The 138,891-nt window shown below is 57.8% G+C and overlaps 1 protein-coding gene across 6 annotated transcripts; it reads left to right on the forward strand.

The window, feature by feature from the left end:
- The first annotated feature begins 677 nt into the window (after positions 1 to 677).
- On the forward strand, positions 678 to 116,069 carry LINGO1 (leucine rich repeat and Ig domain containing 1). 6 transcript variants are annotated; one of them, XM_068695324.1, is made up of 6 exons: positions 678 to 917; positions 15,283 to 15,404; positions 41,318 to 41,360; positions 70,858 to 71,016; positions 74,512 to 74,597; positions 113,790 to 116,069. In XM_068695324.1, exon 6 carries the CDS (start codon positions 113,802 to 113,804, stop codon positions 115,641 to 115,643), a length of 1,842 nt encoding a protein of 613 aa, XP_068551425.1. In that variant the 5' UTR covers positions 678 to 917; positions 15,283 to 15,404; positions 41,318 to 41,360; positions 70,858 to 71,016; positions 74,512 to 74,597; positions 113,790 to 113,801; the 3' UTR covers positions 115,644 to 116,069. The 6 variants fall into 6 exon arrangements, with proteins under 6 accessions (XP_068551425.1, XP_068551427.1, XP_068551422.1 ...); XM_068695326.1 differs by lacking the exon at positions 41,318 to 41,360; XM_068695327.1 differs by lacking the exons at positions 678 to 917; positions 15,283 to 15,404 and adding an exon at positions 26,419 to 26,437.
- Positions 116,070 to 138,891: the final 22,822 nt, after the last annotated feature.

The raw sequence follows: 138,891 nt of genomic DNA on the forward strand, positions 1-138,891 counted from the left end.
CCCTCCACGCCTTTCCGCAAGGATTAGTGTCTACTGTGCCGTGCCGGGCGTGCAGCCGCGAGCACACGCGTGCAGGACGTGGGGGGAGCTGCTCTCACAGAGCGGGGCCTGGGGATGCTCTGGGGGGGCAGGGGGGGCTGGGAGCAGGCTGTGCTGCTCGGGGAGGTGTGGGGCAGGAGCAGCAGGTACCCCAGCCCCAGCCACATTCAGCTCCTCTCTGCGGGGATCCGGAACCATTTTCTGTGCATCTCGCCCCCCTGGGCCTTTCCTTGTGGGAGGAAGGGGCCCTTTGTGTCCTGCTTGCGCCAGGGCTGCCCGTACCCAGCACCCTGCACCTTTTGTCCATCCCACCGGGCTTGGGGGCATCTCCAGCCGGCTGGACCACTGGGGGGGACACAGCTGAGCCCCCAGGCTTTGCCACAGCGCTGGCTGCAAAGGCTAAACGTGCTGAATGTGCCGCTGCTCCTGGAGCATCAGCGCGCACCGTGCCGCTGCTCCTCCAGCATCAGTGCCGGGGGGGCTCAGCCGCATCCTCACCCAGCATCCCGGCACGGGGGGGGCTCTCTCCCTCCGTAACCCTCCGGAGCGGGAGCCCAGCGCCGCGATTTGTCACCGGGGCCGGCCACGGGAGGGAGGCAGGAGGCGGGGGCGGCCGGGGGGGGGCGCGGCGGCGGCGGCGGCGGCGGCGGCTGCGGGAGGACGGAGCCGGGGGGGAGCTGCCGGGAACGGCGGAGCCGGAGCCGCGGTGCTCGGGGCCGGCAGCAGCCGCAGCCCCGGGGCATGAGCTCGCCCCCCCGGGGGAGCGGGGGGCCCGGCGAAGCGGGCCGGGAGGCAGGAGGCAGGAGCGGCGGAGGATGCGCCCAGCCCCGCGGAGCCCAGCCCAGCTGCAGCGCGCCCAGCCCGGCCGCCCCTCCGAGGTAACGGGGAGGGTTTGGAGAGGGGGGGGAAAAAAGGGTGGGGGGCACCGCCTGGCACGGCAGGGGGGCGTCTCCCAGCAGCTGCAGTCGGGGTCCCCCCAGGGGGTGGGGGGCGCCGTGGCATCGCCCCCCAGCATCGCCCCCCCCCCCCAGCATCGCTGCCCGCAGCGCCCGCCGCGATCGAAGCCGGGCTTTGAGGTCGGATGCAGCCGGGAACCTCCGGCACGGCTCCGGCTGCCCGCGGCCCTCCCGCTGCAGCCCCTGAAAGCCACCGGCTCTGCGGGGTCCCTGGCACGGGCAGCCGGGGAGGGGGCCCGGGCTGTCACACCCGGACCTCTCGGCACCCCCATCTCGGTGGGGATGCCCCTGGGGAGCAGTGATTACGATCCGATCCCGTTTGGGTTTGCAGCCCCAGGTGGGGCACGCTGCCTTGCACCTCGCCCAGCTGCTGTCACCGATGGGGTGAGAGGCAGAGCTGCCCTCCTGCCTCTCCTCCCGCGGTGCTCGACTTGTACGGGAGCATCCCACCCCAGGAGCATCCCACCCCAGGAGCATCCCTCCCCAGCAGGGCATCCCTCCCCAGCAGGCACCGCAGGTCCCCGGGGTGCTCCTTTTATCCGCTGCGCTGCCAAGGGAGGAGGGAGAGGGGTTTAATTACCCTCAAGTGTCAGTTCGAGATAAATCTGCTGGGACGCAGCTCTTGGCAGGTGCCAAATAACGGGAGGCTTTTGCGCACGGGAGGCTGAGCTGAGAACAGGTCGGCGGTTTAATTGGCGGCTCCTCGGAAAGGTTCGCGTCAGGGTGGAGAAAATGGGACGGTGCTGGCTCCGGCAGTGATCCCCCTGCTACGGCTCTGGGAAGGGAAGATGGATGCTGAAGGCTGACGGCTCGCTCCGGTGCGTTCCTGCGGTGCTTTCAGGGCTGGGGTGCAGAGCAGGTGCTCGGGGCTGTTGGCACAACCTCCCGTTGGTGCCGTCCTCTGAGGAGCTGATGCTGTGCTGGTTCTGCTGCTCCTTCCTTGCTGAAGCAGGCAGCTCCCGAGGGAGCCCTTGCCCTGGTTGTCAGGAGACGACGCATCCTACGGGGCACCCAGGGAGCCAGCGAATTGCCTCCAGAAGCAGGGCTCTGTGCAGCGGTCTCCTGGGGATGCGAGGTGGGGCGACCTCGGGGGTTAGCACACAGCTTCTCTTACCTCCTCCTGCCAAAATCTCTGAAAGGCTTCACGGGAGCTCACAAGATAAGCGTTTGAAGGACTGCGGTCTTGCGGCTCCATGGGGAAAAGCCTCTTCCCTCTCCCCACAGCTGCGGGGCTGGGATGCACGGAGCGCCTGCTTTCCCCCTGCCTGTGCCCCACTCGGCGGCCCCGGATCCCGGCTCAGCTCGGGGAGCAGAGGCTCCTCCAGGCCCCCGCTGCAGGACCCGTATCAGCGCCACGAAAGGATGCTGCTGCGCGGCTGGCCCCTGCGAAGTGCTGCTCGGGGACGCGCCAGCAGGAGGAGGAAGGACATAATGGTTTATCTTATTGCTCAGCCAGAGGTGCTGGGCTCTTCCCCATCCTCGTCCCAGCCTTCCAGGGGCTGCCACGGGGTGGGGGTTTTGAAGCAGCGGTGCCCCCCTGCTGGCTCCTCGGGGTTGGTGTGGATATAGGGAGCTGTCACTGCTGTTTTCTGGATGAAAGTGGTTTTTGGCCATTACTGTGGTTGTGCTCATTATTTCAGGGTCTGCTTGCTTTGAGCAGGCACCTTGCGCTTGCTGCTCGGCTGGTGACCCTGGGGACAGAGCGGGTGGTGGCACCAGCAAGGGGAAACCTGTGGGGTGCCGTTTGGGTGCACGGCTGCTGGTGGTGCTGGGGCTGGTGTGGGGTGCTTGGGCAGCTGGCCCAGGGTGGCCTGGCCACGCACAGCTCTGGGAGGAGGTTTGTGTCCCTCCCCGAGCTGCCTGTGCCTGAGTCTCCACCGAAGGCAGCCCGGAGGTGTGATTGAGGGGCAGAGACTCTTCCTCGTTCCTCTTGCGAGCCAAGCTACCATGGGACAGGCTGGGCTGAGCGAGAGCAGAATCCGTGCTCATTTTGGCGGCAACAAGCTTTTGATGCCACCTGTGACAGGAGCATATTGAGCCCTGATGTATATCCGCTGCGCTGGCTTTGGGCTCCGGATCAAGGCGTAAGAGCTTTTGATGCATGCACGCACAATGAGGGGAAAAAAAATTAAACCCGCAATCCTCAAAATGTCTGCAAATCCAGCAGCTTATCCTCACCCCGGGCAGGCAAAATTAACCAAGTGTAGGATCAGTAAATCAGGGAATCAGCCGCTCTCATCACCGAACGTGAGAAGGCTGCGAGCTCAGCTGGCACGGAGCAAGGCACCCGTGCCGAGGACGCTCAGGCTCCAGCCGTGGGGCACCGGGGGGCTCGGGCTGGCATCTGTCCTCCTAATCTGTCCTTCTGCCACGCCGAGAGCCCGGGCAGGTGGCAGTGCCGTCACCTGTGCTCATGCCGATCCACGCCGCCACATGCTCCGGTCCCCAAAATTTCCATGGGGCTCACAAACCCAGCAGGCTTCCGAGCACCCTGAGGTGTTTGCAGCTGGGACCCGGGGCCAAGCAGTGGCAGTGGCAGCTCCTGGAGGACCCCAGCGCTGCAGGAGGCTGGGGCCAGGCCAGTCCATCTGGAGGCTGATGGCATTATCCCTTAAACGCCTTTCGCTGAAATAGGATGGCCGGGCTGATTGGATTGCACTCTGTAATTAATTAGCTGGGTGCAGCGGGCAGGAGGCAGCTCCGGTGGGAGGAGAGCGGGGAAGGTGCCAGGAGAGGTGCCCAGCTCCATGCCACCCCTTCCCACTGACACGGTGCCGTACAATGTGAGCCACCAGGAGCTGGGTGCCTCTTCCAGCAGCTTGGCCCTTTTCCAGGTGAATAATTACATTTTTCCACCTGGTGAGACCCCCAAACCACAGCCCCAAGACCATGGGGAGGTGAGGGTGGGCTGGGTGTGGGTACAGGGGGCTGGGTGCCCCTTGCCAGGGGGACAGCAGGTGGGCTGCAGCCCCCTGTCCCTTTGGGTTGATGCTTTCAGCACCATCCGTACCCATGAGCAGCAAGCACCCCTCTTAGGTTATTGTTATTTTTATTTTCCTTTGTGTTTACTGTGGGGATTAACAAGGAACTGCAGCGTAAGGAAAATCCGAAGCGGCTCCTTGGTTATTGTTTAATTCAGGGAAAAAGCAGCCTGCTGAGGGAGAGGCTGAGCTCAGGGTGCCCCACGTGCAGCATCCCCGCTCGGGGGACGCAGGGCTCGTGGTGAGACCCCCAGTTTGGCAGGAGGGGCACTCAGCTGGGGCTGGCCAGGGCATGGGGACACCTGTGTCAGCACCCACAGGTGCTGTAAGGGCCTGGGGAGGAGCTGGGAGCTGCTTGGGTGGGGTGTGGAGGTGGCACACCCTGGATGGTGGCACCTCTGGGTGCTGCAGCCTGCCCTGCCGGGTGCTGGCTCAGCTCGGGGAGAGCTGCGTGCTGCTGGGTTCCCCTGCTGGTAGCTGGAGGTGCTGCCTGGGAGGGGAAAGCTGCCTTCTGGCCTGGGCACCCCGGCTCTGTGTGTAGGGTTTGTGCTGCACACCGGGGCTCTGCTGTGGCGCTGGAGGAGTGTGGCTGAGCCCTGTGCGCTGATAAATCTTGGAAAACAAAGCAGTGTGTGTTCAGCTCAGCTGAGCCCACAAAGGAAAACCACATCGCTTGAAAAAGCAAAGCTTTTAAAAATAGATTTTGTTTTATTATTATTATATTTTTTTTTTCTTTAGCAGAGAATGCGGCTCTGTTTTGAGCCGGGCAATGAAGTGCCTGGGGAGGGATGCGATGAAACCTCTCGTTTTAAAGCTCCCGGTGCCAGGTGGGGCTCCTGGAGCTTTGTGTGCCTCCAGCCCGGCTTTGTGGCGGTGCTGGCTGCTCCGAGCTGCTGCTGCCTGTGGAAACGGGGGAAATCGGGCATTTTTGGTGCCAGGGAGAAGCCCCTGGTTGTGTACCACGCGGGTCAGGCTGGTTCCTGCTGGAAACAAAGCCCTGGGCACCCCTGCAGTAGCGAGAGCTGGCAGCAGCCTGCTGCATTGCTTCTGCACAGCCACCACAGCTGCCGAGGGGCAGCATTTCCAGTCACTCAGGTCTCGTTTTTGGGGGAGAAAGAGGAGCATTGCCAGCCAGTGGGTGCCGTGCATCGTTCCTCGCTTCCCCCCGGCGTGAAGGGGAGGTGGCGGTGAGCCCAGCAGAGCCTCCCTGCTTCCCCCCCGCCCCCTAATTTGCTAAGGAGCCCTCTTGTTTGCCTCGGCTCTGATTAACGAGGCGCGTCTCGCTCTGACAACGTGTCACAAGCAATAAATTTCCGCCGAGCTGTGGGGCGGCCGGGACGCCCTCGCGCTCCCACCTCCCTGCTGCTGGCTCTGCCCCGACCCTGTGCTTTGGCCCCAGCCTGGGAGGAGGAGAGGAGGCTCGGGATGGAGAGGTTGTGGCGTGAAAGCGGCTTTCCCAGGGGCTGCCTTAGCCCCTAGGGACTCGGTGGTTTCTTGGGTTATTTGGAAATGTAAAAGAAGCCACCAGGGATGGACCAAGAGCTGCGTAGTGGCTGCAATCTGTGTTTTCCCAGGGTTTTCTGCTATGGTTTGGCCTTTGGAGAAGGGCTGGCTGTGTCCCGGTGTGAGCAAGTCCCGGATGTGCTCTGGTCTCTGGGAAGCTGCCCCGCAGCTGGCAGGAGGATGTGGGACAGCACGGCCTGGATCCGTGCTGGTGGGGGCACACCAGGCGTCACCGGAGCCTTGGGCTGGCTGGCAGCGAACCAGCCTGGATGGAGAGGCCCTGGGGAAGCCTCTTCCCAATGAAAACTGGATTTATACTAAAAAAGTGGGCAGGAATGGGTCTCCAGAGGACCCTGTGCACCCCACCGAGCTGGGGACAAGGACACGGCCAGCCCCGCGTGCCCTGTCCTCGCGCAGCCCCGGTGAGCGGCAGGGGGCTGGTGCTGTCACCGCCACTCTGTGTCTGTCACCTCCTGCCCCGTGACACCAGCTGCTCCTCTCCCCGAGCTGCTGAGGGACTGCTCGAGGTTTCTAATCAGCGAAGGGAAGCACCGACTATTAACACTGCTCCTCTTTGTATTCTTGATGGATTTTCTTAAAGCGTTGCTCTTAGAGGCTCTCCACTGTTAGCTTTTGTTTTCTCCTCAATAGCTTGTCTAATAAATGCCATTATCTTGGGCACAAATCTACTTCATGTCTCAATTCCGCTCGGCGAGGCTCGGTAACAATGGCAGGGCAGCCGTGCTTTGAAGAGGGGCTCTGTCACCGCCTGATGCCACTTCCCTGCCTCCCAGACCTGTCCCCGAGGCACGCAGGGCGCCCACTGGGTGTCGGATGCAGCAGCACCACCTGGTTGAGCCCCTCGGTGATTAGAGGGGATGTGTTAATGGCCCGGGATCCTCTCTAATCCCATCAGATTAGGTGGTGGGGAAGGGTGAAAGGCTGCAGGGTGAAGCTGAGAAGCGTTTCCTAGAGCTTGAAGGAGCTCAGCTGCAGCCAAGCAAAGGTGTTGGTGCATCTCCAGGTGGTTCCTGCTTGCTCCAGCTGGGGGAAAGCTCTCCCGGGCCACTTCCCTGTGCCTGCAGCTCAGCACCCCCATGCCTAATTTTCTTTAAAGGATTTTTTTTTCCTACTTGGTTCTTGCATTTTAAAATGCACACGCCGTGTGTACAGCATTCAGACGTGCTCTCGGCTTTCCCCCAACCGTAATTGCTTTAAAACTGCAGATAGTTGGCAAAAGCAATTTTCTCTACATTAGGGAAGCCTCCAGCTCATCTCATCCCTCACACAAGCCTTTGCAGTCGCTCTCCCCCAGCCCTGCCTTCTCCCCTCTGCAGCTGAGCGATGCTCGGAGCCTTGCGGTGCCTCTCGTCCTCCGCGCTCCCGGGTGATGCCCTCTCTTCCCCAGCCTCCAGGGGGGAGGACCCGCCTCTATCACCGCTTCTGCTGAGCAAGGGTGATGCTTTCTGGCTCCTCGGCCGTGCTGATGGCATCGTGACATCTGTGACCGTGGTCCCATCTCCTGGGCTGGCTGGGCATGTGTGCCGGGCACGTGCCGCTCTCGTTCCAGTGACTCTGCTGCCGGAGTGTTTAACATGCTCTCTCTGCTCGCAGGACGTGTCGGGCTTTCAAAAAGCATTAATGATGGAGAGTAAATTGGAATCTGAGAGAAATAATCTGTAGGCGTTCTCTGTAGGCCTTGTCTTGCCTTGCCTTCCTCAGCCATGGCGAAGGAACAGCGGCTGAACAGGAATATCAATGAGGAGGAGCCCCAGCTCCCTCTCGTCTGTTGTGATGTCTCTTGCTGTGCTGGGGTGGCTGCGGTGGCTTTTGTCACCTCCTGCTGGAGGACAGCCTTTGGTTGTGCGATGCTCTGCCTGCCCCAGCCAGCCCTGGGGAAGCAGGACCTCGTGCAAGGACCAGACCTTGCAAATGGAGTCAAGCTGGAGGTAAATGCACCTAAACTTGCTCTGTGCGTGCTGCAGCCTCCCTGCCCTGTGCCGAGGCCCCTTGGCTCCTTATCTGCTTGGAGGGGAAGATGGGGTCCCCCCGGGGCTGATCATCCTTGTGAGCATCGGCACCAAAACCAAGGTGGGGTGGTGGCGATGGGTGCAGGAGTTCTCCAGCCTGAGCCTGCAAAGGCTGACGGCTGCTGCGGGGCTGCGAGCTGAGGGCTTTGGCACAAGGCACACGTGGAAGGGGCTCTGCCTCTCCAGCACAAATGGTGACTTCCCTGAGCAGGTCCTGAATGGCGCTGTGGGTTGTTCAGGTGGGAACTTGGTGAAGAAATCCATACCAAGCGTTAATCGAAACTTTGGGAGTTCCCTTTCCTATTCCCTGTGTGCCTGCACTGGAGGTGGAGCCCTGCTGGCCACCCTGGGGTGTTCAGGCCGAGGGCAGCAGAATCTCAGGAGGCACCTAAAGGGCTCTGGGCCCCAGAGGAGAGCCAGGGTGCTGTCTGCAAAACCTACTTGTTGCTCCTGCCCCCATCCTGCAACACGAAGGCACAGCTGGCACGGATCTTGTGTCCGTGGAGAGCTGTACCTTCCATGTGTCTTCGGCGAGGGGCTGTTCAGGTACAGCTTCCTACCTTAGTCTGGTCCCTGGGCTGCTCTTGGATGTTTACCAGCCTTGTAATTAAAGCTTTTCCCATCTCTGTTTATTTCCTGAGCATTGTTTCAATGTCTGGAAAATCCTGTTGCAGCAGAGCCTGGAGTACTTCAAAGATGCCCAGGGAGAGGACAGGTGCTCTGCAGGGACCCTGCATATGTCAGGCACAGAGAGAAATCAGCCATGTGCTGGCTTCCACTAACCAGCTGCTTGAGCTGGGTAGAAACTCCAGATCTCCCCTTTCCTTCCTTTTCCCTATTTCCAGTACCCCAGAGCATCACTTGGCACCCTGGGGCTTGCTGTGCTGGGAGCACAGGCGCCCAGTCCAGCCCCAGCAGCTGCATTCCCTACTGCCCCACTCCATTTTTTTTTTTTTTTTTGTTTGTTTCCACTGTAAAAATGTGTAGGGAAAACCCTGCCTCGAGCACCAGGGCTCGGCTGTGTGCTGAGATGTGCACGTTTCAGCCTGTTGGCAGCCACTGTGCCTTGTGGCACGGAGGACTGAGGTCTGGGGGGCTCTGAGCTCCTGAGGCTGGGCTGTTGAAGGGCTTTTGCTTGAAGCTTGGGCAGCAATGGTAGCTTTTGGGTAATGCTGGCTTTCCGTTGGTGTGTTCACAGCTTCTGTGTAAACCAAGGGCGGGTTGTCTCCTTACCTCTCCTTGCAAGTATGGAAAAGAGAAAGCCAAACATCTCCCAGCTCAAAACCTACAGAACCTAGGCTTTCTGCCTGTTTTTTAAGCAATGGGGCTTGGTGTGGAGGTGGAGACACCGGGGTTTTCTCCTGCAGTGTGGGTACCTATTGCTAGGAGAGCCCAGCACAGTGCACACCACTGAGTGTCCTCTCAGCCTTGAGTGTTTGGAGATCTCCAGATGGGCTTTGGGGCTTCACGTGTCTGAAGCCTGCTGCAATCCTCACCATGGCATGTTGAGCGGTGTTCGAACACCCTTCGGCTGCTCCCTTTGGGGGCTCAGTCCTGGAGGGACTGGGTGACGCTGATGGCTCTAGCTGCCCCCGAATTCGGGGTGCTCTGCACCTCTCAGAAGTGGGACTTCTTGCAGCCCCATCCTTCCAGTCGTGCAGCTGTGTGCCGTCTTAATAGTGTCAAGCTCGCAATGAGCTCGGGCAATTTGCTTTATAAAGCAACGCGCTAAATGTGTCAACACTCAGTGCATGTTTTTAATATAATATTTCAGATTGTTTTGAAAGAAGCCAAGATCCTTCCTTCCCTCTTCATTAGGAACGCTTTATGTGAAAGAGATGAACAATAGAGAGAGTATGCCAGGGAGAAAGCGTTCCCAAGTATTTGTTGCTGCTGAGAAATTAGCTCTGCTTATAATATAAAGCTTCAGTGCCTGACTGTGGGGGCAATTAGGCAGTGTGCAAGCTGCTGAGGAAGGCTGCAGGGTCACCGTTGCTGGAGATGTTAAGGCCAGGCTTGACAACGTCCATCAGACATGGTGAAATTCCTGCTCCTCAAGGGAAGGGGATTAAATGATTGTCCTGCCTACCCAGGGAGAGTCAGAAGTACAATGTGAGCTGCTCTGCCATGAGCACTTTCAGGCTGGGTTTGTGAATCTTGCTCTGTTTCAGCCCAGAAATGATGGCTGTGATTTTTTAACTCGCTTCCCAGCAGGATTGCGGGTGGGTGGTTCTGCTGCTCTTCTGGCCTCCAGCTGGGAGACTTGGTCTCATGCCATGAGAAGGGTAAGACCTTTTGTGTGGCTCTGTTCTGACTGGTGCTAGTCAAAAATAATACAGCTGAAATGCTTTCATCAGAGAAATATGGTTCCCGCTTCTTCCTCTAGACTGTCTCTTTCATCTCAAGGCAGAGGAAAAACTTTCAGGGAAAGTCAAAACTTTTCCTTTCTGCTTCAGACCATGTACTGGGGTGGGAAAGGGCTCGTGCCCTGGCCAAGGTGGCACCGCTCTGAGCAGCACAAGCTCCTTAGCTGGGGTTTTTGGTGGGTGCCACAGCAGCAACAAGCCCTGAAAAGGGTTTGGAGCAAGGAAGGTCAGTCCAGGAAGAATGCTCCAGACCTGATCCTGCAGAAGCTGGCATGGCAAGGAGCTGTGCTGGGACCGTTGGGGACACAGTGGGATGGGGGCAAGCTGGAGCAGAAGGTCAGTGTCCTTTTGTGTGCTCAGGACAGGCAGGATTTGGTTTTTCTTCACCTCCTGCTAATCCTGCTGCTGAAATATTTCTCCTACAGATCTCTCTCTCTCTCTCTTTTTTTTTTTTTTTTTTTTTTTTTTTTTTTACAGCTCCTAAATGGAGTGTTTAAGCTTATTCTTTTCTTTTCTGTGAAAGAGGCAGTAAATCCTTTATCCTGGCTGGCTATTTCTGTACGTGCATTTCCTCTTTGTACTGCAGCTTGTCAGCTGTGTCAAAGCCCAGAACCTTGGCCTCTGTTGGACTCCAGGCTTGGATTTCTTGGTATTTAACAACACAAGCTCACTCGGACTAACATTTCTTTTCTCTCCTCTTGGTGTCTTTTTGCAAAAATACCTGTTTAAAGCAATTCCTGACAAAAGGGAGCAAGCAGAGAGGTAATGGCTTGTCAGCTCTGTCCCCAGCACAGCCGGGCGATGCTGGCTCGGCGGTGGGTTTTGGCATGCGGGGGGATTAGCGGGGGGAGGTGGCTGCCTGTGTGTTGGGGTGATGGCAGAGCTCTTGGCATCTACCAGCTTCGCAGTGGAGCTGTGCTGGTCCTTGAAGGTGATGCCAGCTTACCACTGTGGGCATGTGCCTAGCCATGGCGGCTGCTTGTACAAGAACAAAAGAATAAACAATGGGAACTGTGATTAATTAGCGCAGCAAATTAGCAGGGTGCTTGGCCAAGCTCGAGCTGGAGGTAAGGAGCTGAGATGAGATGAGAAGGCTATAACCAGCTCTGGTAGCTAGGAGTGAGACTGCCAGTGCTCAGGGTGTTAATTACTGTACCCTAATCCAAGTCAGCGGAGTTATCTTTGACACAGTGCTCTGTCTTTGCTCTTCATTTGCAAATTTGTGCAAGGACCATGATCAGCAAATAAATTTGCAGAAAGCTCGTGGCGGGCCTAGAGATTTGGAAGTATCCTCGGCAAATATTTGCCCGCCTCTACGGTGAACCTTGCAAATGCTTCTCGTGACCTCCATGCTGAATGTAACGGGCAGCTTTGGGTAGGATGTCAGGCCTCGGGACAGGACCAGGAACGGCTGCTGCAAAATGCTAAGTGTTCCCTTACATCCTCTCTCCTTCCTGCCCTCTTGCTGTGCAGCATGTGGATATCTTCAGATGTGATACACTTGACTGCTTTCCTTGTAGGAGCACATCATTCCCATTAAAAGGTGGCTGCAGCTAAATACCATTTGCTCAGCGAGGTCTAAAGCAGTGCCCTTTTGAGTGATTGGGAGGCACAGCCGCTTTCTTGGGGACAAGAGACTATTTTTCAGGCTCTTTATTATTAATTTGTTAAATGCTGGCTGATCGAAACTGAGATGCAAAAAAGGATGTGAGCTCTGCTACAGGGACCTCACAGTGAAATAGATGTATTAAATCAAACCCAGGCTGGAGGTGATAGTGCTGTGTGTGAAGGTGAAGCTGGACAGGAGAGGGGTGAAGATGCCTCTTTCTCCACCAGGAAAGGGTCTTGCTTCTTGTTCAGTGCTGAAATCAAGCTCCTCGATCAGCAGGGAACGGACAAGTCATTTCTCAAGGTGTTTGTGGGACACTTTGGCTTAGGAGGGGGGCTCCCTGGCCCCCTCCCTGGGCTCCCTAGACCCCCTGTGGGGCTGCAGAGCTGGGGACCCATCCCTCAAGCACTCTGTGTGCACCACAAAGGGTATGGGGTATGCCATGGCATTTACTGGGTCCTTGCTTTTTCCCCCTGCTATTTGTGACCTCCTCCCCAGTGGGATGGATGCTGCTGGCATGCTTTATGTAGCTTTCTGTTCCTCCTTGTGGTGGTAAGTAAAAATATTGCTATTTCAGATCTGAGAGGTCTAGCTAAGAAGTTTATCCTAACAAAAGGAACATTCCCTCCCATGAATGGTTACTTGGCTTTGATAACATGTAAGCAGTTGTCTGGAGCCCATTCTTCCCTCGTGTGAATACCTGGCTCTAACATTGGGTTTATTTTCCTTACCCCTTGCATACTGTTCAAAGAGAGGAGATTTGGGTCTCTGCAGTCTCTGGATGGGTGGGGAATACTGCCTCTCACTATGATCATGGTTAATAAGCTTCTGCCTGACCTGTCCTAAATTGTGCTTGCATTATTACACGCTCAGTCACGATAATCTCCAGCAGTTTTGATGCCATGACTCAGATGGTTTGCTTTGTGCCATAGCTTGGAGGAACTGCAGGCTATCTCCTCTGAACCCCCAGGTGCCAAACTGAAAAGGTAAGGCACCTTCTTTAAAAATAAATTAAAACATTTCCCACTGGGGCTCCAGTGAGGATTGTCTGTAAGCTCTTCACTGTGCTTGAACACTACTATTTGGACTTGAAATACAGGTCAGCCCAGAACCTTAACCTTGGCTAAAGTAAATTTAATTGTAATTGATAAATTCAGTTGGAAAATCTCATTTGTTTGGGCAAGTGTAAGGTCTTGATTTGTTTGGGGAGTTTATTTTGTTTTCTCTGCAACTGTTGGTGACCGTCTGGTCAGCGGTGTGTGTGAACATGTGTGAGCTCTCAGACACAAAGCAGTAACGCAGCCTGAGGCCAGGGCTGGATCCAGGTGCACCCAGGCTCCACAGGGAGCCTGCAAAGCCATGGGGTCTGCTCCTGGCCTCATGACTGAACGGGAGGGTCCTCTTCATCCTTCAGGCCTCCAGTTTCTGTAGGAGCTGCTCGAGCGCCATTGCTGAAGAAGCTTAACCTCTGCTGGAATGGCCGGATCAGGCAGAGATATCTGACTTCAGCTGTGTGTTGTAGCACTGTGTAAGCAATCCTGGCATGACTAAAATGTGGGCCTGCTGCCCCTGGGGGGTCCCCACCTCAGTGTGACTGAAATGTGGGCCCCTGGGCGGGCTGCCATCTCAGCGGGCCTGAAGGGCAGGCCTCCATTTTGACACCAGCTGGCTGCCTGGGTGTGCGAGTGAGTCTCACAAGCAATTAAAAGGTACTTCTAAAATCACGGGCTGACAAAAATATTCTCTGGGAGATTTATAAGCAGGCTGGCATTCCCTGAAAATGAATCCTGGGTTGTGTGTGTAAATGAAACTGGCTCCAGATGGGCATTGTGCAGTCCAAAGAAAGCGTGGTTCTCGGAGGGGAACTTGCCCCAGTTTATGTACAAAAATGACTCCCCTTGAAGTTTGTAAGAAAAATGCTATTGCTGTACCCAAGGTGATCCTCCTAAACAGTTTTCCTTAAAGTGCTTTTGGTTTTTGATTGCAAAAAGAAAACAAACCCAAAGTACCCCAGACTCAGCAGGATGCCTTCTTTAGTTGTAGTGCATCTGTACTGAGTCACAACCTCAGAGCCTAAAAGAATCCCAGGAAAAATTAAACACAAATTAAAAATTTTAAGAGAAGTTAACTGATTGAGAACCTAAAACACCCCAGCATTTGTATCTCTTGTATACTCTTGTGCTACTTCTATCTGATAGAGCTGGAGGTTGCAGATGACCTAGGTTATTTTTCTCATTTACCACTATGTCTTGCAGATAACCGCTATGAACAGAGGGAGGAAGTTGACTCCACCACTAGCCCTGAGTCTGGACCTTTCAATTCCACTAGAAAGGAATTTGAGCTCCCTAGCACTCAGCAACAAAAGAAAATGTGAAGAAAAATGAGAAGAAAACAGTAAAAACTACACTAAATTGTCCACTGAGAGAAGCTGGATCTGATGGCAACCTTGTCTCAGTCCATTTTCCCTGGAGTGCAACCTATTTTTTTACCTCCCAAACTACTGGGGGAAATGAAGAATTTATGGAGCTTTGGATAATAAGAAAGTTATAACCTAACCTCAGCTAATATGGACCAGCTTCTTAGAGCTGTAGCACCAGAAGAAACTTGAATAAGGCTCTATGACACGGCCAAGTGGTCAGTAGAGCCAATTCCAAATACTGACGTTAGATCACACAGGGTTTCTATTTTCAATGCTATTTTCCAAGTATGTTCTAGAAAAACAGATTGGACTGAAGTTTATGCATGCAAACAGTTCAAGGGTGAAAAACCAGCCAGCTACATGGATAGACTGAGAACTCTGTGTAAGACGTGCAGAAATAGATAACCCTGTGAAGCAAGCAAGACCTGCACTTGTTTCAGTTCTTGTTCAGGGCTTAGGTTCTAAAATTTATGAAAATATTCAAAGTACGATACAGTGATTGGCTGGGAAGGAGAAAGCATAAAGGAATTACCAGCTGCTCAACAATTTTATAGCGCAGCTAAGAAAGCAAAGGGGTGAAGCTAAATCAATGGCGCTACAAATTCAGCAATTAGAAAATGCCTGCACCCCCTGTAGGCAGAGTAAAAGTAGAATGTCTGGCCCCTGAGGGCAATTAGGTTCAAACCCTGTTCAACCTGTGCATGCTGACAATCAATGCAATTTTTGTAAACAGCCAGGTCACTGGAAATTAGAATGCCCTCAACGATTTCGCAGCACTAGCCCATGTTTTTCTTCTGGCGCTCACAGAACTGGTGATTTTGGGCCACAGTCACATCACCCATAGCACAGGACAGCCTGAGGGACTGTGACAGTGCCCCAGTTCCCTTTAGACCCCTCTGTACTGCATTTAAATTGCCATGTTGCAGGAAAACAAAACAAAACAAAAAGACCCCTGTAACCTGTCTCACTGGTACTTGAATGCCTGATACTCTGATATCCTGATAATGAATGTCAGCTCCACCTCTACTGTGCCTCCTCTCTGTTTGCAGATGGTAAAAGTACAGTGAGTCCTGAGAGCTGCTGTGTTTAGGCTCCCAAATATCACCCTACAGCTGTCAGGAGCCCCTCGGGGACTTGTGGACATGTGTAGGTGTCTGTAACTTGGTGCATAGAGGTGCATGGGACCAACAAGGGTCCCACCTGATCTCCTGGTTTCCCTGATGGCAATGGGAATAAGAGTAACAAGGAAAGAAGTTGGTATTTAAGTTAGTTCTTTTTTGTCCTAGCTTTAATGTTAAACTCGCAGTGGTCACAAGCTGGATGGGGGCTTGAGGTCTTGCTTTCCCATGCTGACATCTCCTGTGCCTTCTCATCCGCAGCCCCCTGTGCCCAGGAGCCATGAGCTGCCCCCAGCACCTGCAGAGCCCCTGGAGCAGCGCCCTGTGTGCAGCCCCTCGGTGCTGTTAGGCTCCCTGCTGCAGCCTCCTGCATCCCTCCTCAGGTAAGGACTGGCTGTTCTGGCCGGGAAGAGCAAACGGGTGTGTTAATGTGGGTGAGAGCCTGGCTGGGTTTTGGCTGGTTATGTCTTCTTCCTTGTCCAGGAAGGAACTGGGTTTGGGTGGGACTGGTACCTTCCGATTGTCTCAGCTGCCCCAAAATGGTGTTTGGGAAAGGGTTTGTGTGTCCTCTTGCTACCTCAGACTGCCTGTTGTCTTCTCTCATATCTGCCCTTTGTGATAAGATTGTTTTAAAGGTTTCTCAAATAAATTGCGCTAGGTTCATGGGGGATACGTGGGGCTGGCCGTGAAATTGTTCTCAGCTGAGGCATAGATATTGGGTTTAGAAACCAAAAGCTTGGTTTCTGGTGTTGTGGGTTTTGAGGCTTCTAGACCTCTTTGTTTTAAAGCCTCTCCTTGCAAACAGAGGTGTCAGATGTGTGCGATAATGTGCGAGCATTGCTACTTCTCAGTCTGTTTAATCTCCTGTGCAGACAAGCTGGGCCTAGCAGAAAGATGTGGGTGTCCCGAGCATTTTGTGGGGTGGCAGAAGGCACAAAGCAGGAGGTCTCCAGCAATGGTCACAGCAGCTCCAGTGAGCCTGAGCTGGGAGATCCGCCTTTTCCCAGCTCAGCACACCCAAACCCTGATCTCCCGCTGGGTTTTCATAGCTAGGCTTTTCAGGCAAGTCTAATACAACTTTTCTCCTCAAACCTGCTCTGAAATCTGCCAGCCTGATGTGCTTCAGCCTGGCACATCTACACGCAGCCACGGGGAAGCAGGGGCTGGTTAGTGCTGACATCCCCGGCCATAAATATCTCGCCCTCTCTAATCCTCCCTGTAGCTTCAGTGCTTCTGCTTTACTAAGAGTTATTTGACTCTCTGTGCTGCACTTCGTAGACAAATGGCTTTTAAATAAAACCCTCTGCTAACTCGTTAGGCCTCCTGTCCAGGTCACTTCCTGGGCAGGTGATTTATGGGGCTGCGTTTAACGTTTTATTAACTCGGAGTCGCTGGGGCCGGTCAGTCGGAGGCCATCCCGTTGGCTGCGGTGAGCTGCAGCCCGCTGAATTGGGCTCCCACCGCCTCCTCTGCTCCCAGAGCATCCGCGGGGGGCGAGGAGAGGAAAAGCTGGAGGATCCAGAGAGGGAGGGAGAGGTCTGGGAGGGCTGAATGAATCGTGTGAGGGTTAAAGAGATAATGGAGCTTTAGATCTTATCTGGGGAGCTGCCTTATCTCCCGCTGTTCCTACGTGAGTGCTTGGCTGCAGCGGGGATGGGAGAGGAGCCCGGGGGCTTGGTGAGGAGGTGGCGAGGCTGTGGGCTGCTCCCTGCAGGGCACGGCTGTGGGAACAGCCCTGCTGGGATGTGCCTGTGCTAAACCCTTCCCGCAGCACCGCCTGCCTCCTTGCCATGCGCGTGCACGAGCCCATTTAGCTCCTGGCTTCCCTCCAGCCTTTCCCCTGGCTGTGCTCCTGGCAATCTGTCTGTGCCAGTCTGCTTCCCTCTGACCCCAAGCCCTGCCCTGCAGCTGGCTCCGAAAGAGCCCCGGCATGGGGAAAGCTGCCGGGGCCTGAGTGAGCTTCACCTGGGGAATCCGGACCTCCCGTCGGCGATGTGAGGCTGCAGCAGCAGCTTTGATTATCTCTGGGTCTGTTGCCGCTCTCCCCCTGTGCCCTGTCTTTGTTCCAGCTGTGCTTGGAGATGTTATTCAGTGGAGTTTTCCAGCTCTTGGTAACAGGGGGAAAAAAAAAAAAAACGAACTCCTGCACAAGCAGAGCTAATGAGCTCTCCCTGGAAATAAAAGCATCCCGAGGACAGCCCGGCCATACAGAGCAGCCCGTGCTCAGCAGCTCCTTCGGCCACTGAGCCACGTCCTGGTGCTGGGCACCACGAGGAGGCTGTGGCCACCCGTCCTCCCTCACCCATCACCCCTCTGAGGGCTCAGGAAGGCTGGGATGTTGTTTGTTCCTCTGGCCCTCGCTGCGTGGGGCTGGGATGCAGGTTTGGGAGCATCCCCGAGCACCGTGGGACCTGTGTGCTGCCCCAAACCCTGATGTGTGCGTGCTCACGGGACAGGGTGAGGAGGGGAGACGCATCCCATGGATGGGGCTGGCTGTAATTGTTTAGAAGTGGGTCTGGGTGATGCCCTGGCTCTCCTTGCCTGCAGAGCACTCCCCCAGCATGGGTGGGTGCGAGGTGAGGCTCCCCGTGTGCGCAGGGAGAGCGGAGCTGCTGTCCCCGAGGTTGCCAGGCGCGTGGCCGGGAGGGAATTTATCTCGCAGCTAAGCAGGCAGCTGAAAGCTATTGCTTCTGATGTGCCTATGATTTGCTGAAACCTGTGTCTCCTTTGTCATATTTCTGTCTGCCTCAGCCTCAAATCCCAGAGCAAAGTCTGAGAACTTGCTCTCAGGGAGGAACGGTGTTTTTTTTTTTTCCCCGTCCACCTTTAAGTATTTACTCTGAGCTTTCAGGATGCGTACCCTGTGGGGATCCTGCCAGCCGTGCCTGCAGCCAAGGGGCACTGCCTGCCTGCCCTCTGGGGTCCTCCTTTGGCTGCTTTCAGGTTTTTTGGGGTCCCTTCACAGCAGCTGTGGGTGCAGCCCCTCCAAACATCCACCCCCTGGAGGCTTGGGGAGGGGAATCGGAAGCTTTGGAGCTGTTCTTGGGCAAGGGGCTGAAGCCTGACCCATTTGGCGAGCTCCAGTGTGGGCTTGGCACATGCTGAGGCACCAGCTTCTCTGCGTGCCGCCTGGGTTCCCGGTCCTCAGCAGCTCTCGGAGCAGCTGCTGGAGTTTTCCTCCTGGCCTTACAGCTTGTGCCAGCCTCCGAAGGTCATGCCGGTGACCCAAGCAATGCCGACTGCCTTTGCTGTGCATCCTGTACTGCTGCCTTGTGCCCTGCCGTGCGTTTTGGAGTGTCCCCCCCCTTCCTCTTCTCCCGCTCTACTTCTCCTCCAAGCCTTCCCGCAGCCAGCACTCGGGCAAGCTGCTTGAATTCAGGGGGAGCAGCTCCTTGCTGGAGGCGAGCGCTGCTTAACTCCGGGGCGGGAGCAGGTTTCACAGCGGCTCAGCGAGGGGCAGGAGGCTCTCTGCCTTTCTTTCCGGGTGAGCACACAAATTGCAGCAGCTGAAGGCAGAGGTAGCAGCCCCAGCCACCAGCACGGCGGCTGTCAGTGAGGCTTGTCCCTGTCCCTGTCCCTGTCCCCGCTGGCGGTGCTCGCCACGCACTCCCGGGCTCTGTGAGCACGCGGGCAGCAATGCAGAAACCCTCTGCGGGGCCTGGGGTGGGAGGGCAGGTGCGGCTCTGCCGGGAGATGCCCTCAAACCATCAGCAAATGGAAGCAGAGGAAGCAGAGCTCACCCGGGGAGGTTTTTCTGAGGAGGAATAAACTCCAGGCGGGTGCAGGGCTGGCGGTGGAAGCCGAGCTCCTGTAAGCCGTGAAGCGGTGAGGCTGGGGCTGGTCAGCGGGCTGGCTCCAAGACCGGCCCTCTCAACTTGTGCCCGCTTTGACTCCAACAGCCTCATTAGCAGGGAAGTGTCCCTGAGATGAGGTCCGGGTGCAATTATCTCCTGCTGCCGCTATTGTGACCGTGGCATTGAAGGTTGGTGCCGTTACACCGCGTCGTTGCAGGGCTCTTGTGCGCGGGGGAGCGCTGCCCGGAGAAAAAGTCAAATTAGAGCAAGCCAGTTTTTATTTTTTTTATTTTTTATTTTTGAAAGAAGCTCTCATTAGCAGCCTGTTCTCACTTGCTTGCCTCATTGTGTTGGGGTGGCTGTGCAGACCCTGTCCCTTCCCTCCCTCCTGCCTGACCTCCGTGGTGGCCGTGGCACCCTGGGCTCTGGGATTATTCCGAGTGACACATCTCCGGGGCTGGGTGGAAGGCTGAGCTGTGAGACGTACAGAAAACATTTCCTCTGCCTTTACGTTTATTCAGCGCTCTCATCTGACCTCCCCAAACCCCGCGGTTCTCCGTGAGAGGCAGGGAAAGCTCCTGGAGTGCGGGCGGGGGAATCGCAGCCGGGTGTTGCAATAACTTGGGAGTGAGTGGCTGGGATAAGTCATGTCCCAGCGTCAGCCCGGAAAGATCGCTGAGCTTCAATAAACAACGGCGTGCGCTGCGGCTCCGTCGAAGCCAAGCCTGCCTGGTGCAGTGATTCATGGATTCTTCCGCCAGGAAAATCACCTTGGTGGTGGCTAGTGCGCGGGTGCCTGCCCGCCGCCGTGAGTAATTCCCCCCGCAGAAGGCACCGGGGAGGGGGGTGTGAAAACGCTGAACTTCTCCCGATGACTGCATCCCACCGCGGGAGGTGGGCAGCGGGAATGTCAGCAGGGGTGCCAAAGGAGGTGAAGCTCAGCAAAAAAATAAAATAAAGCGTGGCGTTGAGGGCTGGGTGAGGCCAGCCTGGAGAAGCTGAGGCTCCCCTGTGCAACGTGCTGAGCTCTCCCCTGGGAGAGGAGCCCGAGCGCAGCGTTAGTTTGATTTGTTTTGCTCCCTTTCGGCTGCGGGCTGGAAACCGGGAGGCGGCAGCGTGTGGCTGGGGGTGCGGCGTGTGTCTGGGTGCTGCCTGGAAAAATCTCCGGTGCTGCTTTGAGAAATGCTGGGTGGGCTGGGGAAATGCCGGCCGCGAGTCATCGCGGTGACTGCTGCCGCCTGCGCCTCGGGGGCGGCGTCCCTCTCCCTCGCTGCGGCTCTGGGGGGTGTTGTTTGAATTTGGGGATGGGTCCAAATGAGTTGGTTGGACTTGCTTTGATTTCGTGCTGAGGTGGGTTGGGTTTTTTCAAGTCTCTGGACGTGAAGGAAAGGCATGTGTTTGAGCAAAATGCCACGTTCCAGGTGGCGTGGTGGAGGGTGGAGCAGCAAAGTCCCCCCCCCTTCTTGGCTTGTGTGTCTGGGGTGGGTTTGGGGGGCAGGCAGACCTCATCGGTACGTTTTCAGGAAGGGTTTCAGCATGAGGAGCCAAGGATCTCTCCCTGCAGGCTGCACAGATAGGAAGTCAGCCCGGAGGTGAGGCCAGCCCCAGGGAGCAGCCCCGCAGGGTGCTGCTTCTGCTGCAGAGGCCGAGTCCCAAGGAAAGGTCTCCGAAAGCAACCTATGCCTTTTGGGATCCCCTCGTGGATGCTTCCTTTAGTGCAGGAGGTCTCTTACACCCACACAAAGCAGCGCTCTGGATTTAGAGGCCGGGCAGCTCTGGCTGTTCTCCTCCCAGGCTGCTGTGGGCACCCTCACAAAACCCTGCTGGGAAACGTGGTGGGCTCAGCAACGCCTCCCTGCAAAGCAAAGGGAGCGTGGCCGGGTATGGGGGAGATCTGACAGCACTTCCTAAAGGCTCCAGGGCTTCCCTGGCCCAGCGCTGATGGTGCAGGGTGGCCGGCAGCCTTGAGGAGCTGTGTCCCTGTGCTCCAGGGGAGAGGTGGCATGGAAACATCGGAGCAGCTCCTGTGGGCAACCAGCCTGGAGGTCCGTCCAGCCCTAAGACCCAGCAGGAGGCTGGCACGTCCCCGCAGTGACACCCTGAGGCACCGTGGCTGTGCCCGGATCCTGTGTGATATTTCAAGGGTTGTCCTTGGAGGGTGCGTTCCCAAATCAGCATGCCTCGCTCCTCCCCAGCCCTCTCTGCGCCGCGGTGCCCATCACGTATGCATCGCGCTGCCCCTGTACTTCTCTAAGCCCAATATACTTTGAATTACTGCTCATCTATTCCTCTTGACATCCTCATGCTCATAACTAGGGAGCCTGCATTACCCGGGCGCGCATCTGTCAAGCTGCGTGTTCCTCGGCCATTTCCAGAGATACATAAAATTGCCCGTGTTTATGACATTATTGACAACCCGCCCCATCTCCTTCCCCCTCCCCGAGCCCGAATGGCTGCCTCGCTTTATGAGGATTGATATTTGGGCAGTAAATATTTTAGAGCCTCATCTGATGAGTGTGTCTGTGCGGGTGAATACATTTCTGGCTGAGGACAGATGTTGGAGCTGTCTTCATTGGGGATGCGGGGCCTTGGCTTCCCCTCCCCACCCTTTGCAGCAGCTCTGCAGCTCCTGGGGGAGCGCAGGGAAGGGAAAAGCACCTTCGTGGCTGGCAGAGCTCTGGATTTTTGCTAATCAGTTGCTGCAGGGGCCTGAATCCTGTCAGCAGCAGGGTGGAATTGCTACGGGCAAGGCGTTACCCTTCTCCAACCCATGAAAAGCTGCAGTTCCTGCGGTGCTGGGGATTAGGTGCAGCCCTTTGGGAGAAAAAAAAAAAACAAAAGGGAAAAGAAGACTAAGTCTGTCTGGGGTTTCCAAGTGATGCGTTTTGATTTTGCTGTTCTGAAAAGCCCCTTTATCTCCAAAAGTTTATGAACACACTTTGGCAAACCTCTCAAAAGAGGAAACAATTTGTGAGTGGCATGGTCCGGGTGACCTAAACAATTTTATCTTGCTGAGAAAAGCAAAGGAGCCCGTTCTCTGCTCCTCCGAACCGCTGGCTCCCTTTTCCTTCAATCAGCAAAACAAAACGTGCTGCCTGATGGCTGGGGAAGACAAAAAGCAGATGCAGCTTGCACGGAGTGAGCGGTGCTGCAGCCGGCTGGCGATTTCGGGGTGCCCTGGCTGCGCCGTGCCTCGGGGCAGCACAGGGCTGGGGGCACACCAGGGTGTCAGCGAGCTTGTGAAGCACAGACTGTAAGTCAGCTGCCTTGTGCTGCCTTTGGCTGCTTTTTTATTTTCATCCAAGCCTGGCGTGAGTGCATTGAGATGTGTCCAAATTGGTTGCCCAAAGGGACTGGCCCAGCAAAGGGCACAGGGAAAGCGATAACAGCCACACATGGGGCTGTTTTCCCCCCAGGGCTTCCAGCTCCTTTTCTGTGCCTCTATGCAGCTATGGGACAGATTTGCAGAGGTTTGGGTTATTTTTCAGTGGAGCTGGGTGTGGTTTCCCCTAATCCTTATTTACCAAGTTCCCTGGGCACATTCCTCCCTTCTTGGCGTCGCTGCTTTTTTAGGAGCACTTCTGGGCCTGGGTGCCTGCGCCTGGGCGCTCTCACTTGAGATTTGAAGCTGCTGTGTCGGCAAGGGCTGTGCGCATCTCCAAGGACACCTGTACAGGACACGGACTTGTAAAAGCACTGGAGAGAGGAGAAGGCATCGAGCTCAGCTCGCAGTGACTTGGTGCCTCTGGCCCTCGCAGCGAGCCTCGCTGCAGCAGCCGTGCGCCGAGGTGAGGAGTTCAGCGGCCTCGTTTGTGTGCCGATGAAGGATGCCACCCTGGCCCTGGACAGTCTCCTCTTTTGTGGCGCTCTAGTATCTATTTATTTATGATTTCCGTGGGTGGTGTTTTGGATGATCTATTGAGCCAGAGTGAGATATTTTGAGGCACAGTGAGATATTTTAAAAACATCTCATCACTCTGGAAATATCCATGGTGCGATAGCTGCGTATTAGTCATTCCGAAAGGGAGTGATTTCAATGAAAGAAAAAACATCTCATCTTGTCAGAGCATTTTCACTCACTGTCTGCCAGGCAGCTGCTGTCAGTCTTCAGCCTCTGTTGCTGGTTTTTACTCTTCTCTAGCTCTGCCCTTTTATTTTTTAACAAGAAATAAAATAAACCCTATAATGGATATTGGGGGATATGAACTCATCAGCTGTCAGTAAGAAAGAGCCTTTAAAGAGACGCTGTAAAACCTCTTTGCTCGGGATTATTTCCAGTGGGATTAGTCCTCCCGGGGACTAGCTCCGTGGGGAAGGGGAGACTCCTCCTCCAGGTGCTGGACCTTGAACAGCAGCCCCTGTCTGCACCGTGATTTATCCCCCTGGAAGGTGGCAATAACTCCGGCGCTGTCACACACCACTGGGGAGGCGGCATTAGGCTTATGGAGAACACGAGCAGAGGAGGTTTTCTCCTAGGGAGGGAAAAAAAAAAGCTGTAAGGGAACACAAATGACAAGGCACCATCCTGCAAGAGGGCAGAGAGCAGCACGAAGCTGTTCAACAAATGAAGAGCCAAACGAGCTGTAAAAACAAACCAACCAACCAAAAAAACGCACCGATGTGGCAGGAGAGATTTTCGGGGGGAGGGAATCTGCCATAAATCACCCAATATTCGGCTTCGTGCCACCATTGGGGAAAACCTTCCCATTCTGCTGGTCTTTGCTCTTGTTTCCATAGATCCGTGGCTGCGTTTCCCATATGGCAGCTGACACTCGCTGGGGAGGAGGGGGTTTGTCCGGGATGCTCGGATCTCGTTAGGTCGGTGTTGGTAATCAGGGGAAGGGTAATTACAATGTAGTTATACTGTGAGTATGGCGCTGTCCCGTGTAGTTGCCATTGCCTTGTGTAACCAGGAGGTAGCTGCTGAAATAACTCCAAATTAGCCCTTTGTGGCTAAATGCTCTGTTGGAATTGGGGTGGGAAATCATCGTGTGTAGACCTGAAGTCTCATTTCAGTGGCACGGTGGTTTTGTGAAGTGACCGTGCCGTAAAAGGGTATTTTGCTTTTCAGCTATTACCATGGTAAAAGGGGAGAAAAATGCCTTTTTCTCCCTTAAAGAGGGTGTTTTTTGAAGGGGGGATGTGCTCCGTCCTGAAACGCCCAGGATGGCGTGGTGGGTGCTGATGGCAGCGCCCCCAGGCCCCTTTTCTCTGGGCACGGTTGCTTTAGATGTGGCTGCTTTCCCTGAAACCTGCTGCTTTTCTGCCTGGCAAGCCAGGTTGCCTTGGCTACTGGGCGAGAGAAGGAGTAGCCACCTCCTCGGGGCCTTTTGGGGAAAGCAGGAAAAAATGACCTCGAGCTTCCCCGTGGTGGCATCTCGCCGGAGCTGGGGGCTGCTGGCCGCGTGTCCTTGGTCCCGGCTCGCTGCGTCCCCGTGCCATCCCCTCCTGCCGCTGCAGCGAGAGCCGCTCCAGCCCGAGGTTTAAAATAGAAGCTATTAAATAAAGAGCAGGGGAGGGAGGCAGCGGCCGAGGGGATGCTCGGGCAGGGAGCAGGTCCGTGCGCTCGCCTGGGCGCCGTGCCGGGAACGCGATTCCTACGGGGCAAAATCCCCGCCTGGTGTAAGGGGAGGGAGGCACCACAGCGAGGTGGTGTGGGTGGGGACCAGTGCCACGAGCTGGCCAAACCCCTGCGGGATGGGCTGCGTGCTCTAATGCTCTTTTCTCCTGGTGCTGGGCTGGGCGAGGAGCCTTTTGCATCACGCTGCTGATGGCGAGCGCGGCCCCCTCTGCGCCCCCCACGAGCCTGAGTCAGCAGTGTGCCGCTGCTGTCGTCGTGCTCTTTAAAAAAAAATAAAATTAAAAAAAAAATCAGTATTTAAAGTATTTAAACAGATGGGAAGCCACAAAATACAGTCGGTGTACGGATCGTGTTTCATGACTAACAAAATATGCCAGGTAGGCCGTTCCACTTGAGATATTTTCAGGAATATAATCACTTTCACACATCTTCATAAATTTGCCAAAGTGTTAGTTTTCCCCCATATGGATCTGGGAGGATGCAGCATGTCATGACTGTTGCACAAGCATCTTGAATGCCGGGCCTTCGTGTTCCTCCCTCCCAAGGGCTGTGGCTGCAGGGAAGGTTTGGCTCCCGTTCCCCACGCTGCCGTTGGCACGGGCAGGGCAGGGGGGCACCGTCGGTGCTCCTTGGAGCCCATCCCAGGCGAGGAAGGGAGGCAGAGTGGCAGGACGGGAAAACAGGGCTTGAATTTTTGGCAGCCTGAGCAAGGCTGACTCCAGTGGGGAGGAGAAGATGCTCTGGGGGAAGCCTCAAAGGCCTCGTCCTTCCCCTTGGGGTGGCGTGGATGCTCCAGCACAGCCGTGGGGTAAACAAATGCAAAATATTTTGAGTTCGTTCAGCACTGGATTGTTTTTTCTTTTGGTCTCATGGAAAATTAAATATAAGGACCTGTTTTCTGCACGTTATTGATCTCTCACTCAAAATCTGGGCCCTTTTCCAGGAAAAACGAGCCCTTTTGTGAGCAAGGAGACAGGCACCTTCCCAACAAAAGTCAGCCTTCAAATCCAGCGTTCTGCATGAAACCTCGTGTTTCTGATAGGAAAATAGGAATTTCACTCAAATTTACGGAGAAGTGGTGCTGGAGGGAGGGAGGGAGCCTGCCCTGAAGGAACTGATGAGCTGGGGTTGGTGAAGGGCTGGAAAAGCCCACAGAAAAGCAGCCTCCTCTCTGGTTTCGAGCAGCCTGTGCCGTGGGGCTGGAGCGTGGCTGTCCCCCTCGCTCCATGCTCTCAGATGAGCTGGGTTTTGCCAGCGGTGCCCGGCAGGTGAAATCATGAAGTCCCTGCAGCTCATGTATTTGTTGATATAAAGCACTTGGGAATTGCCTGGGAGGAGACAAGTTATGCTCCTTTGGATGGTGCTGCTGCAGGGATGCTGGGCTGGAGGGCAGGGCTCCCAGGCTGGGTGTCCTAAACGGCACAGCCCCAAATCCCTAACGGGGTAGGAGGAAGGGTGAGGGAAGGTGGATGTCCCCACGGCTGCTGGCTCTGGGACATCGCCTCGAGTGCTGCAATCTGGTGTGACACTCGCTGACCTTCTCTAAAAGGTTGCCCACAAAGTTCACCCTGTGCCCCCCGGCCCCCAAATCCCCCTCGGCGGGTGCAGGCGGCCTCGTGTTGGAGCACGGCGCGCTGCCGGGCGGGCTGGGGCTGGGGGCTGGAGGTGGCTCGTTTTTAGCAGCGCGCACGCACGGAGCAGACAGCTTGGGCCAGCTCCAAAACACTTCCCACGCCCCCGGGCTGAATTTTAAGAAGCTGGGGCATCTGCACATTCAAAACGCTCCGAAAAAAAAAAAAAAAAAAAAGAAAGGGAAGAGGAGGGGGGGTAAAAAATCCCAAAGGCGTGCAGAGCACCCACCAACGGATGCCTGGCTGCGGAGGGGAGCTTGTTTCAAAGGCTGAGCAGCTCCGAGGCTCTCTCCGGAGGCGCAGGTGAGCGGTGGAGCCGCGGCCGTCGGCTCGCCCTGACGCTGCTCCTGCTCGTGGTTGAGAGGGGGACATGGGAAGAGGAGCTTGAGCCATCCGGGACCTGTGTCTGGGTGAGTGTCTCTTCCTACTGTTCGTTTGGGGTGCTGCAGCCTCCCGGCAGCTCCTTGAGTTTGGGGCTGCTGCGTTGGGAGGAGATGGGGACCCCCATGGGGGCTGCCGGGGACCCTGCTCCGGAGGGTTTGTCCCGGTGGGGGGGGGATGTACAGAGGGGAAGGGGGGTCTTGGGAGCTGGCCGGCCAGCACAGCTCCCGGCGGCGTGCTTTGGGGCCGGCTTCCCCCCCAAGTCCTGGCTGAGCACCGCCAGGCTGCGCTCCCTGTTTGGGGGCAGAGGTGTACGCCCGGAGAGCAGGAGCAGCACATGGAGCTCCTCGGCTTACCCAGGGGGGGTTGATGCAGGGCAGGGAGCCCAGCTCTGCGTGCTGTCGAGCTGCTGGCCCCCTGCCTGCGGCATCGAGTCCTGGCAACCCCAGGGATGCTTCAGCGCCGCTTTTGGCATCCTCCTGTCCCCCGTCCCCCAGCCCTGGGGTGGGAAGGGGCGTTTTGCCCCTGGGAGGCCGTGGCTGGGCTGTGCCGGGGGCTCTGCAGGGCCCTGCCCGCTGGGCTGTGCGGAGGAGGAAGAGGAGGAGCGGGCAGCGAGGAAGGCAGAGCGGGATGGGGAGGCCCCGCGTGCCCTGGGGGACTGGCTCGTTCCCGCTAATTAGCGGTGTAAGCAGGCATCCAGCAGCCGGGCTCCTGGCAGATAATTACCTTGCTCCGTGCAGGGAAGGGAAAAGAGAGCCTGGCGGTCCGCAGGGACTTGCAAACCCTCCCCATTCTTGAACTCATTTGGGAAAGGCAACCCAAAAAAAAAATAACAGAGAGAGGTATTTTAACAGGGCTATTTCTGCCAGGCAGGCAGGCCAATTTGTTACCCAAGTGACACACTTGATTTTAACTCGAAAAATCAAGGGGTTTCCAACTGAATCTTTTTTTCCCTGTTCCCTGTACTGGGGGCTGTGCTGGAGCCCCTCATCCCCTCCACGTCTCCCCTGCGCCCTGCCAGCAGCCCCCTGAGCCCCCCCTTCTCCCTCTGGCAAACGGGCAGGAGCTGCTGGGCACTGCTGGCTTATGGGGTCACCGTGCTGGAAACCCCACAGTGGTGCTGTGCAACCCGGCAGCACCCTTGTGGGGCCGGGCTGCTCTCCACGCTGCTGGCCCCAGCCTCTTCCTCGTGGCATCTCCCCCAGCCCGAGCTGAGCGGGGAGGGATTTCTCCATGCGCCACCCCCAGGTCTCTGCTCCGTGGGGGTCCCTCGGGGTTAGCAGGGGCTTTTTCTCCTAGGAGAGGGAACGGGGACAAATTGGCAGCCGTGGTGTTCCTCCTCTCCCCCCTGGCAGCCCCACCTCCCTCCCCGTTGGAGATTCAGGTCATGGCTGAATTAGGGCTCCCCGCACTGCAGAGGAGCCCTGGGTAAACTGCTTACCGCCAGTGGCACAGAGCTGGGGGTTGGCTGGGTGCCCCCCCCCCCGCCCCCCTGCCCGCAGCTTCGGGTGGGTGCTGGCTGCACCCCCTTTAACCCGCCCTAAAGGAGTGATTTGGGGTGCTCCCTCCTGCTCTGGAGGGCTCTGGGGGTGGGGGGCTGCTCCCCCTGCCTTGCACCCCCAGGTTGCCAACACGGAGACCCTGGGGGAGGCCCCGCGTTTAGTGCTGCGGCTGGGATTAGGCACAGATAAGGAGATCGATAAATCCCCCCCTCAGATCCGTGTGCTGGGAATGTTCCGGGGAAGGGGGCGGGAGGCAGCGAGCCCCCAGCCTGGGCACTTCTTGGGGGGGCAGGGAGGGGCCCCCAGCCATATCGTGCTCCACAGCGCGGTGTCTGCGTGTCGGAGAGGAGAAGGAGCCTCTGAAAGTAGGTCAGGCTGCTTTGCAGAGCCCCGCCTGTGGACAGCGAGCCCCAGCACCCGTAAAACCCCTAAAAAAGGATTTTTAGGAAGGAAGGAGGCGTGGAGCTGTGCAAGCACCTGGCTCCAGCTGTGGGGCAGCAATGGGTTTTGGAGCTGCAAGGTGCAAGCAAAGCCCCCTCGGAGGGATGAGATGTTTCCACCCCGTTTCCAGCCCTTTCCAAAGGAAAACTGAAGATGCCCCCACCCGTTTTTAACCTATAAAAGCAAGAAGGGAGGTCTGCGGGCTGTCTGTGGGGTGTGCAGGGAGCTGGGGTGGCGGGAGGTGGCCACGGCCCCTCCAGGAAGGCTCCAGAGCTGCGTGGAGAGGGGAAAATGGAGATGTGCTTCTGCGGCAGAGGTGTTTTAAGTGCAAATCAGGAGCTTTTTGGTGGCAGAGCTGGGGAGCAGCGCTGTGCTCTGGCTGTAGGCACCTGTTGGGAGGTGGAAGCAAACTCAGAAATTGCGTTTGTAGCACCAGGGCAGGGCTGGGCTGTGCTGGGGGAGGGATGCTGCCTTGCAGCAGTGGGGGAACAGGGCCAGGCGGGGCCCCAGCCCCTCTCCAAAACGCTTGCCTTGCTTTGGGGCAGCCGTCAGGGCGAGGAGAGCCTTTCCCGGGTGTATTTTGGTCACTGCGGGTGTTGAACGGAGCTGTTCCAGCACGCCTGGGGAGGTGGCTGCTCAGTCAGAGGGCTCTCCAGCTCCGTGAGCTGCTCCAGAAGCACCGGCTGCGTGTTTCCCCACCTCCTGCTGCCGAGCTCGACCAAAATGAAATCTGCCCTGCTCTGCTTGGCTCCTGCAGCAGCGCACACAGGGCCGTGCTGCTTCCCAGCACAAAGGGGGTGCTGGGGCCCCGCACAGCACCTGGGGCCTCTCGGTGGCACAGAGCTGCCCCCTTTTTGTGGGGCACCAGCACATCTGGGACGATCCCCGTGCCCTCCCCGTTGCCATCGAGGGGCGGCTCTGCCAGGCTGGTGGAGCCGGGCGGGGAATAAATTGAGTGCGGATATCCCGGGCAGGGCTGGGCTCTATTGATTGTCGATGAAAGGCTGTGTCATGATTTTTTCTCTCCCACTGTGTTTGCTGCAAAGTTGCATCTTGACTCCTGGCATCACCCGCTGACGAGAGAGCTCATTTTTCCCCCTTTAGGAGGAGGGGAGTGGGAAAGGAAATAACAAAGAAGAAAAGGGCAGGGCTGCACGCGTTCCTTCTAAGCTCGTGAGGGATGCAGTGGCTTTGCTAAGCCACCACCCGGACAGCAAGCTGGTGTTAGCAGTGCAGCACGTTACAGCCAGCACCCCGCGTGGCATTGCTGCGTGGGGGCCCACGGGGTGCATCCTGTGCGGTGGCTCCTTGCTCTGGGACCTGCCTGGGCTTAGCGGGGATCCCAGCTCCCCGCTGTCCTCGGGAGGGAAGGCTCATCAAGGGGCTGGGGGCTTCTCAGTGCTCTGGGAGTGCCTCTCTGGTTTGCCTTCCATGACCACGAGGTCCCTTTGCAAGCCTTTAAGCTCTTGTTTAAAGCTAGGCGGCGCGGGACACCCTGCAGCTCTTGGAGCTGTTCCTTGTCCGTTTCTGCTCCCGTCCGAGCTGCGCTGGAGGAAGAAGCAGGAAGATCCTAACGGAGAGGTGACGCCTGTGTCAGAGCACTTTGGGAAGCTGCTGAGACATCCTTTAAGTTGCTGTTTGGCATTTGGAGCGGCTCTTTGCTCTTCAAGGCACCGTTTTTAATGATTAAACAAAGAAGGTTTGGAAGTGAGCGGGCACAGTGTGAAGCACTTGGGGAGCCCGACTCTGCAGGGCCGCAGAAATTCTGCCGAGGCTTTTTTGTCTGCCATGAAGGCGCAGAGAGAATCCAGGGCAAAGCACTGAAAGCAGCCAAAGGCTTTGAAAACAGATGGCTGTCGGAGAGCAGGAGAAGGGCTCGGGGAGGCCGTGCCTGCAGCAGAGGCAGTGTTGGGGCCCGGAGAGGACGCACCGTGCCGGGGAAGGGTTAACGGTGGTGCCTGAGCAGAGCCAGCGCAGCCCAGCTGAAGTGGAGCAGTATGCAAATCTACCCACTTCCATAAACTGCTTAATTAGGCGAATGTTAATGAGACGTTAATTACTGTTGTGCCGGCGAATCCCACGGAACGGAGATTATGTTTCTCTTCAAACATCCAGTCTTAATTATAACTTGCACTTAATCCTGCCGCCGCACCAGGGACGGAGCCGGGTGCGGAGGACGAGCGCCGGCTCCCTCGGGCCCGCTGCACGCCGGGCGCTTGGTGCCGCCTCCTTTTCCCTGCCCCAGCCCAGCGCCAGCCCCTCGGGGTGCACATCGCTGGTGGAAATCCCGTGCTGAACGTGGAAGCTCTGGTCCTTTTCCTCTTTGTGCTCACCAAGCCTTCGGGAGCTGCCCCTTTCCCTGAGCCGGGGAGCTGGGGCGCACGGTGCCACGTCCCCCTGAGCGATGGAGAGGCTGCGCGTGGCCCGGAGACCCCCAGCACCTTTCTGGATGCTTTTCCATGCCCCACACCGAGGACGGAGCGTAGAAGGCTGCATCCAGGCTGGCAAGGCTTCCTGCTGCTCGTGATTTCCAGCTCCTGCGTGGGTTTTTAATCGATGGCCTCGTGCATCGCCAGCGCTCTGTGCTTCCCAGGGCCCGGTGTGCGCATGTGGTTTTTTTTTTTTTCTCCAGTGTGGATCTGACTCGGAGATCAGCGAGGGATCGTTGCGACAATGAGCAGAGAAATGGCAATTTCTGATTTTCACACTTATTTTTTTTTAATACATGGCTTCCATTAATGTTCAGGGTACTGCAGCGCATCGGAGTGCTCTCAGATGAGATGTCAGTGAGCCATGCAGGCTGCGTCATCAGCTTTGTGCGTAGCTGTTCCTCACCCATAGCTGCTGGCTTTTTGGGGCAAACCAGGAGATTTCTTGGGTCTCTGCTCAGTGTCGCGGAGCAGCGCTGGCTGAACACCACCAGCCCCATTTACCCCTCCTTGGGGTGAGATTCCCCGTGCTGGATGCTTTCAGTTGCGCAGGATCTCACCGTAGGTTGCATTTTTCCAAGCTGAGGCTTTGGTCACCATCCCTCCTGCTTGGCACCAAGGACAGGGCGCCCAGCCCCGCCTCAGTATCTCCAGGATTTCTCACACGCAGAGAGCTGGGAGGGGGCCAAAACGCAGGCCGGGGACAGCTGCATCCAGGCAAGATATTTTTTTTAATCCCCTAAAAGGCTTTTCTGCGCGAAGAAACCTGTCCAACAAGGGATTTTTGCCTTTTTTTCTCTTCCTCTACATTCGACATCTATCAACATTTAAGTCCCCGCTAATTAATTACGAATTAATTAATCCCAGATCCTTTCCTTTAAAAAAAAGGAGCAGCTCGTTTGCGGCCAGGCTGTGCGTTAGCAGCGCTTGTCGCCTTGCGGAGGGGCTGCCGAGCACTTTGCCAAATGGAGCCGCCAGGGTCTGCCGGAGCCCTCGGGGCTGCAAGGGCAGCGTCCCCCCGGCTCTGCCTGCTTTCTGCATCCTGCTTGGCCTCTCCTCTTGGCAGCTCAGCGCTGCGGATGTGCGGGGGTGCCGGGCAGATGCATGGGGCATCCCTGCTGGTCCTGAGCCCCCGCAGCCCTGCAGCAGGATCCGGCCACCGCCCCGCAACCATGCATCCCCCTCCCACTGCCTCCCTCCCCGCCTTGTAGGAGCAAGCCTGGAACAAGCAGAGCCCGCTGGAAAACAAACAGATGCGTGGGAGGCCGTGGAGGTTTGCATACGATTTCGATGAAGCACGGCGTGGTTGTGAAACACCGGGGGTGTCAAACCTGACACGGGGAAACCGAGAGGCGCGCCGCGGGACGGCACCGCCAGCTCTCCTGCTTCGGGTGGGACCTGTGGCCACGACGCTCTGCTCTGGTGCCTTGGGGGAGAAATCCCAGCTGTTTCCAGCATCCTCTGCCCGGCAGCCACGTGCCTGTGTCTGGGCATTGTCGGGAGAGAAGCAGGCAGGAGAGGAGAAGCCTTCACCCGCACCCACGCTGGAACAACAACAGTGGCGGCGGTGCTCTGCCTGCAGCCTCCTGTCACCTCTAATTGCCAGGCCCGGCACCTGCAGAACGGAGTGAAAAGAAGGGAGAGGAGGAAGCAGGGTTTGAGTCAGCCGTGTGTTGAAATCAGCCTTATTGTGCCGAGAGCCAGGCGTCGGGGGCGATCCATCGCTGCTGCGCCGTGTGCCTGTGCTGAGGGGAAGCTGGGCACCAAAGGAACGCGCCCCACATGTTGTTACGGCTTGACAGTGGAAAATGAGTCCCCTTCCCCACCAGCCAGTGGGCTCGTAAAGTCGGGAGGGTGCTCCCTGGCCATGTTGGTTTGTCCTAAGTGCCAGCTGATTTCTTTTCTCTTTACCTTCCCATCGCCCTGCTTGTTAGAGTGGGCAGCGGAGAGTGAAGAAGCAGCAGCCGGACCCGGGCGAACAGACCCGCCTCAGCAAGCTGCAATATTAACCAGCCTCTTAATAAAAAATACAGCCGCTGCGCGGGCGCCTCGTGGCCCAAAACGCAGGTGGGCTTTTTGGCTCGGCGGTGGTTGCTGGGGGAGCTTTTAGTTTACAACGGCTGAAACAAAACGGGAATCTATTTTTAATCCTTTCCCTTTTCCTTTCCCCCTTCCCAACCTCACGGACTCTGGGTCAGGCTTTGTGGGGTTTGCTGGGGACGGGGATGCCGTGGCCTTGCCGAGACCCGCTTTGCAAAAAGGCCTGGCCTGGGCTCATCGCCAGGCGGGAGCCTTGCAGCACAGGAGGATTTTTTTTTTCTGCCAGGTTTGGGGCAGGCTGGGCAGGATATCCTCAGCCTGCATTTGGAATTGTCTTCTTGCAGTCTTGCCCGGAGGCAAAGGTAACGGCAGGGTCAGAGTTAGCTCTTTTCCAGCGCTTCTCAGACAGAGATTTAGGAGGAATTCCCAGAAAAGCCGGCTCTTGCAAAGCCCGTGCTGCTGACCAGGGGAAGAAGGGTGCCCCCCGGTGCTGCTGCCTGCTGTGGTTTGTCATGCGGGAGGCCAGCAGCGGAGTGTTCCCAGGCTAATGAAGATGCACTAGAAAATGATCAGCTTTGCAAGCGGCGCGGGCAGCGGGGGCATGGTGAAGCTCTCAGCCCTCCCAGCCCTCCCGAGGAGGAGCGCTGCGTGCGGTGCTCTTCCTGGAAGGGCCTTCGCTCAGCTGCCTTGGGGGCTTGTCGCCCAGCAGCCAGCATCCTCTCCTCGGCCCCTGCCAAGCCACCTCCTTGGAGTGGGCGAGGGCTTGTTTGTTCCTTGGTTCAGCTGGGAAAAGTGGGAGGTGGAAGGGGGGAGCGTGGCGGTGACAGCTCCGGAGAAGAGCTGGAGAAATGCTCGGTATCCCAAATGGCCTCGGGATTTTGGCCGGCTTCGGAGGCTGCTCAGTGCTGAGGGACACGGCAGCAGCGCAGACGGACAGAGCCCGCTTGGTCTGGCACAGCACCACGCCTCGGCAGGGCTCTGCTCCCTCCCCGCTGCCGAAAATCCCAGTGGGGCACCAGGTTGGAGCCAGGCTGCAGCCCCAGGTTCCCCGACGTGTCCGGGTGCTCATGTCGTGCTGAACGAGCCGTGCTTCCCCTCCCAGCTCCCGCTGTGCCGGAGACGAGGAGCTCGCAGCTCTGCAGAGCGAGGTGGGGAGCATCCTGTGGGCGCTCAGCGCTTCCCTGCTGAGCCGTGCTCCTTGGGGATGCTCCTCGGGTCCCCTGCTGCCAGCCGTGGGTTCCCCTCCGCGCCGCTGCCGGCAGAAATTCCCCCGGCCCCTCCTGCGCCAGGCACGGGGCGTTTGCTTATCTGTCTAGTTGTAAAGGAAAAAAAACTGAGAAGCATCCCTCTAGCGTCTGCTCACGTTCAGACTCCATCGCAGTGATGGAGCGTCTCCTCCCTCCGGCCTGCCCCTGTGGCAGGGAACAGCCCAGCAGGGTCTGGGTGTCCCTGTCCCCGCCAGGCGGGTTGCACGTGCGTCCCCGGGGAATGGGCTGAGTGCTGCTGCTGCATGCAGAAAATAAGAAATCCTAAGCAAGCATGGAGAGAGGCCGTTAGGGAGTCTCCCAGTTGCTCCTGCTTTGGCTCCTTTGGTTGTTTCGCCCCTTTTTCCTGCCCAAACACAGCCAGGTCATCCCCTCCCCAAAGGGGAGCACAAATGGGGGGTCAGGGGAGGGGATGGGATGGGATGGGATGGGATGGGATGGGATGGGATGGGATGGGATGGGACGGGACGGGACAGGACGGGACAGGACGGGATGGGACAGGAGGTGGGCACCCAAGCTGTGCTGGCAGCAGAGTGCCCGGTGCAGCCCCGTCCCCTGGCCACGCCGCTCAGGAGCACACAGCTGCCTGTGCTCCTCAGAGCATTATCACACCCGACATGTTTTTTCCAAACATTTCCGTTCCGGCAGGCAGCACCGTGCAAGGAGGAAACCCATTTCGACAGCGGGTTCCCAACCAGCTCTAATCGCAAACGATGCTCAGAGCCACTGGAGGGGCTTGTTCCCCCACTGAGGTGTGTCAGGGCGCGTGCCTTACACGTGCGTGCCCCACTTTCTCTATCCATTGTGTAACAAATGACGGCGTGCCAGGAGCCCTCCTAAGCTTGCAAAATTCAGAGGAAAAGGTTAAAAAGGTCAGCCTTGTCTGCTCCAAGTCAGGAGGGCGCATCATAACCCTTCTGGCACCTGTGCAGCACCGGGGGCAGGGTTTTGTCATTGGGGATGGCACCAGGACGCATGCCCGGTGTGGGCAGGGCGTGCCTTGCTGCTCAGGGGAGCTTTAGGCAGTGTGGGGTGCTCGAGTCGAAGCCATCAGCCATGTCTGGCTTGCTTTTAAAAATATGTTTTCACTCTCGTATTTTTCCCTTTCCTCCCCTTCTGTTTTTTCATCCCCACACGGTTGATTTTATTTTTTTTCCACCTCTTCCTCCTCCTTTTCGTGAGCTATTTTCAAATGCCAGGAAGGGCGAGATCCGGGGAGAGGAGGAGTAGCTGAAAGGCAAAAAAAAAAAAAAAAGAAAAAAAGGTGGTAAAATTATTTCACACATTTACGGGGAAAAAAAAAAAAAAGTGTGGGTGTGGGGAAAGAGAAAAGCTCCAAATCCCAGAAGACAAAAAGCAACTTCATTCATTTCCTGACGTGGCTCGTCGTGTTTGTGGCGGCAGGTAGGGAGCTTGGCGGTGTTTGTGCAGCCCCCAGCGACTCCTCCCGGGGCTGGGTGAATAAATCTGCTCCGGATGGGTTTCCCGAGCCCACGGCAATGCCACGCGGGGAGAAGGGAAGGGGGAGCTGCTGGGGAGCATGGCTCTGTGTCCAGCAAGGCCTCGGCTGCAGGAAGAGATGTTGCAAGCATCCCTGGCTTTGCAGGGGCGCTGCTTGTGCTGAGTGCCACGAGCACGGCGTGCTTGCTGGTTCCTCGTGTTTAATAAATGGGATTAAGAGCAGCAACAGCAGCGCTCGCTGCAAATGAGGAGTTCCAGGTAGCAGTAAACTCGTTAGATGGCAATAGCTCCTGCTACTCACTTGTTTTTCCATTTATCTGAGAAAACTGGAAGTAACCATGTCGTCTGGATGCGAAACAGTCTTCAAATTGGATTTGTTTGCTTAGCTGGCCGCGCTGAAAGCTCTGAGAGGCGATGTGCTGGGGAGCAGCACTTGAGAAGGGTGAAAACCAACCTCAAGGGCAGCTCTCCCGGGCTGGGGTGCTGTCAGGACACCGAGGGGACGGGATCCTGCCCTCTGCACGCCTCATGTTGCTGATTTGGGAGAGAACTGGAGCAGAGCCGAGCCTGGAGGAGCTGGCAGGGTGCTGGGCAGGACCCCATGGTCACGGCCACCCTCCCCTTCCCCAGCCCTGGTGCCCTCCCGAGGCCGAGCCACCCTGGCTTTTGACACCCTGGGGAGGGTGACATTTGCTTGGTGGCATTTCCACATGGGGAAGCGGGCATTGCACCCCGAGAGCAGGCTGGTGTTTGGTATTTAGGAGCCGGGGCACTGGCATTTCTCTCATTGTTACCAGCCAGAGACTCAGACAAGGTCGCGTAGCCAGAAAGGTCAGGCAGGGCTCTGCTTTTCTGTGCCGCTTTTCTTTCTTTTTCTTTCCTTTTTTTTTTTTTTTTTTCCCCTCGAGGGAAAGAGGGATAAACAAAGCGAAGCCCCGCACCAGAACTGCTGATTGCCATTTTGCTTGCCCTAAAAGCGAAGGCTTTCCAAAGGCTTTCTTGCAAGGGCGTCGTCTGCGAGGTCTGCCTTTCCCTGATTCCGCTTGCAGCTCCCCTGCCAGCTCTCAGCCCTGCAGCATCTCCCTGTGCCCATCCTTCTCGTCCCTGTGCCCATCCTTCTTGTCCCTGTGCCCATCCTTCTCGTCCCTGTGACCATCCTTCTCGTCCCACCTCGGTGGTGGGCAGACCCCAGAGGCGCAGCACCGGCCTCTCCCTCGAGGCTGAGCCGAATCCCAAACCTCGCTGTGCTTCAAGGAGGCCACAAGGACATCCTTTAAGCCCAGCCAGCTGGCTTTGTCCCCACAGGCAGCGTGTGGTGGGTGCTTTCACACCGGGCAAGCCCCCACCGTGCCTGGGGGGCTCTGGTTGTGCCGGGGCCGCACAGATGCCGCCGGGGTCCCGGGAGCGTGCGTGCAGTGGCTCAGAAGCTGGTAAATTGCGCCTGCACCTCGCAAGGAGCCGCGCGAGGAGCGCTGGCTGCGGAGATGTATCTGCTGCCACTCGGCGTGCTGAGCCACATTCATTAAGTATCTTTAAGATGGATACACCCCCCAGTTCACCTCCTGCGAAAGCCTGCGGATTTATTTCCTCCTGAACCGCGCCATCCATCACCGCTGACGGCCCCGCCGCGGCGCAGCCGGCACGCTGCGGGCTGGACCCCGCGCCCCATGGCTGGGGGACCTCAAACCCCCGGGACCAGCACCCCCAGACCCCTGAGGTGCCAGGACCCCGCTGCTCTGCCCCCCGGCACTGCGTCCTGGGAGACTTCCTCGCCCCGCAGACAGCCCCAGATTTTTGATTCTGGCTGGGACAAAGCACCCTGCGAACTGCCGGCCCCAAGGCACCCTTCGTAGGGTGCGCATCACGTCCATTTGGTGGCTTTTGCTTCTTCTCATTTCTTCTGATGCTTTTAATTTTTTTCCCCATATCAGCCGGGAACCTGCAGACGATCCCCTAAGAGCAGAATAAAGAGACGTCAACCTTTCTCACACCTTCGTTAAGATGAAAATAACTTCCCGAACCCCTTACAATGCTGGATTTTCTGCCGCTTCTGCTACGCCTGAGTGTTATTTGACTGACTAAGGAATCTCGAAGCTAAGAAAAGAAAAAGGAAAAGTATTCTGGTAATAATAACAATGATAAAAACTGTCCCTGACTGCCGATAAGGGTCTTAGGAGTCACCCACCGGTGCCGCCTGGACGGGGGCTTTTGTTCCCCATCTCCCAGCTGCGGTGCTGGGCACGGGTCTGTGCAAAATGGGACATCTTCCTGGAGAAGAAAAGCATTGTGTGCCCTGTGATATGGAAATGAGCGGGGAGGTAAGGGCAGGGAGAGAGGATTTCTGATGGTAATGAGGCTTTCTTTCCCTGCACCGGGCCTGCCTTTCAAAGCAGGAAGAGGTTTCAAGGTGTTGTAGTCTTTCCCTGGGATTGTTTCTTCTATTTTTTTAACCCTGTCTTCCCCCTGAGATATCTGAAGGCAGAGATTTCCTCCTGCTTGGTGCTCGTGTCTCATAAAACCGCCTTATTTCCGAGTCCCAGCATGTCTGGGTTCAGCCCGCAGCCACCAGCCCAGCTGGACATTGATCTGCTGCCTCGGGGAGCGCTGCGCCATCCCAAAGCCCTTCCTCATGCCGGAGGCCGCGCAGGTTGATGGAAAGGGCCGGCCACAAATTTCCCGTGCCAACACTCGCTGATGGAAAGCCGAGCTTTGGGCTGAGCTCAATTCGTCAGGTAAAATATGGGCTTCCTGCTGTGGAGGTGAACTCGCTCCCTGCACGGCCCGTCTGAAATGAGAGCCCACGGCCCCGGCTCCTGGGAGAACACGGCTGGGGATGCATTGAACACGGCGGGCAGAGCCCTCTTGGCATCCTTCTGGGTGACAAATGGGCACCAGGTGAACAGGAGCTGCTGCTTGGCTGGCTCTGTGCGCGCTCTGAGTTCCCCTGTAGGGGAATCAGCAGCGCTCAGAAGGATGCCGGGAAGCCAAACGATGGGGTACCTATAGGGGAAGCTTCTGTAGGGTGGGTGGAGAATTTAGTGACGCCCTGGTTTTTATTCCAGAGTTCCCTTCCCAGCCGAAGCCCTCGAGTGGGCTGGTGGCTGCTTCCCCCTGCCCATTGCTGCTGGGCTGCTTTCTTTCATCCCTCCTAAGGAAACTCGGAGGGCGCTTAAATGCTCATTTGCATCCAGATGTGTGGATAGCTTTGGGGTATCTCCCTTCAGCGTGGGGTTGCGCTGCACATCACTGCGTAAAAGCTGAGTAAAAGCTGACGTTTGGAGCCAGGCAGCCAACCACGAGGGCAAGCCAGCGTTTGGCTGGGGCTCAGCCAGCATGGGGGCATGGGGTGGCCCTGGAAGGGCAGTTTTCACCCCTAAAGCCACCTCCCTGCTCCGTTTTGGGCATCTGTGCTTGCAGAACAGCCCTGTGTCTTCTCTGCTTCAGGCTGGAGGAGCTGGAGGCAGCTCTCCATGGCATCCCCATGGAGGATGCCGTGGAGCAGGGTCTGGGTGCAGGTCGTGCCCTTGTTCACCAGGCAGGGAGGATGCTGACCCCAAGGGGGTTTATTTGGGGAACCTCCTTCTGCAGGAGGTCTATAGGGCAGGAGCCAGGGCAGGTTTTCTCTCTGTCCATCTCATCCTGCAGCCCTGGGGCTTGCCGTGTGCTCCAGCTTCCCTCTCTGCAAGCCATTGCTTCAGCTGAAGCTGAGTTTTTATTCCCGTGCTGTTATTAACTCCCTAGCCTGGAGATAAAGGCTCTTCTCCTAGTGCCTGAAGAGCGCTCGAAGCCGCGGTGCCGTGACCGCTCAAGTCCTTCACCGTTTCTGTCGTGTCCCCAGATGCATCCACTCCAACACCTGGGCAGCCCAGCCGGCTGCTCTGTGCGCAGAGCCAGCAGATAACATCCCCCCGGGGCTGTGCAGGCTGCACAAGGTCAGGAGCAGCCCCGAGGAGCCTCTTGGGGTCCCAGCTGGGGCCATCCAGAGCCACCAGCTCCTGCAGAGGCTGAATTTGGGCTCCACCAGCTCCAGGCTGGTAGTGCTGGGGGTGATGCGGTGCTGTCCCTGTGCTCCCTGCCTGGGGAGGACAGTGCGGGGGCTGCTGTCCCTGCTGAGGGCCCCCTGGGGACGTGGTGTGGCTGGCACCTGCCCTGGCTGGGTCCAGGTGCCTCTCCAGGAACATTTCTCCGCTGACATCTCCTCGCACAGGCCTGGCTGGATGAAATGGACTTTGCAGTCCGAAATCCCTTAATCTCCAGCATACTTAAGTGTATTAGCCAGATTACAGGAGTCATACGCACAGTAATTGCACTCAGCCGAGGACATGCTCGGAATTTCGTGCGGGGAGAAGCTGTGTTGTGCTTCCTCCTGCCTCCCTCCCATCTCCCCAGAAGCCGTGCTGGGGAAGCGCTGAACACGCAAAGAGCTGTCACATCTGAAAAACACCACAGCAGCCTCGCAAGAGCTGCTCAGGATGAGGCCTGAGGCGTGCTGCGGGAGGGAGGAAGGCTTTGCTCCTTTTCCCCCTCCCCAAGGAGCAGGGTGATGCCAGGCAGCACCCCCGGGCAGGCAGCGAGCAGCGGGCTGTCCCTCGGCGACGTGACCAACGGGTCCCAGCTCGTCCCCTCGCCCTCCTGCTGTAGGATCGGGTGAGCACAACCTGTTGCTGATTTAAAACAGCCCCCCCAAGAGCAGGTGACGTCAGGAGCCCGTCTGTCATCTTTACGGCTGGCTGCCGGAGTGCAGCGCGCCCGCCGCCGCTCTGTTTGCAGAGCTGGTAACTGATGGCAGCCCGTGCCTTATTGTCTGAGGAATACTTATGCAAACGAACACAATGGCTTAATAGGGAACACCTGGAGAAATCTCCAAAGAAAGCGCTGTAAATTCCCCTTCCCTCGTATTTATGGGAAGATTTTTCACGGATATTTATAGTTGTTGTGACTCCTTTGCATGGATTTGCATAGCGCCGTACCCGGGCTGGTGAGGCACCGGAGAGGGGAGAACAAAGTGCTGGACCGGGGAGGGTGCCAGCAGGGCATCGCTCTGGTTTTGGGGTGTGCCTGCACCCCGCTGCAGCTGTTGGCACGGAGAGTAGGAAGGAAGAGACAGGAGCAGCCGGCAGGAGCACAGCGCGGCTCCTCGGCACGGGTGCGCAGCCTTGGCTGGCGTGGGAAAGGGCAGCAGGCTCTGAGCAGATGCAAAGCCTGGGCGCAAGAACTAATTTATTTATTTATTGATTGATTGATTGATTAAAAGTGAGTAAAAGTTCCCTCCCTACACACCCTGCTTCTTCTGCTGAAGCACGAGTCTTCAGGGATGCTGGTGCCTTGCGTGACCGGGAACCTCGGTGCTCCTCGATGGGGACCCCCAGGACGTGTCCCCCAGTTCGGTGTCCCCACAGAGGGTGCTGGCCCTGTGCAAGGAGGAGGGAGGAGGTGGCCCACCCCAAAAGCCCCTTGTGAGCCCGCGTGGCTCAGGGTGCAGGGCGAAGGCTCCGTTTTCTTGCCACTAGGCTCGGGCACCTGGCAGCGACCCAGCACAGTGGCTGGGAGCTGAGCCAGGAGGGCTCAGACCGAGTGAACCTGGTGATGCCCGGGGCTGTCCCGCAGCCAGCAGCCTCCTGCCAGCTCCGTGTGCTGCCGGGGGTGCCTGGGGGGCAGGACCCCTCCCCGCAGGGCTGGTGCGATGCCAGCCCTCCCGCATCCCCCTTCTGAAATGCCTGCTGCTGGCAGCCAGCCCACTGAAGCACGTCTCTCTCTCTGCTCCCTTCCAGGTTCCGTGCCTAGCCAGCAGGTCCTCGCAAGATTTCGGCTCCGGTAAGTGCCAGAGCGTTTCCTCCTCGCTGCGGGCATGTTTGGTGCTGGAGCATCCTCTGTGTGTTGCCGGGGAGAGGGAGGGGACGGGAGGGGATCCCTCCTGCTGCGGGGAGCTTTCCCAAAGCAGAGCGGGGCGGTTGGCTGGGATGGCCAGGCTATATTCCCCATCACCCAGGCTCTGGAGAGGTCTCCCCGTCCCACCTCTGCTGCTGCTGCTCCGTGTGGCCTGCACAGCTCGCTGTGTGCTGCTCCCGGGGGAGAAGGAGCCCAGGATGCAGCCCCCGGTGCGTTTTGTCCCAGCACAACTCGAGGCGTGCGTGCTGGCGCGGTTATTTCTGTGCCGTGTGAAGGCTGCCTGGGAAACGTTGATCGCCGCCTTTCTGTAATCTGCAGAGGGAAAGTGTGTGGGCATCTCTGATCCTTCTGGGTAAACCTTGACGGATGAGAACTTTGCGTTTCAGCTGAGTAATTGACATGATGATTTAAATAAACGCAGGGATGCCTCTGCCACCACCGCACCGGGGTGCTCGGGGGCGGCGCTGGGAGCTCTGGAAAGAGCAGAGGGTGAAGCAGCAGGTGGGAGAGGAGCAAAACCCGGGATCCTGGTGGAGGAGCAGGGTTTGGGTGTGCCATGGGCTTCACGGGGTCCCGGCTGTGCTCGGGGTTGTGTGGGAGGGTGGCAGGAGCACGGTGCAAGCCCAAATGTGTGCGTGTGTCCCAGCATCCCCACGGACTGGGAACTGTGGTCGGTATGGGGCAGCGTGCCACCCCCTTTGTTGTCTTCTTTGAGCTGGTCCCCAAATCCCCTCTGTGCGTGACGTTCTTGTGCTTCCCCAGTCACCCCGGGTTCTCCAAACGTAATTTAACCCAGCAGGACTGGCCCTGCTTCTGTGCTGAGAGAAATTAGCAGGGCTGCCCCCACAGCAGCAGGGCCATCGCCTCTCGCGTTGTCTTCCCGGCTGGCCTCTCGGCACATTTTCTGTAAGAATTAAATACAGCAAAAAACGCGTCCTCTCTGCTTGGCACTGCCCGTAGGGCCGATAATTGTGTCCCACCACATGCACTGCCACCGCCCCGAGGCTTTGTCACCGCTGATGGTGGCCCGCGTGGCCTGGCCACGCTCCTGCTGCGTCGCTTTCATGGATGGTAGGCTGAGACAGGATGCTCGGGTGTGGAAGAAATTGCTGTCCTTTCCTAAACCATGTCCCTGCTGTGTTGTTTCCCGGTTCCCCGGGCTGCTGTCCATGCGGGAGCGGTGCAAGCTGAGCGCTGTGCCTGCTGTGCACCCCCTGCCTTTCTCCTCTTGTTGTGCAACCGCTTGCACATCCCAGTGTCCAGCCGTAACGCTCGGTGTCTCCGTTCTCTGAGCAAAAATCGGAGCCAGAAGCCCCGGGGCCGGGGGCCAGTTTGCTGCCCTGCATGCTGGTCCTCGGGAGAGCCGTGCCAGCAGCACAGCAGCCTCGGCACCGCTCCAGCACGTGCAGCAACTCCCGGGTGTGGGCGGCGAGCAGGCAGAGCGATTCCCTGTGCCGGCAGGGGGACGGCAGGGAGCTCCTGCAGCTCTGCCTTCCCGGCGCTGCCTCCCGCAGCACGAGCAGAGCCGTGCCGCCACGTGGCTGCTCGCGGGGCAACGATGCTGGACGCAGGAGCACGTGCCTCTCCCAGGAGCTGGGGGGTGGAAAAAAACGAGGATGGGGTGGAAAACAGCCTCACGGAGAGGGTAGCGAAGGGAGAAAAGGGCTGCACGGTAGCAGAGGCAGCGTTGCCTCTCCCAAGCGCAGTAATCGGCTCGCGGCTGCTGCTCCCCAATCCTCTTACTCTCCTCCCGCCGCACGGCCGCCTGTGTTAGCGGAGATAAAAGCTGCCAGCCCACACGGAGCTCTCCTTCCCCGGCGTGCTTAATTGCAGCCAGAGGTGGCAAACCCCTCCCGGCGCTGCCCCCAGCGTGGCTCCTCGCCGCCTTTTGCCTTCGTCCCCCTGCGCTCGCCGCTGGCCCCCGCCGGCTGCGTGGTCGTCACGTGTCTGTGACAAACGAGCTTCATCTGCACCGAAAATTAATCACGTTGGCACGCTGGCAGGGGACGAGGCAGCCGCGTGAAATGCCCGGCTCTCTGGCTAATTTATCACGGTGGCCAGGCGCAGAGCTGCTCTGCAGCTTCGCCCCGCGCGGCGCCAGGCACAGCCCCCCGGTGCGGGTGCCGGCACCCGGCAGGAGCCCTCCTCCTCCTTCCCCCAGCTCTGGAGGAGCCTGGCAGGAGGCTGCTCACATCCAGAAGGCGAAGGGCAGAGGCTTGCAGCGACACACCTCCCCTCTCTGCTGGAGGCAGAGCCAGAAGCAGGGCTGACAAAGGCTCTGCCTCGCTCCCTGCGCCCCGTGCTGGGCGCAGGGGTGGGCACAGCCTCCCCTCGCCGCTGCCTTTTGGCTCCAGTGCTTGCTGCAGGTGGGGTTTTGCCCAAGCAGCTCGTGCTCGCGGAGCTGCCTGGTGTCCCCAGCAGAAGCAGCAGGGTGCCAGGAAGGGAAAGAAACGTGAAGACACGATCCCAGGGTTTCCAAAATCCCCGTGGGTGATTGTGGCTGGTGGAAGTGGGAGGTGCCTGGCTGGCTGACGTCTCCCCTCCGCTTAATTACTGCAGCGCGGCTCATCAGAAGCAGAGCCTGCAGGGGCTGCGTGCCTGCAGCGGGCGTGCAACGTGCTGCTGCCAACCTGCGGGCCCGGGGCTGCTCGGCTGCTGCTCCCTGTCCTGGGAGAGCCATCGGGGAGCAGCCGTGGTGCTCGATCCCGGTGCTGCACAGGGGGACGGGCGTCTCTTGGGGATCCAGATCATCCTTTCCAAAATCCCGTTCCAAAATCCATCCCTTTTTCCAAAAGCCCCAAAGCTAGCTGCTCTCCACCGTTTCAGGACAGGTTTGGGGCAGAAGCTGTCCCCTTTGCCTGCCACCGGACACCGCTCGTGCCACCTCCTTCAGGTGGCAAGGGAGTCCCTCAGCTGGGCTCCGTGCTGCTCGTGGAAGGGGCTGGGAGCCTGCTCTGGGTTTCCTGATGTCTCTTTTTGCAGATGCCGTCAGATGTGTTTTTTTTTTTTTTTGCCTCGTGGCCCTGCAGAAATGCGGAGAAACAAGTGGGCTTTGTGATCTGAGGCTCCTCATTGCCCACGTTTTCCTGTTAGGGGGAGAGCTGGTCCCATGTTTTCGGAGGCAGGCGGCTTTTATCAATACAAATTGAGCTGCTGGTGCTCCCAGCAGCTCGCCCAGGCAAAACAATGAAAAATCTTTAGACCTTTTCCTTGAGCTTAACTCGGAAGGACGTGGGCTCCCTCATGCCCCCAGTAAGCTGCCTTTCCAAAATCTCAGTGTCCTGGGGGGGGCGGAGGGCCACTCAGGGCTTCCTGCCCCCCAGTGCCCGTCACAGCCCCCTGGGGCTCCTCTGGCAAGCAGGCCCCGTGGCCGTGAGCAGCTCTGTCACAGCACCGTCCCCAGACCTCGCTGCGTGCCACTTGCCCATCCCTGTGCCCTTCTCTTTGCCTCCTCCTTCTCCCTCATGCTCTGGGGCAGGTTTGGGCTGTGCCCGTGGCTGAATCCCAAAGCTCCCCAGGGAGGCAGATGAGCACGGCTGAGTGCGCAGCGCAGCTGCTGATCTTCCCAGCCCCTCTGGGGCTGGATTTGCTCTGCTGACACGTCCCCTGGTGCCCGCTGCCCTGCTGCCCATCCTTATCCTCAGTCCCCGGGGACTATCGGGTGCGGTGAGGCCGTCAGGCAGGGCAGGGGAGGGATTAAGGCTCCCAGACAGCCCCCGAGCAAGCCGCTGCTGCCAGGGAAGGTGCTCCCAGAGGTGCCACCGCTCAACCCGGTGCCATCCGAGCTGATGCTGGTGTCGGTGCTGCTCAGCCCTGCCAAGGCTGCCGGCTTCATCAGGCTTCCTTCCGCTATTAATAATCTTTTAGAGTCAGCGCTAAAGCCAGGGTACTTACTGCTGGCCCTGCCCATCCCTTCCTCCAGAACACGCTGATGGAAATGTCTGCACAAAAGCAAAGCTCCCCCATTTGGTGCCATTGTAGGGTCCGGTGGCTTAGGACCCCGTGCGCATCTGCTGGGCTGCTGACCCCAAAATCCAGCACAGGCAAAGGTGCTCACCGCTGCCGGGGCCAGGACAGAAACCCCTGGAGGGTATCAGCCCCACACCCCGCAGCCTGTTAGCTCTCGGCCTTTGGGCACAGAGGCCCTCCTGCTCCCCAGCAGTTCACGCACGCTGGGTTTCTCTCCACTGTCTGTTTCCCTCTGCCTTTTACACCTTCAGCCGAGGCTGGAAGTGCCGGGCTGCCCGGAGCCAGCTTCAAGAAGCTGGAACAGCCCGATAGGGCTCTGTGGAGCCTGATTGCCAGGCCCTGTAATTAAACACCCGGCTGTTGAGATCTTTTATGTGGGCTCAAATTGGAAGTTGGCAGGCTCCTGGCTAGCAGGGAGCTGGATTTGGTGAGCAAGGAGATCTATTGCGCTCTTACAGCAGCGTCCATTGTGCCCTGGCCAGGACGGGCAGCAAGCTGAGCTGGCCAGAAACGCTTTCATGGGCGAGCTGCTGAGCGAGGAGCCTGGCTGTGCTGAAACCCTCCGCACCACGAGGCTGGGGTTCCTCACAGGTAATGTCTCTGGAGACCAGAAAGTGTCCCGAGAGCCCTCAGCGAGGCAAAAGGGGACACAAGCTGGGGATGGGGAACAAGCAGAGGAGGGAGATCTTCCAGGCAGAGCCAAGCCGGAGCAGCAGCCGCCTTCCCCAGGAGATGGCAGCTCCTCTGAACCGAGGCCCTGCGCTCGAGGTTTGTCCATCACCATCCATAATGCGCCCAGACGTAAATGTCACTGCCAAAATTTATGGCCGAGATGCCTCGCCGGTCTCCTCTTTAAGGTTATAATAAAAATTAAACCACCTTTTCCCCCGAGGGGGATCTGCAGGTCGTAAAAAGCCGCGGCCCCGTGTGTCGTGGAGCGGCACGTGTGTGCGTGCACGTGGAGGGCGTGCGGGACCCACAGGCAGGGCAGCACAAAAGGCACGGCTCAGGCGGCTGTTTAATCGGAGGGAAAGCGTGATTTTTATATGTATATTTTTATATCGTAATTTCCTGGCCACATAAAAAAAAAAAAAAAAAAAAAGCAGACAGTTACACAAGCTCGGAGCGGCGTTTCCAGCATAAAGCCCAGCACGTGGCTTCTTTCTGCAACCCGAGCTGCAGTCCATAAACTGCACCCTCACCTCCTCTCCGGCTGCCTAGAGGGGTAGTTATGGTCCCTAAAGCAGGAGAGGAGCCTTCCTGCACGCTGCCTCTGGCACCTTCTGGCGCTGCTCATCTCTCCCTGCACCCTGCAGAGAGGGCTCGGCATGAGCTGGCATGGGGACAGTGTCCCCTGCCTGGCTGTCCCCAAAGGGAGGGCTCGTTTCTGCTCCGTATCCCCCTCTCTGGCTGTGCCCTAGAGCATCCAGCTCCATCAGGGCTCAGCGGGGAGCCGTGCCGTGCCTCCTCCTCCTGTTTGGGCAGAGCTAGCTGAATTCTGGTGGTCCCCGTGCCTTCGGAGCCCCATGGTGTGAGCGCCATCCCCATGGAGAGGCTCTGGGGTCAGGCAAGGAATTGGATGGGCTCTGGCGGGGCGGCGAGCAGGGGCTGGGAGCTCGCCCGGCTGCTCGCACCGCCTGGCTGGACAGGGAGCCGAGCCCGGGGACACTCATCAGCCCTGGCAGTGCAGCTAATGCGATTAAGGGCTTCTCTCACCCTCTGCTCGGTGCTCATTAACATTTCCCTTCTCAGGCGTTTATGAGCATCGCTGTTGAGCTGGCCGCAGCTTTGGCTCCCGATAAGGCACCCGCGTGGGCCGGCTGCAGCGGGGAAGGCTTCCCGAGGCACGGGGCTGCTTTCTGGCCAGAGACGGGGCGGCGGAGGGAGGGGATGCGGGCAGCAGAGCCGCCGAGCCGCGTTGTGTAATGCCTGCAGCCCAGCCGTTCCCGGGAAGGAGCCCTATTTATACCGGGGAGCTGGGAGTGCGGGCGGCGAGCTGCGGGCCTGGTAGCCCGCGAACGGAGACCTACAAACAGCTCCTCGGCGGAGTCACAGCCCCGGCCTCTGCACAGGCAGGGAGAGGAGCCAATTTTGGAAACCTCCTTCCCAGCTCTCGCCATCCGGGGCTGGGGAGAGGTATTTTTATTCGGTCTTGCAAGTAGGTCTTGAGACATCTCGAAGTGGGTGCTTCGCAGCCTGCCTGCAAATAGCACCCGCGCGTGCGCCGTGCCGATCCGGCACCGCAGCCGGCCCCCGGCTCCGCTCTGCTCCCCCTGCCCCTCGCTCTCCTCCCGCTTCGTGTCCCGGCCCAGCTCGAGCCCTCCCTGCCGGGAAGCTGGCAGCAGACCGTGGGGAGAGGCACGTGCCACGTGGAAAGTGTTCGCTAAAGATGCTTCTGGATTTTTTTCTGGTGGCTCTCCACGTGCAGATGGATGGGCTCGGTGCGGTCTTTTCATCCCGGGGGAAAAGCAAGGAGTAAAAAATGAAAAGCGTGGTTTTGAAGCGGACTGACTCAAGAGAATCATCCCAGTGCCACCACTGGGTTGTGTCCCACTGCCTGGCCACGGTCCCTTGGGTGCTGATGGGGTGCTCGGAGGCACCTCCAGCCCGGGGAGACGAGGGCACGTGGCCCTGTGAGCACAGGGAGGGATCGGAGCCAAACTTTGGTGTCTTTTTCAGCCACCTGCAACGTTCCGGTCTGTGCTGAACCACAGCAGAGAAAGCTGTTTGATTTTTTTTCTTTCTGAATATTTAATTCTTCCACCAAGAAAAACAGGTATTTCCCATGGAAATTGCATTTCCTACTTGGGAGCGGGCTGTTAGGTGCCTGCCAGCGCTACAGAGGGCTGGGGTCCAGGGGCTGACACCAGCAGATCGGCCGATTTCGGCATCCTGGAAGAGGCACCCTGTGATCCAGCCCGGCCCCGGGACTGGGGCTTTGCTGGGTTTCCCTCCTCGCCTTCCTGAGCCCCGCACAACCCCAGCTCCTGCCGCAGCCTGGCTCAGCCGAGACGAGGAAACCTCCTGGCTCTTATCTGCCTGCCTATTTTCACAAAACCGCCAGGAATTTAATATCTTTGAGATTTCCAGCTGTCACTCACCTTCTGTAGAGTTTGACTGCTGAGTTGGAGGGTGATTAGGGGAGACAGACAACACGCGGAGCACGTGATTGCATAAACCGTGTTTTCCTAAGGAAACCATGGCCAGAAGGGAAGAAAAAAAACCACTAAAAATCCCTCTTTTGTGCGTTTTTGCCTCACTCTACCTGCACGTAGCTGGTGCCCACCCCGTGACTGTGTCCCCAGGGCCACGGGGGGTGCTTGGTATGGTGACGGGCTCCGTTGTGACCCTGGTTTGGCACTAAAGACACGGCACAGACACCTCCAGGGGCACTAACTCTCAGGGCAGACCCATCACATCGGAGCTGTCCTCCCTAAATAAAGGAGGTTTGAATGGAAAAAGCTGTCCCTGCTCGGCCTGCGGTGGGGGAACGCGTGTGGCTGGGGGGCTCGGCAGGGCAGGGCAGGGCAGAGCGCCTCCTTGGCTCACTGGTGACCGAGTGACAGCCCCCGTCTTCAGCTTGGAAAGCCTCTGCGAGGTGAGGGCTGCCTCCCCCAAACGGGATAATTATGTTAATTAAAACGCTTCCTTTACAGCGCTTCTGATTAATGAAAACAGCTCCAGCGCTCTCTTTAAGCACGCTAACCTTCTGGTGTGCGGGAAAAGCGCCTTTTCCACCCCAAGATGTAAGTAAGGCAGGGAGAGCAGGCGGGAGCGGGGCAGCCTGCCGCGTCCCACGCGGGGAGAGGGAGGAAGAGCACGAGGGAGGAAGGAGCCGCGCGCCCCGCTCGGGGGAACAGACGGCGAGCGGCCGGGCAGCGGCGCGCCCGCGTGGGAGCTGCGGCTGGGAGGCTGCCGGGGAGTGAAAACCCCGCTCGCTTCTCTAATTGCTGTTTATTTCCTCCGCAAAGCGTCGGGCTAATTAACAAGCTCCCAATTAAGAGAAGCCACGCGGAGGGGGAAAAACAGGTGCCAGTGCCAAGAGGGATGGGGTAGCGCCAGGGCACGGGGTGCCGGCCCTCGTGCTGGTGGCACAGCCCCCGGGGACACTGTGCGTCCTCAGGTCCTCGCAGAACCGGCCTTGGCCACGGCAGCAGTGTGCTGCGAGAGGCTTCAGAGGTGGTGTGCCCGCTGGTGCTCAGCTGGTTGATGTGCTGTGCCTTGGTTTGCTGGCTCACGAGGGGTTTTATCGCTGTGTTTTGGCTCAGCCTCTCTGCCTGTGGCCCGATCAGGGTTTCCACGCACCACTCAGTGCTCGTGCCTCCCCATCCCGCAGCTCCTCTCCCTGGGCTGGTGTTGGGCTGGTGCCAGCCTCCTGCCGCCCAGGCAGAGGGCCAGAGGGGCACAGGGGAGTTTGTAAAGCCAAGGGCTTGCCCATCCCATGAAATCCAGCATTTGGCACACCGCCCTTGCTGCGTGTTGGGGTGATGGCACTGGTTCCGTGCCCCCTGACATAGAGCTGGGTGAGCGGGTGATTTCACTGGGATTGCCCAAGCCTCTGGGGAGCTCGGGGACTGGTGCACGGTCCCGAGCTGTGGTCACCCTCCCCGCGACACGCTCGCTGCTGGGAAGCCGTGCAGGGCCCCGGTGGCTGCTGCTGGCACCGCCTGGCCGCAGGCACAGCGCCAGCCCCCGGTGTGAAACCTCACGCAAATCCACAACGTGTCCCGAGCATCCGGCCAGCCTCGGCACGCTGGGAGGGGCTGGCAGCCCGCTTACAGCTTGTCCTGGGTTCCCTGCTCGTCTCCTGCTGTCCCCCCTTCTGTCCCTTCTGTCCCCCCAGCCCTGCTCCACCTCTCGTGCCGTGCTTCAGATGTTTTGGGAACGAAGAGAAGGGGAGAAGGGGGAGCCCTGGGTGTGACCCCACGGCTTTTGGGGTGTCCTTGCATGGGGTGAGTGGCTCCCACCCGTCCCCTCTGCCCCCACACGTCTGTGCCCCACGGCCGCTTCCCTGCCCCGCGGGCTCGGCTCCACTCCTCACTGCCCCGTTTACCTCTGCTATATTTACATGTCTATTTTATGATTTCAATTTTTAATGCTTCTGCTCTTTGAAGATGCTTAATGCTTCGGAGTGGAACATTTTCTTCTGAGTTCTGAGTGCCAATTGAGGACAGACCAATAAATCAACTAATAACTGGAACCTCATTTTCTGCTCCCCTGGCTGTGAGTTAACCCTCCTCGTGCTGTCAGGCTCTCCCAGTGCTTCCCCATCTCCCCGGGCAGGATTTGGCTCCTGCTGCCCTTGGGTTGCCACATCCCAGCCCCTCCGGAATAACGTCTGGAGAAACTCCTCTTCCCTGCTGCTTGCACAGGTGCTCCCGATCCCGGCAACTTGTGGCAGCTCTGGAGGAATCCTCCCTGATTTTGCCTCGCTCAGCTTGGAGCATCCTGGCCTGGATGTGGATTTTGGAAAGCCAGGAGCAGCCGGGGCACAGACAGGACCCCGGAGACCTGCTGGGGGGGTGGGAACCCCAGGGACATCACCGCTGGCCCCTGCAGCCGGGAGGGCTTTGGTCTCCAGAGCTGCATCCCCACCAGGCAGAACCTTGGGTGCTCTGGAAATGGAGGCCGAGGGCACCGGGGCTACAATTTTCCCTTGGAAAATACATTTTTTTATCAGCTTGCATTATCAGAAGCAGCACGTAGCCGCGGAGCAAGCATTCGGTGGGGGAGAGCGCTGAGGCAAATCATTTTGACTTCCGTCTGTTGACAGTGTCCAGGAAATTCAAATGTATCTCTTTGATTCGACATGTTTTGACTTTTATGTTTTAATTTAATATCCAGGTTATATTTAACATGTTTTTATGGTTCGGTGTTTGAGAAATGAAATACTTTTTCCCTTACTGCAGCAAAATGCCTAAATGTTTCCCAGTGAGGGCTTGATTTTTTTTTCCCTGAGCCCTGTTCTGCGGATGATTCTGATTCATTTTGCTCGGTCAAAACAAAACTTTTAATTTAGGAGTCTCGCCCAGACCGGATATTGCATTTTCTGCCAAATTTGTGCCTTTTCCCTTATGTGTTCCCTGCAAAGAGGCACCTGAACCCTGGAGCAGGCTCCGAGGGGGCTGGGGAGCCGCATGTGTCCTGAGATAACGTCAGGGAAGATTTATGGCTTGGAGCTGGCCACCTCTCCGGGGTCGAGGTGTCCTTGGGGGACTGTGCTCGGTGCTGGTGTTTGCCCCTTGCTGGTACGGCCGTGGTGGCTGGTGATTGGGGTGGGGGTTAACTTCTGTCTTCTTTTCCTGGGTACAGAGGGAATGACCAACCTCTGCCCTCAGTCTTTGCTGAGGGGTGACCGAGCACGAGCAGCCTGCTCGATGTTGGGGTCGGGGCTTTGAGCAGAGCAGAGCTGCCCGGCCACCCATCGCTCAGGGCATCGCTGGCACACGCGTGTTGTGTGTGCGTGTAGGGATAAAGACACTTCTTGGGTCTCTTTTTTTCCCTAAATAACAAGCGACAGCTCGTGTGCTGCTAGGATTGTGGGGCTGCCCGGCAGTCCTGTGCACCACGGCCTTGTTGGGAAGGTGCCGTCAGCATCCAGCCAGGTGCATTCGTAGGGAATCAGCCCCAGCACGTCCCAGCCTCCACCTCTGGTGGGGAAGACAAACCAGCTCCCTGATACCCGGCTTTCAGCACCAATTACCCAAGCCCCGTTAGCACCAGCCTCACAGGTCCACATCCCACGGCATCTCGTGACTGCAGTTAAAACCTCTCATTGCCCTAAATCTCCGCGACACAAAGTCAGAGCTGCTCAGGATTTTGGGAGGGCACAGGCACGTGGCAGTGCTGGTGTGGGATGCCCGTGGTGATGGCAGGAACCTCCCTGTTCATCCCCGGGCTCTGGGGACATGTGGCCGTGGCAGGACCCCGCGGGAGGCCCCGCTCGAGATGCGGCACCGCCAGCGCCCCGCGCCATACGCCTCCGAGCACGAGCCGCTTGCCTTCTCCTTGCCAAAGACTTATTGTTCCTGCTCTGAACTTCTGCACAGCGAGATTTGCCAAGGCTCCAACATGAATCATTAATTAATTCCTGGAGGGTGCCGATTTTATTTTTTTTTTTTGTTTTGCTTCGGTAATTAAAAACAGGGAGAGGGAGGCACTGGAGGTGCAGGAGAGCAGGGGTGCATTTGGGGCTGCCTCGTTCCATCAGGATGGTACTAAGAGCGCCCTGCTTGTGCCCTGTGGCGTGGTGGGGTCTTCTCTGGCATCTTGGGTGCCCGAGGTGCTCTTTGCTGAGGGCTTTGCTTGATGCAGAAGCCCCCAGGTCGAGTGATGGTGGGGAATTTCTTGGCTTCCTTTCCAAGTGTCGCTCCCTGAGGTCTTCCTGGCTCTGCTGGTGGAGGCAGAAAGCTCAGTGGGGCACCAAGGAAAGGATTGGAAAGGAAAAGGCAAGTAAAAGGGACAGAAAAGCCTCATTACAAGAGAAAAATACTTTTCCAGTTATCGGGGCAGCCTCAGGAGGGCAGGGAGCCGAGGAGGGCAGGGAGGTCTTGCCTGGAGGCTGAAAACCCTGCGTTTCCTGTGCCACGTGCTCTGGCCCCGGTCCATCCTGAGGGCTCTTCTCCGGACTCTCACCAGTCCTGCAGTGCCTTGCGGGGCTGGGCAGCCCAGTTCAGGACCTGGTCCTCCCAGCACAGCCTCACGGTGCAGCACAGCAGGATTGTCCCGGAGGGAGGGCAGCGGGAGCAAGCCCCGGCCCCGTGCCCCAGAGCCCAGGGGCAGCAGGAACGGGCTGCGTTTGCCATAACGCTCGGCCCCGAGCCCCGGGGAGCTCTTGCCATTTCCACTCTCTTGCTGGTTTAATAACTTGTTCCTTATTGACATTTTTCTTCCGAACACAGGGAAAATGCCAGCACGGTAATTGCAGTACATGTAAAGCAAGGCATGGTGCTGTCTCCCTCAGATCATCTCCTTCCCCCCTTCCCGAGCTTGTAAGGCCCAGTGGGAACAAGTGGTGCTCTGGCAGAGGGTGGGAGACACCAGAGCCATCCCTGTGGGGGTGCCCAGGGCTTGGGGGGCCACCACTGGACGTGCTGGGACACGGGGACCTCCTCCGAGGTGACCCCAGGGCTGGGAATAATGCCAGGTCTGATCGCCCCGCTAACAGCCAGAGCCAGTGCCTCCAGGAACACTCCCATCTGCAGCTATCTCGTGGTTTCTAATGCCATCAGAAATCCCTCTTGCTCTCATGTTTACCAGCATGCGATCGCAACCCCTTGATGTCTGCATAACAGCCTCCCATCTCCCGGTTCCCCACCAAGAACCACAGAGCTATCACAATCTGGAGAGAAGCAAACAGAAGCTGAAGCCCACTGGGACCCAGGGCAAAATCCGAGTCCTGCAGGATGTAAATCAAAACCAGAAAGGCTCTTCCCTCCCCCAGGAAAGCATCCGATAAACAGATAAAGGAGGAAATTTGTAATTTGGCTAAGCAACCTTGCCCACCTTCTCTCACGCGATATACTGGGAAATGTTTGCTGCGCGAGCCGAGCAGAAGCTGTAGCGTTGTGAAATGGGAGTGCTGGGGAGCCATCTGCTTGCTGCCTGCAGCCTGGAGCACGGGCTTTGTGCTACGGCACGTCCCAGAGACGTGTGAGCGTGCGTGCGTGCCGGGGACACGTCCTGAAGCCAGGCCGACCGCGTGGCTCCCGCGTCCTTCCTTCGGGCAGGTGGGGCAAAATCCCACCTAGCAAAAGCAGCGTGGTGCTCCGGCAGCCTCTCCCGGCCCACGGGCACCTGCAGCCTCCCCGCGTCCCCTCGGCTTTCTCCCATCCTCCCGGTGCATTTCTCCTCCTGCCTTCACCTTGCGAGCCTTTGGGCATGGCCGGCGCTCGCTGCGCTTTGATGGTGAATGGGAAGAGCGCACTGGCTCTCCTCCCCTCGCCCCCGGCGAGTCGCAGCCCTGCTTTGCAAAGCAGGGAGGCATCAAAGCAAAGGAGCGACCCCCTCATGGGGAACCCTTTGCCCGAGGGCAGCCCCGAGCCCCCCGTGGGCCATGAGCAGGGACCTGGCCCCGCACGTACCCGTGCCCACCGGTGCCGTGGCCCCGCTGTGCAGGAACCTGTTTGCAAGCCTGCAAGGCGGTGAGTTGGGTCTGTGGTGTTGTGTGCCTTTGTTTGGATGACAGGAGTGGTGAAATAACACCCATGGGACAGAAATGATACCAAAATTATGATATTGCCCTTTGGAGTTATTTCACAGCCGGTGTAGCTTTCCTGTCCTCTCGGTGATATTTTACCCAGCCGTTGCTCCGAGGATCACTGTCTTATATTAATCCATTTCTGTTGATGCACCGAATAAAATGCTCTATTCCCCCTAGCACTCCTGCTGTCCATTTTGTTTCCAAGCAGCAAGCTGCCACTGCTCATGGGCAGCAGCGTTTGCCTGCTGCTGTGAGTTATGATCTACCTTGCAGAACAGGAGCAGGGCGCGGACTCGCTCGCTCCTCGGCAAGCTGCTGCTGTATTATTGATAACCCAGAGCCCGGCGATTATTACGTGTATAAATTCATTTTAATTCCTTCTGATTGCTACTGTGATTACATTACGTGCCAGGTTGTACTTGCCCTGGCACTGATCAGCTGCTCCAAGCCACGGCAGGGTTTACATCCAGGGATGGGCTTAATGAGCCTGGTAAATGAGACAGGTCTGGTTTTTCTGGGCAGGGCTTTGGCCCAGACCCACCCAGGGATTCAGGTGCGTGCAATTGCTTGATTCCAGCCCTGGTGGCTGCTTGCTTCTGCAGGTCAGTGCATTGTGACTGTTTCAAAGCCGCGGCCCTGCGTCTTCACCCGGTGAGGAGCAGCCCCCGGCCCCAGCAGCACCAGAGGGACACCAGCTGTGCTGCGCCAGTCTTGTTTCCTTCTTAGCTCTCAGTTTGCAGCCTCGTGTTTGGGCCTTTTTAAAGGAGGAAAAAATAAATCAGTTCATTTTATAGGCAAAAGTTCCAAGCTGGCCAAAGCCCTGCGGCAGCTGCCGTGCCAGCAGCTCACCATGCCCACCGAGCACATGTCAGCACGCGTGGGGCAGGTCCTACAACATCCCAGCTTGGGTTCTGTGCTCAGCACCACCCCACAGCATCCTCTGGGTCCTGTACGGACACCCACCATGAACACATCACCCGAAGGCCAGGGAGCGAAGGACTCGGGGCACTTTGCACACATTGCAGAACCACCCCCAGCCCGTGTCCTCGCTTCCTTTTCCCAGCCTTTTCCACTTTCTGTGCAGCGACAATCTTAGGGCCGGAGTTACAAAGGTATTTGGGCACCTGCAGATACAGAGAGAAGCCAAGAAAGATCGGGCATCTGCATCCTTTTAATTTGCCTGGAAGATGCCCCCCCATGTTTCCAAAATCTGGCTGCTGGGGCCAGGTGAAGCTAATTGTGAGTAATTCTGGTGGTTTGCTTCCTCCTGTGCAAACACTGAGAGGATCAGCCCCCCGGTTACTCAACAGAAAACACAAAATACAAACAAATTGCTCTTCGTATCGTAACATTTTAAAATAAAAATATCAATAAGGAGCTAAGTCAAACCTGCGTTTTAGATACAACAGATTATTCAGTGGAAAAAGCGAAAACAAGGAAGCTCCTCCGAGTACGATAACAGCAAACACAGACATATTGCTTTTTCGGATCTCCAAATCTCAATACCCAAGATCAGTAGAAAACTAAGTAGAAAATGCTTTTTATAGGATTCAAATTCCAATTAAATTAGAGCAGATTATTCAACAAGAAAGCCTACAAAATGAAGCCTCAGTTTATGTATTGGAAAGCAAAATGCAAATATGTTGCTTTCCGGCTCGCAGGTTTTCAACCCAAAAGACAAACTTACTTTAAGTAAAAATTATTTCATTCAAATTCTGGGGGAATCGACTCGGGGAACTGATCCTCGGCTGAATTATTCAGCTTTTTTTATCAACAGACTTCTTTCTTCCCTCCTTATTCTTAATTTGCCTATTCATAAATCCCACTGCTTTGTCAGTCACAAGCAATGCTTTCCAGTGTCTTTGACAAAGCAAAAAATTAGCAGGGAAGGGAACTGGCGCAGAAACGCTTTGCTGCAAAATATTTCCTAGCGGTGTGAGGCGTTTCGCTCGCTCTTCCTGGAGCTTTAATGCCAGAAGAAATCGATGGGATCATCTCGGCTGACCTTCCTGTGAGGCTTCCACCCCGGGCTTGGGGACGATCCCCGCATGTCCCTGCAGCACCGCGTGGTCCCCACCGTCCCCGGAGGCTGCAGGGACCACGGGGAAGAGGTGACGGGGGCAGGATGCCCACGCCGGCAGCCCCACATGGGCAGCACTGGGGGATCATCGTGGTTTTGGGACCTCTGCTTTGGGCTGCGAGGTCCCGCTGGGCATGCCAGCAGGCAGCCACTCCGTTTCTCCTTCCAAGCCCGGTGTCCCCTCTGCAGCTCGCAGCTTTGACTTCCAGCCACTGGATCTCATTACATGAGCCTGCGTGGGTCGCGGGTGTTTCCAGGGGAAATACCGGTGATCATGAATCTTTCCTTTTGATCTGCAGACATGAAGCTCTGCTGATCTAAGGAGGACTCAGAGGTTACAGGGAGAGCTTGAGTCAGAGGGGTAGAACTAGATAAAAATCTCGGTTCGGTAATTTTATTAGGAATCGGGAAATATTTTAACAGGGGGATGAAATGTATCTTTAAACGCAGAACTTAAAAAGAAGGATGGGATTCGTTCAACTGACACACCGGAGGAACTGTAGGACCTCAGAAACAATTTGTAAAACCTCATTAGAAAGGAGACAGCTCTCCGAATCCGCACAGCTTTTGCAACCAGCTCCGCGCCTTCCTCCTTCCTCCAGCCTGCAGCCGCTCGCTGCGGTGCTGTGCAGGGGAAACTGCCCCCGTTACCCCCGTAGGCACCGCGATCTGCCGAGCTGGGGGATTTCGGGGCTGAGATGGGCTCCCCCTGACTGTGCCATGAGCTGCTGGTAGTCCTGGCATGCACGCACCCCACCGTGGTGGCTGGAGGAGATGTGTCACCATGCCCTGTCCAGCCTGGCTGCAAGCGCTCAGAGCGCTGCATTTTTTTGCCTCCTGGCACACAGGAGGGACACTGGAGATTTTGGCAGTGGGGTTTCTGGTCCCCGGGAAGCTATTGGAGATGGCTTACATGATTTAGAGGTGCTTGGAAATCCTGGTGCTGGGGAAGAAGTGTCCCTCAGCACTTCTCCTCCCTCGTTTCCTGCGTGGGGTGAAGGCTGCCCAGCCCTCGGGGCTCCGGTTGCGGGTGAGACCCCCTGAGCAAGGAGGGCGGTGAACTGGGAGGGAACCGCTGCAGAGCCTGGAGCGGTGGCAGGAGCAAAGGGCAGCTCACGGAAGATGCCTCGTTCCCCCAGGATGCCTGATCCTGAGCTGGTGGCTTCTCGGTGCTGCCTGGGGCACGGCGAGGGCTCGACCTGCTCCGTACGGAAGGGACCAAGCACAGCCCAGGAGCTGCCCGTGCTCCCAGAGCTGGGGAGGGAGAGGCAGGGAAGAAAAGGGATAAAAGGCTGGGTACGGAGGGAGGTAAAGGCCTGCTGCCTCCATCTCGGTTCCCATTAGGGCTCCTCGAACAGCCCACGGCGTCCCCTCCGCGCGGAGGGTAATGGGCTTTCTGCAGAGCTCTCCGCTCCGCCAGGAGGGAATGAGAAAGCAATGTCAAATATATGTTTGAAATGTCAACAGAAAGGCCCCGCAAGATTGACTGCAGTCTCGTGAAATATTTAATTCTTTCTCTCCTTATGAAGAGAGACGTTAGTCTGGATGAAAGATTTATGCAGGGGGAGCAGGGCACGAGAGGAGAGGAGAGGAGGGAGAGGGGGAAGAAGCGCGCGGGGAGAGGGAGGGGAGCGGCTCGCTGCCTCTGCCCCTAACGGGGCGCCTGTTTGATCTACCTGCCTATTACTCGTCGCTGGAAACGCTGGCTGCTGCTTCATTATCTAGGCCTCGTTTATTTCTGTCGGCCTCTTTTCCCCTTGTGCTGCCTTTATCCTCGCCCAGACGCCTATCGCAGTGCCCGGGTGTGGTGCTGCGGGGTTTTTGGGGACACAGCCGTGTCCGAGGAGGGCGAGGAAAGCACACCCGCTCTGCTCAGCATCAGTCCAGCCGTGTGGGGTTTGTGAAAGGGGAGCCCCCAAAGAGCCAGGTGGAGCCCCGGAGCCCTCTTGGCGCTGCGTGTACCCAGCACAGGCTGAGGCAGGGGAGCCTCGCCTCTGCCTCCCTCCCCTGTGATGTTAACAGCAGCAGCAATCAGTGCTGGGTCACGCCAGTGAGACCAGAGCCCGCTGAGGAAGCATCTCCCCACCCCTGCAATTCGGGAGGTGCCAGAGAGGAGTTCCCGCCAGCCACAGAGATGTAAAATTCAAAAAAAAAACACCTTTTTGATTCCACTGAATAGGGTTCTTTAAATAATTTCAAAACATTTTGACACTTGCTTTTCATTCCTAGTTCTTTTTGCAATACTATAAATTACCTTAGATTTATTAACCTAAAAAATTGATTTTCTTTCATCTTGCATGTGTCAGAAATGGGACACTTTGACCCCTCCGAGCTTTTTTCCCAGAATTTTTGTGAAATGGGTAATTTGTCACAATTGATCCTTTTGGGGAAGGCTTTGAATTTCAACAAACCGGTATTTACTGACGAAAACACGCTCAGTCGACGGGTTCCCAAGCCAGTCCTGTTCCCGCAGTGGCTGTGATCTCAGCCTTTCAGAGTGGAGGAAGGTTTTGGTTCACAACCAAAAGCATCCACGTCCTGCTGGAGATGTCTGCTGCAGGTGGGTGCCTCTCAGACGGTCTCAGCACCCTGCCACCCACCTAGCCCAGCTCCACAGCAGACGTGGTGCCAAAAATGCTGCCCCAAAGGGCCCCCTGCAGCCCTCGGGGCTCTGCGCAGGGCTCCCCGTGCACCTCCGCGCTGAAACCACCCGCACTGGCATCGCCGGCGTCCAAGCTGTTGCACTCACTGCAGCGTTAAACCTTGCTAAATGCCTTTAATATTTAATTGCTCTTTAAAAAACATAAATAGGCAGGCTGTTAAATGCAACTCCTCGGGCAGAGTAAGGCAAGTCGTGTTTGTTACCCAGCGACCGGTGGCATCTTGCAAGATGCGCTCGGTGTGGTTGGAAACCTAGGGCTGGGGAAGCATTTCCTTTCCTTCTCTGCGATTTTGGGAGCAGGCAGCTGACAGTGCTCAGAGAAATCCCATTTCCTTCCACCCCAAACCCGCAGCCCGGTGCTTGGTGACCTTGCCCGGGCGCACGGTGATGGAGAGGTGGTCGGAGAAGCATCACATCTGCTGCTCAGCCCCTCTCGCACCGCGCAAGCAGCGCCTAGCTCCTTCCTCAGCATGCAATTCGTAGGTGCTAGGTGGTGGGGACGGGGATGGTGGCCCCGTTCTCTGCAGGTGACGGTGGTGGCAGCACAGTGCAACAGTGTGGAGTTGCTTCTTTAGAGGGTTTTGCTGCAAATTGCCACCTACAGCTGTGCCAGGTTTCCCAAGGGCTTTAACTCCAGCCCCACACGTCCTGGTGGGAGTTGATCTTGGGAAGACAATTCTCCAGTGAGACACCAGCAGGAGACCCCATGGCCTGGGGCTGGCTGTTGTGAAGAGCAAGTTACAGCCCATAAAGCAGGTGTGTGGGCAGGTAACACTTGGGAAATCTGCAACAAAGCAAGAAAAAGCCCCCACCATAACACCTTCAGAAGTTCACAGAAGGTTCAGCTGATGCGTCGAGGGAGAATTTAGCTTTATTAGCAAGAGAAGGGTTCAGCCAGTCCTTCCTAAGCACCCGAGCCAGCAGTCCTCACAGCAGAGGTGGGAGCGATGCAAAGAGCATCCTCCCCTGCCATCACCTGCACACTCGTCCGGCTCCTTCAGCACCGCCAGCACAAGTGGTGGGTGAACCTCCACACATCTAGAGGCTGATTTTTCAATCAGACGAGCACTTCAGCCTCCCAGAGTTCAGGTACTTGTCTCTCCACTGCTACTCCTGCCTCTTCAGTGCCAACAAGTGGGCTGGAGATCCCGAGAGAGCGAGGATCAGCCCACTTTGCTCTCAAGTTGCCGGTGCCCGGGGCTCGTGGGCTGGGGGGGGGGGGCAGGAAAATAGCCGCTCTTTGAGCTCGGCTCCCCGTTGTTCCCCCCCAGCAGCAGCTGAGCCACCACCAGCTTCTGACTCTGGAGAAATGCTGCAGGCCTGCAGCAGTGCTGGGGAGCTGCTGCTAAGTGCCCAGGAATAATGATCCCACTCGCGGAGCGGAGACGGGAGGCAGCGGAAGCAGCAGAAATAGCAACAAGCCAGGAGCTCTCCGGTGCTGGAGGGCTCGGGGAGGGCTCAGGCTGAGTGCTGGGGGCCAGATCCCCTTGTTTTTTTCTGCACAAGGCCTTGTTGGAGGAGAGCGAGCAGCCGGAGAGGTTTGCACCTCACCACGGCACCCCACTGCCTGCAGCGTGCCCCCGTGCGCAGCGTGACCCCTGCGCAGGCAGCACCTTCTGCGCCTCCTGCACACAGTGAGGATGGGGGGGCTGCGAGGCTGCAGCAGCCAGGACAAGCTCTTGCAGCCGAGCCACCTGGAGCAGAAACGCTGTCCCAAGGGACCCGCTGCTCGTCTTGTCCTTCTCCTCCCATGGGGCCCCTCCGGACCTGCCCAGCGCAGCACAGCAGCCAACTCGCAGGCTGCTCCCAGCTCTCTGCCTGTTCCTTTCTCTCTCTTCCTCCACTTTTATTCTCCCTCTCCTGCAGAACCAAAACATTTTGGAGACTCTGCACTCCGTGCTAGCCTATTATTCACAAACCCTCCTATCTCCCTGCTTCAGGATGCTGCCTGGATCCGACCAATTACCAGCTCCCTTGATGTATAACACCATAAAACCCTTAACCTCATTATAGAAAATTTCTTTTGAATGGCCTTTAAAAACCATCTCATTACACAGGAAGAACTGTAATTACCTTTAACAAGACAGAGATATTGTGCGAGCGACTGCGTTCGGGCTGTCAAAACAGCAGCGCTGGGAGTTCATCTCCAGCCAGTTGCACCACAAGGGCAAACGCTTTGTAATTCCTCCCCCTGCCCCGTGCTGCGTCCCGTTCCTCCTCCTGCGCCCCTCTCCTCCTCTCTGCCCACCTTCGGCGAGCAAACACAGCTCCTGAGCTTCAGGTCCAGGTCTTGTCTCTAACATTTTTCATCTCTGCAGGGCTCGGAGGTAGCTCACGGCCGATGGTGTCCAAGGGTCGCTGGGGGTCCCGGTGGGGACGGGGTGCTGGAGGGGTTCCCAGGGCTCAGCACAGCCCCAGCACCCCTGGCATGATAAAACCCTTCCTGAGCAAGGCCCCCTGGGTTTGGTGGGCAGGAAAGGCTTCTTTAGGGCATTTCCCCCCTCCCTCTGCTAGGACCAGGTTCGGCTTCTATTGACCGACCGGGATGGGCACGGGGCCACCTCCTCCACCAGGACGTGGCTCCACAGCTCCTGGTGGAGGAGGACTGGAGGGGTTAAGTTGTTTTCCTCACTGCACGCGTGTGACTCAAAAGATGGTATTTTTTCCAAACAAAATTTTTCCATCCCATCTGTCACTAATGTCAATGCACTCCTTTGCCCAGATCCAGATTTCTTTTTTTTTTTTTAAAACATTAAAATCCGACATTATTTTAGAAAACTCGGAGTACGTGTTGCCAGAGCTGTGATATTTTCCATTTCTCAGAAAGTCGCTGCTGCAGCGTTTAACCCTTGGTGCTCATCCCGAGGGGCTGCGCTCTCCTGGCCCCTGCCGGGCACCTCTACCTCCTGCTGTCCCTTCTCTCTTGGGAGCTTTCGGGCTGCTCGTTTCCTGTGACCCTTTATATTTTTCTGCTTTTGGGGTGTTTTTATTTTATTTATTTATTTTATTTTATTTTGACATGGCTGCCCTGCGCTTCACAGCCAGCCAGAGGGCCCCAGCAAACGCTTCTGCAGCTTCACCTCCAAAACGTGCACCTGGTTTGTGCTGGTCTTGTGCTGTGCCAAGGAGAAGAGGGTGGACACCAAGCAGGGCAGCTGGGCCACTCCTAATTGGCCTTAATTGGCCTTAATTGGCCTTAATTGGCCTCCCTGGAGCCTCCATGCCATCCAGCTGGTGCTCCAGGAGCTGCTCTTAAGCCCAAGCCCAGCCCCCTAAGCTTGGGTGCATCTCGGGCTGCTTCCCTTCCTGCCCTTATGGAGCTCATCCCTGGCTGTTGGTGGCCCCTGCTGTGGCTCTGATGGCTTCTTCGGCTCCTGCCCGAGGGGGCAGCCAGCCCTCACTGCCTTCTGGTGCATTCCTAAGGCGTTGTGGTGAGTTTTGCCCCCCCAGCAGGGCTGTGGAGAGGCACCAGCTTCCCTGCTGTGTGAGGTTCCCCGTGCGCCTCCTTGGGGCCGGGCTTTTTCACGCATTGTGTGTGTAATTCCTGGGCTGGGGTGGGCAGCCTGGCCCAGCCTCTGCACGTTGGTCCCTCCTTGTGGTCCTGCTCAGGACCCCCAACCTTGCCAAGGGCACCTTGTGGTGCTCTGGGGCTGGGGTCTGCGCCTGCGCTGTGGGGTATTTGGCTCAGCTTTTCCCACCTGCAGGGTGCTTTCAGGTGCAGGTCCTGCCCAGTGGGGCTCTCTGGGGGCAGCTGTGGCTGTGGGGCAGGTCCCTACCCCCCAGGGATCCTTCCCCAGGGCTCCCCCTGCTTCAGCTGCCCCCCGGGAGCACCTTGGTGCAGCCCCCTCATCTCTGACCTTTCCAGCGCGGTGTTGGCTGCCGGAGCCGTCTCCAGCTCCATTTGCTTTCTAATGGCTCTGTGGGGATGGCGAGGGAGCGGGCAGGCAGTAAAAAGGGAGAGGAGAGAGAAGGTCAGAGCTGCTGGTGTGCCACAGTAACTCACCAAACGTTGGGGTGCTACGTTTCCGTGTGCTGCCCCCCCCGGCTGCCTAGGCAGGGATGGGGTCCCCATGCCATGGGGCTGGCAGCTCGGGGTTGTGTGGCTCCCCCAGAGGGGGGTTGGAGACCCTCGGGGTGTCCTCACGAGGTGCTGGTGGACTCTGCAGGTGTCCCAGCCCCTCTGCCGTCATGCACCTTGGTTGTGCCCTAAATCAGTGCATGTGGGGGTGCCCCTGTGCTGCCTCCAACCCCTTCTAGCTCTCCACCCCAGTCCCAGCACATCTGTAAGCTCGTCCTCTGCCAAATCCCACAGCGGGGCCACCCCCTGCCCAGCCGAGGTTCGTTTGATGGCCTTTGTGGTGGTGGAGCAGAGCCCAGTGACCTCGCCATGTGGCTGTGCCAGCGCGCCCTGAGCCTGCCAGGGGCTCGGGGTGGGGTGCCGAGGGAGCAGCCAGGTGCATGCAGCACAGGCAGGGAAAAGCACAGAGCACAGGGCACAGGAGCGAGATTTTGAAGTTCTGGAAGTGCAGATAAAGGAGTCGGGAGGATCACAGGTCGGTGCCAGGCAGCCAGCGGCCAGGTCTCACCCTAGTCGCTGCGTTCCTCGTCTGGATGCTGTTTTTTCTGCAGACTGTACCCAAAATCTGGGGCTTGCCCAAACTTCTGGCAGAGGAGGCTGAGTGTTTTATCGTGCCCGGCTCTCGGTGCCCCCACGCCAGCTGCAGGCTCTGTGGATGGCTGCCCAGCCCGGCGCTTTTTCCAGCCCTTGCCTTGGCTATTTCAGGCTCCCGTGCGGTGTCCTGGGGACGCTCTTTTGTGTGGCGTGCAGGTCGGTGAATATGTAATGTGCTGTTCCAGGGCTTTATTGCTTCTGTGCTGCTCTGATGTAATGGCATTCGGAGAGCCCTGGCGCTCCTATTAGCAGCTGGAGGGGAGCAGAGGAAGGATGTGCTTCCTCTGCCAGCCCATCATCTTCCCCTCCTGATGCTCTCAGCCACGATATAGTGGTCTGAAGGAGACAACTTGTCTCTATTAGCACTCGGTGCACAGCAGTCGGGTGGATTGTTAGGAGCAGCTATGGATCGGCCTTGTTTTTAAAAGGGATCTCAAATATTTGGCCAAAGCCCCGTTGGAGCGTTTTCAGCTGTTGGGGAACCTTCTGCTAGACAACTTGGCTTCCCTGCGCCTACAGCCCCTACCCAAACGTGCTCGGAGGCTTGTGGCAGTCTCGATGTGGAGGGGAAGGAACTGGTGAGGCTTCATGCAGCTGCAGGGGGAGCACTCACGGGGGGCAGCGCAGGGTGGCACGGGTGCTGGGGGAGCCTGCAGCAGCCTGGGGGGTGGGCAGGCTCCTGCCTTAGATGGGGTTGGAAATGTTCCCCTCCTCGGGATCTCCATAATTTGGGGTTTAACTCCTGTTCCTAGCTGGACTCGGATCAGCTTCTTCTGGGCTGTGGCCAGAGGGCAGAGCCTGCTCCGCACCGAGCCCCAGGGGCCCAGCGCAAGGTGCCCGAGGTGTCTGCAGCTGGCAGGAGGTGTGAGTGATGTGGATTAATACTGCACAGAAAAGAAGTCAAGCTTCTGGTGTGAGATCAGTGGGTCAGAACTTGGTGGCACTTGAAGATGCACCTCATTAGCAGCTCATATCTTGGCGCTTTCCGTTCGTTCCCCTGACCCCTTTCCCTGCTGTCCTGGGGAGCTGCTGAGATCACCTCGGCTGCACGGGACAGCGCTTTTGTGGCTTTTATCCCATGGACAAGATGGTGATGAGAGGAGGTGAAAGAGCTGCTGGTCGCTGCGGCACAGTGACAAGAAGCCATCGGTGCTCACAGCCACCATGGCCGGGCTTTTGCTCCAGGCTGGCTCGGGGCACCCCGGTCCCCCCGTGCTGCTGAAGTTGCGGTGCCTCTGGGACCAGTCCTGACAGAAAGGTGAGATGGGGAGAGCCCGGGGAGCCCCAGGCTGTGGTCCTGCCCTGCAGGAGGATGGAGGTTTGTTGGGAAGGCTGCACAGGGAGTGCCTGTGCTGCTCGGGAGGTGAGCAGAGGCTGGGTGTGTGCGGGGTGTAAGCCAGCACCGATGAGGAGCGGCGAGGTGAGAGGTGCCTTGGGCAGGGCATGTCCTCAGCTGGCTGTGACCTTGCCCAGCACCAGGTTTGGGATCTTTGCACAGAGACCCTTGTTTGGCAGCTCAGGTGTCGTCCTCAAGGCCAGGGCTCAAGGTCGAGGCTGTCTCCTCCTTCTGGATTGGGGTCTTCCGTAATTCCTGTGCTTGTCTTCTCTCCCCGCGTGCGCACGCCGCTCTGCCTTCCCCTTGGAGAAAGCTCATCTGCAGCCCTCGGCTCCTCTTTCCCCGTGGAGGAATTGCCAGGGTCAGAGGCTGGGGCTGTGGGGACGACCCCTCTGTGGGTAAGCCGGGACGAGGCAGGTGCCGTGCGGCTTCTCCACATCAGCAGAGTGTGCCGGAGAAGATGCACTTCCCTCCGGTCCCCAGAGTCGTCGGGAGCTGCGCTGAGCTTTGCTCAAATGGAAGATGCTTATGTACACTTGTGTAAGCAGTGAAGTGACTCAGGATGCCCACTCAGTCTTCTCTCTCCACAGCTTGTTCCCCGAGTCCCTCCGGATGCGTCTGAAGCATCCTAAATAAGACCCGTGCGCGAGGTGGAGGCTGCGCCGAGCTGCTCGGGGAAAAAAATAGGCCACTGCTTTTCTCACGCAGGCAGGCATTTAAAGAGCCTGTGCGGGAGGAGTGTGGGCGTGTGGCGAAAGGCGAAGTGAGGAGCCCTCCCCTCCCTCGGCAGCTCACCTGCCCTGCACAAAATGGGGACAGCAGGGAGCCTGGCTGCCTTCTGGTGGCCTTCGTGGTGGCCCTGGCTCTGCACAGCTCTCCAGCAGAGACTGCACAGGAGGAACGGTTTCCATTTTGCTTTGCCTGCCTGTAGGATTCATAGAATTGCTTGATTTCTACCTCTGCACCCAGAGAAGTCGATGGCAAAACCGGCTCCCCAAAAAGGGGCTTGGTGCTGGGGCTGGCAGGGGTCCCTGCGCTCCCCTGCCGGTTTCTCCAGGCAGAGCATCCATCCGTCTTTGTCTTCCACCCCGAGACGCTGTCTCTTCGCTAATTAAATGAGGAATATCATCTCTTTACGTTGCTGTCAGCTGACTTCAAATTAAAAAGGGACCTATAGGAGCAGGAAAAAAAACCCTATCCTCCCTTTGTGGGTTGCCTGGCTTGTTGTTGAAGTTTTTTTTGCCGACGGATAATTCCATCTGAAGGTCTCCCGCGATGCTGCGGTAACCCTTGGATGCTGTTCAAGTGCAGCCTGGCCCCCGGCGAGTGCTCATTGCCTCCTAATTGCTCTAAATAAGTTGGGAATGATGAAATTAAAGTGCCATTGATATCAGGCAGCCCTGGCACGCTGCAGTTGCAGGCGCGTGAGGGAAGTGGACAGATGGGGAGATGTTAGGATAATGGGTATTAAATGTGGATTTTACCCTGTTTGGGATCCCCAGCTAGGCACGGTTCAACTTGGCGGCTCAGCAAGTTTGGCAGCTTCCCTTCTGGCAGCCCAGGTGAGCGTTTGGCACGGGTTGGTTCCGTATGGGGCATAAAAATAAATCCACTCCTGGATGACCTCTTGGCTCCCCGAGGTCCCTGGGAGTTGTGCTCCTTGGGGCCGGAGCTGTGTGAAATAACCCTGAAGGCATAAAGCCCCCGAGCCTATAAATCCTCAGTCGCTGGGCTTTGGGACGATGTGGATGAGCTGAGTTGGGCTGTGCTGCTCCGTTGGGCAGGACTGAAGTTCCCTCCCTTCATCTTTTCCTAAACACTAAGAGGTCTCCGCCACCCCTGTGCCCGCACATAAAGCTGCCTTCTGCCTTGGAGTGTGGTGTAAGGGGCTGAAAACCGAGGTTTGGGGCTGGGAGCTGCCCTGGGGAGCGTGTGGGGTCTGCCCGGCAGCATTCAGCAGCTGCTCGAGTGCTCTGTTCAGCAGGACGTGTCTGCTTCCAGTTTCTTTAGCTGGTGATTTTAGGGTCTGTAGTCACAGGGAAGGCTGCTGGCAGTGTTACCGTGTCCCATAGCAGTGGAGGCGCAAGGATGGGACCCAGACCTTGAGCTGGGACCATCCCATGAGCCTGGGGTCTGTTCCCAGCTGGAATAGCCTGGAGAGAAATAACCTGAGCCTAGGCATGTGGACCAGCAATTCAGCCTCATCCCTGCTGGGTGCTCCCCTCCCCGAGCTGCCCAGGCATAGTAGGGTGGTGCTCGAGGGGGTCACGGTGCCCCAAATACCCCATTGCTGGTGGCTGCAGGAGACAACGGGATTCCTGCAGCTGCAGGCATGGCTGCCGTGGCCTTGGCTTACAGGTGGCCCTGCTCCTGCCATCGAGCAGCCCTGAAGACGGACGGCAGGCACGGCGCAGCAGCTTGCTTTCCAGAAAAGTGCTGCTTGCTTTAATCACTGCGGTGATTAAAGGAGAGGTCTGGGCTAGCGTCCAGCTGCCTGGATTTGGATAACTCCTGATGCTGCCTGAGCTGGCCTCGTGAAGTGGCCCCTGGATGTCCCAGCTGGGCTGTGGGATGCAAAGCTGGCTGCAAAGGGGTTGGAAAGCCGTGTGGGTGCTGTCTGAGCCACCTCAGCCCTGATTTCAGCTTCCCCGTCCCTTGTAGGATGTGTGCCCTGTGACATGCTCACCCCAGACATGGGTTGAGGCAGCAGGATCCTTGCTCCAGGCTTGGGGCTGGACGTTCAGGGTTTGGGACCCTGAAGCTCACTGCGCATTTGAAGGCCAAAGGAGAGGCGCTTCCTGACCCCATCTGACCTGCTGTGGGACAGAAGCCCCAAATCGTCCTCTGCTGATGGCTTTGCCGAGTGCAGGGACTCTTTTGGGGCTGAGCAGCACCCGGAGGCAGGGAGCTGTGGGGCTGCGGCTCTGTTGGCAGGACGAGGTCTCCAAAGCCACGAAGGAGCAGCAGTTGTTCCTGGTCGGGGTGTTAATTAAAGCACATTGCCTTCCCCAACAGGACCAGGCTGCAGGGGTGTGGGGACGATGCTGTTGGTGCTCTCCAAATGCCCGGTGGCGACAGTGGAGCAGCCAGGTGTCCCTGCTGGATCCTGCCCCTTGGTCCCTCTGCCCCGGGATGTCCTGTCCCTGTCCCTGCCCCACAGGGCAATAGGAAGACTCCCAGGAAGGCTCACGCTGCCTGGAGCCTCCCACCCCAAGGTGAAGCCTCTCACCGTGTCCACCTCCAGCAGCTGCTTCCCTGCATCGTGGGCTGTAAACGTCCCCTTAATTTAGTGCCTGCAGTGCACTAAGGCAGCAGCCTTAGCACAGGCTCTGCATAATCACCCAGGGGGCTCTGGATGCGGGGCTCTGGCACGTGGCTGCGCTCCCCGGGGGCTGGAGCCTCGGTGGCCGCTGCCTCCCTTAGCCCGGGTGCCTCTGCCCATGCCCAGGTCCCACCCTGGAGGTGCTGGGGGCTCTGCTGAGCATCCCCACGTCTCGCTTTGGAAGGAGAATCCCCTGTTAAATAGAGAGATCCAGCCTAATCCGAGCAGGCAGCGATGCGCGTGCCTCCCCAGCCTCTCCTTTCTTCTGGCTATGCTCGCTAGCGAAAGGTGGCTTTCTCCTTCACGGGAGAGAACAGCAGCTCTGACCTTGAGGAGAGAAATGAGGAGGGTTCGGAGTTTTCCTTCCCTTTTTGTTGCTATTTTTTTTTTTTCATGCAAAACTTTCAAGTTGAGAGGGATTTTTGCTTAAACAATTTATGCCCAGTGGATAGATTTATTTCACTCGGCTGCCAACCACAAGAAAGCCCCGTAATTCCCTGTGGCGTGGCGTTGTTTTTTTTTTCAATACTCATAAATACTCCGTGCTGAATCTGAGAATGCTCTGTGCAGGCAGGAGGAGCGCTGCTCCTGCCTGTGCTGGATGTGCCCCAGATGATGCTCAGCGCATCCTCCATCCCCTCGTCTTGCCCACAATGTCCCCGAGGAGCCTTCCCTGAAGCTCTGGGAGCTGCTTCCCCGTACCTGATCCAGCTCTGCTCCCCCCTTATTTCCACCTCTCGGGGATAAGGGTTGTGTACAAACTGTTTTTTCCATGTCCTTGGCACCAAGAGGTGCTCCGTAGGCAGCGCATCCGACTCCCACCTGGCTGCCACCTCCCACGCCTCCGCTCCCTGCCCATGCTGCTCGTACCCCGCTGTCCCGGCTGGGCAGAGAGCACGTTGCCAGGCTGCTGGGTGTTGTGCTCCTTCCAGGGAGGAGGGGAATGGGGAAGGTTCAGTTCAGGATCTGAAGATTTATTTCCGAGCAGGCAGCGGAGATGCAGAGATGCAAAGTGAGTTTTCAGCTTGGCGGCGGAGTGGGGAGTCGGGGTTAAAAAAGAAAATAAAATAAAGGAGATTCTCAAATTGAAAAGCGGGCTCAGAGGGAGACGTGTTCCTTTAAACACGTCAGAGCTGGCCATTTTTAATGCTGCTGATGGATTACTTAATATTCTGTCCCGAAGCCCGGTTCCATGGGATGTGCCTGCAGGACAGAGGTGCCCGGCTCGGGCACGGGGGCTCCTGAGCTGCTGCGGCATCGCCTGCTGGGCAGCCCCTGGTGCCTGCCTCGTCTTCCCTTTCCTGCCTGCTCCCCAAAAAACTTATCCATGAGGTTTGGGGAGCCCTGGCTGCCCCGAATCATCCCTGCTGGGGTGAGTTAATGCAGGGAGGGCTGCGGGCAGATACCTGTGTGTGTGTTACTGAGGCAGCAGCGGTGGCTGAGCATCACCGTACGGCTGGGTGCTGCTGAGGTGCTTAGCCTAAGCTGCGTCTAATCCTCTTTCATCCAGCAATCGGGCTAGTGAGCGAGCAAGAACAGGTTTTCTGACACCGGCCTCAGGATCTGGTGGCACGTGCTGGAGGGGAGCTGCCCCCGAGAGGAGCCAGAGCAGGAGGGGAATGGGCACGGGTCGGAGCCTCCGCCCCGAGCTCCGAGCGTGGCCTCTGGGTCTCGGGCTCCGGTGTCAGCTCTTGTTTCTGTAACATTTTACAGCGTGTGATTTCTTTGCTTGGCCTCTCGTGGAACATAAACCAGATTTTTATAGCTGCGACTTTAGGTTGGATTAAAGGTTTGGTGTCTCTTCCTTTTTTTTTTTGACCATGCTCTGAGTCTGATCTTTGCTCCTCTGTCACACGCTGCTGGGACACCCGGGGATCCCGCGGCTCCCCGGGGAGTGTTAGGAGTCCCTGCAGCACAGGGAAATGCAGGGCTCTGGGTCAGCACTAGGGGGTAATTTGGGGGAGGACGAGAAGGAAAACTTGAAGCACATTATAAATAGTTGGGTTCTCTTCCTGTGCGTTACAACCCCAAAGCCCTCTGGGCATCTCCCCAGCTGCCGCTCCTTCCTGTGCCCTCGGTTACAGGGGGCCAGGAGCTGTAGGGCTCCGTGGGGTGAGCACAGCACTGTTTTTTTGTCCCCGCAGCCCCTTCTCACTCTCCCTCCCCTCCTGTCCCGCAGGGCTGAGCGAGGCGCCCCGCTGCTCCGCGCCGGGTCCATGAGCCGGGCAGGACCTTGCCCTTGCCAGCCGGGGCCGCGGCACCCCCGCCTCGCTGCGCTGCACGGGAAGCGCCCCCAGCACCCGACACGGAGCCGGAGCCACCGAGGTCTGCTGCCACGGTAGGTCCTGGGGTCGTCCTTCCCCACATCTCTGCCAGGAGAAGGGGATGCTGCAGGGCTCCGCTGCCCCGCCTGCCCCACGCGCGTCTCCCCATCGCAGCTTGCGCAGCGGGGGCTCGTATGAAGACCTGCAAAAAAGAAATTAAAAAAAATAAATAAAGGTTTGGAGACTTTATGCACCAAATAATTCAGGTTTCAGTCAACAGAAACCGCTCACGAATTCAGGTTGTATTTAGCAAGCGGTTTTGGCTGGGGAGAAAAAGTGAAACAGTGAAAAGTTTGATTTTGACATTTTCAAAATGAAACCTTTCAGCCATCTGTTTCGAGATGACATTTCATTTTGAAAATTTTCTAGCTTTTTTTTTTTTTTTCTCCCAGTGTGTGTGTGGGGGGAAGCCACCTACAAACAAAATGAAAGCTTCACTTCAGACCAAACAGTGTTCCATTCAGCCTCGCCTTATTACCGGGGCTTTAAAATTTATCCAAGGACATAATTCATCATCTCTGCCGACCTGCGTTACCTTTCTCTGCTTCGGCCACCGAAACCCAAAGAGGGTGAAGAAAACAACCCCCAAACGCTGGTTTCCCAGCCCAGCCCCTGGGAACGTGCTGCTGCTGGGGCTGGGAGCTGCAGCCCCGGAGCAGTGGGCAGCACGGGTGCCCGAGCAGCAGGCAGGGGGTGAGGCTGTGCCCCGCGGAGCAGCGCGGGGAGGCGGCGGCTGCGAAACCCGCGAGGTTGTTTGCTTTGCGCGGGCGTCTGATCCGCGAGGCATGCACCACGCAGCGGGTTTATTTTTTTTCCTGAGTGAGAGCGAGCTTGGGAAGAGCCTGCGGTGGCAGAACATGTTGTACCACCGACTGAGGGGATGGCAGGAGAGGCTTTGCGGGAGCTAATTTTAGCTCTGGCGGAAAGCTCCCGCCTGCCAGGCGCGCACGCCGTGCCCAGCCCACCCAGCAGCCAGCAGCCTCCTGCCCGTGGCACCCACCCTGGGGGGCTGTGGTGGCCCCACGGTGGCCACGGGGCACCCGAGTGGTGCTGGCCCCGCTGGGCACCGCATCAGGGTGGAGCAGTGACAAGGAGGAGCTGATGTAGCTCCGCTCCCCAAACCCATCGCTGTTTGCGCCCGGGAAGCCCTCCTGCCACAAAGAAAAAGCTGAGGCTGCCTCATTAGAAAAGGAGGCTGCACTTCTCATCTCCTGCCCCCTCTCCATCCCAATGTGACCCTGTTAATGTTGCAGAAGCGCTGGAAGGGAGGTGGCTGTGCTATGGGGCTGCGCCTGCCCCACGCTGGCTGTGCCCTTAGGAGGAAGGAGCGAGGAGCTGGATCCTAGCGGGGAGAGCAGGAGAGGCCCCAAACTGTGCCATAACCCAGACCTGTGCCGCAGGGACGTGTTTGCCACCCGTTTTCTAGCAGGGGCGTGCTGCTGGCACCTCCCTGGCTCCTGGCAGCCCGGGCACACAGGATGCCTGCTCCAGCAGGAGGCCGAAAATCCCAAAGCACCGGGCAGGTGTCCGGGTCCGTGGGGGGCAGCAGGTGCTCGCCACCCATCCCGGTGTGCTCCACGTGCTCCTGTCAGTGCCAGCTCCTGGCTGAAGCTCACTGCTCGTGTCCTGGAGGCAGAAGTTGGAGCTGCGTGAGGTGGGAAGGCATCGAGGGCTGGTGTGGATCTGAGCCCAGTGATGGGAGCCAGCGGGGTCAGGGCTGTGCCATCTCACCTGCAGCTCGAACCCGGGGCATGGCAGTGGTGGCTGGGGAGGATTTTGGGGGCAGAGACCGCCCTGTGGATATGGGACAGCCCCACAGATATGGGGCTGTCGTGCCCTGTCCCGTGGGGCTGTAGGGCTGGGGTTATCCCCCAGGAATCCCTGTCCTAGGAGGGATGCAGGGGCCTTTCCCCGAGCCCCTGAAACCTGCTGAATCACTGCCCCCTGCTCCCGCATGCACTGCTCCCATCTGCCCTTCTCTTTTTCCTCTCCCCCCCCCACCTCGTCTTTATCAGTAGCTAATGAAACAGGCAGGGAGAAACCCAATTCGTACAGTAATTAAATTTACTTAGTGGGTATTCAGCTGGAGTAATGAGAAGTTTAATTCAATGATTAGTTTTTTCTTTCATTAATTAAAAATGGAACAACGGTGCAGTTACAGTGGGCTGCATTGATCCTCCTTGTGGAAAGCTGCTGATGGAGGAGGAGGAAGGAAGACTTTTTTTTCATTTTTTCCCCCTATATTTCCTTAAAAGTCCTCCCTGGATGCTCTCCCCACATACAAACACTTTTGGTGCCCCCTCTCAGCTGCCCTCTTTGCCTGGGTGTCCCCAAACCCCCCAGGGGGATGGAGAAGGCTTGCTCAGGGCTCTGGTGGAGCAGAGTGGCCGAGCAGCCCCCTCCCCTGCTTCATGGGACCCCCCCATGCTCCCCACGTCCATCTTCTCCCTGTTTTTTCCCCAAAACTAGCCTTTCAGCCCAAGGGGGGGGGGCTTGAGATGCTGCCCGTGGGTGGGTGACTGCCAAGCAGGTCCCAGCCCACGGGAAGTTTGGGGTGGGAGAGTTGTTTTCCTTCCTAGCTAAACAGATTTGGAGCTATTTAAATACATTAAATTCATAAACATGTTTTGGGGGTTTTTTAAACAGCTGATGTGCGATAGCAGGGGAAGAAAAAAAAAAAAAAAGAAAAATTAATCAAGATGTTTCCCGGCTCTCGGTGCTTTCTCCAGGCCCTGGAGCAATATTAGGACCTCTGCCCAGCCGTGCTTCAAAGGACAGGTCACGTTCCCCCGAAGCAGAGCTGCTGCTTTGCTCCTGTTTGTTTTCTTGACGTCGAAGGCTTATTTGGGTAGCTTTTGGGATCACTGAGATCCTCCGTATGAAGCTTCATAAGGAAGCGCAGTCAATAACGTGGATGAAACCCGGCGAGCGGCGCACCATTGATTTGTGCTGCGGATGCTGGGTGTGGGGGGGCACAGGGGGTCCTGCGGTGGGGCTGTCCCCCCCCGGCATCCCTCGTGTCTCCTGGTGCTCCCCCAGTCACCTGCTGGGCTCCTGGGTGTCCTCCCCAGTGAGGCTGCCTGGCCCCACGGCGCTGATTTCCAACAGGGTTTTTTTTCCCGAGGGTTTTTGCGTGCCTGTGTTCCTGAAGAGATCCCTGCAAATAATTCCCCAGTGCTCTGGCCCAAATCTGTCCCGGTAGCTGTCAGCGGATCGATGCTCTGCTAAGTACAGGTCTGCTCCATTTCCATGGGAAGATGGCTTCTATTCAGCAGTTCATTTTGGTCCTTTCAGGAGCAGGTCCACTCCATCCTGCTAGTCGTGTGCTCCTGTCCCCTGCAGCCTGATTTATAGCTCTTAAATACCAGCTCAGGTGAAGATTAAGTTCAGCTGAGCTCCCTTTTGGGAGGGAGAGGGGAAAAGTGTTCACAGCTTTTTAATTTCTCTCCCACCTGCCTCTGTTGGACGCCGGGTTCAAAGCCCTAATTGCGATGTTGTTTCCCCCACAGTGCATGAGCGGGAGGCGGAGGAGCGGCCAAAGCCCAGCGCGCCCCCGGCACCTGATCCCCCAGCACCCTGCCTTCATCTGACCCGGGTAGGTGACACGCGAGCTCGGTCGCTGCCGGATCGCTGGGTGTGATGCTCACACGCCGTGGTTGTGCCGGGACCAGTTCTGGTCGGGTTTGTGTGGCTGTAAGGGCAGTGGAAACGCCTTCACTCCACCTGCACCCCAGGGCTGCTGCCCAGTCCCCTTGGGGCCAGCCCTACCCGCGTGCCTGGAGCTGTTTGGGCCATCGTGCTGGCACGGGAGAGGATTTTACCTTGGAGGAGGAAGGTGTTTAATGTGTTTTAGGCTGCTCCGTGCAAATGGCACTGTTGGGAAAGGAGGGCTTTTGGCGCTGGGCTGCACGGATGGGTTGCTCCTGCTGGGATCGCTCGGCGAGGGGCGAATGTTTGCACGGAGCAAATCCGTACAGATGGCCACGTGCTGCAGCCTGGGGATTCGGGGCAGAAACAGCTTCATCCTCCAGGAGAGGGCAAGCGAGAGGGCCAGCGAGGGGCGGCGTTCCCTGAGATGTCTCTATTACTGTCACCCAGCGCCGTGCGCTCGCCTCAGCCTCCTCGCGGCTCCCTCGCCGGGACAGTCGAAGAGCCAGGAGCAGGTTGCAGCTTGTGCTGCACATCCGCAGCCCCGGCTGAAAGCTGTGAGCTGTCAGCTCGATGCGAGCGCTGCGTGAGGCAGCAAACATCAGAGCTGACTGGGCTCCGGCAATTTCCCAGGATGTCAGTCCTCGGGAGAGAACAAAGGGATCTCGGTGAAGAGCAGGAGTCGGTTTCCTAATGAAACAAACACGAGAAAATTAGGATGATTCGAGCCTCTCTTCTACACCAGAGCTGGGGGGAGGAATTGTTCAGGTTGGGTGTTGTCAGACTGGAAGGGGACAGCGGGGTGTGCTGTCACCTGTCCCCTAGGTGCCACCAGCAGGGCTCAGCTGGGGGTGCCCAGGAGGCAGCATCCTGCCCCCATCGCAGGTCTGGAGACGAGGGGAGCCAAACAGCGAGGCAGGCCCCTGCACAGCAAGGCCAAGAGAAGTGTGAGCACCAGAGGAGACCCCAAAAGGGCTGATGGGTGCCAGCGACCAGCCAGGCAGTGGCAGGGGGGATTTATTCCGTACGTTCTGTATTTAGATGGAGGCAGAGGCGTCTATTCATAGCACTCCTCCATCAGAACAAAATGCCAGCAGGAAATGGCCAGGCTGGTTTAAGTCCTCCCTGGAAGAAAAAACAGCGCCGAGCACCATGTGGTTCTGGCTTAAATTTGGGTGGTTTCTTCCAGAGTGTCATTTGCAAAAGTTGATTTTTTTTTTTTTTTTGCTAAGAATAGTATTCAGAAAAACAGGTGTTTGTGTGTTTTCCTGATGCCTCTTCTTCTGAGAAAAGAAAAACAGTTCCTGCCTTGGAAATAGGGGATGCTGAGGGTTATGTGGGCTGTTTCTCAGCCTGATCTCTGCTCTTTGGTGCAAGGATGGGGCAATCGGGTGCCCCCGGGCCCTGTCCCCCAGCCTGGCACAGCTCTGAGGCAGGGCTGAAGCTGAGTTGGTTTTTAATGCGTGAGTTTTGTTGTTTAAATTGGACAAATCCTTGAACCTGTGTGGTTTCAGAGGGGTGCTTCTCTTCCTCCCTAAATGTATGAGCTGTAAATGCTCCCAAAAAATCCTCCCTCTCCTCTCCACTGTCACTACTTCTGATACAGGAACAAGCTTGGAATGGCTCAGGCTTTCTGTTCAGTTAGTGCCATGGATGTGTCTCAGATTTTCATGTTTTAAAGCAAATTTTGAGCACCAGGATTATGAGAAAAGCCCATAAACGTGAGCATGGGCACCCCGGGCTCCCTGCCTCATGCTGCAGTGAGCCAGAAACCCGTTTAAGGGCGGTCAGGGGAGCAGGATGGGGGCTGTGGGGGTGCAGGAGGGGGGAGAAAGAGATGGGAAGGTGTGAGCCTGGGCGCACGGGCAGAGCCCCGTGTAGCTGGCTGTGCCCAGGCAGCTCTGCTCCTCTGCCCAGCAGCACCAAGAACGCCCCCACCTGAGCTGCTTTCCCACACCTTTCCTCCTGCCCTTGTTTCTCGGTCTGTGCTCTGATCCTTTCTGCTTAATTACACCCCAAAAGGGAGGATGTGGGGGGAGAAGGGTTTTAAAAGAGCTTTTTTATAAAAAAAATAAAAAATAAAAATAAAAAAAATTACCTCCCATGAAATATTCAGGACAGGCTGGCTGCTTGAAAACTGGCATAATTATTCCTGCAAGGCTTTTTTGCACTTCCCCGGGTCTCGCTGCATGGGGAGGGAGGCAGCAGAAGTTTCCTCGTTACCATGAGCGGGGCTGGCTTGCTGCATTAGTGGGAGGCTGTCGGTGTGCTGGGGGTTGGGGAGGGGTGCTTTGGGGTCACTGGGTTGGCTTCGTCCCATAAATGCCTGCCAGGGATGGACTGGGAGCTTGAAAGGGAAACAGAGGTGATTTTAGTGGCGTATTAGGGTGCAATGTATATGGAACATATGTAGGAAAAATGCCCCTTGTGTGCTGGGATGTGTTGCAGGGGTGCTGGAGCCCCGCTGCACCTCTCCATCCCTGCGTCAGCCCCGCGGGCCATGGGGAGCACATCCCTTTGCCCCTGCTAGGCGTGATCCCAAATTAGCATCCCATTCACCCGCTCGTCTTAGCTTTGCGAGGCTAATAGGGCTTAAAAAAAAAAAAAAAGTCTCTTGTCACTGAAATCAGCAGCTCTGACTCAGAACACGCAGAGGGAGCGGGTGTGCTGAATAAGGGAACCCTGCTGCTCCAAGGGCTCGCCTGGCAGCACCCATGCCGGGGGGGGGGCTTGCCCCAGGATTGGGGTCAGGGCTCGTATGGGGCCCCCCGTGCCTGTTTTGATGTCTGACTGCTGGTGGGGAGGGCGAAGTGTGAGCAGTGAAGCCAGCCGGAGCGAGGAGTGTTCCTGTGCCGTGTTCCACAATTAATCACGGCCACCCACGTCGCACCTTCCCCCTCCCCGAAATCCTCCCTCGCCCGGTGCCGGGGAGGGGTGGGGAGGGGGGTGGGGAAGGGAGGCAGCTCGGGTTTTATGAATTAATCAAAGACAATGCCTGCTTTTGAGAGCTGCTGCTTTAGAGAGCCCTTTGCAGGCGTGTGTGCGCTGTGATTTCTTAGCCGAGCGCGGCTCTGGGCGAGCGTGCCAAGAGGAGCGCTTCCAGCTCCCGGCCGCGTCCTGGGGAGCCGGGCTGAGTGGTCTTTTCATCTACAAATAAAACGACCAGGAACAAAGGAGGCAATAATATTGACTTTCATCATTGATATTCCCATTTATCTCGGCAATAATTAGCAACTCCAGCGCTGGGAGGGCACAGCTCATAATCTCCCTGCTCCAGGGGAGATTGTTGATGTCGGCACCGGGAACAGGCGGCCATAAAGCGCTGGGCGAGCAGGGTGGAGGGCTGGGCACAGCGTGCAGCAGCACGTGGGCACCGTGAGGAGCAGTAAGAGGCCTTGCTGGGGGTTGGAGAGGTGCCTCGGGCAGGAGCAGTGATCCCGCTGTGCACCCAGCCTCGCTGAAGGGCGCGGGGGCTCTCGGGGTCCCCTGGCTGCCTCCTGCGCAGCCCCTCCTGGGAGGGGAGGCAGGGCTGGTGCTTCATCATCGCAGCCTGGGGGCGGCGGGCGAAGCACCTTCCCCGGGGCATGACGTGGCTCCGAGCTGTGCCAGCAGCCCTGCCTTTGGCACCTGGGTGCCAGGCGTGGGGGAAAGCGGGGCGCGAGCGCTTGCGTCTGTCCCCATCCGCCCCCAGGGTGCCTGCGCAGCACTCCTGCAGCATCCCCGCCACTCAGTGCTTGCTGCTGCCTCCCGATGCGTTCCCTGTCCTCTTTTAAAAACCCCTCACGGGGCTGCCTGCAGGGCCACCTGCCTCGCCCCGTACCCCTTTGGGGGATGAAAGGCAGGGGAAGCGAGACGCCGAGGTTTCAGCACTGCTGCCCCCGCCTCTCCCACATCACCATGAAAGCTTTGGCACCCGCCTGCTCCGTGCAGCATCCTGAGGCGGTCCGGAGGTCCATTTCCTGCAGCTATTTTTTTTTTTTTTATCATTCCACTAAGTGCACATCCCAACCCCGCCTGGAGGGCTGGCTTCCTGCGCGCAGCGTCCCCGAGCGTCTCCGATCCCGCGGGACCCGCTGCCACAGCAGCTGCGGGGACCGGCGCGTGCAAATGCAGGGCTGTGATTTTATGAGGCTTTAAATGAATTTAGGGCTGGCTAGAGTGACAATGCGAGTTGAGCCAGGTGGCTTATAAAAGTGGTATGAGAGTTCCTGTAGCATACGCTGAGCACGCCAAACCCCGTGGCTCCAGGATCCAGAGGAGAGGAGGGCGCTGTGATGGAGCTGTGCTCGCGCTGTGACACCAGGGAGCTGCCATGGTGGGGACAGGTTCCTCCGCCTCGTCCCCTGCCAAGGGTGGAAATGGAGCTCGAGCTGTGGGCTTGGGGTGTGCGTGCCTCGCCTCGGCATTGTGCTTTTGATATCTGGAGGGTATCGCTGGGTATCTGAACGAGAAGCCCACGGCTGTGCTGAAAGCCCAGGCAAAATGCCTTCTGTGCCTCCCTGGGTGTTTATTTGCCTGAGAGGGTGTTTTGCTGGAGAAACACGGGAAGGAGCTCGAGGGAGAGGCGGCGAAGGCGGGGGTGAGAGCGCTGGGAACTTGCAGTACAATTTCAGGACACTTAAGAGCCTCTTATCGTCAGCGCTGAGACAGCGACATCAGAGGCAGCTCAGGCAGTTGTCTGAGACAAATTGCTTCGCTCGATGTGCGTGTTGGCACCGCACTGGTTAAGTCTCCAGGTGAGGTGCGTACAAAGCCCAAGAGGAACAGAGGGATACGTTCATGTGTGCGTCCACACCCACCTCTGTCCCTCTCAGAAGTTATCTCTGGCCTGCTGGTGGCATTTGGGCGATGCTGGGGAAGAGGCAGTTGCTTTGCTTCCCCCTGCCCCGTGCACCCCAAACAGCTCGGTGCCCTGCTTTGGACAGCAACAGGGGCACAGGAGGAGGGCAGCAGGATGGCAGCAGCCAGGCGAGGACGCGTGGCGCATCCAGCAGCAGATCAAAGGGACCTCAGCTGGTGACATCCACCAGAAAGCCTTTAATGCCTCGCCCTGGAGCAGGCAGATTTACTCCAGGGACTCATTTCCCTTTCCCATCACAAAAAAGCTGCGTCAACTTGACATTCAAGAAACTTTGTTTAATATCTTTTTATTCATTTAGCAGTTTAGCTAATTGCAGTGCTTTTTTTGTTATTTTTGTGTGCTTTTTTGGATTCGTTCTGACTTTGTCATATGCTCTTTGCTCTGTGAAATCAGCTCATTTCGGGTTTATTACCTGCTCTCCAGGAGGATGGGGAAGGAGGAGGGTTGCCCTGGCTCTGTGTGTGTGCCACAGCTTTTGGGAGCTCCGGTGATGCCGCCTGGTCCCGGCAGATCCGGACACGATGTTCCAGAGGCTGCTGCCGCTTGTTCTCGCGGTGATGGGGGCTGTCGCTGACAAAAGCGCATCTTCAGCAGCCCTGCAAGTTTGCAGACCTGCCTGCGTTTTGCTGAGTTGTTCGTTTGGGACAGAAAAATGGAATAAAAACAGCAAATGTCCAAGGGTTTCACTTAGCTTTTTTCCTCTGTGATGTTAATTGTCATTTTCCTTTACAAAGAAAATTTCGGTTGTAAAGTTCCTTGACATTTGACTTAAAGAAATGGGAAAATCCTTAGAAATATCCAGATTTAAAGTGAACCGTTATTGCCCTTCTCTGCCTCTTAGACTCACTGGCACTTAATGGAAAACGCTTTCTTCTGTTAAGCCAATTCCTACCCAATTGTCAAAAACACAGAAAAAAAAATAATTGCAATAACAATAATTATGCTAACAGCAATGTGCTTTCAGAGCCCTGCCTCTCACCGCAGCTAATTGTGCTCCTTCCCTCCTCCCGCTCTGCGCCCCGACTGTCTGCTCTTCACTTGACCTTGCCCCGGGAGCAGCGGGTCCCCGTGGGGCCCCAAAACGGAGCCTCCAGGCCCCATTACGCACCGGGACCCTGCAGGCACACGGAGCTGCCCCTGGGAAGGGTTGGCCAGCAAGGTGGGGGTGGCGTTGGTTTTGTGAGGGTGGCAAGCTTTGGGGCTTGCCTGCACCTGCCTCCAGCAGCTTAGGGCTGGGCATTTTAGGGCTTGGAGCACTTTGCTCGCCAGGAGCAGGCTGCAGCCTCCCTGTCCCCCACCCGCTGCCCTCTGGGCTGGCTCTGCGCGCCAGCACGGAGCGGAGCTGGGGAAAAGATGTCAAGAGCTGTTACGGCGTGTGAGCGAGCTGAGATAAAGGGATCCATTTTCATCCTCCTGCCTGTCTGCTTCAGTCAAAATACAGCGCCGCAGCCAGCAGCGCCGTGTGTCAGCCCCGACCACAGCCGCCTAATGCGCGGGCTGCCGCGGTCGGCGCTCCATCTCCCCGGACCGCAGCTGTCCCGAGCCTGCACCGCAGCCCCTGGGGCTGCTTCACCCCAGCCCCGGTGCCCGCAGCAAGCCCTGCTGTGAATCAGGGCTCCTGCTGAGCTCCTCCGGGGTTCCTGCAGAGCTGGAGCTCCCTGGGGGCTCTGCAAAGCGCAGCCCTGCCCGGCGCCTCTGCGAGCGGGAGGAGTGGCTCTGCTGTCTCCCAGCCCCTGTTTTTTCCCTTCTTTTCCCCAAAATGGCACTGTGAGGGGCAGGCTGCTGTGCTTGGCGAGGTGAAGAGGAGGACATCCTCTTCGGAGGACCAGCGCTGTGCAGGGGAGGCCAGATGGGCCAGGCTGCTGTGGCCCCATGGGGAAGCATGGGGGTCCCAGAGTGGCACCCCACGTGTTTTGGGGAGACCCGTGTCTGTCTGTTTGGCAGACCCGTGTGTGTGCACGTACACGGAGTGCCCTCGGGGTGTCTGGCACCTGCTGCCTTCCCCTTCATTATTTAGAAGTTGCCAAGAGCATCTCTGCTCGGGGCACGGTGCGGGGCTGCTGGGGATGGCTGGGAGCGGTGGGGACCCCGGGGCAGCGCCTGGGGCCGTGGGGCTTTGCGTGCCGTGGCCAGGGCAGGGCCAGGGCCACCATTTTCTGCACAAGACGTTGTGTTTTCATTCCTTCTCTGCAAATGGCCTGCTCCACGAGCAGGATCTGCACGCAGGGCCAGACCCTCTGGATGGTGAAAGCTCAGTGCACCGGGCGCTTTCCAGCAGGGGTTTCCATGCCTTTCCTTTCCCCTCCCTGCTCGTTTCCTCGTTTCTCCTCCGTCAAAAAGACGTGGAAAGCAGTCTCCTGAGTTTTGCTCGGCAGCTTGCTGCCACCCCTCGCCTCTCATTGGCGCGTGCGGAGCAGCTGATGGGGCCGTGGGGATGCAGCAGGGCTGCAAAACTCTTCCCAGCGCCGGCTGGACCCAGGCAGAGGGCAGCAGCCACCTCCCGCCCCATCCCCCCGAATGCCACTCGCTTTTAAATGCACTGGTAGCTGAAAATAAGAATAACCTGCTCCGGGGCTTCTTAAACCGTGGAATTAAATATGGTTCTGGTCTCCAGGCAGAGCCTGGCTCTTCAATTCTAAATCTGCTCAGCCAAGCGAAATATTGCAGGGGGGAAAGAAATCAATATTTCTCAGGCCTGGCACGGAGAGGAAGCCGCTCACGTGCAGCTGCAGGCGTGCAAGCTGTGAGCAGGACAGGGAGCAGGGGACGAGGTTTGCCATGGCCACGGGGTGCTGGGGTGCGTGTCGGGGGCACGGGGCCGCCTGGGAAGGTGCTGCTGGATTTGCCAGGTCCGTGTTCTCCGGGTTTCTGCCCCCCTGTGCCCTCCTGGCCGCGTGGTGCTGGGAGGGAGCTTTGGGAACAAAGATCCGCGTCTGCAGCGGAGAGGGGAAGGACGAGTGTTATTGACCCGCTCTGGCGTCCGGCCAAAGCGCGGGTGGATGCTCGCTCCTCCCCAAAAGCCTCTCTGATAGCTTAATTTCTTAATTGCTGCCTGCGCTTGGGATGTCAGCCCTGGCTCTCCTCCAGGACGTGTCACGTCCAGCAGCCCGGGGCTCCCCTCACCTTGCTCGGACGCTTTCAGCTCACCTGCTGCAGCGGCTGGGGGATCTCTGATCTCCCTGTAGGCTGCCCCTGTTGTCCTGGGGGCATCACCACAAATGCTCTGGGAGCTCAAAACCTCGAGGGCCAGGCCCCCAGCTCCAGAGGTGTATGGAGCCAGAGGGCCAAGGGACGGAGCCGGGCTGTGTGCCCAAGTGTCCCAGCTGGGACCAGCACAGCACCCGGAGGAGCTGGGCTCCCCAGGTCCTGGTGCTGGGCTGGGACAGAGAGCAGGGCTGCCCTGTGTGGGGTCTGGCACTGGGCTGGTGGAAATCCCTGAAAATTTGCAGGAAAATCTCCCAAGGTCAGGCAGGGCCGTGCCCGCGTGCAGCAGGAGCTGGCGAGCTGCGGCACGGTGAGGCTCTACGTCTCAATAAGCAGCACTCCGAGGCAGACCTGAAAATAAATATTTGACGAGGAAATAGTGCTCTGTCTTCTGTTGTCTCTCTTCCTTTCCCCTCTGCGTTTGTCTCCCCCTTCTCCTGTCTTTTCCGTTTGACTGAACACGAGAGTTCATTGTTAAGAGGCCTGCTCTCGGTGCGTTTTCCCTTCCTCTGCTCTCCCAAGGAGGAAGCTCCAGGAGATTCACACCCGTACGGCAGCGAGGGCTGTCTGCACGCCAGGCTTGTACATGCCCAGGTTGCTGGGTCCTCGTTTCCCTTCTCTGTTGCTTACTTTGTTCGCCACGGCAAAACACGGCTAGGCGGCTGTTCCTGGGCGCTGGGGGATGTCCTGGCAGCAAGTGGCTGCTGGAGCCCAGCATAGGTGTGTGCGGATGTGTTTGGGGGTGGTTTAGCCAGATTGCCCATGATATGGTCTCCCCTCGTGCCTCTGAGGGCTGGGAACGGGGCACTGGCATCATCTAGAGCCCTTCCCTGAGCGTGAAAGGGAAGGGTTACGAGAAATCAGGTGTAAAAGGAGCGGGGGAGAGAGAGGAAGGGCAAGACTCCAGATGGGAAACAGGACTGAAAAACGCAGAGGAGTTTAAGGCTATTGGAGATGTTACGGGTAAGGGAGAGAGTCCAGTGTTTGCTGAGCTCCCCTGCTGAATTTAGCAGCCGCCGTGCCCTTTGGGGAGTTCTCCAGGCAGCTGGAGGAGCCGCGTGCCAAAGGGTGGACGGGGGTGCCCGGGGAGGGAAGGTTAATGTCGCCCTTGCCCTTCGGGTGGCACAGCCAAACAGTTCGCTTTGCTGCCCGGCGGATGGGGCTGCCAGATGGTAAATATTTGCTTGTGAATTAGCGATGGGAAACATGAGATGGAGAGCCCCAAACTGAAGAAGCGCGGGGCCTGCGCTGGCCTTTTCCTCCTGCAGAGGTTGGGTAGGGCCACGACCGAAGCAGCACGAGGAGGTCTCGAAGCCAAGCAGCACGGGCACACGCTGCCATCCCTCCCCTGCTCCTTGGCACGGCCGCGGGCCATTACTCAAGCGTGCTCAGCCTCTGGCCATGTTTGCTTTAAACCAATACGCAGAGAAACCCAGCTCTTCTCTCTAGGAAAAAAAAAAAAAAAAAAGCTTCTCGTGCTGTATCTGTGCAGCGTCTGCCTGAATGGGATCTGACTGGAATGAAATTTCCAGGCACTAATGCAATATCAGCGCTCCTCATTTGCGTGCGTGCGCGTGTGGGGACGGGCAGCGTGACCGTGCCGCCCTGCACGGCCCCAGAGCACCGCGCACAGCACGGGGCGGCCTCGGGGCACCCCTGCAGCCCCCTCCTGCCTGCCCCAAGGTGGGGCAGAAAGCCTGAAACACCCCAACAGGCTGTGGTACTTGGGGAGAAACTGGCGCACAGAGCTGCTCCCCTTCCCCTCGATGCCTCCCGAGGTCCCTGCACGTCGCCCCGTGTGCCTCCCCACCCCGTCCCCATCCCCGGCCCTATTTACGGGTGGCGGCGGCGCTACCCGTGCGGCTGCAGATTGTGCGTGGCGGTTTTCTATAAATACAAACGCTCCGTAATTATCGTCAGAACTATTTAGCCCAATTCAAAGGTAGATTAAATAATGAACGTGTGCGTGCGATGCGCCTGGCAGCACCAACAAATGGAGAGAGACATCGCGGGGTGCGGGGCCCGAGGATTCCCCGCTGCTGGAGCTGGGGGAGGAGAGCGGGGAGGGAGCCGAGCAGGCGGGGTGCTGGGGATGCCTCTGGCACGGGGCTGGGAGGCACCACCCGCTCCCTGCTGGGGTCTCGGGGGGAGAAATTGGTGGTGCAGGGGACGCTGTGACATGGATGGGGAGCTCCGGGAGGTGATTTCAGGCTAGGTTGCAATCAGAAGCAGGCGAGAAGCTCCTCCAAGACTCCCAGCCCCTCGTTTGGCACAGGAATTGGTTTTCTCCGAGGCCGTGTGTGGCCCAGCGTTTGCTCCAGAAATGGCATTTGCGAAGCCAGGGGAAGGGAGAGGCGATTTCACCCGGCTCTCACTGCAGGAGCCTCTGCTGAACATCCCCCCCCTGCACCCCTCTCCCCGGGCTCCGTGTCCCCTCTGCTGCCGTGCCCAGGGACGGGGCGCGGGGACCCGCAGGGGTGGCGGGGCCGGGAGGAAGGGCTCCATCACGGTAACTAATAACTGTGTGCTGACAAATTGAATTATACCTTTTCCAGTTGCCTGCACTATTGATCAGAGGAAAGGTTTGTGTTTTTTGTTAGGCCTTTTTTTTTTTTTTTCTTTTCTTCTTTTTTTCTTTTCCTCCTTTTAAGTTACAGTTGCAGTGTCCTGGGGGCTTATAATGAACTAAATAAGGTCAGGTTAGCAGAAGAATCAAATATGCTCTGGCAGCGGGAGCGTGGGCTCTTCCTGGTGCCTCTGAGCAGGGAGGGAGGCAGCGGGGGGAGCAGCAGCAGCTCGTGGTGCCCTGGTGCACGGCAGTGCCCGGCTGCAGCCCTGCTCACCCGGGACCCAGCAGGCAGCTGATAAAGGACGGGTGAAACCAGCCCAAACTGTGCATGGGGGACAGCCCGGTGTCCTCCTCCATGTCCCCAGTGCCGTGCTGGGTCCGCTGGGCATCGCAGCAGGGTGCCCAGAGGCTCCAGGGTGTCTCCAGGGCTCCGTGTCCCACTCCCTGGTGGGTTGGGCACAGTCCAAGCGCCCTGCGGTGCGTCCCACTTGTCCCCAGCCCCTCGAGTCCCCTCTCTGTGCCTCCAGTTGCCCGCTGGTGCTGCTGTTAGAGGCCAGCAGCTCTGAGCAGAGGCTGAATTCGCTGACTGGTGCCATCCCCGCGGTGTCCCCTGGGGCTGGGCGAGGTGTGCCCGGAGCCGGGGCCACCTCCAGGCGCAGAGCTGACCCCGCTGCCGTGCCCGCAGCCTTCCCCCTCCCACCCTGCCCTGCTTGAGAGTCCGGCCGCATCGGGTGCGGGATTAACATTCCCGGCACAGAGCCACTCCATCACCATTTCTATTAAACTCATTTGCTATCTAAAGGAATTCATTTTCCACTTTGTTTGCCCATGATAAAAAAAAAAAAAAGAAAAGTCAGTCCTCGGGGCTGAGGCCCTGGTGGCTGGAGCAGGGCAGTGACCGAGCGGGGAGCTGGGCAGCGGCGTCCCCTCCCTTGGCAGGAGGACAGGGATGGACAAGGAGGACCGGGAGGGGGCTCCCACTGACTGCCTGCCCCCGGTTTATCCCCGAGCCCCCCGGCACGGGCACCTCGTGTTGGAAAACCAGAGTGAGACGCTCTGCAGCCCTCGGTGCCACCGCCTTCAAGGTCGGCGGCTGCTGGCGATTGATCCAGGGCCTCGCTGTAAATCTGGTGCCGAGGTCAGAGCGGGGTGGCGATGCCCCCCCCGGCTCTCGGGGCGGCCTGCAGCCGGCTCGGCGTGGCGGCAGCGAGCGATTCATCGATTCCTCCTCACTCCCCTTCCCGGAGGCACCCATCCCAGACGGGGCTTCCCGGCAGCCTCCTCTTGCCACCACCTCGAGGAGCCGGGCGCTGCCCTGTGCCCGTCCCGCTGGGGTGCACGTGGCTGCTTTTATCCCCCCCCCCGATTGATGCCGGCAGGGGTCCCCCAGCCCCTCCACGCCCCACCAGGCACGGAGCTGCCGCCCAGAATTTGCCCTCCAGTTTCTATGGCAACGGGGAAAAAAAAAAAAAAACTCCAAACATTTAATTCTGCAGCCCACCTGGGAGCCTTTTAAACTCCCCGTTCGGTGTTTGACATGTAATAATTTCTCTGCTTTTAAGATTACCCTAAAACGCTCATTCTCTTTCTCTCTCAAAATCTCAGCGGTGGAGCCTCCGAAAGAAATCAGCATAAAAAACACCGATACACGTCGCAAATGCCAATTTGTCACCGTGGCAGGGGACAGGCAGCCGCAGGCGCCGGGGAAGTGGAAGGGGACGGAGCTGCGTGGGACTGGGGCTGCCCACGGGCGGCGCTGGCACCGCGCAGACCCCGGCCACGGGATGGGGACAGGATGGGGACGCCAGCACCGGGAGAGCCGGGCTGGTGGGGGAGGGCAGGAGAGGCGATGGGCTGGGTGCTGATGAGGGGATCAGAGGGGACACGGGGATTTTGGGGAGCGGGGCAGGTCCTGCGTGGTGGCAGGGAGGGCTTTGGCCCGCTGCTTGGGAGAGGAGGCTCAGCGGTGTTGTGGGCGTCCATGCTGGAATGAAAATCACTAAAAACCCGCTTCAAGAAGGGAATTCAGCCCCGCAGGGCTGCTTTGGGTGCTCTGGGCTACCCCGTCCCCTCCCGGCGTGGTGCAGGGGAGCAGAGCCCAGCGTTACCTTGGCACGCGAATAAATCCGGCACGAGCTGCCGGGTGGCGACGTGGTGACGTGGTGGGACACCGGCATCTGGCTGCTGGTGCTCGGGTCCCCACACACCTTACAGCAAGCAGATGGGCTGCTCCCGAGCACTGGGATCCAGCAGGCCTGTGGAGCAATTTAATCTCCAGAAATAATTTAATATGGCTTCCTCCAGAGTACGGTGGTTTGCCTTTTTTTTTTTTATTATTTTTTTTTCCTGGTCAGCCATAGAATAATTTAATCCTGCCTTCTGTGTGAAGGTCTATTTTGAGCCCGCCACCTGCGGAGCGTTTTAATCCCGCGTCTCACAAAGTAATTCAATCCTCTCCCTTGGTGAGTAATTTAATCCTCTATTTCCAGGGTAATTTAATCCCCTCCCTGGGGAATAATGGAATAATTCGAGCCTCCCTTTCCAGCGTAAGGCGATCCTCCACCTGGGCAGCTCGATGCGTTCAGCCAGCCACCTGCAGAGCTGGGCACACGCCGGGCTGCGGGATCGGAGCTGGGGGGAATCCGGGCGGGTTGGGATGGGGCAAAACCTTTCGGCACGGCTTGGGGGCCGAGCTGTGCGCCATCGCCTCGTTTGAATTCCTCTGCAGCTGGGGCAAGGAGGGCTCCTGGGGGCTGTACAGGGATGATATCCCCATAAATATATATCTATAAATATAGGCATCGTCTTCCCGTTCGCTGGAAGGGCAGGGTTGGCACCTCCAGCAGGGCTCGCTGATGGGGTATCGGAGCGGCACCGCCGGCAGCGGGACCTCACAGCCCTGCTGGGGCATCAGGGACACGTCTGTCACCTGCAGCCCGGCCGCCACACACCCGGGTGGCCTCCAGGCACGTCGCACACCCTCTCCCGGCACAGAAATGCTCCTTGAAAGCCCCGGAGCCTCCCCGTCGGGCTGCGTGACAGAGGGAGGCGCAGCAGGGAGCCTGGCTCTTTTACACCTCTTCCCCCTCATTTCTGCTGCAGCAAAGGCTCCCGGCTAATAGGAGAGAGCGTTTCCTGAGCTGAGACGTTGAAAAGAAAGAGAGACCCACCAGTAATGATAGTGTCCGTTTCCATGCAGAGGAGGATCTGGGAAATATTCAGAACAGAAATATTTCCTGCCCCTCGGAAGCCTGCAGTGGTTTGTGTTCGGGCGAGGGATGAGCGCACCGACAAGGAAACCACGTCCTGAAAAAACCCTGGGGAAAGGAAAAAGAGAGAGAGAAGAGGCCGGAGGGGAGACCTGGCCAAGAAGGGGGAGCTGTAGGGCCTGGGGGATGGCTGTGCCCCCAGCTTTGGGTTGCAGAAGCAGTTTAGGAAGATGGTCGGGCAGAGAGGCCATGGGGTGGGAGCCTGCCCACTGCCCCGGGCACCCCCTGTGCCAGGCAGCCCTGGCCCCCCCGTTACACCCTCCTGCCCCTGCTCTGCCCTGCATCCCTCCCTGATTGCCCCGGGAACATCTATAAGGTCGGCATCGCTGTTGTTTCACCCCGCTGTAAGGTTTGTGCTCAGGTTCTTCCGAAGGGGAGGCAGCGGGGCGGAGGAGCAGAGCCAGCTCTCGGCACCGCCGCTCCGCAGCTCCCATCACGGCGTTGGAAACGATTCCTGGATCCCCGAGCTTCCCGCAGCCCCACGGGACTGGCCCCAGCCAGGGCCCCGCAGGGCTGAGAGGTGCCAGAGCGAACCAAGCAAGTGGTAATTGTCTGTCCTGGGGATGGAGGCTTGGGGCAGAAACGCTTGGACAGGCTAAACAGAAATCACTGCTACTTCCCCCGCAGATTTTACGTGCCCTGGTCCCCCCGGGACCGCTAAAATTCTGCTTTTAAAACTCTGCTTTATACAAAAGTCTGTCCTGGATATGTCATCTCACATTCTAACATGATATATTGGACAAATAATTCTTTATGTGCAAAGCGCTCCCAAGTACCTGCAGGCCAGGGGGGAGCGGAGGGCCTGAATATCTTTAAAAATCCCGTGCTGAATGGCTCCGTTTCCAAGTCTGTTTAGCAAATTCTGCTAAATGTCGTGCCCAAAAGTCACCGTGTCCCCGGGCTGAGCCTGTCAGGTTGGGTGCGCCGTGCGGGTGTCTGTGCTGTGCCTTTTGGCCACGGGAAGAGCGCTCGTGGGCTGCTCACAGCCCCGCTTTCGGGTGGTTTAGGCTGCTGTGGGGTGGGCGAAGCGGGAGAGAAATGCCTCCTTTGACACATGAGCTGCTGCGTTTAACCAGTCTTGGTGCTCGCTCACCTCTCTTCCCCTCTAATGAGTCGGGTTTTATTCTCCCGCATCACGTCTGAATGCACATTGCGGGTAATTGATGGACAGGACCCGGCCTCTGAAAGCTATCAGCACAGCAACTGTGAAATCACACGTCCAAATATGTTTGTCTGCCCGGCTTCGGGGGCCCGAGTGCTTGCTGGATGTGGATTTCCGTACTTCAAGGAGGAAAGCAAATTTCCTTTAAAATGTCAGCTTAGAAACGAGGGATAAAAGGCAAGATGCGGGGGCTCCTTCAACTTTGCAGCCCTGACAGAGCCGGGCAGCTCGGCGCCCAGGGGAGAAACCAGCCAGCCCCGGCGGGCTCTTTTTGGGGTGGCTGCTGGTGCTACGGGGTGCTGAGCACCGCTGCTGCCCCTCGGTGCCTCCCCTGCTGGCCTCCAGCAGGCGGTGGATGCGCAAACCGACCTCTTCTCAGCTTCTGGTCCCCAGAGGGAGACCCGGGTGGTCTCCGTGCGCCCCAGGAAGGAGCCGTGGCCGCTGTGGTGCCGCGTTGGTGGGGCAGCACCCTGCAGGGACTCAGGACCTCGCTGCTACGCCCCGGCTGCTCTCGGCGTGGCTCTGGAGAGCTCCGTGCGTAATTCTCGAGTGCGGGAATTGCTCTCCACACAAGCACCTCTCCAGGGCTCGCCCGGCAGCAGCAGATGTCAGACGTTTCTCCTCGGCCCCTGCCCGCGCGGTGGGCGCAGGAGGATGCTGTGAGCCTCCCCGCGAGCTGATGGGGGGATATCCCCACAGCATCCCCACCACGGGGGCACGGCCATCCTCCCACCCCAACCGGACTGCATCCAGGCTGCCCAAGGCCCCCAAGAGAAGCCAGGAGCCCCCTCTCCCCCCTGGCACCGCCGTGGGTGGCTGCTGGGGATGGCGCGGCGCCAGCACGCCCCCCGCACGCTGCTGATTGACGGCAGCGCCGCGGGAGCGCAGGGCTTGTTGTCAGCAGGCTCGGTATTTGGGTTGGCAGAGCCTGGCTCACGCCAACGACAGGAGCTGCCTCGCACTGTCAGCAGCAGCCCCGCCACCGCCGAGCCTTTGCACGCCCCCCTCTCCCCGGCAGTGCCATCCTCTGCTCCTGGACCCACCGACGTGCCCGCCCGCAGCTGCTCTCTGCCCTCCTGAGCACAGGTTTTGCTCCTTTTCTGATGCAGCCCCGCTCCTGCTGTCCCAAAGTCCCTCTGCACCAGCCCCAGGGCGCAGTTTTGCGTCCTAAATGTGATGCAGGTTTAGCCAGGAGCCCTTGTGGTTGGGTGCAGCAGCTCCTGGGGGATGGCTGGTGGGGTTTCTGTCCTGCAGAGGCTCGCAGGATACATTGGGAGGAGTCCCCTGGGACACGGGGACACGCAGGGCTGCAGGGAGGGGAGAGCACGGGAGCAGGCGAGGAACAGGCTGTGTGTGTGTGAGTGTGTGCACAGGGCCCGCCGGGCTCGTGTTCACCGGGTGGGATTTGCAAAGCATCCACGCAATGAACCCACATCCGAGGGGCTCAGGGAATCAAAGTGAGTGGGGCTCTGCACCCCTCGGCTCATAAAGAGGAGACAGCAGGGGATGCTTCACGACTCACGTGGGAGCTTGGGTGCCAGCCCACTGCTCTCCTCCTCTCTCTCAAGTGCTAAAATATCAGGGAGGAGGTTTGCAGCCCACCAGCCAGCTCCTGGCCCCTTCTTAGCCTGCCGGCACAGCGTTAGGTCGGGGCACTTGGTGACCACAGGGCAGGACTGCGGAGGAGACCTCGAGCCACCCCCGAGACCTCTCGGTAGCCCTGATGTGCCTTTTGGTTCCCTCACCAAAACCGCCCCTTTGAGGGAGAAATGTCCCCGTTTCGGGTACCAGGAGATAGACTTCTGGACACGTTTCCACAGAGGTGAGGACAATTTTCATCCCACTCGCATCCTCCCCGGAGCTCAGCCAACCCCTTTTGCAGCCAGAGGAGAGGCTCTGGCGCATGTAGCATCCCCTGGGTGGCCTGTACCTTCCTCTGGCAAACACATTTACCGCCATGCAAAGCACAACCTTCTCTTCTCCACGTGTGACTTCAGGCTGTATTGTAGATTAAAAGATTTGTCTTTCTCCTTTATCCAGCAGGTGGGTCTCTGGTGGCTATTTCAATACCGTTCCTCGCATGGGCTCTGGGACGTCTGTGCCGAGGCTCTCTGTAAACTCAATTACAGCGTGGTAATAGCATGGTATTGACTCAGGAGCCTCAGCAGCGCAGGACTCTTGCCGTTTATTAGTTGTTTAATTATATGGCACATCAGGCCAAAATAATGTCATTAGCTAATTAGCCCATGTTGGGGTTTTTTGTAATTTTTCTTAAATGAATGTTAACATCAGCGGAAGGTGCCAGCCCGGCGCCCAGGAGACCGGAGCCCTTCCATGCATGGAGCAGGTCGGGGCTGATCCTGCCCGTGGTGTGCACTGCATCTCCAACCCAGCACAGGGGTGACGGCAGCACCGCCACAGGACCAAGACCTCCGTTAAGTTCCCCAGGGTCCCTGCGGGAAGGAACGCCGCAGGAGGAACCCAGCGCTGCTCCTCGCCTCCCCTGCGCGAGGGCTGCAGCACCCGGGTGCTGCACGGGCACCTGGCAGAGGGCACAGAAGATTTCCTGAAGATTTCCTGATGTCTTTTGACCTGGCTGGGTCAGTTCCAACCTCGGAAAAATTGCGGGCCCCTGTAGGCACCGTCCTGTCCTTGAAGGCAAGTGCTGCAAACTCGGGAAACTCCGTGGGGAAGCCACGTACTTTTGAGAGGTTCAAGAGTCCGTAGCAAATATCTCCAAAATTAGCCATGCGGTCCTCCCCCAGGTCCTCAAAGGCATGAGTTCAGATGAATAAAACAAATTTGGAGTTAATAGACCACACTGAATTTAAAATATGACATTCCAAAAAGGGGGAGAAAACAGAAGACCTCCGAAAGTGAGAAGCTTTCTGGTTTTTCAAACCACATCTCCCCAGCACCTTACCCTAGAATAATTATTTTCCAGAACACATAATTTGTTGACAGACAGATTACTTTTTTTTTTTTTTTTTAACAAGCACTAAGAAGAAACAAAATGAGGCTTGTAAGGAGGATGAGTTACATCCTTAAGCTGGACACTGCTTGTGTGGCTCCCCGGCACTGCTGTGAGATAATCACCCTTTCTCCCATGCTCCGCCGCTCACCTTAATAACTCTCCCGGGATTTGATGTGATGGTTTGCATAACCTTTCCGAAGCATCCTGAATTGTGATGCGGCCGGCACTTACAGATGACATTGAGTCAACTCCGAGGCGCTTTGCAGCTCGGTGGTGCTGCCTGGGGGTCCGGTGCCGCTCAGCACCTGAGCCATGTGGCCTCGCTTGAGGACTGGTCGTAGCTCTGTGGGGAGCTCGGAGGTGCCAAGGTTTTGGGGTGCCCTGGGGGGCCCCTGGCAGAGAGGAGCCCAGCATGGCGCAGGGACGGCTCTGTGCGCCCCTGGGGTGCGTGGAGAAGGGCGCTCTGCCGGCACAGAGGCATCGCCAGCACTTTGAGGACTCCAGATTCAGTCCTCCTCTGGCACAGACCTCACTGGCTCTGTGCCAATTAGCTGATGCTGCACGCAGTTAGGTAAGCAGTTTCTGTTTTTATCTGGCCCCAAAATCCAGCCCGAGAGAAGAGCTTTTGGCCTGCATGTGGCTGGGACGAATACATCCAGCTTTCAGACCCCAAGTGGTGGCACGTGCTCGCCCTTTGTGCAGATGTGCCTAGACCCAGGGCTGGTCCCGAGGCACCTATGGGTGCGTGCTCGGGTTCGTCTCACCCAGCTGCACGCATCCCCTCTGTGGGCACCTGCCTCGGAGCCCGCTGGCTGGGTGACATTTGCAGTCGGCGGGGAGAGAAGAGGCATGGCCAGGCGCAATCCACCTGACCTTTCCCAGGCAGCAAGGAGATTAATCCTGCCCCGGAGAGGCCCTTTCTCTCCGTGAGCGACGTGGCATTCGGCCGACCGGGCATGGGCATGGGCTGCGTGCGGCCAGATGGGTCCCAGGGTCCCTCTCCAATCACAGTGGCTGTGGGTGAGCGCGGCAGGCAGGGTGCTCTGCTCCTTCCCGGGGCTGGAGGTGGCCACCCCGGCACTCTCCCAGCTGGGGCTCTGGCACAAACCACTCCCCAGCCCCAACAGGCTGTGAGGGCAGAGCTAAAATACCCCTTTTTTCTGCTACCCGGGGCCGATTCTGCCGCCTTCCACACCCTGCGGCAATCTCTGCTGTTGATTCTGTATGTAAATGTGCGGCTATAATCGTCTCCCTCATGCATGTCTGTGTATATATATACGCACACACGCGGCGACGTGTGTGTACCTAACATATGTGCTCTCAGCCCCCACAACATATGCGGCACGAAGCCGCCGGAGCGTGCGCACTTGTGCACCCCGGCGCACAGAGTGGTGGGGGGGACGCTCCTGCCTGCGCCAGCGCCACCACACCCCGCCGTGGCATCGCCCCCCTGCCCTCCCGGTAGGGTTTTGGCCCTGTACGGCGTTGGCACATGCCTGGGTGCCACCGCTGTCCCCGCAAACCCCGTCAGCGAGGCGGGTTTTCTTCCAGCAGGCATTATTTCTGGCTGGACTTTTGGGGATGGGATTGAGCTGGTGCCCATGGGATGCACAGATGCCCACCCCAACCTACCTGGGGCTCGTGCTGCTCTGGGTTCTCGGCCAAAATCAGTTGGAGAAGGGGCTTTCGGGCAGCAGTGTTGTCCCTTTCGCCCTGTAGCGAGTCCCACATGGCTGCAGGGTGTCCCCAGGCCAGTGCTCAGCACCAGTGTTCGGGACGTTTAAGGCAAAGCCTCCAGGACACCCCGAAATGGGATCCCAGGACTCCAGGACACCCCAAAATGGGGTCCCAGGGCACATCCTGCAGAAGAAGCAGCAAAGCAGGAAGATCCGAGGAACTGTCAGGTGCCCAGTTGAGGAAGCCTTTCCTTAAGAGAGCTGTTGGTGTTGATGGCATCGGTAGTGTCACTGATGGAGAAATTCAATCACTTCCAATGAGGGAAAAATAATTGTCTTTCGAGGTACAGTAGGTTGTTGTCATTTTCCTATGACACACTCCATCAACTTTCAATTTCTAGCACAAAAGCCCTTCGTTCTCGCTCGGGCCTCTCTAATCCTTCGCGGGGAGCGTTTGAGGCACAAGTGGCGCGGGCTGGCCGAGTCCTGCGGGGGCAGAAGCACCCAAACGGTGCCAAGGTGAGCATCACCCGGACCCTGAGCCCCGGGGGGCTGTGAGCAGGCAGGGAAGGAGGGCAGGGAGGACAGACAGACAGGGAAGACAGACAGGCAGTGGATGGGGAGAGGCGCACGGCGGTGACTCCGAGCAGAAGCGTGCGTGCCGGGAGGGAGAGCTCGGCACCAAACGCTTCCCTGCCCCTGGGCGCAATAGGAGGTGATCAGCAGCCTTGTCCTGACGTCCCAGCCACAGGGCCTTCTCCTCAGGCGTTTAAGGGAGAAATATCTATTGAAAAATACTGCTCTAACAGAGGGGAGTAATGATGTGTTTCAAGGCAGAGATGGTATCACTCATAAAGCCCGTGCTGCTTAATTACTTCGGCACCATTTAAGAGAGGAATGATTTCCCAGCCAGTTTCTGGTTTGTTTTCTCTCTGTCCTGCTGCATCTCAGCAGGGCTCCCGCTGCTTGCCAGACCCCGTGGCACCCCTGCCTGCAGCCACAGCTCGGGGCCAGCTGCCAGCCTGGGGACCCGCTGGCCATCGCTGCCACCACGTGTGGGTCCCCTGGGGGTGCCCCAGCAGCTGGGGGTGCGGCGTTCCCATGGCGTGGGGAAGATGTGACGCTGTGTGGTGTGAAGGACACCGTGTCCACTGGGCACACACCTGCCCTGCCCTGCCTGGGGGCTCTGTGGGGTCACCAGCACCTTTTTGAGCTGGTACATCACTGCCTTTGTGCCCCACGGCAGCCGCACACCCCTGCCTGCTGCCCCCATGTCCCCTCCTGGCTCCCCAGGACTGGGGGTGCTCCAGAGGTCCCTTCTGACCTCAGCCAGTCCGTGGTTCTTGTTTTGGCCAAAACAGCTCCCCGCAGGCCTCACAAAGTCCCCCCGAGGAGGAGAAGAACATTTCACATGGCTTTAACCAGCTGCACCTTGCGGTGTTTTCCTTTCGCCTGTCACATCTAGCCTGACGTTATTTGGGTGGGCACAGAAGGGTGAGAGTTTGGAGAGACAAAATGGTGCTTTATTCTTTTCTTTTTTTTTTTTTATTTTTTTGCATTCATGAGGGATTTCAAGCGACACGCGCACAGTAATGTATCACCCAGCCCGAGTGAAGCTTGAATGGTTTAAAAATACGCTCCTGAACTTTCCACCCCTGCTCGCGCGCAGGCATCCTCCCTTTGGGGTCTGCACTTTGGCAAGAACAAGCAAGGAGTTAAGCAGCTCGGCAAGGCGAGCTATTTATGGATGTTGCAAGCTCCCAGCTCCTCTCCGATACCCCATGCAATCCTTTAATTAGCTGCAGTTGTTTCGTGCTGCGTCTCACCGCGTGCTCTCGGGGGGAAACCGCTGGGGCTCTGCCAGCTGGGGGGGAGCGGGGCGGGGAGGGGGGCACGGTGCCGGTACAGCTCAGCACAATTTGGGATGCTGTCGGGTGGCTTGTTGGAGGCTGGGGGCATGGCCACGAGGCCTTCTGGGCCAGTGCTCCCAGAGCTACGTGCCCACGGGGGGCGGCGGTGGCAGGTTCGGTGCTCTGTGTCACCAACCCCTCGTGGTGACATCCAGCCCTGAAAACGCCCACCACGCCACGGGAGAGAGAGGGTGGAAGCAGGAGGAGAAACGTCTCCCTGCCAGCTCTCATGGGGTTGCCCCCAGCCGGCGCTGCTTGGCTACGGCCCTGCCAGGTTGGGAGAAGAGAGCGGCCGATGCCAGGGCTCTGCACCGATTCCTGCTCCCCTGGCAAGCCTGCCCAGCTCCAGGGTAACGCAGGAGCAACCCCACTGGCATCCCTAAACCCCAGCGAGGATGGGGCTCCAGGATCGTAAGAATATTGGTTAAGCCTCTAATAGTCTTAGGGTAAGGCTGATAAACAAGAAGAGAAGTGAGAATAATCTCCAGCTCCCGGAGCTGCGTGCCTGTTAATGAAAGCAGCTCTCTGAGCATCCCCGTGCATCTCATCCTCACCCCACCTCCCTGGGCGCTTTACACCCCTGGGGCCAAGCCTGGCATCTGTACCCCATGCTCTGGGACCGGTAAGAGCTGGGGACTGGATACACTGGTCCCAAAAAACTTGCTCGTTGGAACTTGGAGTTTCCCTCACTCCAGCTTTGCGCATTTGCACCTCGCACCCCTGCCTTGCCTGGCCTGGCCCTCTCTTGGCACCAGGGCTCCTGCAGCCATCCGCCGTGCTTCGGGGGCTCCTGCAGCCATCCGCCGTGCCCCCGGAGCCCATCGGGAGGGCAGGGAGGCTGCGGCCAAGCCCTGGCACTGTCCCTGCGGGCAGCACGCGTCCTCCTCCATCTGCCGCGGCAGCCGGAGGCACGGGCAGCCCTGCTGCGTGCACCTGGGCTCAGGGAGCGAGCCCGCCTGCCTCCGCCTGGGCCCCTTCCCTTATCCGTGGGGGGAGCGGGGCCGTGCTGCCAAGACCCCTCCGCAGCATCCCCAAAATCCGCGTGCTCTCGGTGGGGATCTCAAACAGGCTGAGCCCTGCCAGCAAAGGCAGAGCTGTCCCTGAGGCTGTCCTGGCACCGGCGGGTCCACGCTGGGCACCGGCCCCGTAACACAGGGTCAGGGACAGGGACACCCTGCACCTGCTTCCATAGCAAGGATTGGGTTCGTTACTGGTGTTAATTGCTTGATGCTTGCACTGTGTTTCCTACCCCGCAAAGGCTGAGTCAAAACCCAGCGCCCCGAGGCACCGCCTCTATTAAACCGATGTTCATTAGAGCCGACTTCACGCTACCTCATTAGGCTTCTGTAATTGAAGGAGTTAATTGATTATCAATACTTCCAGTTCCCTCTTCCCATGCCTGCGAGGCCCTGCCGGGTCTTCTCCGGGGTCCCCCGTTCCTCCCAGGGCTCTGCCTCACCTCGCTGCCACCAGCACGGGGCGGCTCAGGGAACGTCGCGGTGCCACATTGCGGTGCCAGCAGCACCCTGACCGTCCTCCTCGGGGCCCTTTGCTTGCAGCACCTTCCCCCTGATCCTGTGCTGGCTGCGTTTAAAACCCTTCCCGCAGCTCCCCTCTCTGCCTTTTAATGCATATGCATTACAGCTGGGGAGGGCGCGCATGGGGGCTCAGCCCCCGAGCGGGTGCGAACGCGGAGCCTCCGAGCCAGCTGCTCCCAAGCCCAGCTCGCCGCGCCCGGTGGCACAGGGCTGAGGGCACCAGCTGGGGGGGCACAGTCTTTGGGGGCACAGTCTTTGGGGGGGCCCCGGCTGCGTGGGGGTGGCCGTGGTGGCAGTGGCGTGGGCCGCTCGCTCGCTGCTTTTCCTGTGCGCGGGCACCGTGCCCGGCTCCCTCGCGCCGCCACGTGCTGCCTGACTCAGCCACGCGCCTGCTGCTTTTAGCCACGGCCTCCTAGCACCCTGCCTCGCTCAGCAAGGGGGCAGGGAGGTGTTCGGCTTCCCCCGTGCCGGCCCTACATCCCGCTCCCTGTGCTGGTGGTGCCCCTCAGTCCGTCGGCCTCGTGCCCGAGCTGGCTCTGCCGGCAGTGTGGCAGCCGGTGACAGCGAGAGGGAAGTGTCGCTCACCACCTTCGTTAGTTTTAACTAACAAGCTGTTTATCGGAGTGACGTGACACCTGCTTTCCTCTTTATAAATTCAATAATTTATGAAAGGTATTAACGGCAAGGCGGCCTCCCGGATGAGGGCTGTGATGCGTGCGCCCTGGGTGCTAGCCAACCGGGACAGCGAGCCGCGCTCGAGCAACGCACGCAGGTATTTACCCGCTCCCTCTATAAATTATTAAGGGGCTTTTTGCACGTAATTACGCCAGCTTTAATGTTTCTCACTCCCTGCTTTTAATCCCTTTTGGAAGGCGGCCAGTCCATTCTGAGGGAGCCGAGCACACAGCGAGCTGCTCCGAGGGTCGCCGCCGACCAGCGGCACCAGCACAGTCCCAGCCCGCGCGGCACCGCTGCAGCCAGGGCTCCCCGCACGCCCAGCAGGGGAGGGAGAAGCAAAAGGCGCCAGCCCCGGGGTCGGGGCCAGGGCTTGGCCCTGTGGTGGCCGTGGGAAAGTGCGAAGCAGGCTTCAGTGTTTTAATTGCTCTCCAACTGTGCATGTAAATCAATGATACACAGGTGTAATTGGGCGTGCAAATGTCACCAGGCAGCTGTTTACATGTGCGGCGTGCATTAGGGGAGCGTGGATGTGTGCAAAGGAACGCCGAATGTCCCTAATGCCAACGCTGCCGGGGGGCTCCGGGTGCTGGGTGCCTCCGCTTCTGGGGCTCTGGCTGCCCCTCACGCTGCCCCTGCCCTCCCTCCCCTGCCCCAGCCCCCAGCAGCGCTCAGCCCCCTCCCCAGCTGCCCAGCATCGCCCACACGGCCCCGTCCTGGCTGCACCGTGCCCGCCTGTGCCTGGCACACCGAGCAGGGCCGAGCCCCGAGCAGGCACGGAGGTGAGGAGCCTCCTTCACCCCCTCCAAGCACCCTGACCCCGCTCTGCCAGCAGCCAGGCATTTGTGAGTCAGCCCAGCGGGACCTCCCTCACCCCCCCCCACAGTCCTCATCTGGCACGGACTTTTCTCTTTTGGCACGGCTCTGATGTCCTCTGTGGTCTGCCAGCCCTCTCTGCTTTGTGCAGGGATCTTTAATCATCGCTTTGTCCCATTGTGCAGCTCCTATTCTTATGCCAGGCTGTTAAAAAGCTGTCACTGTCATAACTTCCTTGTCCCAGAAATTATCTTTCATCTCCTGGATGCGGGCTACAATAGACGCTGAGATGCTTGATATTATTAATACCTCCTGGATGTGTGTCAATGAGCTTAGGGATGTAACGGAGCCTTTTCCACGGCACCTTGGGGCTGCTGGGCAGGGCCGCAGGCTGTCGGGCACTCGAGCCAGGCTCGCCTCAGGGCACGTGGCCTCTCTCTCGGGCCTCCCAGCGAGGCTGCTCGTGGGGACAGCGGTGACGTTGGGTGCCTCCCGGTGCTGCCACCCTGAGCAGGCAGCTGCCAGCCGGAGGATTTTGGGTACAGCCGCCTCCTTGTGCTCCGAATCAATCAGCTGGCCAGGGCAAGGAGCAGTACAAGGCAGTACAGAGAGAAACCATGATGATAACACTTGATAACGATCCTCAGTTTTGCTCGGGAGCAGGCGCACGCCGCAGAATTTGGACTCCCTCCAGCTGATAATGAGAAGCCACTGGACTGACTCAGCCCGCTGCGAGGTGGCAGCAGCACACATCCAGATGGCCGCGGGGACGGGGGAGCAGGCACATCCTGCCGTGCCCCTTCAGCCCACCGCCCCCCACGCACCCCGAAATGTCACCGCCTGCGGGGAAGCAGGCTCCCGAGACCTGCCAGCAGGTTTTTCCCCTGCCCGTACCCACAGGGCTGGGTGCTCACAGCCACCCTTGGGCACGAGACTCCCGGCTTGCCTTCCCCTCCATGTCCCGAGCAGCCAGGAGGCTACAGCAGCCTTCTCCAGGGCTACTTCATGCCGGGTGGGGTTGAGAAGCCGTTTGCCATCCGGGCTTGTGAGAAATGCAGGTCTCTGTCCCTGCGGGTGGAGGGGGGAGGCTGGAGGGGCAGGCGGCAGATCTGGCGCTCCCAGAGCCGCTGCTGGCAGCACTTCAAGGTGTGGTGCATCCTATCTCAGCCTGGCATTTGCACGTATTTTCTCAGCTCAGCTTGTTACGCCAAAAGTGTGAAAATTTGAAAAGAAAGGGAACTATAAGAATAATGGCAGTAATTAAAACCCATCTCCCTCCTGCCAGCCCAGCCCTTTCCCAACCTTCTGTGGGATTCTTGGGCACGGGTGCCCAAACCAGGTGGGATGCTGCTGGGGGACATCAGAGCTCGCCCCAGGCGGCCCCCTGGCAGGGCAGCCCCATGTCCTGCTGCCCGGGCAGGGGCTCGCAGCCCCTTGCAGGGGGGAGGCCGGCGCAGCTCCCAGCCCCCTGCCAGCAGCAGGAACCATCTGCGGCCCGTCCTCACCCGGGTGATCGCAGTGGCAAGGAGCTGGAGCATCTGTGCAAGGGGCGAGCCCCCCGCAGATGGATGCCCAAATGTTCTCCGGAGTTGCGAGGGGAAAAGCGGCTCAGGGCTCCTGCGCCGAGACCCCCGTGGTCCCTCGCCATCGCCACCACGCCGGGGTGGGAATGGCTGCCGAAAGATGGTCTTGGGAGGCCCCCTGCTTCCCGGCAGCGAATAGCAGGGCTCTCGCCCAGCCCTGCCTGCACACCACGCTCACCAGGCCTTTTCGGAAACCCAGGCTGGGTTTCCTGGATGGCAGGAGCAGGGCACGCACACCGGCAGCGAGTGGGCAGCAGCGTGCGGGAGCGGAGCCGGTGCTGCGGGAGGAGTGATTCAGCCCTCAGCTGGCGAGCTCCCGGTGCCCAGCCTTTGTTCATCCCCAAGCTGGCGGGTGCCGAGCAGGAGGATGGCTGCGACCTCCCCTGCGGGCTCCGGGGAGGCTCACGCTGCCCGGGGTTTGCTCCCAGCCCGGGGTTTGCTCGGGGTGGCCGCCGGGGCCCCGTGCCCCATGGTGGGCACAGCTCAGGCGGGAGAGGCCAAGGAGGGATGGAGGCTGCCCGGGGTGGTGTCTGCACGGGAGTCTCCACCCCTGGGCTTGTTAGACGGCTCGGGGAGGAAGGCCAAGCCGTCCTCTTCCTCAAAAGCTCCCACTGGCTGGGAGAGGCGGCCAAGGGAAGGCTCACGGGGCTGCTGTGGGGACATGGAGCCTCAGCCCGTGCCAACGCACCAGCCTCGCTGCTGGCTCCCCGTGCAGCTCCCCGACCCGCCTTGCCAGCAGCTCTGTAGGGCCGGCAGGAGTGGGATGGAGCGGGAAGCACCCCGGAGCCCCATTGAAAGGGAGCAGGAGGGGAAAGTGCACAGGAGAAGCGAAGTTTGTGCCCATTTCTGCTGGAGAAACCAGCCTCCGATGGGAGAGCCGGCAGTGGGCAAAGCTCCCGAGGGTGCCGGGGAAATCAGCCCTGGGTGCGATGGGGCCGGTTCGGGATGCTCTGAACCGGGACCCTTGGGGTCAGCAGCGCTCAGACCCGCCCCGGGCCCCCCCGTGCCCCGCAGCCCTCACCCCACAGAGCGTGGGGAGCGCCGTGAAGGCTGGGGGGGCAGAAAGCCGCGATGGGCAGCACCGGGACGGCCCTCCCCGTGTCCGGGGCGCAGCCCCGCGCCTCTCCCCCCTCTCCCCGAAGCGCAGCGAGGCTGCGGGAGGAGGGGACTGGAGGCAGCTCCCGGCCCCGCACCGCCCCGCTCCGCTCCCCCCGGCGGCTCCTCCCGGAGGGGAGGCGGGGGCCGGCAGCCGGGGCTGCCTCGCAGCCGGGCTCCCCGCAGCAGCCTCGGCCGGCGGCAGCGCACCCGGGCCATGCCGCCCCGCAGCACCGCCGCCTCCCCCGGCCTCCGGCCGCCGGGCGCGGAGGGGAGGCCGCCGGCCCCCGGGGGTCCCTAGGGCGGCCCCGGAGCGGCCAGCGGGAGCCGGGGGGGGGGCCGGGAGCCGGGCGGACCCCGGGAGCGCCTCCGCCGCCCGTGCGCCTCCTGCCCGTGCCGGCGCTGCGGAGAGGGGGAGCTGCGTTACTGCAGGTGGAGGCTGTGGCGGAGGAGGAGGAGGAGGAGGAGGAGGAGGTGGGGGGGGGGGGCCGGGGGAGATGCCATTTCGGACCGAAGGAGACCGGCGGCGAGGATGAGATGCAGGTAAGAGGGATGGGGAGGCCGCCCGGGGGGGGCCGGCGGCGCGGCTCGGCTCGGCCCCTGCTTCCCCCCGGCCCCGCGCCCTGCCCCGGCCACCCGGGGCTGCCTCGCCCTGCGCCGCATCCTCCTGCTGAGGCAGCCTCCTCCTCCTCCTCCTCTTCCTCCTCCTCCTCTTCTTCTCCCTCCTCCTCCCCGCTAGCCGAGCGGATCCCGTATTCAGCTGGGGCACGGCGCTGCCTGCCAGGGCTCCCCGGAGCCCCCCCAGCAGGGCCGGCGAGGTTGATGCCGGAGGAGGCTGCCCCTCTGCCGGGCACCCCGCGCACCCGGGCACCGAGGGCTTCACCCGGGCAGGGCGAGCTCCCAGCCCCCAGCCGGCAGCCATGGGGGGCACTTCGGCCAAGGGGGGCTGCCCCCCGCCGGCACCAGCCCCCCAGCCTGCAGGTAGGTGAGCCGGGCAGCTGGGTGGACGATGGATCCCTAGGATTTTGGGGGAGCCGCTGAGGGACCCCCCCCTCCCCGTCTGGGCTCAGCCCCCGGCACGGGAAAATGGGAGGGGAGGCAGCGGGGGGCTGCCAGCAGGGGTTGTGCCCGGCAGAAGAAGAAGGGGTTGATGTTGGAGGGGCTTCTCGGGGCAGGAGGGGTTGGGAGGATGGCAGGGAGCCTGCTGGCCGGCCGGGGAGCCCTCCCGGGCAGTGCTTGTTGCTCCTGCTGCTGCCTTGAGGGTGTGGGGATTTTCACCTTGCGCCTTGGCAGTGGGCACAGCCCGGAGCGAAGGGCAGGGGCGCGCGGTGCTCCAGGTGCCGGGGTTGCCCCTGCCGGGGCTGTGGAAGTGATTTCCACCAGGAGGGAGGCTCGGCGAGGGCGGGCGTGAGCCTGGGCACCCGCGGTCATCGCTCACCCCTCGCCCTGGTGCGTGCCGGATCGCGGAGCCGGGGCTCAGCCAGCCCTGCCCGGCGGTGCCCAGCCACACCAGACCCCGTCCCCGCTGCTCCCCGGGGCCACAGGACTGGGGGCAAAGCACCCTGGGCAGCCCCTCTGAGCAGATCTGCTCCTTCCCCTTCCTCCCTCCATCTCCCCCTGCTCTGCAGCACCTCGGCGTGGGCTCTGATGTCCCTTCCTCGCGTCCCAGCCTTAACCCTCAGCTCCCCGTGCCGCCGCCTCGAGCAGCGCCGAGCTGACCTTCACACCCGCCTGCGTGCCCCCAGGGCTGCCCACCCCAAAGGCAGCCCCCAGCCCCGTGTCAGTGCTCAGCCCCACACCGCAGCATCCTCTGTCCCTGGCTTCAAACCTCTCCTGCCCTTCTCCCAGGTGCAAATGGCCAGCACCGCCTCAAGCCTGCTCCAAATGCCCCGAGTCTGCCCCAAATGCCCCGAGCCTGCCCCAAATGCCCCGAGCCGCCCCGTGCAGGGAGCCCTGCTCAGCCCCTGTCCGTCCCAGCAGCAGGAGCTGCCTGGGCTGGCTCTGCCTCCTCGCCTGCCGCTCCTGGCTCCTGCCTGGGGCGCTCAGCCGGCAGCAGCGTGGTGCCACGGCAAGCAGTGGGCTGGGTGCTCTGAGCTTAGCGAGAGCAGAGAGCGAGGCTGAGAGAGAAATGCATCCCAGGGCTGAGCATCCGTGCCTTTCCACAGGCATGCTGGGGCCATTTTCCCTGTAACCAGGCCTCCTCCTCCTCTCCTCTCCTCTCCTCTCCTCTCCTCTCCTCTCCTCTCCTCTCCTCTCCTCTCCTCTCCTCTCCTCTCCTCTCCTCTCCTCTCCTCTCCTCTCCTCTCCTCTCCTCTCCTCTCCTCTCCTCTCCTCTCCTCTCCTCTCCTCTCCTCTCCTCTCCGGGGACTCAGACCCGACGAACCTTTTTTTTTGGGGATTAATCTGTCAGCGGATGGCTGCACTTCAGTAACACCGTACCGTGCGGCAGTTATTCTACACCCCTAACGCAATTACTCCGCGATACCTCTAATTACCACTGTTTCATATCACTGGCATGTTCACAGCATGACTGAACGACTTATTATTCTTTTAGTTTCCTACTTAATACAGTCCCGTAATGACGCCGGAGTTTACCCTGCTCGATGCGCGTAACAAGTGTAAAATCCTGTAACTTGAGCTGCAATTTCAGGGCTTGATAAATCACTTTATAATAACGCCACGATTACGGTGTAATTATCGTGTAATTACAGCCGCCGCCTTGTGAAGCACACCGGCGCCCGTCGTGGCTCGGGGAGGGTTAGGGGACCCCGCCGGGTGCCGTGGCAGTGCCCGGGGTGGCCGGGGGGTGACGGCCCTGGGGGGCAGCGCGGTTGGGCTGGGGAGGGCGGGTTTGCTGGGGGCACGTCTCTGCGAAGGTGCTGGTGGGGAGTGTGACTGTGCCACCCCATCTGGGACCCCGCCGGGGTGGAAATTCCTGGAGAGAGGCTTTTTGTGTCACCTGTGGGAGCCGCCGTCCCCTGGGGCACCGGAGCCCGGCCGCTCCTCGTCCCCATTTGGCTTGTGGCCCGTGGGGAGTTTGCTGGGGCACTGCTGGCACTGGGGAAGGTCAGCGGAGCTGGGGCTTGGCCACGTTGGATCCCTCCAGGCTGGCGTGGGCTCGGTGTCCCCACCTGTCCCTTTGGGCACGGTGGCTGTGCCGTGGACCGGAGGTAGATGGCCTTGGCTTGGAGCACCACGTGCGGCCACAGGGGGCTCACGGGGAGTGGAGGTGAGGAGCCTCCTGCCAAAGGCAAAGCTGAGAGCCAGGGTCTGGCCTTGCCTCGTGTTAGGCTGAGTGGTTGCCAGGGTGTGTGGGGACAGAGGCCGTGCGGGGCAGAGCCTCCAGAGCTTGGAGAGCCTCGCTCCTTGGAGAGCCTCACCCCTTGGAGAGCCTCACCCCTTGGAGAGCCTCGCTCCCTGGTGTCCCTGGGTTGGGGCACCGCGCAGTGCCCCCGAGCTCCTCCAAATCTGCCCGATCCCCGTTCCGTGCCCACCCATCCCCTCACCCAGCACGGTGGGAGGAGGGCACAGGTCGAGGTGTGCAGCTCCCGGAGGGCTGGGTGCGTCCAGTGCCCTGGGTCGGAGGCTGTCCTCCCTTGTGTGTTGGGAAGCAGAGGGCCCGGGGTTTGTCCTAGCAGGAACAGAAATGGCTCTTGGTGGGAGAAGAGCCAGCACAGCCTGTCAGCTGCAGGGGGAGGCTGGGAGGAGGGAGAAGAGGGCTACGAATGCTTAACTCAAATCAAACAACCCAAGAAAAATAAAGGGAGAAAGCAACTGGAGGCCATGGCCTCAATTTTCTTCCAAGTCAATTTTCCACCCCCCCCTCCCCCTCTCTCCACCTGGGGGAGGAAAAATTGGAGCTTGTGGAGGGGAATGGCTGCACGGAGAGTTTTTTCCGTGCCTCTGCCACGTGTCCCCGCTCCCTGTGACCCCGCTGTGCCAGCTGCGTGGAGCTGCACCCACTGTGCCCCTGTTCTCCCCAGGCATTCCCTCTGCCACCCGACGGTCCCGTGGGACGCCTGTGTCATGGCAGGGGCTGCCCCATGAAGCTTCGTGTCCCTTGTCACAGGGCCAGGGTTGGTGTCCCGAGCTGGGGACAGCACCAAGAGTGAGCCAGAGCACCCTGGCGCCTCGGTTCCTTTCCTCCCCCACCGCCCTGCGTTGCTCTTGGCTGTCTCGGTAGCACCCACCGTTATTGGCTTTTTTTTCATCATTTCCGTTCCGTTCATCAGAATGCAAAACGTTAAATATCGCTCTTGTAATTACGGTTAATTTCATAACCAGCACCTTAATTGGATTGGTCTCCGATGGGGAATTCGCGCAGGAGGGAGAAGCAGAAATATTTTGACGTGCTCCCATCCTCCAGCTCGTTGTTGAGATCGGAGGCGCTGGGAGCGAGATGGGGAAGGACGGGCGCAGGCCTCAGAGGCACGCGGGGGGCACCAAGCAAAGTCTGAGCACGTTTGGAGCCCCCGCCGGGCCGGGGCCTCCCTTCTGGCCTCACCTGGGCACACCTCCGTCCCTCGGGCACCCCAACACGTCCCTTCCCCAACACCCCCAGGGCTGGGGCAGCCCCGAGGAGCCCACCGGGGTTATGTGGAGGAGCTGAGCTCCTCGGATGTGCTGCAAAGAAATGTGTGCCACCGGAGCCAGGCGAAGGGCGGGAGGCAGGGCCTCGGCGCCGAGCTGCCTGGGGAGCCCCTCGGAGCCGCCGCTGCCCTGGGCTCGAGCTCCGGTTTGCTCCGGGGAGCCGGGGATTGCGCTGCCATTAGGTGCTGCCATTAAACTGCCGTGTGCTCGGCTGCTGCTCCTTTTCAATGGGAAACGATGCAGAGGCTGAACCGAAATGGAAACCCTGGCCTTGCGTTTCCGATTTAATTTCTAGGCACCGTGTGGCCACGTGATTACTTTTGTTCTCGCATGCAGCCCCGAGTGCAGTCTCTGTGTTATTATCATCACCACGGGGAGAAGGAGGAAGGGGCGGAAAGCATCTCTTGCAGCTCAAGGAAAACAAAACAAAACAACCCCAAAGCAGCCGAGGGCAGCGGGGGGGCACCCCGTCACTGTGGTGGGTCGCTCCTTTTGCTCTGTGCCCACAAGGCCAGGGACTGGTGAGGTTCCCCATGGCACAGCGGAGGCTGCAGGAAGCCTTGCAGCCCTCATTAAAGGCATTAAACCCACCGGGTTTTTTGCCCTGCTCCAGCTGCTGTGCAGCCACGGGGCTGTGCTGCGTGCCTTGCACCGAGCCCTTCCCTTTAGGACGGAGCTGATCCCCCCTGCCCGGCATCCCAAAGCACCCGGGGCTGGGATTGCACGGCGCAGCATCCACAGGCAGTGCCAGCGGACTCGAGACAGCTTCACCAGTGAAACTGAAATGTTGGATTTCCTGCAATCGCCCTAAAAATAACCTGGGGTTCTCCTTTCAACCAGCATTTTCCTTCTTGCTCGGAGCAGGCCTGAGCTCTGGGTGCGTTGCTGTGACCCCGGAGCTTTGTGCGCACCCCCGTACCTGGGAAGGACGCGTCTGTGGGGCTGGCAGCACCTGCAGCCCAAATCCCAGCCCCGCTGTACACCTCGGTGCCTGTGTGTGGATCCAGCCCTCATTTCGGGCCGGCGGGCGCTGCTGGCCACTCGCCCGCCCGCGGCACCGCTGACTGCAGGACCGGTGGGCTCAGCCGCGGCTCAGCGCTGTTTGTTTTTATCTAATCTATTTTATTGTTGAATGAAACAATAACAACAAACGGAGGCCCTGAAGACAAGCCATAAATAATGCAAAAATCAAACAAGCAAGAACGGGGGAAAGAAGAACAGAATTATACGTGTAAAACCAGCACAGAGAAAGCCGGGCTGGAAGAGGAATCTTCTCGCCACGCTCGCCATCGCTCAGGCTTGCTTTTTGCTCCCTTTTTTCTCCGCTTCTCTCTGGAAATTCCTGCGGCGCTACATTTGTTACTGCGTGAACGAAGCCAGAATAAGGGAGAGAGGCAGAGATGTGGCTTGTGGGAAGGGGCCCAGGCAGGAGGTGGATGGAGAGGACCGGGGCTTTCGGCTCTCGCAGTGCAGCTGTGCCCCTGCCCACGTGTGCCCTCGTTGCGCCGTGCCGCTCATCCCGCTTGTCACAGAGCGAGCTTCCCCAGGCTCCTCCGCGGTCAGCCAGAAGGCTTTGAGGCCACTTATTTTAGGCAACGCTGTAAAAATATCAGGGCCAGTCCTACACGGAGGTAAAACAGCAGGTTTCCCGGGAGTCAAAGGAGCTGCGGGGTTTGTGTCCTCTGAAGTCCTCCGGCTATTATCCGAAAGGTTCCCAGGGAACGGCGCGGTGCTCCACATCGACCTGTTTTTAGGATATTGCGCTGGCTGCCGGGGTATTTTAGGGCTGAGGCGTGGGAACAGAAGCGGTGCCGAAGGTACAGGCTGACCTTAAATGAATCACGGAACGGATGTGCCCGCAGCCTCCGGCAGCAGCGGCGCCGCGTGGTGCCCGGGCTCGGGATGCGCTCCCCGCTCCCCGGTTGCTGCAGCCACGCAGCGCTTGGCCCCTCAGCCCCAGCTTTCCTCCCCCAAGCAGGGGCACGGTGGCAGGGTGAGGAGCTGGTGGCTGAGCAGGACGTCCAGCCCCAAAGCCACCAGCATGGCCCTGCTCCTTGGAGCGCTCCTGGGCTGCGTGGGAAGCGTTTGGGTGCTGCTGGGGCCTGTTCCTGGGAAAGCCAAGCCTCGGGGGGCGGCTCCTGGGGCTGCACTGGGAGGAGACGGTGGGCTTGTCCCCGTAGGATCGGGAGCAGGATGGTGGCCTGGGCTCCAGCAGCTGCTGACCCCACTGTCCCCAGAAGGGCCTTTGCACGCCGAGGCGGAGCACGGGAGATGCCTTCACAATGTCACCGTGACCCTGGCACCGCTCCCAGAAGATGCTCTCTTGTTGACCTTTCCTTCACCTCTCCAGTTTCCATAATCCTAGGAAAACGCTGCCTTTTTCCATCCTTCTTTCACAGCCACGTGCAGGGATGAAAGAACACCCACAGAGACGCTTGTGCTGCGTTGGATCCCCCCTGCCCCGTGCTCCCTCGTCACTCAGGTGCTCACTGAGCTGGCCGCCTTCAGCTGAGCCCCAAAACACCCTGGTGACCTGATATCTGCAGAGAGCGGCCTCTCAGCGAGGAGATTTGCTGAAATAAAGCAAAAAGAAAAGGAGAAGCCCCATTCAGCCAGCTGCTGCACGTCCTTCCCAGCTGGCCGCAGCCATGCGCCATCCTCCTGCCGACCCAGGCTGAAGCACGCAGAGCAGGAGACCCGAGGCTGGCCCTCAGGAGATGCTCCCCCAGCAAACGCAGCGCTCCGGCACCTGCCTGCCATGGGAAGCCTTTAACCAGCGACCCACAAGCAGGGGAGCGTGGCTGGCTCGCAGCCCGAGCTCCCTGGAGCTCTGCACCCTTCCCGTCCGCATTTATCTCCTGCTAGCTCAGGGCTTTGCACCCCCAGACGTCCACAGCTGCCTTCGCAATTACTTATTGATCCCTTGTCAGGATGTTTTCTTTGCTGATGGGTCACTGAAGCGTGGGCAGCCAAAGAGAGAGAGAAAAGGCCTTTAAAAATGAGGGAGCAGAGGTGTGAGTGGGGGTGAGCAGCTCTGGCACGGCTGCGATTGCAGCCAGACAGCCTCAGCAAAATCTGCCCTGGGCTTCGGTGTCCTGCAGAGATGCCTGGGATCTCCTTCCCACCGCCCTGCTCCAGCAACAGGCCTGAAAACCTTTCCCCAGGCTGGCTCTGGGCCATCGCTGTACGTCCCCCAAGGATTTGCATCTGTGGAGCCCTGCAGATCCAGGCCCAGCAGCTGGCTGGGGCAAAACCACCGCCTTGGTCCCTCAGCCCACCGTAGATCTCTTCTCCACCTCGGCCTTCCCCGCACATCCCCGGCTTTTCTGCCCTTTGCCTTGATGAGTCCCTCACCTCACCCCCCCGTGGTACTGGGGCCCCTGAATTTTGGGTGGCAGAGCCGCATTTTGGGTGGCAGAGCCATCACCGTAAGGGCCCTCCTTTGCGCGGCCGCCCCGCGGGCTGGGTGCCAGCCAGGCGGGCAGTGCCGGAAGGGGATTTGCATCTTGAATCCTTCTTGGTGCTCATTTACAGCCTCTTTGGTGCTCATTTACAGCCTCGGAGCAACTGCCGCAGCGGATCGGGTTGCAGCACACCTATTCCAGGCTCCGTCTCGGAGCAGCTGAAAGCAGATACTTGGGCAGGCCGAGCGCCGTGCCCCGTGCTCGCGTCCCCCCGACGCACCAGGGGCCCTGCACCTGGCTCCAGCCCCTGCCCCGCTCCCACCCCTCTCCCTGCACTTTGTGCCGCCCCTGCAGGAGCTGGGGTCAGGCCGGGACAGTGGCACCGCCTCCGTGCCCTTCGTTAGCAACCCAACCCCTAACGAAGGCGGCTTCCCATCGCTCCCGTGTCCTGGGGCAGGCTCTGCCCCCATCCTGGCAGCCTCCAGGAGCGAAGGAAAGGGGCACGGAGCTACAGGGAGCCTCGTAGGGTCCCTAAGCCAGCAGGACTGGGGAGCCCCCAGGCTCAGCACCGTGCTCTGCCTGTTGGGGCCTGCTTTAGGGTCTCCCCCTGGTTCCTTTCTGCCCATGTGTAGGGAGAGGGAAGCCAGCCCTTGGTGCCGTGGGGTCTGGCCCTGCTCCCATCCCCTGGCCTTCCCGGCACCGTGAGGGGCGCAGCTGGTGCCAGAACCTGTGCTGAGTGGGGAAAGAGCAGGAGGGAAGGGTGGGGAGGAGGGAGAGAGAAGAAAAAAAGGCCTGCAAATGCACGCTGGACGCAGAGGGAATGATGGAGCGAGGCGGAAATAGGCACGAACGTGTTTGGCAAATTAAAGCCTCTCCCTTTGTTTTGCTGCTTTGCAGATAGCTACAGGAACACTTAGTGCGGAGCCCGAGGTCTGGATAAGCAACTCTTTTAGCAGCAGGAAAGGTTGTTAAATATTTATTTGTAAACCTGGAGTCTTTATCTCTAAAATGTAGTCAAGTTCAATAAAATTTGATTTAGCTGGAGCGGCTTAGAGGCGAGCACGGGCTCTAAGGCTTTGTGGAAAGCCGGTGGTACGGAGACAGGGGGAGCTGGGGGCTGCCTGTGCCCGCACCGTGCCCGTGCAGCATCCCGCTGGTGCCGGGACCACCCCACAGCACCACGGCTCGGTCAGGGTGGGCGCACGGCCCCCGGCCCTGCTCTGCCCCTCAGAGCCCTGCAGGGCCCCGGGGCTTGGCCTTGCTTCGTCCTCAATCACCTCCGGTCGCCCGCTGCTCTCCAAAGCATCTGGTTGAAGGGTGAGCGTCCCCGCGCGGTGATTTATGGCGGCCAGGTGGGGTTAGCGCTGACGCGGGGATTTTTGCTGTCACCGCGGTGAGCACCGGGCACCCTGCAGGGTGCCTGGGGGTGGCGGAGGGCACTGCCAGCCCCTCGGGGCAGGAGGGACCCCACAGCCTCAGGGGCAGCCCCGCTGCTGTCCTGGGCTCCCTCCGGCACCGTCCTCGGTTAGGCAGGGTCCCAGGGCAGCATCGCTGCTCCCAGCGGGTCCTGCCACGTGTAGCACCGAGGCAGCACAGCCCCGGTGTGCCCGACTGCTGCCCTCGTGCAGAATTTGGAGCTCTCATCTGCAGACAACAGGGTGCTGAGGGTGGGCACCCGCTGCCGTGGCTCTGGGCAGATTTTCCTTTGGTTTGCACGGATCCAGTTGTTGCCTGACACCAGTGAGGCCAGCGGCTGCTCCTTTCTTATCGATTCTTTTTTATTTGTTTATTTATGTGAGAAATGAGAGCCACATCCACGCCAGAGGGCTGCAGCTCTCCACAGCCTGTCCTGGCCTCTGTATCACAGCCATCAGGCCAGATCCTGACCAGTGCTGGCACCCTGAGCAGGGGGCTCAGCAGCTCCGAGGGCAGGCAGGGTTCATGGTCTGCCTCAGAGCAAATGTGGGAGGCTTCACATTTCACAAAGCCCATGCTGAGGCTCCATCTCCACCACCACCCTGTACCCTGCAGGCGGTCATGGGCTTCTCCTGCCTGCCGACACCAAGCCCTTGCCCCAGCGTTGGCCTCGTGAACGTGCCCGAACCCACTCAGGGCAGCCGGGGCCAGCCCTGCCCTGGTCTGAGCCCAGCTGGTGCTGCTGAGTGTGCCTGGCCACCAAAACCCAGCGATTTATCAGTTGTTTTTAGACGGGCGCCTCTTGCCAGCCACCATTGAAGCCTCTGGAACACCCAGGGGGATGCAGGAGGGCTTCAAAGCTCTCCTTAGCCCAGAATTTTTCAGGATTTATTCCTCGTCTTTCTCCCCCAGCGCTCACTGACTCTGGCCATTAAGATTTCAGCTGCTTTTGTCAGGAACTGCATTCATCACAGATTTAAATTTAGCTGAGCACTACTAACATGTGAAGGGTGTCTAGACTTTAATTCCATGCAGGTGGGGTTGTCTAGTCGTTAACAACCTGACGACTGCACTTCATTCATCGGCTGCTTGCCCGGCATCCACTGGCACTGGCATCCCAGCGGCAGCCAGGCCAGCAGTGCCTCGGGCTCGGCTCGGCACAACGCGTCCATTCGGTGCCCCCCAGCCAGAGCAGCGTGCGGGGGGTTTAGGAGCGGGGTCAGAGCTGGTGCAATTCACCCAGCGGCCAAGCAGCCCCGCTGATTTACGTGCACTGCGCCCTCTTCCCTGCCCCGGGGGGGAGGCACAAGTTGGCCTGGGGCAGATCTGGGAGGGGGTCGTGCCGGGGGGGCTGCAGCAGGGCCCCGGCTCCCCTGTGCCCAGCAGGGCCCCACGCATGGCTGCACCCGAGGGCAGAGGAGAGATTTCAGCAAAGCGTGCCCAGATAGGGCCGGCTGCCTGGCAGCCTGATGAGCTCAAGTCTTTGCAGCCTGTGTGTAATTAAGCCCCGTGGCCTGTGTTTTGTTTTGCAAGCAGTTGTTTTGCTTTCTTTGATGGCTTTCTCAGCACGCCTGCGAGCAGCGGGAATTGGTTTTGGAGACGCAGCAGCCAGGGCGGGCTGCGGGCACACAGCGGAGCCGCCAGCACCGCACTGCCCGGGGGGACCCCTGGCAGGAGCTCAGTGCCAGCAGTGCTGCCATCCCTCCCAGCACTTGTCCCCAGCGTGTCCCAGCCCCAGCCCCAGGCCAGGAGGCACCGCGATGGTCACAGCAGCCCCTTTGCATCCCATACTCAGCTCTGTGGCCACCTGGTGTGCCAAGGGCTGGCGGGTTCCAACACCACGTGCGCGGAAACCTTGATGGCCTTTCCAACATCTTTGCTCCTGGCTCCTTGCAAAGAAACACGGATTTCTTTGAGGGAGAACAGTGCTGGAGTCCAGGGGTGTGGCACACAACGGCCGCTTGTATAGGGGTGCACAAAGCGTGCCCAGGACCCCGAGGTGTGGTGCGAGGTGGCCCCGTATTAGGGGCGCGTTTCCCGTGCCCACGTACTGTGACCTGAGGTCCCCTTTTTGTACACATGCTGACAGTGTGCACAAGTCCTGCACACGGTCACACCCCCCCTTGGCTCACTATGGCACGTTAGGCTTTGGGTGGCTTTTTTGGTTCATTTTTATTTCTGAAGTGGAAGCGGGGGAGGGCCCGCCGCCCACCCTGCAGTTCCGCCCCCCCGCAGGCCTCTCACCCCATCTCATCGCACGTCTGTGGATCTGGTGTATCAGATGTGCCCCCCGAGCTCTGCTCTCGCCAGGTGATGTTGGCTCTAGCTCCTTTTGCCGTGCTTCCGCTGACCGATCGCTCACATCCAGCTTTGCTCTCTCTCTCCCGTTGCCTGCAGGTGAGCGATAGGATGGTAGCTGGGGAGGCGAGTATGCGCAGCCCAATCCTGGCCTGCTGGCAGCCAATTCTCCTCCTGATGCTGGGATCCATCCTGTCCGGTTCTGCCACAGGCTGCCCGCCGCGCTGCGAGTGCTCTGCCCAGGAGCGTGCTGTCCTGTGCCACAGGAAGCGATTCATGGTCGTCCCCGAGGGGATCCCAACCGAGACCAGGCTGCTGGACTTGGGCAAGAACCGCATCAAGACCCTCAACCAGGATGAATTTGCCAACTACCCTCACCTGGAGGAGCTGGAGCTCAACGAGAACATTATCAGTGCCATTGAACCTGGGGCTTTCAACAACCTCTTCAACCTCAGGACGCTGGGGCTCAGGAGTAACAGACTCAAGCTGATCCCCTTGGGGGTATTTACTGGACTCAGCAACCTTACCAAGCTAGACATTAGTGAGAACAAAATTGTCATCCTCCTGGACTACATGTTCCAGGACTTGTACAACCTGAAGTCTTTGGAGGTGGGGGACAACGACCTTGTCTACATCTCCCACCGGGCCTTCAGCGGCCTCAACAGCCTGGAGCAGCTAACCCTGGAGAAATGCAACCTGACCTCCATCCCCACAGAGGCCCTGTCTCACCTGCATGGCCTGATTGTGCTGCGGCTGCGCCACCTGAACATCAACGCCATCCGGGATTACTCCTTCAAGAGGCTGTACCGGCTTAAGGTGCTCGAGATCTCCCACTGGCCCTACCTGGACACCATGACGTCCAACTGCCTCTATGGGTTGAACTTGACCTCCTTGTCCATCACCCACTGCAACCTGACGTCCATCCCGTACGTGTCGGTGAGGCACTTGGTTTACCTCCGCTTCCTCAACCTCTCCTACAACCCCATCGTCACCATCGAGGGCTCCATGCTCCACGACCTGCTGAGGCTGCAGGAGATCCAGCTGGTGGGAGGGCAGCTCACCATGATCGAGCCCTTTGCCTTCCGCGGCCTCAACCACCTGCGCATCCTGAACGTGTCGGGGAACTTGCTGACCACGCTGGAGGAGTCGGCCTTCCACTCGGTGGGCAACCTGGAGACGCTCATCCTCGACAACAACCCCTTGGCCTGCGACTGCCGGCTGCTGTGGGTTTTCCGACGGCGATGGAGGCTGAACTTCAACAAGCAGCAGCCCACCTGCGCGACCCCCGAGTTCGTCCAGGGCAAGGAGTTCAAAGACTTCCCCGACGTCCTCCTGCCCAACTACTTCACCTGCCGCCGAGCCCGGATACGAGACCGTAAACCTCAGCAGATCTTCGTGGACGAAGGCCACACGGTGCATTTCGTCTGTCGGGCGGATGGGGACCCACCGCCCACCATCATGTGGCTGTCCCCCCGCAAGCACCTCATCTCCACCAAAACCAACGGGCGGCTCACTGTCTTCCCTGATGGCACGCTGGAGGTGCGCTACGCCCAGATCCAGGACAACGGCACCTACCTATGCATCGCCAGCAACGCGGGTGGCAACGACACCATGCTGGCCCACCTGCACGTGCGCAGCTACTCCCCAGACTGGCCCCACCAACCCAACAAGACCTTCGCGTTCATCTCCAACCAGCCCAACGAGAGCGATGCCAACAGCACACGTGCCACCGTGCCTTTCCCCTTTGACATCAAGACTCTCATCATCGCCACCACCATGGGCTTCATTTCTTTCCTGGGCGTCGTGCTCTTCTGTCTGGTGCTCCTCTTCTTGTGGAGCCGGGGAAAAGGCAACACCAAGCACAACATTGAAATCGAGTACGTGCCACGCAAGTCCGACGCGGGCATCAGCTCTGCTGATGCACCGCGCAAGTTCAATATGAAAATGATTTAACCAGGCAACAATTTGCAAATAATTTTTTTTTTTTAAAAAAAAAAGAACCTATGGACAAATAAAAAATAATTAAAAAAAACATTGGTACAAACATACCGACCTCTCTCCTTCACAACGTCCTCTGTCCCAGTCCAAACCCACTGCACCCGCACTGTCACCACCTCTTTCTCCTCCTCTTCTTCTTTATACCAGGAAAACATTCAGCCGATATCTTCAGGACTCCTGTGTTTGTAAAGACTTTGTCTGATGGACTCTGGTGTCAGATATAACTCCAAGAGGGAAAAACAACAGGGGGGGAAAGAAAGAAAAAAAAAAAAAAAGAAATAAAATCAATAAAAAGTTACAAACTTTCTTCTGTAACTTTGATTTCAATAATTATGGATTTTTATGAAAACTTGAAATAATAAAAAAACCCTATTTCCTATAGATAGTTGGAATGCAAAATCTTGACTTCTTGATCTGTCCAGCTCTGTATCACTGGCGAGTTCTCTGTTCCTGCCCTCTGACGCTCTGGCCTCGGAGGTACTTCCCAGCCATCTCGCTACGAGATGAGGACTTTTCCTGAGGACTAGCTGTATTTTTCCAGCCGATTCCCCAAACGCCCACCTCTGTGGCGAGCTCAGCCCTCAAACCTTGCAGCACAAGCAGGCAGTGCCCTGGCCCCCGCGGTACTCCCTAGAGGGAATTTAGCTTCATTCCATGCATATATAAACGCACATCCGCGCTGCCCAAGGCAGAGGAGAAGGGGCCTGGGGCTGCAGCGGGGGGGGGGGGTACAGGCTGCCGTCATGCTGCCTGCCCCCATGCTAGCCCCAGGGTGCCCATCATCACGGTGGCTGGTCCTGGGAGCGACCTCCCTTGGTGCTCGGTGTTGGCAGATCTGCATTGCCTGGAAAAGAAAAATGGGGGGGGTCCCTGGTGGCATTGCCAGTCAGGAGGGCAAACACATGGGGAGAGAGTGATGCAGAGAGAGTATGATGGGGAAAGAGGTGTTTCAAGTCAAGCTTTGAAAATAAAACCCGTTTCATCAAACCAGCTCAGCTGCTCCTGGTCGGTTTGTGGCAATTTCCCAGACGTTTGGGTGCACAGTGGGGTGAAAGCCACCTCCGTTGCATGGGAGGAGCAGGGCTGGCACCACTCAGGGACCCCGGCACAGCCCCGTGGCCTTCGCACCAGCTCCTGGCCGTGCTGGAAGCACAAAATGTCCCCGTAATGCAGGTGCACGGGGTGCTGGAGGTTTTCAGAAGCGTGGCACCACGCCGGCAGGATGCCCCGGCCGCGGCAGCATCTCAGAGGTGGATGAGCCCAGATTTGCATGCTTGATTTGTAAAGCACTTAAGGAGTCTTCAGAGATCAAAGTCACTACAACGTGATAAAAAATAAGCGACAGCAACCTGGAGCGCCGACAGAGAAAAGAATGGATTTTCTTTTCTTCCAGCAATGTGCTAATCTAGAGAAACCAGCCCGAAACATCTGTGCTCGTGGGGAGGGGGGATTTTCTGCTGGGTTCAGCTTTCCATTCACCTTGAAACAAAACATTTTGCATTGCTTTCCCCACAGCAGGTTTCAGATGCTTGATTCCTGAGTTCCTCCTCTCCAACCCATCCTTCCTTTGCAATTTTGAAGCCGAACCCTTTTTGAAGCCTTTTGCTTTGCTTTTAAAAAGAACCAAAGGAAAAAGCCTCCTCGCCAGCCTCCCCCCTACCTGTGTTTAACCATCATTTTCAACGAGCTCGACACGAAACCACAAATAACAACTCACAAGCTGCAGGCAGGTGCTCCCGGCCCCGTCCGAGGCGCAGATCCCATTCGATGGCCCCCGAGCACGGTTTGGGAGAGGCGCTGTCCTAGGAGAGGAGGGGACGCGGGGCCAGGCTGTGGCAAAGCCTCAGCCCTGCAGAGGACGATGCCAAGCCCAGCACAGCCCTGCAAGCCGTGCCCAGCCTCAGTCGAGGTGCAGAAATCGCTGCTTGAGCTCTGCTGCCAGGACTGCCAATAACTCACTCGGTGGTTCGGCAGAGAGGTGGAGGGGGGTCTCGGTGTTCCTGGACAGCTATTAACACTGGCAGCCTGGAAGAGCTTTTTAATTGACTCCAGTTATCCTTTTTTAATGCTGTAATTAAAAGAGCTAATTCAACACACACAGATTAAAAAAAAAAAAAACACGCTCTAATATCCAAGTCCAACAAGGTATTTGCAGCATGCAGCAGCATCCCAGCAAGCAAAGGGAGGAACCAAGTCTTTTGCTGTTAAAAAGAAGCTTTAAAAAAGAGAGAAAAATCCTTTCTTTGTGCAGAAGGGCTTGGCTGTGCTATCACACCATTTCTCCCAGCCCTCAGCCCCTTCCCAGACCCCGAACACCAGCACACACCCCACAAGCCTTCCTTCCCTCATGCAAGCCACTGCCACGAGCCCCCTGCCCGTGCCCACTCCACGCATCACACGGGGGGCTCCCAAGGCAGGGCTGCCCTCTGCACATCCCTGCAAAGCCCCAGGGCCCTCCTGCACCCCCAGCCCCTCCGTCCCTGCTCCCTGCCCTGTAAAGCCACCCGAGCTACACCTCAAAGGCCCTCATTAGCGAGTTCGCCCGCTGCTCCGCGGCTCTGCCGCCTGCACACAGTTTGTTACCTGCAGTCGTGTTTTATTTTTAATCTTCAATGCTTTGTGAACTGGATATTTTATTTTTTTTATTTTTTTTTTCACTCACCATGTGATTAAAGCAGATGGATGGAGCAGAAGAAAAGCATCTTAGAGTGGCCAGCATCTCAGCTCAGCAATTTTCATGGCTATTAAAAAAAAAAAAAAAAAAAAAAAAAACAACTCTCTTTCTCCTCTGTGCTGAAATTCACAGTGTTTCTGTTGCAGTTTAATCAGGGATGAGAGAGCAGGGGCTGACTTCCACCACAGCTCTTCAGGTAACCATGGGCTGTGTGTTGGAGCCAGGCAGCATTTTTCACTCTTTTTTCTTTTTTTTTTTTTATTTTAAAAAGGAGAAATACAAAGTGCTTTATGAAACAGCTTGAAAAGAATCCGGAGGAGATGTGTTTAGGGCATGGAGGGGAGGTAGCTTGTGGAAGGTGCCTTCCCCCCTCTGCTCCCAACACCGGGAGCCCCACGATGGGCACTGTGTTGGGATGCAGCCGGGCTGGGGACAAGGGGACAGCCACGTCCCACCCTGAGGGCAGCACCCGGCCCCTGGCACTTCCCTCCCCACCAGGATCAGTGCCCAGCTCTCCCCGGAGCTGCCGATGCTCCCCAGGCTCTCGCTATCATCACCCAGCCCCAGGCACGAGCCCTTTGCCTCCCCAGCTTCCTCGCCGCTGCTTGCTGCCTTCCCCTTTCCATCAGGCCTTATCACACTTCTTTTTGCTCCTTCTCCCACTAACTACCCTCCTCTCTTATCTCTTCTTCAGAGGCAGTTCTTTACTCTCTCCTCTTTCATTCCTTATCACTCTTTTTTTTTTATTATTATTTCTTTATTAAATAAAATACCTTCTGTGCGTGTCTCACTCTCCTACCATTTCCCTCTGCCCGGCGCTCTCCTCCCCCTGCACCCCCCCCCCCAAACCTCTGCCTCCTCGTGCCCTCAGCAGGACCCATCCCGCTCCCTGCCCACCCAGCAGCACAGAGGGGAGGAGGAAAAACCCCCAGCTTTGGCTCCTTTTTCTGCTTTCCCCCTTTCCACCCCTTCCCCCCCACCATCCCGCCCTTGCCCCCTGTTCCCACCTCACCCCCCTCGCTCCCCACGTGCCTCCAGCCCTGCCACCCCTTTGCAATGAGGTCAGGGACACCAGGGCCCTGCGGGACACGGAGGAGGAATGGGCTGAGCACCCTGGAGGAGATGGTGGGGGGCAGCCCCCCCCAGCCAGCCCTGCTGTGGGTGCTGCAGCTCCTCCCCCCCCCCCAGAACAGGCGAGCCTATTGCTTCCCTCTTCTGCGTCCACATCTGCATGCTTATGATAGATTTACTGCAATTCCATCGCTTTATGATTAAAAGCCATAAATTTTACTAGGCCTTTTTCTTATTTTCCATAATCCTCAGGATTCGAGGCAATCAAATTTTAACTGGAAAGCACGAGCTGTGCAGTTAGGTCCGTGTGTAATGGGGAACGGTTCATTTCCCAATCCACCCCCATTACTTGTGGTACTAAAGAAATACTGCCCCGTAACAGAGATTTTTCCTCGTTCCCTTTAAAACAACGCTGTCCCCTGAGCAGAGGAGCGGAGGAGCAATACGAACCTCGACTGAAACACGGTGTCCCCGCCACCGTGACCAGCAGCAGTTTGTTCTCCTCATGAGGTTTGCCAGCTGAGGTGCTTGGGGGGTTGGGCAGGAGCTGGGGGCTCTGGGGGGACCGAAAGCGGGGTGGCAGCCGCGGGTCCCCATCAGGTGCTCTGCCTCAGCTCCCTGTGACCAGCCTCTCCAGAGATCTCATCATGTGCCTGTTATAATCCAGGTAATAAGACATTTCATTCAAATGAGCAAATTTATTCCAGTGGCACTTTAATAACAAAATCAATAAAACTACACTTCCCAGCAGGGCTTTATCATATGCGAAAACTACAGCGTATTACCTGGATATACTAAATTCTCCCCCTGAAATAAAGCGCAAAGTTTAGAAGACAGATGACACCATTTGCAGCACTAGGAGGATAATACCCTAATAAATCTGCTGCCACCTGGGCACTTCGGAGTTGTCACACGCGCTGCACTTGGTGGCCACGGGGCGCTTCCCAGCGACAGCAAGGACAGAAGCGAGAGCTTTGTGCTCCTCAGGCTCATGGCCCGGGTGGAGGAGCGTGGGCTCTGGAGCACAGCCTGGATGGTTTTGCATGGCAGAGAGCAACAAGGCATCCTGCACACACAGCAGAGCAGCCTGTGTGTGCAGGAGCACCACGGGCTGTGCAAAGTGACATTGATTGTCAGGGCACGGTACCTCATCTTGGGAAGAACCAGCTTCGGTCAGAATACAGAATACAGAATACGGAATATAGAATATAGAACATGGAATATGGAATATGGAATATGGAATATGGAATATGGAATATGGAATAGGCGAGCACCCAGCTCAGGGACCAGCTGCTCCACATGGCGGGTTCCAGGCTGGCCTCCCCTGGCAGGGCTCCCTGCAGTCATCACTAGGCTGGAAAAGAGCTGGGACGGTCAGAAAACGCTGCTGGTTCTGCAAGGCCAAGAGTTAGCAGGTCCCCAGCACGGGGAGCTGCCCAAGGAAGCAGCCACATAACTGGTGAGGGGATTTCTGTCCTCGCTGGGCAGCAGTCGCTGTCCTCCCCTGTGTGCACCCGACACAGGACCGTGGCTCTGCCCTCCTCCATCGTCCTTCCCAGCCACCATCCAACAGCTCGCCAAACCCTGCCCCGCTCCCAGCCAGCCCAACACCTCCCACCGGCTCTCTCCACCTCCTTCTTCTCCTCCTCCTCCTCCTGTTCTTCCCCCCCCATCCCTCCAGCCTGTGCTTCCCAAGCCTATCAGCCTGGAGTGCTGCAAAACCAATTAGCTCACTACAAAGACCGAGGGATAATTAGGGACTCCGCTGAAAGCACAAAACTAGGGCATCTCGCCTTAAATAAACACGGGGAAGTGTCTCTCTGCTCTGCTGATGGCCTGTGAGTGCTCCAAGCAGATGATTACAGCGCTCAGCTCCCAGTCCGGGCACGTTCACCAGAGGTGCCTGTGCCTCCATCTCACCCCTTCTCCACACCTGCTTTCTGTTCATAGCTTCTGCTCCTGCCCCTAAAGCCAGCTCCTCCTCAGAGTTCTGCTGCTACCCGGGCACCGACATTTGTTTGCAGAACTTCTTTTCCAGTTACCTGCGCTGGGTAGAAGAGATGCTCCAGGAGCCCCTTCCCTCTGCAGCACTGCTGCGATGGGGCGGGAGCCTGCTCCTGGAGCTCTTAAATAGGCTGGGAGAAGAGGATCTGGGGGCTGCACAGACCCTCTTTTTGCCCCATGCACAGGCCAGCTTGGGGACCCATGCTTGGGCACGTTGCAGACCCCAAGGGACCCCCACGGTTCCTGGAAAGCCATGCCTGGAAGACGAGCAGGAGGAAGCACAGAGCGAGGAGCCTCTGACCTTCACCACGCGCTGCGAGCAATCCCTCCTCCAGCCCTCATCTGTGCCTGAAGTGCTCCGCACGGTTTTGTCACTCGGTGCTGATATTTAATAACAAGCTGACACTCAGCCCCTGCGCCTCGCTCACACACCTGAGCAACGCCCCCGGCCACCCTGCGGTCTGGTGCCTCCTGGGGGAGGCAGCATGGAGCATGCAGAGGGATTGCTTTCATCCCTACAACAAAGCCTCCCCAACTCCTGGCTGAGGCATACGCTGTGTCCTCCTGGAATCAGCAACGACTTCTCGATGGGCCCCAAGGTGGTGCTGAGCATCTCCTCCTGTCCCCAGCCTGCCCCTCTTGCCACCACCCATGGTGAGGGGCGCTGGCAGACAAAGTGGGAAAGGACAAGTTCTCAGCGTAGGGACAGACCAGCAAGGGAGCTATACGTGAAAACACAACCCTTGCCATCAGAGGTTTCGTGGCCTTCATGGCTTTTTTTTTTTAATTTTATTTTATTTTTCCTAATCCAGCCCTGATCACCCTAAATCCAGGTGCCCGCGGCAGAGGGAAGGCCCAGGCAATACAGAACAACCCTAATAACCCTCCTAGGGATAACACCTCCACCTGTGCAATCCTGCTCTTATGTTGGGCAGCGCCAGGCTGTGTGCCTTGGAGCAAACAAATCTCCTCCTTGGTTCCGCACGAAGAGAGCTCCTGGGCATGGCTCCAGCCTGGCAGAGAGCTGCTACCAGGCAGAAAGAGGCAGGAGCAGAGCAGAAAGAAGCCGCAGGCTCTGCAGCGAGCCTGATGGGTTGCTCTTGTGGCAAAACTGCAAAATATCTTCGTGTCCCAGGTGCCTGCAGATCCCTGCACCCAGAGCTGCCAGTGAGCCAAAAAGCTTTGTCAGAGCCCCAGGTGTCAGATCACCCCAGATGAACAAACTGTCTCGCCCCGTGACCTGCATCTGCGAAGACCCAGCACCTTCACAGGGGGCAGAGGAGTGCCCTGGCAGACCGGAGAGCATTTCGAGGTGTGTGCAACCCAGAGATTCCTTCTGGCACAGGGCCCCCACAGATGGATGCTCGGGGAAGCCAGCAGCTACATCTTCATCCTGCAGTGCAAGTGTGGCTGTGCTTGTCTTCAAACACACGCCTCATCATTGCGAAGATCTCTGCCTCAGAACTATCTTTTTGATAAAACTAATCACAGGCTTAAATTACAGATAAATACCCGATATTAAGAGAACAGTTTGGAAAGGAGGAAAGGGGTAGTTTAACAGTGCTCATTTTCCTTGCTTTTCTATAGCACACATCTCGGGCTATTTAACTGGAGAGCTCATGAAGCTTCATTTTGACAACTCTCCTTTCTTTACAATGTGGCTTCCACAAATGTTTCCCCTGGTGTCTTTACCGTTCTGCTGCTGTTGGCTGGATTACTGCAGCAGCAGCCGTGTCGGCAGCTGAGACGAGGAAGCAGGCACGGGAAGCTCCGTGTGAGCACGCACAAAGGCAAAAACCCACTGCTGGAAAGGCTGGACCCAAAAGCATCTACATCGGGAACGCGCCCAGTGCCCGTAAGGGACCTAGGCCATGGAAGCTCCCCAAGAAAAGAGCTGCTGAAAAAAATCAGAGCTGCAAGTGGCAGGACACGGGGGCCACACCGTGGGACACCTCCACCAGTCCTGGTGCTGCCAGCTGGCAGCAAGGAGCCAGCTCTAGGTGCTTGCATCCACGGCACAGCCCAGGCTCACACACTCACCACTGGCTTCCTCTGCTCTGCGGGGAACAATGGCTTTGATCAACACAAGATTGCTGAGTTAATTGTAATGATATTCTAATAAAGCTGGGGAGATTAATTACGGCTCTTTATCAGAGCTGGCCCTCCGCCAAGGGTTTGCAAAATTGTTTTCCTCTGTTTCTTGTCATTTGAATTTAGGAGAAGAAAGGAGGAAGTCTGGTGCCTTTTTTTTTTTTCTTTTTTTTTTTTTCCTCCAGCAATCAGGACGGTGGCCTCGTGCCCCGCTCACGCTCACAGCTCCGTGCATTCAGGGAGAGAGCGGGGAGGGTGCAGACAGAGAAAGCAAATGGAGAGCGACAGAGCAAACCAATTAGACATGATGCAGCACAATTATGCTCCTAGTCAATAAGCGGCTTGGTGCAGAGCAGCACAAAGGAAGGAGGTGACAGCACGTGGACCACAGACGTCGCTCCACGGAGGGCAAACCTGGGGCATGTTGCAGCTTTCCAGGCCGTAGGGGTGGGGGCAAAATGCATTCAGTGCTCACCACGAGAGCTCATGGCAGCGGCACCGACATCGAGCAGGATGAAGGCAGCTCTCTTTCCAGAGAAGCTTCACAGCCTTGATTGTCACTTGTACCACTCTGCTGCAGAAAAACAGGTGTCCAGAGACAGCCAGAGCCCTGCTAAGTGGCCTTGGGGAACGTGAGGCTCAAACCTTCCGATTTTACTTGACAAATAGCTGTTCCTTCCAAGGAAGATTTAGCAGTGCCCAGGCAGGTGAGAGACAGACCTGCAGAGGAATGATCCAGGCTGGAAGGCAGCTGATCAATCAGGCAGAGCTGCCTGCTTGCACTCCTGGGAGAGAAGGGAGGAAAGGCCCTTCCTGCAGCAGGCTGACACGGGATGTGCTGGGGAAGGAGCTTGTGAGACAAGCCAGGGAAGGAAACGTGTCCCTCACCCAAAGCAGAAAGAAAGCTGAGGATTAAGATAATACCACTCGCTTTCAAGCCGGCAGCACAGCAGCATAGGAAAACTTCCTACTGATGGGTCAGGGCTTGCTGCTTTCAGGGCAAAAAATGCCGCCTAGTCCATGGCCTCCAGCTCTCCAGGGGCACCCACGAACACGCAGCTGCTCCGGATGAGTTTTCTTGAATGGCTCTGGGAGGATGACACATTGCTATTGCTCATGAAGCACGAAGGCAGGGTGGGAGTCTGGATTAAACTGCTAGTTCTTACTCCTGTCAAACAGCACATCCACCCCCACACACAGATGTGTCCCAAAATAGCTGGTTCCAACCTGTTTTCTAGCTCCTGCACTCTGCCCAAGTCTAGCTGCACGTGGCTGCGTGGCTTTCGACCTGGGCAGAACCACATTTTGGCAGCAGCCTCAGCACAAAGAATGCTCCAACACCAGTGGGGTGCTTGGGGAAAACAGCTCTGCTGCCAGAGCGTGCAGAAGAAAGGGTTTACACATCAGAGACAGCCTCATGCAGGACCAGCCCTGCATGGCCCTGCTTTCCTTCCAGCAGTGGAGCTGGCACGCAGCACAGCATTTTCTGCTGACCCCTTCCCCTGCCAAGTGCAAGCCATAAAATTCATCTCCGGTTGTTGAAAGGCAGCCCGGGCTGGGGTGGCACGTCGCCACGCTGCTCTCTACCACGAAAATGCCATGTGCCAGGCTCGGCCAGGGTGTCAATGAGATGGAAAGGACAGGCGCAGGATGCCCAAATGCATTCATCCGGGCTCACAGTTTGGAAAGAGAAGCCAGGGAGCACCAACCTCGACATGCAGCATGGCCAGTCACAGGCTCCAGGAGGCCTTTTCCCAGCAGCAGAGGTGTTTTTCTCCCACCAAAGGACCAGACCACAACAGCAACATCCGCTCTGAGCTACAACAGAGGAATACAGAGAGGTCAGCACAGCGTCAACACAGGGGCTCTGTTTGTACTGTCACTGATAACAACAGACACAACTCGTTAGGGCTTTCAATGACCCATGAAACTATCTAGCATCCTAAATGTTTGCTGCAACTAAGGGGAAAAAATGCTGATCGAAATATTTTCCCCCTGGAATATGACAGAAACTATTATTCATTTGGGCTTCTGTAAAGACTATTGAGTTTGGCAAAATGTTGCTTTGGGGGTAAAATAACCGGGAGAAAAAAAAAAAAAAAAAAGGTTTCAAGGGCATTTAAAAGCCCTGCATTTGTCAGACAGGAGAGACTCTGATTTTCCCATTTCAGACCAAATTCTTCTACTGACTCTACCTTAAAGACACAAGAAGGAAAACCAAAGCCTAAAAATGAACCGAGATCAACAGTGGAAACCCAGGTGTTTAAAAACTCTTTTCATTCCCCTTCCATACCAAGAAAATGTGCCTCTTTACGTGGGTTATGCTGGCCAAAAGTTATTTCCACACCTTGAGATGCTCCTTAGGAAGAAAATCTCACTTCCAGCTGCCTTGAGCCCATGCTCGAGCCTGCTGGCAGCAGGTCGGCACCATGGGGGTGCCAGGACCCCCCGCTCCAGCACGTGCTGCCCAAGATCCCCGTAAATAAAAGCCTCAGAGCCGGCTCTTGTGTTCATTTCACAGGCGGCTGCTTTGCTGACAGGTTTCACACGCCGCTACCGTGTCTTGTCAGCTTTATACTCTCAGGCCAACGCCGGCTCACCAGCTCCGATGTATATACATAAAAATAAATGGCTCAGAAACCCCAATAAAGTGACAGATAACATAATGGGACCTGGCTTCAGAAAATAAGCTTGTTTATGGAACCTCTGCGCCTCCCAGTCTGATTTATGTCAGGTGGGCTCCCTCTCCGCAAGGCTTTGGGGAGGAGGCTTGCTCGTGCTCGCTCCCCATGGCAGCAAGGGGACAGCCGCTGCTTGAGAGCTGCCTTTGGGGCTTTTACCCCAAGACTTCCCACGGGACTTGGATGATGTGGCCTTCCTTCAGCTCATATAGGAGCCCAGCATTTCTGCTGGCAGCCACCCCAGCCTGGTCCCATACCTGGCCCAAATACTCCTCTCTGCCAGCCTCGGGGAAGGCTCTCCCCAGGCTCTCTCCTCCCTCCTACACAGTTCCTCTCCTTGTGTATTATTTTTTTTTTTTTGGTTGCAAGCTGAAGGGAGCTGCGAAGAGCTCAGGGGCTTGAGCAGCCAACAGAGCATGTAAAGCAGAACCAGACACTGCCTACAGGAGACCAAGCGAGCTTCAAAGAGGAGCGCTCCTGATGGCACGAGCAGGTTCTCCTGGTAGCCCCCTTTGCTCTGGGCTGCAGCTGGTCCTTATTCAATCTCTTGCTAGAAGAGCTTCCTTGCAAACAGGGATAATCCTTCATTTGATGTTTGCTCCCTTGGATATCGCTGTTCACAGCAAGCATTGCAATTTGTGTTTATTTTTGCCAAGCCATGTTTATTCTTGAGCCGCTTTGATTGTTACAGTGCGGGCTGGGATGGCTCTTTCAGTCAAAGTGCCTGCTTCCAGGGGGCTAATAATGAGAGACTGTCAATCCAGAGACACGGGGGAAAAAATCGCAGCCCCTCCTCTGGCAGAAAACAATCAGCCGCTGCCAGACCCCACGCTTCGGCTGCATCTTTGCTACGTGGCTGGAGGATCCTCGGCCCCAGCCGCCAGGGGAACCTTGTGCAGTGCGGAGGCTCTCAGCAGAAGGATGGTGCTGCAGGGCACAGTGCCACGAGACACGGGGCTCACTGCATTGCACGGCTGCAGCCCTGAGCCCCTGAGAGGCAAAGGGACCCCTGTGAGATGCAGGATCCCACAGATGGACCCACTGTGCCCAGCCAGGAGCACCTCAGGCTCAGGCAGCAGCCGCACAGCTCCTCATCCCATGTTTCAATCTCCAGGCCTTTGTCCCATTCAGATTTTAATCAAACCTTACATTGTGCTGACATTTGTCTGGGGCTCAGTACTAAGGAGGGCTGTGGGGGAGGCTTCCTCTCAAATTAAATAATTAAAATATTTTTCCCTGGCTAAATAATTCTAATTTTTTCCCCCCAGCAGACCAGTGGCAATAAATATTTAATACATTCCTTGCTTCGCTGCATCCAGCACGTTGCCATTTTAGAAATCATTTTATTGTGTGTATTTTTCTTCTTTTAATTACCGTCACCCAGCATCAAACCACTCCAATAAATAATCGAAGGGAAGGGAGAGGCAGGGTGGCCGTGACTGTGTGCCGGGCACTTCGGGAGCTGCTCGCTGTGCCGATGGCACAGAGGGGCACGTCCAGCTGGTGGCCACCACCTCTCCCCCTGGGGCCGACTGCCGACCCCTCCGCTGGGTGCTGCGGGCTGGGCTTCCTGAAACAACGCCTGTGGAAGGGAACGGAGCCTGGCAGCTCCCAGTTGAAGGCTCACCCTGGCAATATCCTCACCGGCGGGGGCCAGCAGCCAGTGCCAGGGGACGGGTGTGAAGGCAGGCCAAGCGTGCGCTGATACCGCCCCAGGACGCGCTTCCAGCCGCCAGCAATCTGCGGCTGAAGGACTTCCTGACTCAGGCATCCTATCTCTCATTTAAAAGCCCTCAATGGATTTTTTTTCATCTTCTTCCAGGAATTTCTCTAATTACAAGGAGAGCCCCATCATTTCTTAACCTTTCTCTGCCCAAAGCAGCCACCAGTTTCCAGCGCAGGCAGGTAGAGATGCCCTCCGTGCCCACAGCAAGAGGTGCAGAGGGGATGCCGGGCACAGCGAGGGGAGCTACGGGGAGGGGGATGCCAGCAAGTGCCCCCTCCCCACTGCTGGAAGAAGTGGGAAAGCCAGGAGCTGCACGGACAGATCCTGCTGCTCCCACAACTGCCCCACGGCCACCGGGCTCACGGCCTCCATGGACTGGCACAGAGAGGGTTACCACCACCGCAGCCAGGCTGGTGAATGGTATTAGCAAAAATGAATAGGAATGCTACGTGAGGCTAATAAGATCTGAGGGGAGCTCCTCAGACAAGCTGATTTCCAAATCGGACTGACTTTAACCTCACATAAATAAAAATGAATGCTGATAAAACATGGGGGGGAATCCATAAGGCTGGGGAAAGGCGTTGATGCGTTTTTATCTCCCTCTTGCACTCGTGGTGTGGACCGGGCCCCACGTGCTCCACCTGGGCACCGCACCCCCGGCTGGGCCCTGGATTAGCCCAGGAGGTGGAGTTGTGTCCCGTGTGTCCCTCACCCCCAGCGGGGCTTGAGGCTGCCCAGAATCGGGGCAGGAAGGTCCCCAGGCCAGGAAGGAGGCCAGGTGTGATGGATGAGGCCTGTGTCGGCACCACAATGGGGCAAAGCTGGCCTCTCTGTGGGGCTGCTGGAGAAGGAACTTGTCCGGCACCCGGGCACATCCCCACCCTGCCTGCCAAATTCAGCTGGAATTGACAGCCGCGGCCATAAAGCACGGCAGTGGGACAGCCATCTCTCGCAGGGTGTCTCCAGCAGCTGCACGCCTGAAGACACAGCGAGCACTGGCTGTCAGCAGCGGCGAGACACCGTGTGTGGAGAGGGGCTTTGGGGTTAACGGGGGGAGCTGTGAACGGCCCAGAGAGCAGGGACAGGTAGCTGCTGCTTGCCAGCAGGAACCAGCAACAGCGAGGAAAGCATGGGTGACACGCGAAAAATGACAGGCGAGGAAAATGATCCTCACGGCAGAGCTCTAAACAAGCAGAAGTGGGAGAAGATTGCATTTGTCAAGACCGGAGAAAAGGATGTGGCAGGAAGCGAGCCGTGAGACGATGACACCGCGGAGGAGCTCCAGCAGTCCCCTGGCAACCCGATGGTGAGGCTCTTCACACAGGCACGGCAAGGGAAGCGGTAGGCAGAAAAGCAGGAGGGACAACGTGGGCTGCCAAGGGAGGACAGGTCTCTGAGAGGCCAATGGGACAGGACACGGAGAGGAGAGAAATACTCGGCCCGTTTGGGGCTGCTGCCCTGCAGAGCTTACCAGCAGCGGGAAGCGTGGGGCAGGGGGCCAGGCCCGTGCTGGAGGCAGGGGGGCAGAGCTGGGCAGGTTCATGGAGCTGAGGGAAGAAATGGGGGGGGGGAGAGCTGACGGGGTACAAGGTAGAAAGGAAGAAAAGTTGTCCTTTCTGTGAAGGGAAGAGCCAAGGGGAAGGAGGAAGATGGAAGGGGAAAGAGGCAGGGAGTCATGGAGCAAGCAAAAAGTGACTACAGGGCTCGCAAGGCCAGCCAAGCCTCCCGTGAGCCGGCCATGTGAGAGGCATCGGGGGCAAACCCTGAACACCAGCTCAGAAATCCCAGCCCCAGCAGCAGCCACCCAGCAGGAAGGGGCCCAGCCTCCAGAAAGCAACGTGGGCAGCAGCCAACGGAGCAGCCTGAGATAAGGGGGACTCAATTTCCTCAGTACAACACTGTCCGTAACTTCAGTGTTACAATGAAATATTTACAGGGAGGAGAATTTATAAAAGTGAAGTGAAACAACTCCCGGGCTGCTTGAGACAGAGAGAAATTTGGGCTTAAAGTGAGCAAAGTGCCTGGCAAAGAGGAAGGTGCCCAGTGACCTGCGCTCACAGCCATTAAGTTCAGCCCTCGCAAAGACCTCGTGAGCTTTACTGGGCAAGTTTTACTGAACTTGGCAGTGCACAAAATCGAGCCCATGTCCAAGTCTGTGCAGGATCAGGGCCTCAGTGTGCAAAGGGCAGCAGAGGAGCGCTGCAGGATGTGGTGTGCACCCACTCACCTCCCCGCTGCTTTGCCACGTTGGAGCAGATGAAAGGCAAAAGCTCACAAGTGGGTTCTCCTCAGCAAGTACTGTCACAGCCATTCCTGAAACAAAGGATGAGGGCAAGGGAAGAAGCCTCCCTCTGCTCAGGGGAAATCAAGACTGCTGCTTTCATGTCTGGGCCACGTCGCTGCCCTGCATGCTGGGAGCCTGCATGCTCCAAATCAGTACGGCTGCAGCACGGGACAGCTCTGTCCATGGCACAATGTAGGGCATGGATGGGTCCCCAACCCTCTTGTAGGGCACGAGGTGCAGTAGAAGGGCTCACAGGGGCTTCCTAGCAGCGTCAGGTACAGACTGATGTGCAGACGTCCAGGGCTTAAGGTGGAAGAAATTGTTCATAAAGAGATTTACCTTCCTCCCTCTCCCCCAAAACTCAGGCTTCGTATCAGGAAGACATACAGAGACATACGGGTCAAAGTCAGACGTGAACTTTAGGAAAAAAAAAGTCTTTTTCCTCACCATTTTTGAAACCAAACACTTTTCACCCAAGAAATGAGCCAGCATGCACAGAAAAGAAGCAAAATGAAATGACCCCAAACAAATGAAATGGATTTTCATGGTTTGTTTCGTCCTCGGGGTGTGTGAGAGGGGAAAGGGATCACCATCAGTCTCCCAGATATATTTGTTTTCAGCTGTTCTACTTCAGACACCCCATTGAAAACCTGAATTATTCACTGAGCCCTAATTGCAGCTCCGAGGTGCCCTGTGCCTCCCTTGCACAGTGCCACCCTTGGCAGAAACCTCTGCTTCCCCGCTGCTTTCCTGAGGGATATGGGGGTTACCCACGTCCAGAGACCATCCCATACCTATTCCCTACAGCACAACACTTTGGGGGGGAAAAGGGTTATTACAGACTCGGGGGTGCAACTCCGTACATGCGCACTGCGACTTTGCGGGATGGAAGGAAAAACAAGAAATAATGAATCCCCTTGCACTCACTAAGCCCAAACAAATAGACTGAAGTGGGAGCCTGATTTGCATTGGTTTGATTGAAGATGTAATTTGCTGCTGAATAAATGTGGTTGCATCCAAATCAAACCTTTAGTCCCTCAGACGTTATAACTCTTTCCGTTCTTCCCTCAGGGTTCACCAACCTTTAAGGCTGACCAAGGATGATGTATTACAGGAAGGAATAGCCTTAAATAAGAGAAGGGCAAGTTTGGAATAGATGTAAGGAAATAATCCCCACAAGAAAGAAAAGGATCTGAGGTGCTGGCACATGGAAGGACCTCTGGGACTGAAGCCTGGTCAACCTAGCCCCATATCACACGCAGGATCACCCCAATAATACAGCATCCCCCTGCCATGGAGCTGTGCCCTATGCGCTGTGGGGTTCGGGCTCCGCCTGCCCGGCAGCCTCCTGCTCAGAGCAGTTTCCTTCTATCATTTCTCTCCCCCCAGATCATCCTGTGGGTCCCCATCAAAGCAGACAGCACCCCTGGTGCCACCATTTCACCACGGCTGCCCACAGCAAGGTGCGTGATCTCATATCCTCATGACGGATGGGTCAGAGATGCGTAGGTCTTGGTAAGAGGGCATTGCTAGATGGGCCTCTGATAGAAATCCAGGCCCAGGTTTAATGCTACTGAAACAGGGGAGTATTTTCCAGAGCCCCCAGGAACCGAGGGCCTTGCCCTGCTGCCTCCCCCCTAGCACAGCCTGGTGAGATTCGGACCTTGCCTCATTTGCTCGCCTCCAGCTGGAGCTGGCACTTAAACGCCTTCCTCGGGCTCTCTCTGACCGGATGAACCTGCTGTCCGCCACAGCTGAACTCCCTCGCTTGTTCTTTTCTCACTCCTTATAGCATCGCATTTATGAGATCCCTCCAAGGTCTCTATCGATCGCTCGGGCAGCCGTGGTGACACAGCAGCTAGCGGAGCAGCAGGGTTCCCGGCAGCCTCCCAGGCAGGGAGCGCAGGGGAACCGGGGCCCAGCAAGAACAGATTTACCCAGCAGCAGAGCAGGAGGCAGCCTCTACCCATGCTAGCCCCATCCCAAGGCACCCAGGGTCCTTTCCCCCTCAGCTGACCCCATCCACATCCAGCTGTCAGGCAGAGTAGCACTGATGGGGAAGGCACAAGCCAGTGCAAGAGAACGAAGGGGAAATAATGGAAGGTGAAAAATTGCATATTGTCACCGGAGAGGAGGTTCCTCATGTCTTACTGAGCAGCTTGTGGTTGCCTGAAGCCCTGGGGCTCTGCATCCATGCCATGAGCATGCAGCAGACATGCTGAACTGTGGGATGAACTGCGCCCCTGCACGAGCTCCCCTGCTCCAGCCACAGCTTCCCGCTGCAGAGCATCCCTGGGGAGAGCAAGGGTGCTCCCAGCCCCGCTTTACGTAAGGGAAATCCACCACGAGGCACGAAAGCCTTTCATTCAGGACTATTTGTTGCAGGACTTGAAAAGGGAGGTGCTAGGAAGCCAACTGACAGGGCAGGAGCACTGCAGATTGGCAAGGCGGAGAGGGCTGCCCATGCAAGAGGGATGAGAGCTACCTAACAAATATTTACGGGGCAGATAAGGCTGTAAATAGTGCAGCCCCCTCTGAGAGAGGGGGGCAGGGGCATGTGGTCGCATCTCTAGGTGCCGTTTGTAACCCGGAGTCATCGCTCAGAAGCAAGGACCACAGTGCGGGGAGCGGCAAGGCCAGAGCAAGGGAGAGAGGGAGAGATTGATTATCCCATAAATCAATCGCTGGGCACCGATTACAAAATAAACCACCAGGGCAAAGGTCAAGTGCTTTGTTATATCACCCAGCCCACAAGATTTATTCCCTGCTCGGGCAATCTGTCCCTCTTGCCATCGATCACGGGGAGCTGCAGCTCTCCCTTCCCAACCTCAGGCACGGCTCCTGCCAACAGCCCCGGCTGGGCAGAGCCCTGCAGGCAGCAGCACAGGGCTCACAGAAAACACCCAGCGGCCAGCATCAGGCACTGATCTCGTAGTACCCACGTTGACACAGCTGCCACGCCGGGCAGGCTGCCTGCAGCAGGACAGCAGCAGGGGCTGCGGGTGGCACCGAGTCCTCCAGCTCCATCAGGGTGCCCAGGAACAAATCCCCAGGGTGCTCTCCGCAAACAGCAGCAGCCCCGGCTGCCACGATGCCCATGGCAGGTTGGCCTCTGGGTGCAGTTGCCGCTTCTTTCTGGGCTCCAGCAATGACTGATCCCTTCGAGAGGATCAGCAGCTTCTTGGCAGGGGAGCAGGAGCTTGCTCCAAATCAGATCTACACCCAGCCAGGCTGCCCGAGCCCACTTGTACGCTCCGAGCTCTGCAGCCATACAGGGAGAGCTGCGCAGACTGGAACTCAGCCTACCAAACTGTGTTTTTTTCACCCCTTCTCCTTCTAACTTTAGATTTTAAACACAGGCAGCAATAAGAGGAATTCCTAGAAGTGTTGTTCATGTTTCCCATAAGCTGCTCATCACTGACCATGTAGAGATTTTCTGTCTGACTCCCAAAATACAAAAAAACCTAACATGGGCATTTTTGAGTCCTTTCACATCAACCAGAGGAGAATAACGTCAGAGCTGTAGGATGTGCGTGTGCTTACACTCAGAGAGTGGCAAAGAGACACCGTGGGGAGGAGGCGAGGAGCTCGCCATGTGCCTCTGGCCACTCAGCCGGCGCCTGCCTGCTGCCAGGGGCTGTGGGAGCAGATAACCTGGGCTGGGGCTGCTTCCACTTATGGATGTTCCCATCGATCCCAAGACTGTACTCCCTGTGGGATGGTACTCGTGCCAAAATGGTTGCTGCACTTGGCACTTGCCTGGGAGTTTATTTTTCTTTCCAGGAGCACTGAGCGTTTCGACTCCTATTTTAGCCTGTCTGCCAGCAGAGAGGGGAGGCTCCAGCCCGTGGGCCAAGCTGCATGTTCCCAGCCTTTAACGTGCTCCTGGGAGCTACGTGGGTCTCCACCACACAGAGGTGCTCCAGCATCAATGGGGCAGCTGAGCCCAGCCCCAGCTGCTGCCCAAGTGACAGCCTCCAGCCTTGTCCCTACCTGCTGCGGGATGGCAGGAAAAGTGTGACTGTAGCAGGGAAGTGAGGGAGATATTTGAGGTGATGAACTACAGCACGCACCAAAACTGTCAACTCACTGTCCCAGACCAGGAAAAAAAGCACAAGGACACACAGCTGCTTCACGGGTCTCTGCTTCCCCAGGAGAAGCAGCAAACCCTACAGAAGTCCTATCCACGCAGAGATGAGCATCGCCAGCAGCTGCTGGATCTCTCTTGGGGTTCCTTTTCCCACTGTGAGGAGCAGGTCCCGAGAGCACAGTGCTCATCCCCCAAGCTGGCATTGCCTTCCCCAGTCACTGCCTCGACCTCAGCATGGAAAGGTGCAACAGGCAGCCGGCCTCTCCCGCCCGCTCTCAACAAAAGTGGTGGTGACATTATTCCAAGCGTTAATTGCCTCATTTGTGGAGGATTTTGCAAATCCCATGGAGCCAACAGCATCTTACTTTCAGAGCCTGGCACGCCGGCTCCCCTCCCACGGGGGTTTTGACCCGCACGGACATCCATCACTCCTGTTGCTGGCCCAGCTCCACCGTCCTGATGGCGGTAATGAGGCGAGGTCAGCGCGAGACAGCTGCATTCCCCAGCCCTTCCCTCGCTCCTCCTGGCAGATTTAGAAGTTCACATTTAATCTGAAAGAGGGAAGATGGAAAGGAGCCTCACCAGCCACAGTTTCTGTAAATGTCAGGACAGGAATGAGATCTTAGCAAACCTTAATATACTATGCAAATCCTCCAAGCATGACCATGTGTTGCCAGGGCTTTTTATTCCCCTCCATGGTAATCAGACAGACGAGGATTAAAAAGAGGAGCTGCTACGTAACTAGCAGGCCCCTCTGCTTTAGTAACCACAGCGTAGGGACAATATTGGAACGTATGGGGCTAGGGCTCTGTAAGGGGGAAACCTTCAGGGTTAGAGGCAATTTGGGACAGACCAGAAGAAGAGCCACAAGCAGAGGCAGATATTCTCCTAAGGGTTGTTAGCCAGACAGAGTTTTGCCTGCATCCCCAAAGATGCATCCATAAATGTGCTCCATCCTCTGCAGCACATTTGGGGTGTGCACAACAGGCTGAGGCTTCGTGCAAGACAGTGAACAGCCACGCATTTGGTGCATGCGTGGATGAAAGCGAGACAGCACTCTGTGGAGATGGGATGGGAGGAGGGACCACGTGGAGTCCAGGCACACAGCTCTCTCTTTTTCTACAGCTGCATGTTTACCTTGCTTTTTTACTTCACCTGTTTCCCCCCCCCCCCCCCCATCACTTTCCTCTCTGGTAATGATGTTGACCTGATTAAAATTTTTATTGGATTTTACAAAATAATTTCATACATCCCATTCCCCGGAGCCCTGCAGGGTGGAGGGAAGGTGGGAGAGAGAGAAAGGAGAAGAGAGTATATTAAGAATGAGGTTGGGAAAGGAAATATTTTATTTTACTCTGAAATGATTTTTCCTGGATGAATAATAGATTAGAGATCTCACTTTTAAAAATAGTGCTCTTACAAGTGCCCATGAAACACTCGGGCAGGAAAAAAGGCACCACTTGAGCATTCGAGGCTTATTTCAGCAACAGCTTTACCTTCCTCCTGCAGCTTCCAACCCTTTCCCCCAGCACATGAGCTGTGCCTTACTGGCTGCCACAGCCCAGGTGAGCAGGTGCACAAGGAGACAGAGCCCTGACTCTTCTGGCCACCCGTGGCACTTTTATGGCCAGCAATGGGCTGTTCATGGGCAATGGGCTGTGTGGATTCACTTGCCAGATCCTCAGCTCCTACCTCATATCCCTAGCCCTGGCCAGTGACAGCTCAATGAGCCTGTGACAGCACAACGAGCGTCCCACGGGAGCTCACGGTCCACAGCAAGCCTCAGGGAAGTTTGAGGTGAATGTAAACATGTGACAAAGGGTTTGCAAGTTGTGATTGTCTTGTTATTTTAGCATTTTTTTCTGCTGCTTTCCTCTCTCCCCACAGGCAACATCCTAATGCCAGTACGTCTGTTGCAGAAAGGCCGCTGCTACTTTGCTTCGGTCCCTAGAAAGAAGTCCAGTCTTTGCCAGTTTGAGAAATGGTACGGGATGATTTAGTTACCCAACTCCATTTTCACGTATTTAAATGAGACTGCAAACCTTTGGCCCAGGGACTAACTGTTCCCTTCGCAGGAACACAGCCTCTCTTGCAGCGGGCAGCTTTGCACCCTAGGTCCCAGTGCAATAAAAAGAAAAAAAAAAAAAGCCTTTCAGAGAGCTCAACATTTGCTTCAGATGTCCTTTCAGGAGTACTCCCCCAGGACTAGCATGGTTTTGAAATTCAGTTTCCCTGGTGGATGCTTATGAAACAAACATATTTCAGTGCTGTGCAGGTGCCTCAGCAGACCACCCCTCACAAGGGGCAATAAGTCTGTGAACCAAACCTGGTGTCAGTGGAAACTCAGGCGCAAGCAGCCACATTCAAGTGAAACCAAGGTGAGGAATGAAGGGCGCTCCTCAGGGCAGGCAGCATTCGTGGCCAGCAGCAGAGACTGCCTGCAAGCTTCTTGCTCTGTAGGCAATTCTCAAGGTCATGCTGCTGAAAGTATTAAGGTTCCCTGGGCAACCTTTAATATATATTTTGGAATGAGTTTGAGGGGCGAGAGTTGAAATTTTTCCAGCATCACGTTCTCCAACAATTGCTGGTTGACATTTCCCCAGCGGTTCTCATTTTCTTCCTGAAGCAAGTGCTCAGACACAGCACCTCTGCCCAGGGGGGAGGGAGCACAGCCCCCTCCCGCAGGCTCCCCAAAATGTGCATTCCTGCTATTTGCCCACGTGGGCCAGCACTGCTGTTTTACACGGCGTTCTCCATACCCGTTGGTTTGTTACAGGGTGGGTGCAGCAGTGGCAGTGTTGCCACCTCACCCCAAAACTCAGGCAAACCTTCACCCCCAGCAGAACCCTGCGAGCCCCCTCAGAGGCGCAGCCCTCCTGCTCCTGCCACCCCTCAGATCCATCCCTGGGATCCTGGGCTGTGTCTGCCCCCCAGCACATCCTCCTGCCTCTCCTTTCCTGTGCCACGCAGGCTGCCCCCACCAGGGACCTGGCAGCACACAGAGCATCTTGCAGCAGGAAGGGATCTGCAGGGCAGCCAATAGCTCACTGATAAATATTATGGCAAGAAGAGTCCAAGCCCCAGGTAAAAAGGACTTGTGTTGAACCATGCCCAAGAAATGGAGGGCACCTGCAGCTAGTGCTGCATTGTCCCAAACCCAGAGCAAAATGGGCATTTCTGACTTTTATTTCACATTAATGATAGGGACAAAGAAGAGAAGAACGAATATAAAGCCTCCCCAAGAGGCTAAGCACAGCAATTCACCGCACAGCCGAACTGAAACGAGACACAAAATGGCAGCAGCTCCTGCAAGCGGGCAGGGCCAGCTTCTGTGCTCACCAGCACAAAGAGCAGCGGCACCTCCAGGGGCTTCACAGCTGCCTCCATCGCCGTCCTGCTCAGCTTCTCAGGAGGTGGACAAGAAATTAGGGACATTAATTTCTTTCCATGATGGAGAAAAAACCACCACCCACGGGCTCTAACCAAACCCGAAGCTTTCCGGAACTCAGGCATTAATCTCTGGAAGGAATATTAAGTCCCTCCAAGTATTCACATTTTGCTCTTCCCTGCTTCTGAGGAGACGCGACACGGACAGCCCCTCTCTGCCGGTGACCAGCTCATGCATAACAACGAGCTGTAGGAGCCTCCTGCACGACCCGCAGGCCCACTCCCAGGTCTCACAGCCCTATCTCCTCCCGAAGGAGCTTCGGGGAGACCTCCAGGCTTTGAAGCTTGTGCCCAGGTATCAGCAGCCCCCTGTCTGCACTCCCCAGGATGGCCACGGGCAGCTGCCAGGTCTCGGGGCTCAAATCTTGTCCCTAAGTCACACAAGTAGATAGGTTGAAATACGTCAAATGATTTCCTACCCTCACACCTCCCTGCAAGTGGCAGCTGGAGCTGTCAGCCATGTTACACAGGCGAGCAGGAGAGGCAGTGGGGGCAGCCCCACTCCTCACATGTTTTTAGGACCCCTGACACATGCCCAGGTTAGGGGGAAGGACAGGACAACCCCACCTACAAACACCAGCCCCTGCCATCAAAAGCCATCTTTCAGAAGGAGCGATTTTGGCCACAAGTCGCATCTCCTGGTGCTCACCGAAGTGGTGCAGCACTGACTGGGTCCCTCAGCACACCAGGGAGGCTTGTGCTGTCACCACTTCACCCTGGATAATGAAGGCTTTCATCGCCAGGTTTGTCAACTTAGCACCTCCCCAGAACCAGGCCTCTTTTTTAGTATTAAAGGAAATAATGCATATTTATCAAACCTTGTCAGGCAGCAGGGAGGGGGAAACAGCTGGCAGCAGCCTCCCTCTCCCCATCTGACACGCGCTTGCCATTTTTCGCAGTTTCAACAGCTCTCCAGCTCTCATTCTTGTAATTACGATGAAAAACCTCACACCCGACCATAGTGCCTCGCAGCCAAGGCGCCAATGTGTTTCCACATAAAAGCTTCATCGCAGCCCCCCCCCCCCTTTTTTTTTTTTTTTTGGAGTCTCTGCTTTATTCTCATCCTCTCTTACATCATTGTGTTCACATAGTCTTCAATTATTTACAAGCATACAAAACACTCCAGCCTGGTTTC

This window comes from Anas acuta, chromosome 12 (assembly GCF_963932015.1).
Source record: "Anas acuta chromosome 12, bAnaAcu1.1, whole genome shotgun sequence".
NCBI classification, from domain to species: domain Eukaryota; kingdom Metazoa; phylum Chordata; class Aves; order Anseriformes; family Anatidae; genus Anas; species Anas acuta.

What these genes read in the sequence shown, in the direction of transcription:
- LINGO1 (XM_068695322.1), top strand. Translation starts at nt 101,959, where the DNA reads ATGGGCAGCACCGGGACGGCCCTCCCCGTGTCCGGGGCGCAGCCCCGC. An exon ending in GCGGCGAGGATGAGATGCAG is followed by an intron (nt 102,526 to 113,789) that starts GTAAGAGGGATG and finishes CGTTGCCTGCAG; the next exon opens with GTGAGCGATAGGATGGTAGC.